This window comes from Lepisma saccharinum, chromosome 27 (assembly GCF_977018435.1).
Source record: "Lepisma saccharinum chromosome 27, izLepSacc3.1, whole genome shotgun sequence".
In the NCBI taxonomy this organism is placed as follows: Eukaryota; Metazoa; Arthropoda; class Insecta; order Zygentoma; family Lepismatidae; genus Lepisma; species Lepisma saccharinum.
Window position 1 is genome coordinate 39,453,031 of NC_139255.1, and position 121,896 is coordinate 39,574,926.

At 37.4% G+C, this 121,896-nt stretch overlaps 1 protein-coding gene across 3 annotated transcripts; it reads left to right on the plus strand.

Moving 5' to 3' along the window:
- The first annotated feature begins 20,217 nt into the window (after window positions 1-20,217).
- On the plus strand, window positions 20,218-121,274 carry yl (Putative vitellogenin receptor yl). 3 transcript variants are annotated; one of them, XM_083113397.1, is made up of 37 exons: window positions 20,218-20,330; window positions 54,266-54,387; window positions 57,865-57,996; window positions 63,498-63,628; window positions 64,751-64,885; window positions 65,302-65,334; window positions 68,785-68,890; window positions 70,465-70,605; window positions 74,118-74,228; window positions 75,786-75,911; window positions 77,508-77,723; window positions 81,866-82,037; window positions 84,453-84,654; window positions 86,261-86,455; window positions 87,627-87,747; window positions 88,324-88,470; window positions 90,744-90,860; window positions 91,423-91,567; window positions 92,523-92,863; window positions 94,816-94,940; window positions 96,334-96,458; window positions 97,549-97,736; window positions 99,011-99,115; window positions 100,420-100,533; window positions 102,527-102,725; window positions 103,621-103,814; window positions 104,768-104,878; window positions 106,893-107,135; window positions 108,337-108,489; window positions 109,926-110,080; window positions 112,479-112,567; window positions 114,078-114,315; window positions 115,610-115,784; window positions 117,287-117,402; window positions 118,842-119,005; window positions 120,515-120,638; window positions 121,015-121,274. In XM_083113397.1, the coding sequence occupies exons 2-37, from the start codon at window positions 54,312-54,314 to the stop codon at window positions 121,150-121,152; spliced, it is 5,403 nt and encodes a 1,800-aa protein (XP_082969523.1). In that variant the 5' UTR covers window positions 20,218-20,330; window positions 54,266-54,311; the 3' UTR covers window positions 121,153-121,274. The 3 variants fall into 3 exon arrangements, with proteins under 3 accessions (XP_082969523.1, XP_082969524.1, XP_082969525.1); XM_083113398.1 differs by having other exon boundaries at window positions 104,771-104,878; XM_083113399.1 differs by lacking the exon at window positions 65,302-65,334.
- Window positions 121,275-121,896: the final 622 nt, after the last annotated feature.

Genomic DNA, 121,896 nt, shown 5'->3' on the forward strand with positions numbered 1-121,896 from the left:
GCGAATCCACGCTCAACTGTATATTTTGAACGTTGTCGTAAGAAAGTACGTCGACATAATTTTTTATCAGCGTCTTCAGTTCGGAATCGATTTTCAGAATAGGGTCGAGACATTGCGTTTGGAGCGTAGCGATTTCCGACTCTAAACTTTTGTTTAAGGTTTCCTGCAAAGCGATCAAATCGGTCCTCAACTTCTGAACTCGAATGTCCAACATGAGAATCTCTTCTGCGTGGTCTACACGCTTGGTGTTGCCGAAAATGTCGTTAGGCATTTTTGGTTAACGGTTATTTTTTTTTTTCTTTTGTCTTTTTTTTTTTTTTTTTTTGTTTTTTTTTTTTTTTTTTTTTTTTTTTTTTTTTTTTTTTTTTTTTTTTTTTTTTTTTTTTTTTTTTTTTTTGTTTTTTTTTTTTTTTTTTTATTTTTTTTTTATTTTTTTCTCGGTCCTCCGTCCCCGTCGGCCACGGCCGTCTTTTTTTTTTGTTTTTTTTTTTTTTTTTTTTTTCTTTTTTTTTTAGTCTTTCCGTCTTTTTTTGTTTTTTTTGTTTCTTTTTTTTTTTTTTTTTTTTTTTTTTTTTTTATTTTTTTTTTTTTTTTTTTTTTTTTTTTTTTTTTTTTTCTTTTTTTTTTTTTTTCTTTTTTTTTTTTTTTTTTTTTTTTTTTCTTTCATGTTCTTCTTTTTTTTATTTTTTTTTCTTTTTTTTTGTTTTTTTTTTTTTTTTTTGTTTTTTTGTTTTTTTTGTAATGACAGTCAAAGTGTTTTTTTTGTTTTGTTTTGTTTTTATGAATCTTCTGTTGAAGATGGACATATGTTGCAGGTTTTGCTTTCTGCTAAGCGATAGTGCCCCCACGGCAATGTGTGAATACCACACTCGAGGACGCACCTCTTATCGTCATCAGGATCCAGCGCAATTTTTCTAATTTTGTTTGTGGTCAACACATGGTCGACGCTCTGGATGCGCTGTTCTGCTCTTAGAACCGACGACCTGGTCTTGAGGCAATCGACGAAGTCCTCGAATGTGAGATGCTCCCGAACCACCTGTCTGCCGACACCCTTGGCCTTCTTGGTAACGCTGCCCTCGGCTTTGATGGCATAGGCCTTGGCGCGAGGACCTGCAAACTCGAGAATTACATCACCGTCCTTCTCGTCTTTGAGTTTGCCAGACACCTTCTTGTTGCGGGGCAGGATACCGTACTTGTTTTGCTGGGCATAGCCCGAGGTGTCGAAAAGGTTAACCAAAGATGGAACTGTGGCTATATCCCCGTACGCGTCGTCCGTGCGAACGTGGTACACCAAGCTGTCCGTGTCCGTGTAGAGTAGGCTAATATTGTCGTTATAGTGCTGGCGTAGTTTCCCATAATATATTTGAAACATGTGCAGCTTGCTCAGGTCTAATACTGAGGCGCCAACATAAATTGGCTTGTTGAGCTTCACCTCGCTCTTCCTCATATGCACCAGAGCAAGCTGTTCGTTATAAATAGTCCTCGATTTGAATAACGGGTTTGCTACGAGCCTGCGACATTGTGCTTTGTTTGATATTAGCCTCACATCTACACGATTCCGTACATTCTCCATGGTTTTCCCGAACACCGCATTGTTCATAAGCTTGAAGAAATCCTTATCAAGCTCGGACGTGGCTGCGGTGCGGTGTTTGGTGTTGACTTCAATATATGGACGCAACCACGGAGAATGCTCGAACTTGAGGATGCGGTGAACTGCGTGGACCGTGACCCCTCGCTGCATCAACCACCGGAGATTCTGGTAGTGCAGGACGTAACGCTCTTTGGGTTCGAAATCCATGACGAGCTTCTTCTGGTTGGAATCGGGTGGACACTTGAACTCGGGTGCAGGGGGGAGATCGCTGAACAAATCCTGCAGCTTCTCGGAGAATTGCAGATCAACCTCGGCGAAGAACCCATGTTCTGAATCGTCGAAGCTTTCGATGTCGAAGTTGGAGGGGTCAGCCCACTCGAAGCCTCTAAAAGGGAGTGGCTGCATCATGGAGTGTCCGTAGAGGTTATTGACGTCCGTGTACATGATGTAGCTGGACGGTTGTGAGGGGTCGTAGCCGGTGACCATGTGGTGATTGTTGGCGCGCGAGTGTCGCTGCGACACCTGGACCATGCCACCCCGCACGGCGCGTTCCACAAACAGCACCATGTCATAATCGGAAAGAAGCTCCAGCTCGATCTTCGTCACCAGAAACATGGCTGACCACGCCAGTCCGGGGAGACTATAGAAGTAGGCGGGGTCCAGCTGGTAGATCTTCATTGCGGTCGCACGGAACGTCTGGAACACGTCGGCGAGGAGCGTCACATCAAGTCTGAGGTAGGCGTCGTGGTAGTCCCCGAGAGTTCGACAACCCAGCTCGCGCCACATGGACTGGGCAAGGTGATATTCTTCGTCGGTGATGTTCGAGCCTCGTAGCTGACTGTAGAACTTCGCCTGGGGAGGTAGCGACGTCTCCGCGAACTTGGTAGGGTCTGTGATGTATTCGTAGGGATAGACCCCCTTACGCTTGAAGAGGCCGGCGTCCAAGTTCGGAAAGTTCGCGGAGGTGATGAGCATTTGCTCGTCGCTAAGCTTCCCTGCGAGAGCATCGAGGCTTGCTGGGAGGAACCTCAGGGAGTCGAGGAAACGAAGCTCGACGGTAGAGCATAATTCTGGGATCGACACTCGTTTGCTCACACTGATGTAACGCTCCTCGTTCTGCGCCAGGACGCTGATTCCCTTGTTGTCGTACCCAAGATGCTTGACGAGGTGGTGGAAGTCGTATCCCGAGCCGTTGTGGAAGAAGATCGGAATAAATCGAGGGTCCCGGGCCATGAGGTTGCATCCGTTGCACCAAGGACCAACGTACCTACCGTTAAAGTGATCGTGGTGTTGGACTTTACGGTTGTTGGCGGTGTACTCCTTGACGCAGACAGGGCAAGCGATGGCCTCGTCGTGTCTACGTTGATCGTCGGGGGACAGTGGGAGCATAGACTTGGGGGCCAACAGTATCTTCCCTATCTCGTTGGCCTCGACAACCATCCTCTCGAGGAAGTGTTTGGCTGCGTCGGGGCCACGGTACACGTAGGGCTCGGGGGCAATGTGCTGGTCACGTCGCACCACAACGTATGCGAAACTGGATGCCTCGTGGAGTTGATAAGGGGTGGTGGAGGAAACTTCGGGATCGGGATCGCAAGTGGACAGGGGTTTGAGGAAGGCCTCGAAATCTGCGATAATGATAGCGGGATGTTCCACCATGGCACCGTGCATGTGGAAACGTTCCACGGTGCCAGGTTTGGGCAAGACTGCCACACCCGGCTCGTTGTTACTACAGTAGAACTTGTGGCGAGCGAGCTTCTCGGCAGCGATGTTGGGGCCTCTGATGCGCTGATAATCCTGCTGTTCTCGATTGTCAAAAGTGAACAGACACCTTCGACAAACTTCTATGCTACCATGATGCTTGCTTTTTTGGCTCGACACCAACCGGGAGAGGGAACGGATAAGGGTGTAGTGGTGATGGGTCTCGTCCTTGATGAGCAGAAGGTGAATTTCCTGCGCACCATCGTCCTCTACGTCGCTCACCTGGATGGGGTACACCGCATTTTTGTCAGTGAGGCCATAAACGTTGATAGCCAACCGCGCACGAGCCTCGAACTTTTGAATGTCCGGGACCTCTACGGGATAGTCGATCCCAACCATCGCAACTTCCAGCTCTGACTCGTAGGGTAGGTAGTGGTTAACCCGGTGTGGTTGGTTTTTCCTGTTGACAGGGTGCAAAGCTGCAAGCACACACCACACGAAGCACTTGGCGTCACTGTTCTGAATGTTCAGGACGGCCTTCTTTACCGCGATGGAAGGTGGTAAGGGGGCGTAGCTGGAGGCGGAGAGAGGCGTAAACTTGCAAAGTTTGACGCACAGTTCGTGAGGCTCGCCACACAGCGAACCCCCCGAGCCCTCAGCTTCATGTTCTTCTTGTTTCGCCACCAGCTCATCGGCAAACTGGTTGTAGATGACCTCTAGGTTTTCGACATCCGCCAGATGCAGCGTCTTCACCTTGGTGTTGTGGCAGAAGCTGTAAATTTCATCGGACGGCTTCTTGTACTGGCAACGTAGCGATGCGTAGAATTTGGTGGAGTGCGTTGCAAGCGCATCACCGAGGATGGAAATGATTTTGGCTTGCACGTTCTCCAAAAAGCTACGCACGTCGCATGAGCCCTCCGAAGTGAGGACAAAGTCCTCTAACAACCGCTCGAAAGCAGTATGGTTCGCTTTCGCCACAGGCTTGACACGTTTGGCGGATGGTGCATTGATGGAGGCTGCTTCTGCCTTCCTCTTGGTGGAGGTCGAAGGCTGGGCCCCAGATGTATTTTTGCTTAGACAATTAAGCTTATGCTTCTTGGCATACGCAATTGTGATATGTTTATTGCATCCGGAACATAGTTCAGTGGCAGCCAAATGCTTGCCTGGCACGCAGGTACGACAATGTCTTGCAAAACGTTTGCTTGATATGGTTCTCTTGCACACAGGACAACTTTTCATGGAGCGCATTTTTTTGGGGGGTATGTTTATTTATATGTGATCTGTTGGTGGTAGAGTGTTTACAAAAAATGCCTTACGAGAAAAATTTTGTAGGCTAATTCTAATTAGTGTTAGTTTGAGGGGTTTATTTATATATGGGTGGCGTTGTTTTCCCCAAATATGTGCTTTAATAAACCCTGTAAAAAAATTTAAAAAAATATATAAGAAAAATATGATTGTAGATAGAAAAAAGCACAATAAATATTGTATGCATGTGTAATTCTATTTAGTTTATTTTTTGCTAGACACGAATCTTCTTCAGATTTTATTGCCCATTAGTATATTTTTCTACCAATCTAGTAGAGGTATGAAACTATGAAAATGTACTTGTTTATATATATTCTATTGTTTCGACTGATATAATAGCAAATATATATATATAGCTATTTTGAAATTCTAAAACTTTCAGGTATACTTATTTTTACATGCAAACATACATCATAAAAAATTACACAATCGTATTTTTTTTCCATACACACATTTTTTTATTTTCAGAAAACAAAGTTATTTTCGATTTTTTTAAATCAAACAATAAATATTATTTGTGTTTATAGTATTTGTCGGGCAATAGCAGATAAAACAAGAATGGGTTTTCTACGACCTCCAGTTTACGAGTTACAAAACAACTTAGAAATCACATCTTGAAATTTAAATTTAAAATAACTCGAAAACAGTAAGCACTAATCATTATGTTTCCAATAGGTTGTAGAGTACATTCAATTTTTTATCAAATGTCATTAAAATTTTCGAAATAGGGTAAAAACTAAGCCAGCAAATCAAGTTTCTCAAAAAATAAAAAAAATTGTCTATATTTTCGAAACTTGAGGGGGTGGAATCGATTTTATTTGCTAGTCGTATAGTTTTCGTCAAATCCTATCCAACAAACCTAAAATCATCATCCTAGGTCAATTAGGAACCAAGAAAATCAATGTCTTGGAAAACATCTTAAGACAAATATCTTAAGAAAATTTTCTTAACAGACCGGAAGTAACATCTTGACAGACCGGAAGTCGACTTTCTTAAAGATTAAGACAAATATCTTAAGATGTTTTTCCAAGATATTGATTTTCTTGGTTCCTATGGGGCCTAGAACCACGCAACTTTGGATTATGTATATACCGTTGTTTTTTCCTACATATTCACTAGGGCTCGAAAGTGCGGTGGTTGTGTTGTTGCCTTGTAATCAAGAGGTCCTAGGTTCGAACCCGATAAAAGTACATAGTGGTTCGGATCCTATTTTAAAAAACTAAAGGCCTAGTCCCGATTAGCCTTACTGTGCATATGTGAATATAGGAAAGTACAATGCAAAGTCAGCAATGTGTGATGTGGTCAGCACCAAATATTTTAATTTTATATGTATATTTAAGTTCCATGCATAAACATGGCAGTCTTCCTATATGCTTTTATGGTATGGTGCTATGCACAAAAAAGCACTTTATTTAAGCATATTTAACTTCTCTTTCCATCTCTCAATCTATTCATATTTGACACGGTCATTGCAAGTCGGCCATTTTGTTTACGTAGCAATTAGGCTTAAAAAAACTTTGACACACTCATTACAAGTCGACCATTTTGTTTACGTAGCAATTACGTTAAAAAACTTTAAACCACATTATTGTTATTTTTTTGTGAATGCTTGTTGTGATAAAAAAAACATAATTAGATATATTTTATTTAATTTTATGTTTAATATCTTTTCTGTGTATAAAACTAAATAATAATAAAATTCGAAACACTATGTACCTCCACTAAATATCAAACGCACAAAAAAAAACAGGCTAACACACGCAAAATTATACTGGTCTGCCAGACGCCAGAGCCTCGTTACTCTACAGTCCAGGGTGTACTACGTGGAATTGAGGTTAACTGTTGGGCGTCTTACCAGAAAGTCGTCCTCTTACACCCCTGCATATTGCTATTTTGCATATGCTTGGTGTATATAGTAATATGTAATAAATATATATATAAAAAAAGCAAGAAAAAAAGAAGAGAGATACATGCAACACACTTAAAACTTGTATACTTTCTCTCTCTTCTTTTTGCGTGCTTTGCGAGTATATATTCCTTTCACAATATGCTTAAGAATTGTTTGGCTTTTGTAGAGAGTTTTACCTTTTATCTACAATTCCTTTACATTTGTTTGGTTATTACAGAATCAACTCACAGAAGCAACACTACCTATTTATATAACACAAAGCCAACTCATGCAAGCTAACAAACAAATTTACTCACGTTAGTTAATTTCAATCACAATCACAATGTTCTTCTTGCAGCTCACAATGTTCTCCTTGCAGCTCACAGAGTAGAATGATGCTTTATTAGTCAGAATAGAGGAAGCTCGCTTGTGTGATCTCCCGTTACATGTCCGCCTCCCGCCCCACTTCCCCTAGTTGTTATAAAATGGCGACGGAAGCGTGTACATGTCTCTCTTCTCCCCGTCTTTTTTTTGGTTTATGAATAGAAGCAGGAAACTTGGTTCTGGCGGCATCAGTGATGGGTAATGTGAAAGTCTGTGACGGTCTAATGTTAATGCCCTCGAGCTTCTAGTTTTATTAGTCGAGGAGTAATATGTAGGTTAACAACGTGGACTAGTAGAAATCCGCTCTGTCAGCATGAAATTCCATTATTATTGTTAGTTTTTTAAAAAACAGGAAGTACATCCGCCACTGTGAATAGCCAGAAATGCTGCCCCCCAGTCATCCATCTCTCTTACAACAGCGTGTGTGTGCTGGCAACTCTCTCTAGTTGCAGGTTTTTTAGTTAACTTGTAATCCTCGTCAAAAACTACAGTAACATTATAATGTCATATTGCACAGAAGAGGGAGGACATCGCTCACCACTGTTGCCAGCCATAAATCTCTCTCTCTCTTCATCTTACAGCAAAGTTGGCATCTCTATTTTTTTTTAGTGGTAAGTAAATTGCCAACACACTCTAGTTAATAATGCTACATATTATACGCACACACGCACACACATACTATATTACCATCCACCCATCTCTCTCTCTTTTACGACAGTGCGTGTTTGTTGCCGGCTCTCCTTGTTTAGTGTGTGTAGGTAGGCAAAAATTGCTTTATGCACTGTAAGGCAAGCCTCAAGCAAAGTTGCCAACTCCTTGCTTTAGGCTAGGTTAGACCAAGAAAAAAAAAGCTGTAGGTGAGTGTTGGCAGCTGTCGGTTGTTTAACTCTTCCCTCTCTCTCTCTCTCCTCTCTCTTTTTTGTAAAAGGTTATGGCAAAAATACCAGTAGGTTGGCAACCTTGCTTTATGCACTGTAAGGCAAGTCTTAAGTAAGGTTGCCAGCTCCTTGCTTTAGGTTAGGTTAGACCAAGAAAAAAAAGCTGTAGGTGGGTGTTGGCAGCTGTCGGTTGTTTAACTCTTCCCTTTCTCTCTCCTCTCTCTTTTTTTGTAAAAGGCTATGGCAAAAGTACCAGTAGGTTGGCAACTTTGCTTTATGTACTGTAAGGCAAGCCTCAAGCAGCTTCTTGCTTTAGGTTAGGTTAGACCAAGAAAAAAAAGCTGTAGGTGGGTGTTGGCAGCTGTCGGTTGTTTAACTCTTCCCTCTCTCTTTCCTCTCTCTTTTTTGTAAAAGGCTATGGCAAAAATACCAGTAGGTTGGCAACCTTGCTTTATGCACTGTAAGGCAAGCCTCAAGCAAGGTTGCCAGCTCCTTGCTTTATGCACTGTAAGGCAAGCCTCAAGCAAGGTTGCCAGCTCCTTGTTTTAGGTTAGGTTAGACCAAGAAAAAAAACCTTGGTGATTTTTTCGAGTAAAATATTGGCAACACTGCGAGAAAATAGAGCTTATGCCTTACAAAAGCAAACTATTAAGGCGAGCCTCAAGCAAGATTGCCAGCTCCTTGCTTTAGGCTAGGTTAGACCCAAAAAAAAACCTTGGTGATTTTTTCGAGTAAAATATTGGCAACACTGCGAGAAAATAGAGCTTATGCCTTACAAGAGCAAACCATTAAGGCGAGCCTCAAGCAAGATTGCCAGCTCCTTGCTTTAGGCTAGGTTAGAACCAAAAAAAAACCTTGGTGATTTTTTCGAGTGAGGAGCTGGCAACACTGCCAGAAAATGGGGCTCATGCCTTACGAGAGAAATCCATTAAGGCGAGCCCCACCGAGCCCCATTTTCGGTTGCAGAACTCCCCCACCACCACTACTGATTACGTTTGAAGAGAAGCACCAGCGTGATGGGATTCAAAGAGGGTGGCACCTCGCTCGTGTTTTGAATGATCAGCTTATCGCCGGCACTCACGTCGAAAACGGTAAGATCTTCGTCTTCGTGTATTTCATATATGTTGTGCGTTTCGTTCCAACGTGCCAGAGGAATGTTTCCTGCTTTCTGGACACCACGATTCGATATCAACGTCATGGTGGGAACGCTAGCTTTTCTACCGTGAGACCAGTACGAAAATTCGTTTATCTGAATCGTGCCATCGAGGAGAAACTTGTAGTACGGATGATAAGGATGTAACGTAACATGTACAGTTTGTTACCTTCGACGAACGTGGAGATTCTCTGTTGATTGGGTACGCTGTTGATTTCGATGGCTTGCAAGGTGAACAATTTGGCGATTTTTGTATCGACGCTGAGCAGATTACTGTGAACGTGTCCAAGTTTATTTTCAATGGGCAACAAATGCTCGACTATGGTATCCGTTACGGCAGAAAATGACGGTTTGATTTTCACTTCCACGTTCAACTGCTTGTAGTTTTCGTTGAGTTCTTGCAACTTGGCACCGAAAGAGGCCAGCGTCGATTCCTGCGTGGATTCCAGCACTCCAACTTGATCTCTGATGTTGACGACAATGTTCTGAAGGTTCTCAACTTGATTCAATTTCGAACTTTTCTCGGTAAGATCGTTCACGATGCTTCGCATCTCTGTAAACTGCGTGTGAAGATTCGCGACGCTCTGCGAAGTGGGCAAGGTCGACACCAGCGAATTAATTTCATCTCGAATCTGTTCCACGTTTGCCGTTTCCGTTTCTAGTCGTTTCAGCATTCGAGATATGTTCCTTTTCAAAGCGTGTAATTCTTTGGAGGTGGGGAGATTGGCCACCGTACTTTCGAGATCGCTCAATGAACTTTTGATGTCGCTCGATTCGGATAATGCCGTCACCGCCGTTTTCAATTTTTCCAAATCTTCCTTCGAAGGTACGCTCGTCCGTAACGATTCCAAGTCACCCTGTATGTTGTCCAGTACGTGATGAAAATGAGCAAGGTTCGATTCCACGTTCAAATTTTCTAAATACTCGATCTTCTGCTGAACCATGCTTAACGTGTCTTGAATGCTCGTCAACGTGCTTGCTTGAACGTGAATATTTTTAATTTCTTCGTTGATCAACTCCAAAGACGCCTGAAGCGTAGCGATGGTGGTTTGAATGTGTTCGAAATCTTGATAAGCCTCCAATTGAATTTTTATGTTCGCGACGCTTTTACTGATGACCTGCAGTTCGTCTGACGATGGTAGGTTCGTCATGGTATCTTCCAAAGTCTGTAACTTGGATTTAATTTCTTCCAACGTGCCGGTGAATTCTTCTTGTAATTTAGAAACGACGACATGCAAGCGTTCTACATCGATATCGTTCACGACGGTTTGAAGTTCGGAGAAATTCTTTTCGATTGCGGAAGTTCGTTCTTCGATTAGGAGTTTCAATTTTTCCAAATCTTCATTCGATTGAAATTGCTGTAATTTGGCCAAATCATTTTGAAGCGAATCCACGCTCAACTGTATATTTTGAACGTTGTCGTAAGAAGGTACGTCAACATAATTTTTTATTAGGGTTTTCAGTTCGGAATCGATTTTCAGAATAGGATCGAGACATTGCGTTTGGAGCGTAGCGATCTCCGACTCTAAACTTTTGTTTAAGGTCTCCTGCAAAGCGATCAAATCGCTCCTCAATTTATTAACTCGGACGTCCAGCATGAGAATCTCTTCTGCGTGGTCTACACGCTTGGTGTGGCCGAAAATGTCGTTAGGCATTTTGTTAACGGTTATTTATTAAAGGATAGGTGATTCGTAATTCTACGAAGAGAGGAATGAGTTTGTCGTAATCTCCGAGGAGTTCCACGTATAAACAATCGCCTGCAGAAACATCGTACGCCATGTTAGAAAGCACCTTGTCGTGCTTCATTCGAAAAATGTTCTTGCCGCTAGAAATTTTGATTTTTCGCCCTGCGTTCTCCGGATTCACGGTGATCCGAAGTTTCCCGTCGATCGGAATTTCGTAGAAATGTAAATTGTTGTTGAAGACGTAAAAGTTTTTGCCCACATCCTCGTCCAATTTTGTCCAAATGCTGTTGAGGTGAATAATCAGTAGACCGTTGAGTTTAGTTAACACGGAAGGTAGATCTGTTGTGCGGTGTACAGTCTCCATGTTGATCTGTTTTCGGAAACCAAAGAGATTCATTGTCCTTGCTATTTATTTATTGTGTATGTGAGACAGTTTAAGTTTATTTTTTTTTCATTTGCATTGCCTACAATTTTTACTAATTTCTAAACGATAGTGTCCCCAAGGCAACGTGTGAATTCCACAAGACAAAATACATCTTTTATCGTCATGCGGATCTAATGCTACTTTCCTAACTTTGTTTGTTGTAATCACATGGTCTACACTTTGGATTCTTTGTTCTATACTTAGTATCGTCGATTGTGAGTAAAGGCAATCGATGTAATCGTAGAAGGTGAGTTTGTTCTCCACCGTATTCTTGCACACACCTTTTGCTTTCTTCGTGACGCTACTTTCTGTTCTCATGGCATACATTTTCGAACGCAAACCCGCGAACTCGACAATAATATCACCGTTACATTCATCTTTCAGTTTACCTAGGACTTTTTTGTTGAGGGAAGGAATCCCAAATCTGTTGGGTTGAGGATATGCAGAAGTATCGAAATACTCAAGCATGGAAGGATTTTTTATGTCTTCATAGAGGTTAGGTGTTTGTATGCTGTAAATGAAGCTGTCGGTGTCCGTGTACAAAAGTGATATCTTATCATTGAAGAAGGGTTTCATTCTCATTCTCATTCTCATTCTCATTGTAAATTTTTCTCGACTTGAATCTAGGATCGGCCACCCACTTCATGCATTTATTTTTATCTGAAACCAATTTCACGTCTACATGATTCCGCACGTTTTCCATCGTCTTGCCATACACCGCGTTATTCATCAATTTAAAAAAATCTTTGTCTAAATCGGAAGTGGCAACTGTCCTATGTTGCGTGTTTGTTTCAATGTACGGTTTGAGCCACTCGGAATGTTTAAACCTGAGGACTCTTCTAATATTCGCTACCTTAGCACCCTTCCCGATCAAGAATCGGAGATTCGAGTAATGAACAACGTATCTCTTTTTCCCCTCTAGAGTCAATAAAAGCTTGCATTGATTAGAATGAGGCGAAGATTTGAACTCGGATGCCGGTGGTAAATCGCTGAACAGATCGTGTAAATGGTCGGGGAATTCGATATCCACCTCTGCGAAGAAGCCATACTCACTATCATCGAAATTTTCTATATCTATTGATGCCCATTCGAATCCCCCGTAAGGAACTTTCTGAACCATGGCATGTCCGTAGAGATTATTAACGTCGGCGTAGAAGCTGTAATTCGATGCTCGATTTGAATCATAATCTTCTTTCATGTGCACGTTGTTGGCTTTTGCATATCTCTGCACACATTGTACCATCCCGTCCCGAATCCCCCTCTCGATGAAAAGTAACATGTCCACGTCCGATATCAGTTCCAGCTTGACCTTTGTCTGGAATAACATTGCCGACCACGCTAATCCCGGTAGGCTGTAGAAATACGCTGGATCTAATTTATAAATATTCGTTGCCGTTTTCCTGAACGCTTGAAAAACATCCGCGAGTATCGTTACGTCTAATTTTAAGTAGGCATCGTGGTAGCCTCCGAGTGTCCTACATTCTAATTTCTCCCACATGAGTTGCGCGTGTTGGTATTCTTCGTCCGTGATTCCTTTCTCTCTGAGTCTGCTGTAAAATTCTCTTGGAAGTGGGAGAGCGTCGTCATTAAATTTAGAATTATCACTAACATATTCGTAAGGATAAATCTATTAAGGTCTACGTTGGGAAAACTAGCTTTTGTAATTTTGAATTGTTCGTCTAAAAGTTTGCTGGCAAGAGCGTCCAGGCTGGCAGAGAGAAATCTGTATGAATCCAGAAACCTCATCTCGATGGTATTTTTAGTCTCAGGAATCATAACTTTCTTACTTATAGAGATGTATCGTTCTTCTTTTTGAGCAAGAATATCTATTTTTTGAGCGTCGTATCCGAGTTTCCTAATTAAGGGATGAAAGTCGTAATTAGAACCATTGTGAAAAAATATGGGGACGAATTTTGGTTTTTGGATTTTGAGGTTGCATGCATTACAGATTCCGCTTATGAAGCGACCGTCCGTATGCGAATGGTGAAACACTTTACGATTGTCGTCCGTGAAGTGGTTATCGCACACAGGACACTTGACAGTGTCATAGTAATTTTGAAGTTCGGTAGCAGATAACGGAAGCATCGGTTTCGATGTTTGCAGCATGCATCCAATTTTCCCAACCTCCTCGATCATCTTTTCGAAGAAGCGTTCGATTGCATCGGGTCCTCGGTATACGTACGGTTCATCTATTTTATCCTGTCGCACGACAACGTAACCGAAACTGTTTGGTTCGTGAAGCTGGTAAGGTGTGGTGGAAGAAACTTCGGGATCCGGATCGCAGTATGAGAGTGGTTTGAGGAACGCCTCGAAATCAGCAACGATGATGGCCGGATGTTCCAACAACGCCTTGTGCATTTTGAATTCTTCCACTTCGTTCTTTTCGGGCATCAACATTCGAACCGGTCTGTTGTTGCCGCAATATATTTTATGTTGAGCAAGTTTCTCGATAGCAATCTGACGTCCGGTGTATTTTCGATAATCGACTTGTTTTATATCGTTGAATGTGGTTAGGCATCTCGGGCAAACTTCGATGTTGTTTGCATACTTGGTAGTTTGACTTCTGACCAAACGTGATAGAGAACGAATTAGCGTGTAGTGATGAACATCCTCGTTGGAAATAAGAAGAAGATTAATCACACGAGCATCATCATCGTCGACATCGCTTATCCTGACGGGATGCACGACATGTTTATCCAACGTATAGGAATACACGTTGATGATTAAGCGTTTTCCTTCTGCATCTCGTGCTCGTGTTTCGAATTTTGATATATCAGAAATGGTCATCGGGTATTCGATGCCAGACATTGCATTTGCCAGTTCAGGTTCATGCTGCTTGTAACGATAAACCCGTTCTGGATGATTTGACCAATGAATCGGGTGAAGTTCCGCCAACACACACCAAAGAAAACACTTGTTGTCGCTTTTCTGTATATTTAACACAGCCCTCTTGTGTTGAATGTTCGGTGAAAGAGGAACGTAGCTGGATGCGCGAAGAGGCGAGAATTGGTTCACGTAAACGGTTAACGTGTGAGGACTTCCACACAGAGACCATCCCGACCCTTTAGCCTCGAAATCGTCGTGTTTCTTAACCAGTTCATTTGAAAGATCAGAATAAAATTCGTCCAAATTATCGACGTCCACCAAATGAAGAGCCTGGTTTTTTGTTCGATGATAAAAGACTCTTGTTGTACCATCGACTTTTTCGTATTCGGAAAATAGATCAACGTATACTTTTATGGAATTATTTTCCAATTTATTTTTTAGAATATTTATCACGGATGTTTTCGTTTCACGCAAGAAACTAAGAATGTCACGGCCTGGTTCCGAAGTAAAAGCAAAATCCTGAATATGACGGTTAAATGCAGATCTAATTGGTTTGCGTTCATTAGATAATTTAACTTGTTTGGAAGTAGAAGCTTCCGTTTCTGAATTATCGATTTTCCTTTTCAATGTTCCTTGTTCGGTCGATGGTTTGCAAATTTTCAGGTGTTTACTTAAATTTGGAATACTGATCATCTTTCCGCATCGAGCACAAGACTTAGAAGGTAACGAACGATTTAAACTCGAAGCTGTTTCGCTACATCTTGCCCTGTGTACCGATAAATTGTTCCTTGAGATTAGCTTCCCACAAGTAACACATTCAGTTTTATCATTTTTACGATTGAAGCTGGTGGTGGATTCCATTATGCTTTCTCCAAAATCACAGAAATCAAAAAGTCTAGTATATAGCGATACAAATTTTCAGGTATGTTATTTTATATAGAATTTCTTGGGTGCGAATACAAAAAACTCAAGAATTCAATCTACTGTGAATACAATTTTCAGGTATGTTATTTTATATAGAATTTCTTGGGTGCGAATACAAAAACTCAAGAATTCAATCTACTGTGAATACAATTTTCAGGTATGTTGTTTATATAGAATTTCTTGGGGGAATACAAAAAAATCAAAATTCAATCTACTGTGAATATAATTTCCAGGTATGTTATTTTATATAGAATTTTCTCGGGGTTCATGCGTCACGGTCGCAGCGGGACTCTCTCGCCCTTCAACGTGAACTTTGGGAGTGGCGTGAATTCCACACTGGAACCACCAGGCACGGAAGTGGACGTTTATCGCGGCAGTACGAATCCCAACCGGCTGCACGGAAGCGGATCTCCACGTGTATTTTTCGCCCGATACGCTCAACGCCATGTGCATCCGCAAGATCATGACCTTACGCAAAAAATCAAGGAAGTCAAGAATTGCAAGAAGACCTTGCCGCCGGGCAAATTGCTCGAAATGGACGCGAAACAGAATACTGCGAAGTTGATGATGAACAGCATGTACGGTCAGATGTACGAACTGAAAGACATTCCCGAAGAAATTCGCGCTCACGTGAACCAACCTTACATTCGAAGGCCGTACGGGAAAACGTTGGGGGCTCGTTCGTTTCGAAGAACACCCCGCTTGCGCGTCCCCATCGTCACTTTTCTGTCTCGAACCATCCTACTGAAATCGCGCGACGTGGTCGAAAATTTCCCCTCAAACCCGCGACCGCGCATGATGTACATGGACACGGATTCGCTTTTCATCCTCACGGATAAACGCAATCAGGATAGCTTGATCGATCACCTGCACGAGCGGTTGGTTCCCGAACTTGCGGGTGAAGGTCGAATTCGTACTGAAAAACTTTTTCGCGCTAACCAAGAAAAAGTACGTCGTGCAGCTGGCCGACAGCGACGAGGTACAATTTAAAGGGCTGAGGACCGCCATAGACGTGCGGGAGAGAAATTTTCTGATCACGATCCTGAAGAAAGCGTGGGGTGAATACTTCGACACGGGATATCGTACGACGGACTCGGTCGATCAGATCGTCACGAGCATCGTGTGGCCCACGGCGAAGGCCTATCTGGAGTTCGTGGAAAGGCACGCGACTCAATTCGATTTGGGGAGGAAGCTCGATTTGTCAGCCCCGCTGGCTAGTTTCAAAAGCGACTGCATCAACGCTCTGGCTTGGCGTCACGTTTTCGAGAAGGTCTTCGGAAAGGATCCGGCCAAGTACCTGCGAACGATTTTTCCGAACACCGTCTGCGGCAGCCACATTCTGAACGAATTCACGTGGACGACCCAGCATCGTTTTCATACCCATTACTTTCTCGGCTGGGGCTTGATCTATCGATTCTGCTGCATCATCCCAACCTTCTTCATCATACACTGCAACATCAACTACCTGGTGCTACATTATACGGTTTTGGAAAACAAGTTGAACGTCCTGAAAGATTTGTACCAGGACGTAACCGAAACTGATGCGTTCAAAACTCAATTTCTGCGCCTCCTGAGGACGGAAAAAAGAATATCGACTCAGTACAAAACCTTCGAACGGACGATCCTGCCCGATAATTTTCGTTTTCACCAGATTGTAGAGGGTAGCGAGCAGCACCACGTGTGGTCTTGGGCCACATACATCGATTCTCTCAACTTGGATGCTAGCAGGGAAACGTGGACATGTACTACACGCCCAGCGACTTCAAAACCCACAGGCCCATGTTCGTCATCAATACCACGAAGCGGAAGCAGGTGGTGGTCAACGATCGCACCAACATCAAGGTCGTCTGCGAGTTCCACGACGCGCTGCCTGCCGATACTCTATGCAGCGTCATCCTGGTCGCAGAAAAGTCCTTCGCGTACGACGTCAAGAACGAGAGGGTCACGGAACAGTTTTAAAAAGAAATTCGTAAGAAAAATTGCCACATACTAAAAAAATCAATACATTTTTTAGGTTATATAAAATATAATGTAAGTTAGTTCGGTGTGCAAATAAAAAAAAATGATAGGTTAAGTTATATCACTGAAGATCGTAAAAAAAAATCGTAAGATAGGTTAAGTTATATCACGTAAGATCGTGATCGAGTGAGGTGTTGGCAACACTGCGAGAAAATGGGGCTTATGCCTTACAAGAGCAAACCATTAAGTCGAGCTCCACCGAGCCCCACTCCGAGCTCCACTTTCGGGCGCAGAACTCTCTATTTGGGTCTACTCTAAAGTAGGTCAAGGCATGTAGAGGCTCTCGTGTAGTTTAGCACGAAAAAAATGAATAGGTTAAGTTATATCACGTAAGATCGTGATATACCTACCAAGTATGAGTGGGAAAAAAGGGAAATTTTACTAAAACATCGCTAAACGCTAAAACATCGACAAAAAATTGTCAAAATATGTCAAAAACTGATATTCAATTGATAAAAAAAAGGCTACAAATGCATACCTACCAAGTATGAGTGGGAAAAAAAGGGAAATTTTACTAAAACATCGCTAAACGCTAAAACATCGACAAAAAATTGTCAAAATATGTCAAAAAGTGATATTCAATTGATAAAAAAATAGGCTAAAAGACGATACCTACTAAGTATGGCGTAGAAACAATAAGTTTACACTACTTTTTTCGTTTCAATCTTTGGTGGACAATATGAAAAACCGCCCAAGGTTTCCTTTCGTATGTAGTGGTATTAAATGCAGATACATGCGTGTGTTTTAGGGTGACATATCAATTTCTCGTTTATGTGAAAAGGTAAACTTTAATGTAAGCAAAAGCATGTGCGCGTCACAGTTCAAGATTTTCGCATCTACAAAGAAAATCCAAAACAGATTCCCACCTCGCCAGCATCCGTGGCGAAGGGGTTAGCTTAGCGCGCTTTGACGCCAGAAATCCCAGGTTGGGTATGTGAGTGTTCATCAATTTCATGATATCATAACCCATCCTCATCTTTGCGATTATCCAAAAGTGGCAGAAATGCGAAGTAAAATAAACCATACAAATCAATCAAACATTCTCATCTCACTCAAAGACCTTGCGAATCCAGTCCAAAATCTACCAATAGAACCTGCTGTAAGATTCAGTTATCTCGTGCATTCATCTGACTAATGTAATTTTCTTACAGATTGACTTTAGGCTGGGTCTTCCCGATGGCGCAGTGGTAGCGTCGTCGCCTTGTAATCAAGGGGTCCTGGGTTCGATACCCGGTGGAGGCACAAGTGGTTCGGATCCCACTTTAAACTGTAGGTCCAGTCCCGATTAGCCTTACTGTGCGTAAAGTGGACTTAAAACAACAAATCAATCCAAATCAATTGACTTTAGGCTTTAACTTAAAATGGCGTTGTGTTTGTGTTGCATTCGTTACCAAAATTAGATTTTAAGCAATTAACGCCCAATTTTAAGTATATCTAATACATAGGTAAAAATAATCCCCCCCTCTGATAATATCGCAAATTGCACCTACTTTAAATGTGTAGAAAAAATTTCATTTCACCCAGGAATGATATCGCGATGCGATGAGTCGAAAATTGTCACAGCCTCATCTCGTCTCCTGTGTGGCGAGGTCCTTCTCGTTCTTGTTTATGTTAATTTTTGTTTTGGTTTCCACTCGGAAGTCATTAAAACTTTTTCTAGATTCACTTCATGCTCAGATAGGCTAATCGGGACTCTATTTTCAAAATCTCTTAATATTTTGGTTTAAGTATACTTTTCCGAACACCCCCTTACAAAGTTATGAAAAATATGGGTGAGGTACAGCAGTACATTGTACCCCCCCAAAGTTGGTCTGTAGTGTCTCATCTCGTTCGTGTAAGTATTTCGTTTTGGAAAATTCCATTTTTAATATTCAAATGAAAATGGGATCAGTCATATACCCTTCTGATGAAGATTTGTATCTTATCTTCGAATCGACGCGACCATTTCTTTAGAAAAGTGTACCCCCCCCCCCTTTACGCAAAGGAGCATTTGTCTGCAGCGTGATTTTCTGAGAGCAAATCTGATTCCATCGTTCCACACACATTTTAAACAATTTTCATCTCCTTAAAGAGGTTTCCAAGAACTTTGGTCAATGAACTAACTAGTAGCAACCACTGTGTATAGTGGAACCACAAACAGAACAACCTGCGCACACCCGCGACTCCTGTGCACCGTACTCCCGCGAGGAGGGGAAGGGGAGAGTGGACCATGCTTCCTTATGGCCTGAGCTGAACGGAAGAAGGGAAAGCTGCGCGGGGACTTTTCGTCCAAGGTTTTTTCCTTGTGGTCGCTCAATAGTAGAATAAGTTTAGAATAGTTTGAATTTCTGTGGTAAGGAAGATGATGTTTGTAAGTTATAAACAATATACACTTTTTTATTGGGCGAACTGAAAATAGGTTCTTTTAACAGTAGCACCTTGCGTCTGCTGTCAAATTACCAAGGGGGGGGGGGTACAGGGGGTACAACTCGATTTACGGATTTAAGGGGTACAGTATCCCCCTTCAAAAATTTAAGGGGGTACAATGTACCCCTGTATCCCCCCGTTCCTGCGCCACTGAATTTGAGTGCTCCCATTTCACCCCCCCCCCCCAAGTTACGCCTAATCTTGTTCTAACGTGTCGAAGTAAATGCTGTCTTAACTATTTTACTCTATTTTATTCATATTTACTCATATTTTTATTCATATTCATACAACTTCAGCTCTCTACTTCCTTAAACCAATGACAACGATCATAATGAAAGTCAAACTTCACTTCATGCTCAGATAGGCTAATCGAAACTGAACCTATAGAAGTTGGGATTCGAACCACTGCGCTGTGTATCTTCACCGGTAATCGAACCTGAGACCCCTTGATTGCAAGGAAACAGCATCGCCACTACAATATCTGGGGGAGACTGACGATTATGATATTTGCAAATGAATCTTTTACGTTGAATACACAGCGTGTGCGGTCACTGAAGCTGCAAAATCGTCAATTCTTTGTAATATATTTAACCCATGACATTACGTTACGCATTTCTTCATCAAACATTAATTTCTTCTTTCATCTTTAATTTTGTAGTTTTATTAGTCAAAATGTACCTCCATGGTTAATATGATGTCATTAATCAGTGTTAACGACGGAAAACATTTTCCGGCTTTATAAACTTTCACATAACATTAATTTAAGCGATAAATAAACATAATAACGCCTTTTTTCGACTCGAGTTCTTGATCTTTAAAAGCAAATAATCGTTCCTGCAAAACTATCGCAAATATGGCACAAATTTACAATTATGTTCGGTTTATATTGTGAGGTAGCTAAACGAAAGTAAACAATAAGTGATTTATAAAGTGTATCATTTTTCGTTTAACCAAAACTAGCATACAAGAGATTGCAGGCATTCAACTAGATGGCAGAACTGTTGTTTCTTACGCCGTGACGTCACATGTTCTTGCCTGGCGATCTGCAGACACAAGTGTAATCCAAGGCAGTTGCCAGTTGCTGTCAGCACTCCCGTGGGTTCGAAGGTTAGTTAGCCAGGTGTCGTCTTCCCCCACTGAAGCTGAGAGGTGAGTGCAATCGTCAAATGTGCTTTGCAGTCTTCATACTTTGTAATTGAAAGTGAACAGAATTCATTCTTATTCACGAACCCTCAAACTGTTTCAAATAGTAGACTGTGTTCATAAAATTCAGTATTAAGTTGCAGTTGTTCAAGGACAAGTTAACGTCCAAAATGTACTCTTACTGGCATGTTACGTGATTTATTACTGTTATCACTTTCAAATTGAACATATATTCCGCTTAAGTTTGATTGGCCATTTCCGTGAATGTATTTGCTTTTATAGTTTGTTTCGAGGGGATTTGTCAGATTGCTTTTGTGTGTGCGAGTCCCTGTGTTTTCAACTAATAATTGTGCTTCATATTTACGAACTTGTAATTATCGTAGTCAGCATTTTATTATCAGCAATTCGTATTTTAAAGTGGGGTTCGTGCCCAAGGTGAGAGAATGCTGTTTAATGAAACAGGTTTTCGAATTCTCTCTAGATCAATAAATTTGGTTGAAAGTACTGCTAGTTCACTCTTTTTCCTCAAATTAATTACGTCAATATTATGTAGATCAGAAAATGAGCTAAATATATGCGAAAATTCATTGGGGTCTCACTACAATTGTTCATTGCTAGTAATCCGGTACTGCAGTTCCAGTGCTAGCCATTTTCCTGATTTGTCCAGTAGTACTTTCCCTTATTCTCATGCTCGTATGTACGAAACTGACACGAAAGGCAATAAGCTCTACAAAAACCCATGAATTTTGCAATTATAGTTGAAAAGTGGCCAAAATTTCCATAAAGTATGGAGCAACGGTTTCATATTCCGTATACAAATTTCCATGCATGAAACTGGTTTCTTTGCGTCCGAAGTCAATCAAGTGGTTCCTGTTTGTAATGTTTTTCGAACAAGTTTCTCGTAATACATACGCTATTGTGTGATACAGAAACTTCTGTTTCTACACAGAAACAGATGTTTCTGTATTACAGTATTTATTAGTATATCTAAGATGTAACCATAATATTAGATTTGTGTATTAACGGGGTATCCTAATTAGAAAGTCCCATATTATATTACTGGCAGAGACAAATTGCACAGTGAATCGGATTCTACTTTAAACTGTACGTCCGGTCCAGATTAGCCTAAAGGAGTATAAAGTGAAGTTTAACTTATTAAGGGGCGTCCTGATCGCTAAATTCTAGTTTGTATATGCAAAATAAGCGTAGCCCTGGGATCTGCAGAGATGATTATATGGGACACGTTCTTCAATTCGCAGGGCAGTCCTAAAAGGTGCATGTTGTAAATAATCTGGCATTAAATCTTTAGTTTTGACTATAACTTTATTTGTATTTTGAGGTTTTAGAATTTCAGCAGTGCTGGGTGAAGTGTTATTCATTCTTGAAACCCTCACTGTTAAATGGTGGGGAGGTGAGGCGTTAAGTTTGTGCTACAATTGTTTGTGCATATTGATGGTGGTAGTTTTTTTTCTAAATTATAGACTTCCCTAACAAAGATTTGTAGCTGTTAAATTTCTTGTGTTGGAAATTGTTACAGCTTGCTGGTGTTGCATTGCACCAAATATTAGTTTAGAATTATACCTTAATTTGTGTTTAATCTAGTTCTGCAGAACTAAATATGCATTCCTGTCTGCAAAACCTCACTTGAGGGTGAAATGGACAGGTACCTGTAAGAAACTTGCACAATCGCGCAGTCTAATCTATCACTTTCATTAAGCAAACTAAGAACTGTACACAAGAATGACATACGCAGTCTCAGACGAAAGAATTTGGTAGATTTCGTAAATATTTATGGCGAAATACATGCCTGTGGCGGTAAAATATAAAGAATACATAAACTCTGAAGTTATGTTCTACATATAAAGGTTTCGATGTTTTGCAGCACGTCACTGATTTTGGTTGTGAAGTTTTCCGAAAACTTAACTTTCACGTTCGAAGCGTATGCATGGCCACACGTTTTAAGTTTGGTCAGATTTGTGTTGCTGCGCCTCACTGTTTTTGTTGAATGCACGTGCGTTGAGCTAGCTCGGGGATTGTTTTATTGAACAGCGAAAAGCACTGGGAAAAACCTCCGCTAGGATTTGAACATGTTTATGTAACCCAGAATATTCGTATGGTTTGAAAGAAGTTAGTCCTTCAGTTGCTTTACCAGTGGCGTGCCCAGTATTTACAAAAGGGGACTGGGTTACGTATACTTTACGTAGTCAGCCCTCATTTTGCAATCTTTTCCTGCCTTTAGAGTTTTTTAGGAATGCCAAAGGGGGTTATGACCCCCACCTTACTTGGGCACGCTACTGTGCTTAACCCTCCACTTCCCCACCGAAAAAAAATGGTCTAGAGGAAGACATAATTGATATTTCAATTGACAATAGAGTGAAACCGAACACCTGGCTTTACGAAATGTCGCTTGTTCAACAGTAACAAACTTGGCAATAGTCTTTGGACACCATAATCAATCTTTGATATTCTCTTCAACCATATAATTTCCACGTGAAATAAAACACGGAGCCACTGCAATTATTCACGAAAATGACATGCGAGGACAAAATAAGCGAAAGGTGCAGAGTCAGACTCCCGACCACCTTACCAAAGGGAATTTTTTTCGCCCCTTGGCCCAAAACGGGGTAAAGGGCTTACCTTAGACCTAGATCTAACTTGCGTCTGCCCATAATCTCATGAAAAATATCCCGATTTTCTCGGTTAACGTGCGTGTGAAGGTCTTCAAAGGCAGTTAAATAAAATCTTACTATTTTCTATGTATTCAAATTGGAGTTTGTCAACCCCCATTGCTCTCGATATATCTTAAACCTGATAACTCATCACTTGGGTTTAAAGGTGATGTAATAGCATATATAGCGCCTAAATAGCCATAAATTGGACTTACCAATTTTTAAGGGGCGTTGAGAAAAAAATGGTGTGGATAAAATCACTGCATGCATGTTGTCCCCCTTTATTTCCGTTATATGGGATACTTTTACCAATCATGGTATTTATCTTCTAGTTATTAATAGCATTATGTAAGCTTCGAGTAGAACCGAAGTTATATTTCGCTAGTTTCGAAGCGATTAAACTACTAGATGAATTAACAAGAAAAACTCAATATAGTTTCAAGGAATCTCTTGTATAAATTCAACCGTGGAGGTTCAGTCAAGTATACATTTTTTTCTATTATAATATTTGGAGAAATTATAAATTGCAGATATCACAAAAATTTAACGTCTAAATATTTGAAATCTGTGGGCTAGGAAAATATTTTAGTGATTTTCATATAATTTCAAGCCTGCTTTTCCTTTGCAATGTAGTGTAGTTTTATTTTCTGTTCTTGTGCATCCTTCACCTCCTGAGCTAGCTTAAAATATTGATATTTTGAAGAGAATTTCTTAAACAACTCATATTTTCTAAAGAATAAAATCAGGACTTCAGAAATAATTTACTGTTGAAGCTTAATAACTAGAAAGGTCACTTGAGGTGAAGGCATTTCATACGAGTCGAGGAATTTGTTTGCATTGTTTGTAAGCATCTTGTTCATATTGAGGTTAAGCATGCAGCACAAACATGGTTTGGCTAAGATCGTCTAAGAGATGCTCATTCTTGCCAATGATTCAGAGCGCTTTCAAGAACTTGTAGCCTGTACAAGTTTGATTTGGCGTTTTTAAATATTGAAAAATATTGAAAAATAAGTGTTATTACCACGATTATAAATGTTGTACAACAATAAATATTATAAAACTAAAATAAATTTTATTCGAAATAATAATTATATAAATGGGGAGACTCGATACACCAATCGAGTAAATACCAAAACAACTATTTTAAATTATTTCCTTTGCATTTTATGCAGTTAGTATCTGAAATGAATTTTGATATTAACTTTTGCAAGTCTCGTTCAAGAAAAGGCTTTAAATGTTAGCGGGGGATTTTCTTTCATAAAGTTTGTGTGACTGACCTCTCAACTACAACTGTAATTAGAATTTTGAAAACTGTGGAACTATTTGTTCTTTGGATGAAATTGTATATAGAATTGAATCTTGTTGCTGTATTTTTTCAATGTTTTCGATCCAATGAATTTTTACTTTTATTATTCTGTTCGAATACTAACTAAATGAACTTTTTTTTACAATAAGAGTAATAAACTTTCGGCTGTCTTGTATCTTCAAATGAACGATGTCAATTTCCGGGGGGTGGGGGGTCCATCGACCCGTTCAACCCCCCCCTTCCCGACGCCCATGTGAAACACTGTTGGTCTGATGCGCCCTCTAGGCGGAGTGGCCCATTGACAAAGCCTGAAGACAATAATATCAACGACCAATGAATTACAGGATTTCTTTAACTATTTGCATAACAGCGTATGTTGTCCATAAAACAAAAAAAGTTTGATACTACCAGTATCGGCGATTGGGAGCCAAAACAGGAGGAGCAAGGACAATTTTCTTTTCTTTCCCACTCTATATGGAATTTGACTGAGTTAGACTATTTACGTCGCTTTTCTGCCACTTTTAACTAAATCACAACGATGATGAAATTATATAGTTTTTTGCCTAGTAAAGGGAGTTGTAGTCAAGTTGTCTAATCTTTGCTGGTGCTCATCAGGCACGTATCCAGGAATTCCTTTCGGGGGGGAGGCTGAACACCATTTTTAAAGGGTATAGATAGAACCTCACAATTGTATGTTTAAGGCAGTAGTGGCAATTTGGTTCCAAAATGATGGGTAAGTAGTTTGCTTTCTCTTGGCAGACCAGGCTTAACATTAAGAGGCCATAGTGTGGAGCCAAAGAAATGAGGAGCTACTATCCTCTAAATCATCGCCACTGTTTTAGGCTGTCATTTTAATCTGAACATTTGTAATCACTAGACTCCAGTTTCCATGCCGGAACCATCTTAGTATGAATGTTTGTTAATTTCTTCTCATAAGGCATCAAAACCTCTATGGTGTCTGAGTGTTTTTATGAAGGAGTGTTTTTATGAAGCTGTTACACATGAACGGGATGGACAATCCACTCCAGAACGCGACATTCAAACTGTGGGATGCGAACTGGGCTCCCAGTTCTAGAATATTTCTCTCCGGTTCGAGCCTGAACATCACTACTGTGGCACTCGCAAGTGTTCAAATTGTCTGTAACAGTTCCGCAGTCTTGTCATATATCGAATACAGCTTAATCGCGAAACAATTCGAGCAGTGAAAACCCTTCAGTTCCCAAAACATCGAATGTTTCGTCCCCCAATATGATCAAATACATACTCATTTATCTCCAGTGACGTGCACAAGGTGGCGGATTACCAAATAGGCCCACTAGGCACGTGCCTTGGGGCCCGCAAATCTTTTTTTTCAGAATATCAAGAATAATAAAAAGTGTCTTACGTACAGTGACAATTTAGACCTATGAAACCAATGTTTCAAATCAACGGTTTGCAACACTTTCGCTTCATACGAAAGAAACCTTGATGTATCGGGTTTATGTGCCTCCTTCAGGCGCCAATCAATTTGTTTTTAACCCTTGCTGTGGCTTCTATCGCTTACAATACAATGCAAGCCGCCCAGCCTTTGTTGGTTTGTTTTTGTAAATACATACCCCTCGATCTTCCACTAAGCTTTTGTTAATGGCCAGGCAGGAAAGAAGACTGATTGCTTGAAACTCGCACCTGTAACAATGCCAGTCTTAAAAAAAAATTAACACATACTCACTGACTTATCAGCAGTGTTTGAGTGCAGATTTCGCGTGGACAGAAACTAGTTTTTGTCTTACTGTATTCTCTCGCTGGTGCATTCAGTTTGTTGCTAGTGCGTTTGCGATTTGGTGGTTTTTCTTTTATGCAGCAGGCAGCATGAAGCGAACAAAGTTAAGTGGGGCGGCTTATCGTAAACTTGCAAACGCAAAGCGTGAAAGAGGAGCAACCTCACAGAAAAAGCTTGGTACAGTGGACACGTTTTTTAGGAAAAAGGAACAAGTGATTTCCGAAAGCAGTTCAAAAAGTGGAAGCCGAAGTAGAAGCGGCTACATCAAGTGAACTCTGTGAAACTCAAAATGTCGAAAATATTGTGGGTTTAGTGGAGGAAGAAAGTGCACCTTAGGTAGTGTCCCCTCAGTTCGTAGGAGTTCCTGATTGTGACAGTGAGTGCAAATTTCGTTAGTGACGATCCTGCCGAGTGGTGTCTGAATGAGTCTACAACTGACATTTTTCTAATACGTGGAATTAATCAGAATACTGAAAACGATTTTTCTAAATCGCGAAGACTCATAGCAGGTAAGACAAGATTTTTAAATAGTGTTTTTTCGTAAACTTGTAAATGGCGAATCAATTTTGCGGAATTATTTGGTATATTCGTGCAGCCCTGGTGCCGTTTATTGTGAATCATGCAGGTTGTTCAAGAGCAAGACAAACATCGGAACTCACGGCATTGCAGACTGGAAAAGCATTTCAAATATTCTAGCATCACACGAAAAGTGGTGAGTGGTGAATTTAATTTCTCAATACATTACATAATTTTAGGTATAGCACATACAGAAAATTAATTGTTTGCTATTGATTTTTATCCTTTGTTTTTTATTTCAGTATGTTCACTAATTTTTGTATTAGCCTGTAAAAATACTGCAAATAAGTTACTACTTTTCTTTTGAGAAGGGCGCACATTTGTGCCTAGGGGCGGCGAGGAAGCTTAATCCGCCACTGGTCATAACCCTACTTGACCCAGTATTCCTTCAAAAAAGAACGTCAAAGACAGGAAAAGATGGCAAAATGAGGACTGACCACCAAAAATAGTATGCGTAACCACTCTCCCTTCCAAAAATTCAGGGCACGCCACTCGTTATCTCGGGACACATTTTTTTAGAAATAAACACACCAGAATTTATCATTTTGTATTGGAGACTGAAGTAAGATGAGTTCTTCCTTCAGGTTTGGATAGTGTCCTTCAGAGAGCTGTCGCCTGCCTTCGCACCTAACCTTAACAAAGCCCTAATGTCGTTTGGAATGAGCCAATCAACAGTAACATTTCACACCGTAACGACACAAGGCCGCACAATCCTACTCGTACTTTCGACTTGATATCCTCAGGCGACACACTGTGAAATCTCCCTTAATAGGCCACTGTCATAGCCATCTCGAAGTGGTAGCTCTTGTTGACCACAGAAGAAAAAATCTCCTCAACCGGTGGAAATGCCCCTCAGTTTTCTTCTTTCTGCTTTATTTTCTGTGCTTGTTCGTTATACAGGCAACATCTTACGATTTGACACACAGGACATGTACTATGTAGACATTTTAACGAAAAGTCAGTTGAAGTCAAGGGGGCTCGGTTGGTAGAGCCTACAATTTCCGCTAAAATTTCTACATATGTAACATCTTCTTGCTTTCTCTTCTCGACATTCATAAAATTTTCGGCTGTCTATTTATGGTAGTTAAGGGTTAGTGTGTCGAAACCAGTAGGCTTAAGCAAAATTTTTTTTTTTTTTGAGACATGAATTCTCGGACTGCATACAGGAAATTTGGCCTGGCACAAATAAATCACTCAAAATTTTGATTTTCAGTTGACCTGTGCAGCTTATTTCTTTTTAATAAACCGCTCCAATACCCGGTACTGCTGAAATATTCACTTTAGAGTTATTTACTATGGGGTATCTAGTCCTTTTAATTTTCGAATAACTAGATCTTATAAAGCAACCAATGGACACTGACTGATCACAAATCGACTGTATGACTTACCTCTGTGAAGTCGAACAGATTCTGTTGTGCAGATCAACCGCGAAATTGAAGCCGCGTATTTATATCCTCATTATAATCTGAACATTCCGCATATAAAAACTATTCGTTAATATTGCCAGTAGTTAGACTCGTTCTATTATTCGAGAACGTTCCCTCTCGCGCTTTCCAGAGATTAAAAATTACAACTAATCGCCCACCCTACGTGTTGTGCAGCTTCCAAATGCTGACAAGTCTCTACACAGTGCTAAAGTTCGCTGCGACAACACCGAAAGCGCAAGAAAAGTTTACGTGCAATATTATCAACAGGATTATAGAACATCTCAGACTTGATAAGTTTTTCTCTCCTTAAATTATAGTCACATTATTCATGACAAAAACCTAATTTTATGTAGTGTAAAATGAAAAATTTGCCTGGGGGGGGGGGGCAGCCCCTGATCCCCACCTTGGGTACGTGCTATTAACAATAACAGGATTGTAGAACATTCTCCATATTGTCTCGATAATTATTTCTCAAATTATCACATTATTCAAGAAGCCAAAAACCTAATTTTATCTAGTGTAAACAGATTTTTTTAAGGGCCTCTAGCCTCCTTATCCCCACCATGAATACGTGCTATTAACAATAACAGGGTTATAGAACATTTTCAGTCTTGCCTAGATAATTATTTATCTCCTTAAATTAGTCACATTATTCAAGAAACAAAAAACCTAATTTTATGTAGTGTAAAACGAAATTTCCTGGGGGGGGGGGGGGCTCGAACCACCTTGGATACGTGCTATTAACAATAATAGGGTTATAGAACATGCTCAGTTTTGCCTCGCTAATTATTTCTCCTGAAATTAGTATTTTTTTTTTATTTCACACAAGTAACAAAGAACCTAATTTTATCTAAAGAACTGAAATTTTTCGAGGGGGGGAGGGTTGAGCCCCTAAGCCCCACTTGGATACGTGCCTGGTGCTCATGAGCTACGTTGCCACATTAGCGATTTCTGAACTTATGCTCTATCCTCTGAATCTGTGGAGCAAGGCCGCACATAGCGGAAGAGAAGGGGGGAAATCGAGTGGGCAGAGCGCAGTACACGCTGCTGCGAAAGCTGCTAACTGCAGTCGCTTCCCCCTCCACGCAATCCCATTTCCTCACGTGTTCATTGGTGGAGCAGTCTCGCGGCAGTGTGGCTCCACAGGGGATTGTTGATGGTCCAATTTTATTAATTAAAATGTAAAATACACTTCATACAGTGCTCTAAGTATGTGTTGGAAGGGTGCAGGGGGATGCTATACCCCAGTTAAGAATTTATGCAAAGCATCCCCCACTTATTCCATTGTCATTATATTACATATTGGAATGGAACTCTTGTAGGTTGGATAAAATAGGGCATGGGAATGCTCGTAATTTTGATAGTTCCAATATGATGGAATAGCTTTCCTGCATAACGTTTTAGTTTTCACCCTAATTAGATGGAGTTTCGTGTAATGCTCTTATTTTTTATTGGCTAAAAAAATCCGGAATCAGTTTTGCAGCGAGACTGAAAATGTGATTGCATCAGCAGCACGAAATGTTAGACTTGGACTGACCTTGTGATGGTTGCAAATGAAACAAGACTTTGTTGATGTAAATGCAGGTTGAACATGAAGCTTAATAGGATTTAGTTTTGCCCACACCATTACTGACAACTATAGGAATATGAAGATGCATGCTAACAGCACCAAACCTGACCTGCCTAATCTACTACTGATATAACCACAGCAGTGGCGTAGCTCAGCTCAAAATATTGGGACCCCCTCAGAAGAAACATCGAGATGCCAGAGTGGAACTGACACACAATAGTTAAACCTCCACCCCCGCAGTTGTAAAATGAATTAACTTTAACCCTTCCTTCCCATATATATATATCTGTCTGTCTGTCGAACTAAATCAGGGTTGTCTGAATCTCGGATAAATAACTGGAAAAAGAAATGAGAAATGTTTTTTCTTACTTCAGCGCGGTGGCACAGCCAGGATTCTTTTTTCAGGAGGGTGGAGGCTTCACATAGCCAACTATTTTGTTCGTGATCCTTTGTATTTTTTTGTTCGAAAAGTTTCTTTTTTAATGTAGGTTACGTATAATACACATATATTTAAAAAATACTGTTTGGGGAAATTGTTTAAAAGGATAGTAAACATTCCTTTTTTGGACTTAGAGTTGGATGCACCTTCAGCCCAAAAAGCCATCCTCTGGCTATGCCAGGCCAAGATTCAATGAAAGAGCCGCTCACATTATGATTCTAATACTAATAGTGAGTTATATACTCAAGCAAACTTATTTCAGTTACGGGGGTTGAACTGGACCTCTACTTTGTCAATGGTGGCCTAATATCAAAGGGTAAATTGCAATCTGCTGCTAAGAAATAGAAGCGGACTCAAGTCTTGAGTGATAGAAAATTAAGCAGCGACTGGACTTTATTCACTGAAAATTTGTCCCTATGAAATGCCGATTGGAGGGATTGGCGCACTTTGACCACTGCATACGTTGTAAACCCTGCGTGGCGAAATTGGGGCTACTGGCAGGCCCGTAGTCAGGCAGGGGGCTGAGCCCCCCCTGGCACGGATGTCAGCTCCCTTGACATTAGGTAAAACTATTGTGTAATTTGTTTGCAGTGAAGAGTGAAAATGTAGACGGCAGATATTATTTTGCTCAACTTTGGTGAAGGATAAATTCAGGGAGCATGAACAGCAGCTATTACATTCGTTCATCTTATTTATAAGAAGTAAAGTAGCGGCAAGTATTTAGGAGATTCTCTAGACTTCAGAAAGTTCCTTCACAGGGAGCTTCTTTATCTGCACCTTCGTTGCCCGTTGCAGCGATGCCAACCCTAGCATAATGGTGCTAAACCTAGCATAATTTAACCATCTTTGGCACCTAGTACCCTGTGTTTGGCATAACAGCCAAATCTAGCATAATCTGCAACCATCGGTAGATATTGAACTCAAAGGAAAGTGCTCTGAAGTAAAAATAAAATTAACTGCACATCTCTATTTCAGGAGTGGACAGGTTTCCAACAAAAGAGTAAACCGGCCCAGGGATCTCGTCCCCCACCAACGCCTTTCATCTCTTCCACATCTTCCTGCCATAAAATCGAAGAGGAGGATTGTGGCGGCCCACCCTCAAAAGTTTGTCCTTTCCCAGCACCGACACAAGTGGTCAGTCATTTGAGGTGCATGTATTTTCGCGAGGAAATAGTAGAATGTTGGGTTGACAAATAAAGCTCATGTGACGCCCTCCTATGTCGTCAAATTTTGACCGTCTTTGTCTTCAGCTTGTGTTCGGTTCGGTTCAGTCGTCTTGACATCTTATCATTTCGGAAGCATTTAATTCTTCGTGCGTGCATCTTTCAGTATATTTTTGAGCGTGTGTTTGAGTGTATTGTGAGTGTTTTTTCCCTGCTTTTTAATTTTTATATAAAATATATTTGGCACAATTTCGAAAAATGAGTACTAATAGCAAAAGTAACTGAAACTTCCGAAAAGAAAAAAAAGACCGTAGGGTTTTAAACCAGAAATGGGAGTCGTATGCTCAGAAATATAAAGGAGTGGGCAAAAGGCAGTTTTTCTTTTTCGTTATGGTGAGCACATTTTTTCCTTTGATTTTTTTATTTGGAAAAATTGTTAATTTACATAGAAATGCATTGTATGAGCATTTGAAAGTTGTAAAGAACTAGCACAAAAGTGTGTGTCTAGCAAGGTGGTGTTGGAGGTCCTTCCATATAATGCAAAAAAATGCAGTAGTATATGAAAGATATTTGTGAATTATACACCAACCACCTCCCCCCCCCCCAAACCCTGCAGTAATTGAAAGGTAATGACGCTTAACTGTGTCATGTCATCTTCCCTCTCCCCATCTGCTAGAAAAAAATATGTGAAGTATTTTTACAAATATACTGAGCCACATGCCCTAGTTAGACACTTGGTAAGGTATGGACATTTATGTTTTTTCCATCCCATAGTCCATAGACCATTTCATCAGTTCTTCATTCACCCTCATTGTCGTATTTACTCCCAGAGCCCCTAAGGCAAAAAAGCGACTTAAAATAAATAGATCTTATGGTGGGATAAAATATAACATCTGAAAATAGTAATAAAATATATTGTTAATAATAATACTAATACTGCCCTAGCACAATTGGGTGGCATTCTAGCATAATTTCACAGTTCGAACAGCACTTTTCGTAGCTGAGGGGTTGGCAACGCTGGTTGCAACTTCCCATTTATACAGAAATCTGTGACTTTGATGTCATTATTCAAATTCCCTCCGCATCTGCGTCAAAGGTTAACAGCTCCAGAAGTTTTGGGAACGAAGGACAATTCTATTGTTTCGGCCGGGGAGTGGAATGTACGCTAGGCACTATGATTGAATTTTGTCCATCTTTTCTTGGGTGATATAAACATCTGTATCATCAAACGTACTATGGAGTGTGTAGTATGGGATGATTTCAATAGCAGTCAATGAGCACTTCAAGTGATATTTTAAAAGATATAGAAAAATGTATTTGTGTGATATTTCTAAACTTTATGTAACTTAATAAAACTTAATAAACACACACACAATTTACCTTCATTTAACAGTTAAACTTTTGAAAAATGGAGCCCCCCTGATAACCCGTGACCCCCCTGGAGATAAATTCTGGCTATGGGCCTGGATATTGTACCTAAGGGCAAAGGGAAAATTGCCCCTGGGCTCATCAGTTTTTGGGCGCCTTTGAAGTAAAATGTAATAGGTGTGGACAATGTGGGAAATTTCTCTGATCTTATTTCAATCTCGTACTGAGGTTTCCTTGTAATCAAGGGGTCCCGGCTTCGATACCCGGTGGAGGCACATAGTGGTTCGGATCCAACTTTAAATTGTAGGTCCAGTCAAGATTAGCCTTACTGTGCATAAAGTGGACTTAAAACACCAATTCAATCAACCAATCATACAGAGACTTGGGGGGGGGGGGATGAAAATATTTGGTAGGAAGTTACATTTTAAATATTACTTAATATTAATGGTAATAAAAAAGACCATAAATTTTGAAGCTTGTTTGTGTAGGTATTGTGTAACAACCAGGCATCGATCGGTTGAACTGAATATCTTTCTACTCGATTCACAACTGTACTACACTAAACTAAGTTTACGAAAACCTAGTAGCTATAAAGGTATGAGATGAGAGAACGATTGCCATCTATGAGCAAGTAACTTAATTCTGAATTTCGGAGGACTCATAATGTCAAGTTACCCAGGCCCCTCTGGCTGAGTCAACACACCACTGCTTATTATCGCAGACGTCATGACAATATTACAGAGAACCACATTTGTTTCGTAAATCAATTCTTTAAATAAGCGACAGTAACTACTGAATTTCTGGGATTATATAAAATTTCAGGATCACAGAACATAACAGCTCGGGGGGCCCCCGTGTTGCGGGGGCTGCTGCTACGCCACTGAACCACAAATTCATTATCTAGCTTAGGTGTAGTTAAGAATGCCAAAATTTGAATAAAAGAAACTGTCCTGGCAGGGAAATTAATGTCTAATAGGTAAAGAATTTAAGTTATTGAATAACAAATCCAGTTGACGAAAGGTAAAGTTCCTGATTAATATTTTATGCATATTGTAATTAGTAGTGCATAAATCTTCTTTGGTACTGTCATTTAAAGCCTCTCAATATAATCCTTGCCTTTCAATAAGTTGAAGAAATAACCAACAATTATACAACAAATCCTAAACAAGTATCTTTTCATTATTTGTATTACTGATCTTTCAGGGGACCCCCCCCCCCCCATTAATACATCCTTGCTTAAGATTTATAAGTGTACACTTCTTTGAAAGACATTCTCACGGTTTGCAAGGCTTCTCCAGAAGAGTTAGGTTTTTCAAGAAAGTGGAAAAAGGAGTCCTTCCATTAAGTTCCTTTGCTATTATGCTTGGAATGTGACATGTTTACAATTTAGTTTGGTTTCAGTCTTTTGAAGGATTCCTGCAGAAGATAAGACAAGGTTAAAATAAAGACCTTTGTTAGGATCTGGAAAGCTGGCAGTCATAAAACTTCCACCTTTGACGCGATTCTAGGAACGTGTAATTGTTTCTTGGAAGGATCCAAGGTACGTATATCGGTGGATGAGAATAAGTGGTGCAATAGGACGCGAATAGCTGGAGGCGAATTCCGTAGGTAGGGGAGATGTATCATTATAGTTCAGTATCGCCTGCACTTTCAGATGCCATACAATTACGCCTGGAGTTTCCCACCTATAAAGCGGGGCTTTTGGCAGCCTGTACATTGACTGCCAGAAATAAGGAGTATTGTAAATTAATATGCAAATCTGTTGCGGGCGGGTTTAAATTTGTTTTTGCAGATGGGAAATCTCGGGAAGAACTTTTCAAAGCTTGAAAATAACGTACCGTACGTACCTTTGTGATAACGAGTGGACCTGTAACAAGTGAGGTCTCTTATACTAGTTTGTCTATTCTGTGTGAACATGTCTAAGAGCGTGCTCTTAACGGACGGTAGAATTAACCAGAGTTTCAATTGGTGTAAAAATTACCTTGCATGGTTTATTACAATTTCCTAATTGTCATGAAATATTAGTGATTGATAAAGGTACTACTTTTCTCACTTTTGCATATTTCTTTTGTCTTATTCTTTTCCCAACGGTCAATGCTTTGGATAGACTTAGAATATATTGTTATAAATAGGAAAGTATTAGATGCATTAATATTTTTATTAATTATGTATTTTCGTAGACTGTCTTCACAACTAATTCACAACAAGTAATTATTAACTTACTACGTGGAAACTCTTTCGGGGGAGCTCCAGACACCCTGGACCCCCTCTAAATAAGTCCTTGGGCTGTTGGGTAGATATGTGTTGGTATCGTTGCCTTAAGTCTAATTTTTCAGATTCGTAAACGAGAGCAAACCCCACAAATATCAATTTGAATTCTCGAGAAGAAATTCTGGGGAAAATGTAATTTTTCAAAATCTGAATATCATAGTGGTTTATGGAAAATACATTTTTATTTTAAGAGTATTTTACTAGCACAGGTCAAAGGTCTGTCGGTTACAGAAGCCTGGAATATGTGGGAAAAATAGCATGGACCACTTCTATACCAATATTAGAATAGGTCCTGGCTGTTGAGCTTTCGCCCCCCTCCTCCTTTGCAGCTCTCACGTGAATCCGCGCCTGTACTGCATTGGTACACCAGGAGAGCTGGAGCAAACGAGAACAAAAGAATGCAGTAGATAGTTCAGGAGTTTACAGTAATATTCACGTACTTGCATTCTCCACAAAGCTCATCTGTGACGCAAAGCTTGGTTTACATAACTCGCGTAAATGCGCATGGAATATCTGTAGTTTTTCTTGATGTCCCATACAAGCGATGCAAATTAGAAGTTTCAATGCAATTTCTGATAAGTTACTCCTAAGCGCTATAAATACGGTATACTTACAGGCTCTGGACAATTACACAACTTTAGAACGAAGTTTTATGGCTTCCTATAATCAGTTTAGTCCTAGAACTGGTTTTACAGAAATGCTAAAATTGTTAAGAAATAATTACACAATATTCTGACACTAGGGAGGGCAGTCTTTAACGTTTATCTGAATAAAGGGGAGGGTGCGGTAACAAGTTTGTTGCTTGTCGCAGCTACGTAGCCGCATTGAGGTAAAGGGCTAAATCTTCCTGGTTCCATAAAATGCATTTAAGTATTTCTATGCGAAAATTAGCATGGTAGTCAGACGCGTTACCGACTGAGCCACCGCGGCCGGTTCAAATCCGGGAACTTTTCTAACGGTGGAAGCGGCCCCGGCGCCCACCCAGCGTCGAATAACATGGGTACCTGGGGGAAACCCTGGGTGGTAAAGGCGGTCAGGGGCGTGGTGCTGATCACATCACCCCCACTCACGACCGGATCAAGAAAGTGTGGGGCGTTACCCCCACACCCCTATACGCCTTCATGGCGTGGTGCTATGCACAGGGGAACACTTTACCTTTTTTATGTGAAAATTAGTGTAATGAAAACTTTGAATAAATAACTCTGATACCTACGAATGGCGGCGGAAGGTATTTCTGCAGGCAGGGGTAAAGTTTACTGATGTTTTCATAATACACACACACACATACAAACCAAATCTCTTGCATTCTTAGCTAGTCTGCGATAAACATCGTCTCGAAAATCAATTAGATGAAAAAAAAATACATAGAATTTCTCTTCTGTTACACATAAGTAGAAATTACAATTGTTGAGAACAAATTTTCAACTTCATTTTATATTTTTTTTAAAAAATTAAAATGCCTTACCAAAGATCTTGGTCAAAAGTCGATCTTTTGATATTTAGTTGATAAATTCAGAAATAATATTTAGTACGATGTAAATCTCCTTGTTGTAAAACTGTATTTAATTTTATAATTATCTCAGAAGACTGATTTTTTAATGATTTGAGATTTTTCCTTTCGTAAAACTAACAAAACGAGTGCTTTTCAAGTAAGTATAATATTTGTTTTGCTTTGGATCTTTCATAGGCGTAACTTGGCACTTGCCCCACCCTCCCCAGAAATATTGGGTTTATTAAAATTTGCAAGTTAGGAGACCTGAGGAGAAAAGTGATAAAGATTTGTAATTTGGTAAAAGTCAACGTTATTTAGCAAATAATCCCGGACGCTTTTCTTATGCTATGGAAAACTTTCTCTTCCCCCTAATTTAAGCCCCAGGTTTGTCCTGCACCCTCAAAATTAGGCCCACGTTTAATTCTGCCCCTCCAAAGTTAGATCCCATAGATCTTTTGTAAACCTGCATTAAACTTCAATTACTGTTGTAACTATAGATGTCGATTTTGATAAACTTATCAAATATTTCTTTGTTAGAACAGGTGATGACGTTGATTCCAGCAAACCTGAAGACAAAACCAAATTTCCTTGGTTTAACAGTTTCCCGAAGGCAGGAGACAAAAATCAACTCGGGAACTAAATTCCTGTGTATATTTCATTGTATGATTTATCTGAGGAAAGACTACGTATATCTTGCCTCTTCCCTGCCATGCTAGGGTGGGGACAATGTACCCAGCCGCCTCTAGTTTCCTCCGCCACTGATGCACGCAAATTTTAAGTTGCTTCTGACGCTCGCTAGAAAACTTTAAATATGCTACTTGATGCGGCACAGGAATCGTATGGATAAGAAGAATGTACAGTACACTTTGTAAAGTGAATCTCTCGACAATTTCTCCCCCCATACTCAGTTTTGTGACTTGCAGAGCAAGTTATAACAATTACTGCCATATCAAATAAGGAAAGAACGTTTTCACCATAGGCATTAGAATCTAGGGGTGTGTAGGACAAAAAATTTTGGTCTGGACGGGATTGGGAAGGGAAATTATTTAAATTAAATTAAAAAGAGATGTACAATTTATTACATAAGATGGGATTATACAGGGTGATTCACAGAAAAATAACACATTCCTTTCTTAATTTATTTCAATAAGAATATTAAGAATGTTGCTAAACAGTTTGTTAGGCCACAAATATAGAGTAACTTTGGGAGATTACTACTGAAAATGTCCTCCTGCTGCTGCTCAAAGCACAATACAATACGTCGTTCCATGTTACTGGTCGCTCCTTGAAAAACGCTGTTCTCAATACCATTGATCTCGTGTACAAGTTCACAAAAAGTGACTCACTCGTTTGAGTTAGTCCAGCTTCGTGGCCGGAAGTACAGCCGAAGTAAGTGTTCGGAAAGCAGCAGCGTTGCTTACTATCAATCAATTTAACCATATGCAGGTAATTTTGTCTCTCAGACTCAAAGAAAAGGGCTAACTGAAAGATTGCAGCGTAAATATTAACTGGAATTTCCAAGACTACAATCAAAGTAATATAAATGTGAAATTTTCCTGAAATTTATTAGTCATTTTTGACGTTCGTGTCGAAGTAGTTATCACAATTCGTTAGAATGCGAGGGCCCCGGGTTCGAATTCGGCCTGAGCATGGGTGTTCCTTTTGAGTCTCTTTATCGTCGCGAGTAGCCGAAAATGGAAGAGAAGAAACACTAAATAACGAAAAGGAAAAAAACTCTAAGAACAAGCGAGACAGAAATAGTGCTGTTGCAATTCCTGAAAATGATTCAAGAAAAAATCTTTCGGAAATAATGTTATCTTAGTCCAGGAGAAGTCTTGAAGAATAAACTACTTCCCCATACACTTTCGCAAACAGAATCGCAAAGTTGGCACTGAATATGCGATGGGAAAAATAATAGAAATCCTAAAGGAAGAAGTTTGTCACAGGCAGGGGGTACATGAGAGGAGGTACCCCCCCCCACACACACACACACAAAATCAGTCATCCAGGCTATTAAAAATAAGTCAATGGTTGTCCTCTCATTTAACTTGAACAGTAAATTGAATTTTTGTAAAATAAAAATTGTCGGGCTTTACTTGGTTTACACGTGCGCATTGGTTTCGTAATGGAGCACAAAATAGAATTGTGACACTCGTAAAATTCTTATCGAATGAATGAATGAATGTATCAGTAGATTCCATAATAAGGACTCTTCATTTTGAAATAAATAGTATAAAATAAAAAATGGTGTGCCGTTGGTTAATGAGATTAGTCGTCACATAGCAGAATCCGTATATTGACGGAAACTAGAGGACGTTATCATTTAGGGTTACAAACACTAACCTTCCACAAAAGCACGATTTCCCAAAGTCTTCATTAATATTTATGCACAAGCTTCACTTGTATTTTGTCAACAATGTGTACAGCATATGAACCCTATCTGATGAAGCTTATTGCTTTCAAATTAATGTAATTAGCGAGAAGTAACATCAAAATTTGGATCTGGACAGGAAAAGATGCAATCTTATGGATAAATTACTCGAATAGCTTGGTTTCTTCACCGTGGCTTGGTGGCCATGTCTGTTAAAGGCCAGCTTTGTAAGCTGAAATCCTAGCTTCGAATCCCCGTGTCTCGAAAATATTTTCTTACCAAATGGGTGCTACATAATGTATTTTATCCTCGTCACACCAATTGCAGCCTGAAACTTTGTTTGCGTGCCAATAAGAAAATATGTATTGAAACTATTACTCGTTCAGAGAACTTGACTGTTACTCGAGACTACTTGAAATTGAGATTTTTTTAGTTGCTGCTAAGCCTAGATACTTAAAACAAGTGCTAAAGTTGAAAATTGTTGTGATAAAACACCGTTAATATTCTGAAAAAGAAAACCACTGAAATTAAGTGAGTAAGTTGAGGAACATCAGCAGATGTATTTTAAGATGTTGCGTCATTCACGTGTCACTCTCCTAGTTTAATACATAGTTGATATTTACAAGTGACACACACTATGAATGCTCGCACCTTGGAGAGTAATTTTCAGATTGGAAAGAAAGAAAGCCTGGTCCAAATTGTATGTCAAGACGTGCGCAGATTGTAGATGTTGTCATCAGAAACAAACAGAATGAATCAGGAACTACAATTATTTACCTAAACATCGCTGTGAACAGTGACAGAAGTGTCACGCAAAAAGTACAGGTGATGACTTCTCCTCGTTATTGTCGGTGGTTTCAGGCGTTCATTGTGCAAAATCGTTCTCCAACGAGGGGCCAGTAACATGGAGCGACGTGTTGCGTTGTGCTTGGAGCAGCAGGGAGGACATTTTCAGCACTTGCTGTAGAGGGTACTAAGTAATCTCCCAAAGTTACTCTAAATTTGTGGCATAACAAATTGTGTTTAGCAACATTCTTGCTTAATTAAATTAGGATAGAAATGTTAGTTTCCTGTGAATCACCCTGTATTAAATTAGATTATAATTAGAAATATCACTTTTTCAATAAAAAACTTGGGTCATAGATGCAATGATGGAGAGCAGATTAAGTGTTCTGTTTGATATCTGTGCATTGTGAAAAAGTTCAAAAATATTAATTGTTCATCACTAAAGTGTAAATCACCAACCCTGATACCTTCTGTACATAAAACGTCTCATCGATTCGATGTATCGCTCCGCGTCAGTTGATTCATGAACGCCCACTACCGCAATCTGCTGTTACTCATAGTTCGCCGCACCTATTCATTTTATATAAGAGCCAAAATGGATGTCTAACAGAAATGTTGTTGAATTAAAAACATTCAAAACTTATTTTCTACAGTTTTATAATAGCCTGTACCATGTGTATATTTACTAACAAAAACAGTACGCTAAATTTTCTTTTAGCACTGACAAATCAGACAATCGTAAGCATATTTAAACTATACTTTTATTTCAGTATTTCACTCACACCAAAACATTTCTCTATTGTTGACGTGCAGAGTATTGTATTCTGGTGGCAGAACGAAAAGATCGCCACTTTTTCAATCACTCAAATGAAAGGCAAGCGGAGAAAAATGACTGATTCTTCCTCTTCACTTTAAATTTCATAAGTCACAATACCCAAACTGTTGAGACGGGGAAAATATGTATTAATTCAATGGAAGGGGTTCACTTACTGCCAAATCTTCGTCACAGCTGTCTTCGGATTCACTTTCCCTGTCGCTGACTTTGATAACAAATCTTTCAAAATTCAATTCCTCAGTTAAATTGTCCACATCCCACAGTTTTACCTCTTTTTCAATAACGTCTCGAACTGCATCTGCCCAGTTGATAGCTGAAATTTGAGCAATGACACTCTCCTCACTTCAAGCTTGAATGTTTTGTTGTTCCTGGCATCGTACCCTTTGACTTGAGCCCATATCAGTTCAATGGGATTAAGGTTACAGTGGTAATCGCAACACAGTGTGCCCCCTTGATCAAAAAGTTCCAATTTTAATGAATCAGCTGAAAGAACACCTTTGCCACGTGCTAGATGTTTATGGGAAGGAAGGCGAATCCAGTTTATATTTAAATAGTGGACTAAAGTCGTAATTTGTAAACAGCACAAAGGAATTTTCACTAAATTTCAATTTTGATTTGTAAAATTAGAAGGTAAAATAAGTTCTATAACTGAGGGGCACAATATGAATTTTTTTCTTTCCCCCCTGAGAACTCCCTTGTCGACGTATTTTTGCGTTGTAGATTTTCCTCTCGCATCACCACGTGAGTTGTGTAACTCGAGGAGGAAAAGAATCCTCAATAAAGAATCGCAGAGTTAGCACGCCCTTCGTGACAAAAGTATCCTCAGGCACTTCTGTGTGGAGCTGAGTAGCTGAAAGACCTTTGATAAACTTAGGTAAGTGAGAGTGAGTGACCTGTTTTTAAACTAACTATTTTAATGTCTATATTGATGCTCTGAATATTTCCTCGTCCCTCAATATCAAAACCAATCTCTTTGGATGTTTTTCTATAACCATGAAAGGAAAATGATGGCAATTTAATAGAATCCATCGTTTGCTTGAGTTGGTGCATTAAAATTTTCCTATTTAATTTCACAAATCGTCGTGTGAGAACCAGAGAAACGTAACCCCAATTTATCAAATTCACAGGAGAGGAGATGAGGATTAGAAGTGTCGGATCTGATTCGAAATAGCTGTTAGGAAGAGTTTAAAGAAAACTGCAAACAGCATTTTTTAGTTACATTCCTCTAGTTCTCGTACGATTAAATATTACCTAGATAGCTATTCATAAACTCCCCTGTTTGCAATATTGTCTTGATTGCAGATCAAATATCACTGATCAAATCACAAATCAATGTCTTAAATTTTGACGTAGAAATGTCCAAATTGTGGTATATGAATAACCTTGTTCAAATTTGTAAACTGTTGAAGCCAACAAACATTTCAAGGCCAAATAGTGCAGTTTAGTCTTGAGGTGAACAAATTTGCCTGTGGCCATTTCGCAATGTGCTATTACGTTAATTTGCGATTTCATGAGGTTTGAAGAGGTAAATCTACAGGGAGGTCAGTGATGGATTAATGCCCCATCGTTGGACTTAGTTTTTAGCGTTGGTTAAATCTAAACATCTCCTGGGGATCACTTACTTTTACAACTCGAGGAACGCGATATCGTGCTTGTTAATAGATTTGTTGAATCTAGAGACGATCAACCCCCACCTCGCCTTGATCAGGCCATGCAAAGGGTGGGATAGTCAGTCCTACATTCAGGGTCTGACTTTTACAGTGGATTAAATCCCAATGCACCCTCGGTCAATCATTAATATTTATTTGGCACAAAATCACGAAACTCTCGAAAGTTGATCATGCAGGACTCCGTGGCGGAGTGGTTAGCATAGCGCGCTCAACGCTAGGGGTCACGGGTTCAAATCCCAGCCTGGGTATGGGTGTTCTGTAAGTGTCCTCAAGTTCATTACTCATCCTCATTGGCGATTAGCCAAAAGTTGCAGAAAAGCAACGCTGGATAACAAAAACTTAGTTTCTGAAGCAACTCTGGTAAGTTGATTGGTCGACTTGTGCCAGATGTGGAGCTGGACACTAATAGTAACCTTATTGCTTCATTCTCTTTAAAAGGATCGCCCACTAAATTATAACAAGGAAACCGCAATTTATTCCATGTCCATATTTTTTTAAGTGTTCTGTTTACTCGTGTAGTATATAATGCCATACTACACTTACCGATCGGGGTAATTTTTGTAATGGAGTTTATTCATGACTCCCTACTAATGAAATTCCACCGCCCTATTGGTGCCCCCAGTCCAAACCTGCATTCACCCCTTCATTGAATCAGATCACACTTTCTCTTGACTCATTTGAGGAGCTATTCCCCATAGAATTGGGTAATCCTGCTTTTAAAATCTTTAACAATTTCCATTAAGGTATTGCCAATACTAATGTTAAGGTAGAAATCTTAAATATCCTAGCAAAAGAAGTCGCCCAATCCTAGTTTATTGTGTGCGTAGCTAAAACTCGTAGTTTAGTCCGCTTCACAAACCTTGAAACGTGCTTTTTCGATATTACTGTTATCTGGAACACAGCTGTCTGGTTTCCCACTTCGAGGGTCAATGTATGTTCTTGAAAACACACTGCTGACTTTGTATAAATACTTGATATGTATTTTTAACTGTTCCAAGGTAGAATGAAAAATTTTGTCTGCCCTGCTATAGTCTTCCCAATGATTATTTTGACAGCTGAAGACATTTGAAGCTGCTATAGCTAATAGTTGAATACTAAAGTAAAATACTTCCAGAGAAGCTTTACCTCGCCTATGGAATATGTCTGAGAATCTTGTTGCATTCCAGTGTACAATCTCTAAAAAACGAAGCTAAAACTTTGTCTTACCGTTATGTTGATATTTTCCCAACGTGCTTTAAAAAAAGGGTCCTCCGTTCAGCCTTGGGCGCCTTGACGGCGGCACGGTTAACGGCCGCCCGGACGCAAACTACCGTCAAATCGCGTGCGCTATCTCCGCCATGGAAACGGCTAGCTTCGAAATGATTTAAAGTTCTCAGAATTATAGTTACAAATACATTCAAAGTAAGCACGTTAATTGTTTGTCACAGGGGATGTTGGAAATGTTGTCCTCGTGCATCCACTCGTTTTTGGCACGGTTTTAGGAAATTTGTGGGGTGTTCCTGGAGATTTGTTTTAAATTTTATGCAATAGGCTATTTGCCATAAAATGCCTTTTTTTGTTCCTTGGCCAGATAATATAGGCGTTTATGTTTAAAAATAGTCTCGTGACATTTCTGAGTGGTATTCATTGATTGAGTTGGTGTTTTTAATGCACAGTAAGGCTAATTGGGACTGGACCTACAGTTTAAAGTGGGATCCGAACCACTGTGCCTCCACTCGGAATGGAACTCGAGACCCCTTGATCACAAGGCGACGATGTTACCACTACACCATCGAGGAGGAGCTTACAGGTAACGTCTCCTATTAATCAAGTGGTCCCGGGTTCGATACCCGGTGGAGGTACATGGCACAGTGGTTCGGATCCTACTTTAAAAACAGTAGGTCCAGTCCTGATTAGCCTTACTGTGCATAAAGTGGACTTAAAACAACAAATCAATCAAACCATCGAGGAGGCACAAAAGTTCTAAAAGAAAGAATGCATTGGCGTCCCGTGAAATTATTTGCGCCTTATTAAATCAATATTGATTACAGCCTGCAAGAAAAAAATGGATTAAAAAATTTTCTTGCTCGCGTCATTGTTCTCTGTAATGCATTGTAACCACTATCTGCCCGAGTGAGTGGTATTAAAGTTTCACAGGTATAGTGTTCTTTTGTGACTGTTTGTCACAAGTGCTTCTTTCGAAGATAACAGCTTTTTCAGTGTCTAATCCATGAAAATAATGAAAAATGTTCAGCACGTTTACTTTGATTTAATTTAATTTATTTTACTTCGCGTTTTGTGCCACTTTTTGCTACGTAATTTGCGAAGATTGACATGAGTGATATGAAATTGATGAACACTCAAACATCCATGCCCAGGCCAGGAATCGAACCTGAGACACCTGGCGTCGTAGGGCGATGTGCAGAACTATTAGTACCTATTTTGTATTATTTGCCTGCTTATTTTGAGTTTTTAGTGCCTATCAATCCTCATCCTGTTTATAAGCCCATATTTAACCTCAGATTGGTAAGTGATGCTATAAATTATGATGTAAATTACATACGACATTGAACAGTCGCTTATAAAAATTATGTATAATTTTGAAAAACAATTAAACTTGCGAGAATTATTTGTCTTTAATGATAACTTTTCTTAATCGCAGGCTTTATTTCTAAAGTGCTATATAACAGGCACATTAATGTGTGGGTTCGAGCCCCACAGGCTCATTTAAGTTGACGCCACTTGCACTGTCACCTATTTTTGTTTCACTAAACTACAATAATTTCTTTACGCTGGGTGTACTTCTGGCTTCATGGCAATACTGGCGTCGAAAGCGTAGGGACGGGAGGGCACTGCCCTTAATAATTAAGAAAAAATATTTTGGAAGGTGGCAGATCGGGCTCTGAGATGCCAATTTTTTACTGTAATGTTATGATAATTGTTGCAAATTCATTCCAGCAACAAATAGTTACAATCATTAAACTGTCAATTACAATTATAATCAAAATAAGCACGTACCTTGTCACAAGAGATGCTGTAAATGTTGTCCTGATGCATCCACACGGTTTTGGCAGGTTTTCGGAAATATCCATTTACACTAAAGTTTCTCTCCTGATATTCTTCAGTTCTAATGTCTGAAGGTTTGTTGCATTGACTATATTTTACAATTTCCCCCATAGATAAACACGTTACTAAGGCTAACCGATAAGTCAGGATGACAAGAGGAACGGGAGAAGCCACGTTAGTTTAGGGATTGAGATGTCGCGGGTTCGAGTTGAGAGATGAGCGCGAAACACTTACGTCCATGGAGCCATTCACACTGAATCGGTTGATTTCGCTAAATTTGGCGGAAACTGGGAAATGGCACAACATGCGATAAAAATGTGAGAAACATTGCAGAAATGAGATTGTTAAGGAAAGTTAATTTTAAACAAGGCTGCAAATCTGAAACTTAGAAAGTACAACAATGGAACAAAAGCTCTCGCATTGATGAAAAACGACAGATGAAGGAAGACACTTGTTGTGATCAAAATGTGAAAAGTATTGTAGGCCAGTGAGTTATTTTCAAAGAAAATTAAACTAGTTCAACAATGAACGATAGGTCCCATTGTTGCTGGGAAAGGAGTTAAAGTTACAGTGCGTGATCAAAATGTGATCAAGATATTGCAGGATAGCGAGTTTTTTAAAAGAAAATTAAATTTAGAAAAGACTAGATATCCTTTTTACAAAACTAGTTCAACAATGGACGATCTATCCGGATATTCAGATAACCGGATTATCCGCTGCATTTGAAACTGATATCGGATAATTTAAAATCCGGATATCAGTTATTCGGATTTTGTTGTCATCCATAGAAGAAATAGGTCCCATTTCTGCTCGAAAAGGGGAGATAGTCACAATATTTTATCAAAATGTGATAAAAGAATAGTTTCTTTTCAAATAAAATTAAATTTAGAAAGATAGGCTAGATATCCTTATTCAAAATTATTTCACAACGGAAGTAAGGTTCCATTGTTCCCTGTAAATGGAACATTGCTTCGTTAGAGAAGAATATTAATCGTGGATCAATTACACCACGCCCCGGCGCCTACCCAGCGTCGAATAACATGGGTACCTGGGGGAAACCCTGGGGGGTAAAGGCGGTCAGGGGCGTGATGCTGATCACATCACCCTCACTCACGACCGGATCAAGAAAGTGTGGGGCGTTACCCCCACACCCCCTATACGCCTTCATGGCGTGGTGCTATGCACAGGGGAACACTTTACCTTTTTTACATTCCCCATAATTAATTTACAGAAATTTAAGTCGTTCTCAATTTGTTCAAGGTTTCGCACAGTATTTCTGTGTGGAACAGGCACATCTGGGAATTTTGTTGAAAATCGTCTACGAACATCCCTTCAAGAATTTGTAATCGGATACGAATGGTACATAAACGTTTCGTTGTATTGATTGAGTTGGTGTTTTAAGTCCACTTAAAGGCTAATCGGGACTGGACATACAGCTTAGTGGTATCGAACTAGTATGCGCCTCCACCGGGAATCGAACCCGGGACTCCTTGATTACAAGGCACCATCGGGGAGGCCCAACGTTTTGTTGTAATGTGTGCGTGTGCAATTATTAAAACTATAGCAAAACACAAATAACACTTGGAACACTATACGCTTAATAAACACTGTATAAAACAATAGAAAATCGCAAGAACACTTGTAACACGTACCCACTTTCAAAATACGACTGAATTGAGATCTGTTACTGAAATGGAATGGGGTTAAGAAAGGAATGCACAAGTTATGCTCAAAGCCATGCGTTTCAGTTGGCACTCGGGCGCCACGAGCTGTTTGGAAACTTAAGTTCCCTTTTAGCGGTTTTTGTTAGCTACGCGAAATTTCCTAAAAACGTGCCAAAAACTAGTGGATGCACGAGGACAACATTTTCAACATCCCCTGTGACAATTAACGTGCTTATTTCGAATGTAATTGTAACTATAATTCTGAGAACTTGAAATCATTTCGAAACTTCCGGCTTTCATAGCTGAGATATTGCACGGGAGTTGGCGTCCGGGCGGCCGTTAAGCGTGCCGCCGTCAAGGCGCCCAAGGCTGAACGGAGGACCCTACTAGCTAACCAAAGTATCGCTCACAAGTGCGTCTGCGCAATATTTGGAACCTCTTCTCCCACCTCCACCGGAACAATGGAATGCAACGGTCCAGTTTCATGCCTAAATCTCACGAGGCTAATCTCCATTTGGACTTGGACTAGCTGTCTTGTGTATTATTGGCTCAGCTGCTAGTTTTCGCCTCAACACGACACTTGTTACCGTATTTGTCGGTATACTTTTCTTCCCACAAGACATTGCGCAAAGTAGACAAGGTAAAAGATGGACGAGCAATTTGCAGAATGTTGTAGAATAGCTAATGTTAAGAATTAAAATGAAAAGCATTAAAATAAGTATTGGCTAGAAATTGACATGAAATAAAATGTGGCAATCAATGTGTAATCAACGAGCTTTTTAATGAATTCTGGTCTGTATTCATGCACGAGATTCGCAAGATTCATTCATAATAATAAAAAAAAATTCAAGTGAAACATTTAATACATTGGTAATAAGGATTTTCATTGACTAATCGCATTTGTCGTGTACAAATCGGATCGCTTTCGATAAATTCCTAAATATTAATGAACCCGAATGCACATCATTTCTGTACTTTTCTTTACTCTAGCAGCAAACAAAAACAACACACTCTCAAACCAGACACACATATTTCCCTTGCCAAACTCAGATTATCTTCACTTTCACATGACCAAACCTACGCACTGATTGTCAGTTCCACAGAATCTAGCAGAAATGATCAGTTGCAATTAGAACACGGTCTAGTCGTGAAAACCAGTTCAGCAGACAGCCTGGCAGCCATAATTTCCAGGCAGGTTTCCAGTCCAGCGCCAATTAGGACATTTCTACTGGAAATCTAGTTCAGTGTGATTCGGTCTTTTAGAGAAGGTGGGAAATTTAGGCGAATCCACCAGTGGGTCTAGTGGCGTTGAGCCATCCCCCCTAAGTAAAATATTGGGGACACCTTAGTGAAAATGAAATTATCGAGAATACTATGCTGGAATCTGTGGAGGGTTGTAGTTGCCTAGTACCACCCGCTAATTTTCCTCTGTGCAAGGAAGGTAACTTTTACACCAAATATCCAGGCTTCCATTTTTTATATGCCAGAGACCCGGATTGAGTCCTGGTCGAGCCTGCATTTTTCGATCTTCTCAGAATAGGTAAAAGTCGAAAAGAAAACTTGCAAACGAAATTCAATAACTCTTACCAGTGGCGGCGATTGGGTTCCAAAACTGGGAGCAAAGGTCAATTTACTTGACCCTTGAGCATAGTACAAAAGTGGCAAAAAGTGGGGCGGGGCCAACTACGCTCCACGCCCTCTAATCGCCGCCACTGACTCGTACGTACTTTTTAGAAGATCATGAATATATTGAGGACATTGACGTGTGTAAACCAGTTATAAACGTATTGGAATTTTAAAAATTTCGAACAAAATATTACTACGAAAATAATTGTAATTTCAGAAATTGCATATCTATCTATTCTCGCAACATTAATTTCTTGACGGACAGATCCTACATGTTGACAATGAGGGATCATGATCACCTGTTCAGCTACTAACTCCTATTACATTATTGCTCCGTCGGTGTATTGGTCAAAATCCATGAGTGGTTGGTTAGCAGTGTCCCAGGTTCGAATCCAGACCTGGCCATGAGTGTTCTTTGCAAGTGTCCCTTTATCAGTTTGATCATAGCATTAATCCTCATCGTCGGGATTAGCTAAAATCTCCAGAAAAGCGACGCTAAATAATAAAAATAAAATCGTCAGTGCATTGGAAAATCCTCGACAGAGTGGCTGATAGTAAATGCGGCGCCTTTTAGGAAGATGTAATGCATGCACAGACAAGGAAATGGATCACGTGGAGATACTTGTTTGACACGGTAATGGACTTTTTTGTCGTTTACACCATGGACGTCGGCAGGACCCCCCCCCCTCAGGGAAAGGCAAGTGAAGCATTGACACAATCTGGGCATATTTCCTCCAATAATAGCTCTGCTCGCTCATAAAACACTCCTTCAGTTACCATGATCCTGCAGCCTTATTATAAATATAATATAATAAATTACAATGCGAGTATGTTCAAAAGAGACTTCATGTTGATTAATTGCCCCTCCTTGCGCCCATCCCCCTGGGACGTCCATGGCTTGCACTACACATGCCATGGTATGAGGCAAGCAGAAATTACTGCACACCAGCTTGAGTAATAACGCCAGGCCAATAAGTGTGTGAATTTCAGCAATGTTTGAGTGCATATTTCTCAAGAATCAAAACACTATATTGCCGAAATATCTTGCACTCCCATTTCTGCATCACTATCCATAAAATGAATGGCTTTAAAACACCCAGCTGGAATTTTTTATTGGTTCAAATTGAAGTTTCAATTGGAATGTATCTGATTCTATCGGATGCCTAATATAGCAATCGGAATGTATTGGTTTCAATCAGAATCTCAACTGAAACCAATTGGAAAAATCAAGACAATTTTCCAATTGATGAATTGTATCAAATTGTAAATATGTATATATTGGAGAATCAATGTTATAAATTCATTTAAGGACTCAAAGCATAGGTAGTTTAATTCTTGACACCACATTTCCTGTGATTTAGAAGTTCATTGGAAAAACAGCACACTTGAACTGAATTTCTTTTGAATTCTAATGCATACCACTGAAGTCAGATTTATCTTAATAAATACCTAAGAACTCTTTTTCTTAAGAACCAACTCAACCTCAAAGCAGCTAGTAGTTGGAATAATTGTTCATATTAATTGATTTTTTTGCAATATGGAATTTCCATAGTCTTGTGTGTAATGCAATTGGAAAAATGAGCTTTCTTTTGATCAACTAAGTCTCTTGACAGTGTTTTGTTTATCACTTTTAAAAGTGTTGTGGGTCAGATTCTTTAACCTAATTTGTTGCTGTTTTCGTTTGTATAAAGGAAGAACAACATGTCAATTTATGACTGAAGCGGCATGTTTTTCGATTTTCTATAAGTGTTAAACACAATGAAGCTATGGAGTTAGTGTTCATATACCTTATTTGAAAAAAAAAAATGTATGTGAAGTTTTTGTAAGTTACAAATGTCACATGCTTTACCAAAAATTTATTTTAGATTTATATTATTTCTCCATTGCATTTACAGTTGTATGGTAAGAATTTTTCACAAGCAATATATTGAAAACAATAAAATACTTTCCAATAGAAACCAATTCATTACAATTGACCAATTGGTTCAGCTTGCCCAATCTGTTCAGATAGTGTCTAAAGACTCATATTGGCTATCGGAACAAATTGGGAAAATTTCCAGCTAGGCACGCATTTGAAGGGTGGAAATGTATAGTTATTCTGGATATATATATATAATATACACACACACACAGCATATATAAAATCGATCCACGGTGATCCAGTCGACCTCAGTGGCAGTGTGGTCAGTGGAGGAAGCCAGAGGCCCTGGGTTTGAACCCTGGTTAGGACATGGATGTTTGTGTTTGTCCAAAAATGAGGAAAACCAGAATGTAGTAAAAATTGACAATCTGAGAAAGTTAATAATGGGGGATACTACTGCTTAGGGGTATTAATTTTTAATATTATTAGTCTGTAGGGAGTCTGCCACGTGGCAGACCCAGGGTAGATTCCTGGGGTTGGTGAACTAAGGTCTGAATTTTTCCAGCCTTGTCCCTACATATGGATGCTCTGGGACTCAGCCTCAAATCAATGGGTCCTGGGGGGGGGGGGGGGGGTAAAGGAAATGGAGCATGGTGATCACTTCATCTCCAAAATGGCGTAGACAGAGAATGTGCAGGGCCCTACCCCCACATTCCCTAAATGTGCCTTCATGGCATAGTGCTTTATGCACGGGGAACATTACTTTTTACCTTATCCATCGATCAAATTAGCAGTGGCGTAGCATGCACATTTCGGGTGGGAACGTAAAGTCTGAAGGAAGGGTCAGCCCTTTCTTGCTTAATAATTTACTTATGGTATTAGTCACCACAGGTATTGTTTATTTGCCTGAAGTCAGCTGGGTTTTCAATAAAACATCATCCATGCATGTTTTAGCTAGAAAATTAGATTCCTCACTATGCCACAAATGTTTTTAACTCTGGTGTTTTATACCTTTTTATATACCTTTCTGAATGATGCAGGTCATTAAAAACATACCTGAATCACAAGCGCCTCTGCACAACAGTAGAAGTCATTGTTGTGGATTATCAAACTACTGATTGATTTGGTTTATTTTACTTTGCTTGTCTACCACTTTTGGTTAATCACTAATACGAATGAGTGATGATATTGAAGAAGGGATACTCGCAAAGAACATCAGTGCTCATGCCGGGATTCGAACCAGGGACTTCTGTAGTCTTGGTGCTCTGTGCAAAACACACTGACACGGTGGTCGGATGATCCAACTATCGTACACTCTACTGATGTAACAGTGCTGATTAGTAATTCAGACCACTGTTTATTACATCTTGAGAATGTTGATAAACATTTTAAAACAATTTTGTCCAGAGACCAATCGATGTTAGCGTTTCAAATGAATGCTAAATATTTCCATTGACACAATATTAAGCAGTTAGATACTAACTGTATAATAATAATAATAAATAGTTGTGGGTTAAGTGGTAGAGGCCACAGGCTGAACTTCTACCACGAGGACTTCAGCAACTTATTTGACAACCTGTGTTGATCTTTTAGTTTTTAATGCAAATCTTTGTTCGTGCGATAAATTATACAATGCAGTGGCCGTTAAGATGTGGTATATTTGAGTTTGGTAAAGTTACATCAGTCAATATTGCATATTGTAACATCACATAGCATGGGTGGCATGAGCACGACGAACCAGGTAGGAATTCTACCGCTGTTGTCTGCTTCAGAAGGCAGAAAGGGTCCAACGAACCAATCACCGTAGTCCTCTGCTCCGTACGCTGGCGTACGAGAGCGCATTTGCACGCGTGCTGTAGAGATCAAAGCTTTCCCTCCAGATAAACAGCAAGGAATCTAGTACTTTACGCTGAACCTGCTCGGCATCCAGCTGTTTATGAACCTCCTGCACAAGTACGTAAGTGTTATTGTTGACAATCTTTGACATTGTTGTTGCATAAAAAAATACCTCAACTTCAATACAAGGTACATGAATTTTGTAGTTTCACTACAGATGAGATTTAAAAATGTAGCGCCACTATAGCTACAGTACCACACTACTTCCTAGCACTGATAAATTTATACAATAAATAAGAATTGTAGTGGTAAACTTTTGGCCAAAGGTTCTTTTCCATGTGGTCTCTCTACCTCTCACATTTTAATAATAATGAACCCTGATTCGAAGTTATTTGTGGCGACCATTGACTCTTTGAGATGTGGTGGTTTAGTCTGTAGGGCATCTGACTGCCACATGGGAGGCCTGGGTTAGATTCCCAGGGTGGGTGATCTAAGGTTGAATTTTTTTCAGCCTTGTCCCCACATAAAGTGGCTCTGGGACTCACCCAGCCTCAAATCAATGGGCATCTGAGGGGCAACCTCTAGGACAGAGCATGGTGCTAATCACATAATCTCCAAAATGGCAGATGGAGAATGTGTGGGGCCTTAACCCCACATTCCCTAAAGGTTCCTACATGGCACCATGCTATATGCACGGGAAACCTTACCTTACCATTGACTCTTAAAATACGTACAGCGTGTCCACAATGAGACTCCAACATTTTGAAAGTCTATAACTTTTTAATTTCAGATTGTACAGCTGTGATTCTGGAAGCAGCAGAAGCAGAAACTCAAAGTTTATGTGGTAACGTTTTAGTGCGCGCAATAGCCGTAGTGGTGCTGCAACAATCGATTGTTTGAAAATGGAGATTCCAAACTAGCATGCACAGGCTGTGTGGTGGTATGCAGAAACGAAATCACTTATTAAAGTGCAACAAAACTTTCGTCGTGTGTACAATAATGATCCTCTGACATTCAAGACTATAAAGAAGTGGTGTGATCAGTTTTTGGCGACCGGCAATGTTTTGAAAGGACACGGTGGTGGTAAACCCAGAATCCAGGAACAGGTTGTAGAAAATGTGCAGAGGTCATTCGAAAGGAGTCTCCACAGATGTCAGTAAGACAAGCAGCAAGAGAACTTGGTATGAAACTGTCGACAGTTCAGTTCTTCACTGCTTGTCTTAGTGACTTCTGTGGACTCCCTTCGAATGAACCTATGCACACTAGTTTGGAATCTCCATATTCAAACAATCGATTGTTGCAGTGCCAATACGGCTATTCCACGCACTAAAACGTTACCACAAACTTTTTGAGTTTCTGCTTCTGCTGCTTCCGGAATCACAGCTGTACAATCTGAAATGAAAAAGTTATAGACTTTCAAAATGTTGGAGTCTCATTGTGGACACGCTGTATTACTAACTCTAATTTTTTCTTTTGGTGAACTTTGAAAATAGTCATCGTTCTATTCAGTGCCTCAATTTAGTTATATGGAGTCAACAATGACAATTCTAACTGACACTACCTCTTGAATTTCTGAATTACCTCCCCTCATTGCAAAGTTGTGGGGTGGGTGCAGCTGCCATGCCACTGGCTTGGCCACACCCACAAAACTCAAAGCAATTCCTAGGCATACATTGTTGACTACATATATAGTAATTAGGCATACTAGAAAAACTTGCATTCAGGGAAATTCTTCCAACTACCCTTTTTACATGTCACTTCAGAAAATTTTCTGGCATATCTGCATGCATTGATATCCTGCAGATTATCTACATCAACCAGTAGTGTACATAAGAATGGATGGGTTGTAATTTCAATGTTTACTAAATCTTACTTATCAAAATAAATTTGCACTATTGTTAGTCTCTGAAAATCTTAATGCAAATGCAGTAGTGTGTGCAGGAATTTACTAAGGATAGTAATAATTTTCTAGGGTGTGGGCCAAGGTAATTAGGGATGCAAGTGCAGGCAATTGCAAAATTGCTAAAGTTCAATGTGAACAGACAGAAGTGAGGCATACATTGATTTTTCTAATCTTCCAAATTTAAATCTTTGATTGTTCTAATAATCCTATGATGAAATATTTGTAGAAATGTATATTTAAGAACTGTGGATAAGTTAGTTACACCTGGTGAAATAGAATTTATTTTTGCACACTATTCTTTCAGGCTAAGCTTTGCAGCACTCCTTTTGAATTTGGCACTACCTGCCGCCATGCCGTTGTCATGGAGAGGAGTTGGAGCTGATGCCATTCTGTTATGGCTGTTGCTCTCATACTTAATTACAAATGGTAAGTAAAGTTAATATGTAGTTATGTATAGAGTGGGCCAAAATATACTATTTACAGTGCAAGAATCAATTATTCGCAAGTAAAATTGATGCAAAGAGTTGTAAGTTGAGGAATTTTTATCCTTATGTGTGTTGTGATAATTTGTTTGATTGAGATCAGTTAATCTCAATACTAAGGTTAGATAGAAGTCTGGTTGTCCAATAGAGGTACATCTTAATGCTATGCTCAAAGTAATTAACTTTAAAATTATATCCTGGTCAATTACACATACATTTGAGGCATAGCAGCAAATCAGCTGTGCACTTAGAATGATGGTAGACATAGAGAAGTTTGACCATTGAGAGCGGCACTGGCACTGATCATACAGGTATTCTTATCCTATTTCACTCTTTCATGTATCTTGTTCAGTGCAATCCAGTTTCTGCATTGATTATTGCATTCTTTCAGTATCCGATCATGACTTTTGGTCCACCCTGAACAGAACTTGTGTAGTAGAATACAGAGATTATCAAAGTACTGCAATGATTTTGAATGTGAAGTAACTAATTTTAAATTTGACAGAAAATTAAAAGCTATTTCATAAGGGCATGGCAGTCATTCTTGTGATGGTCCTTTGATGTGCAGAAGAGTTTACTAGGCTTAGCTATAGACTTGGACAGAGCCCAGGCTTTTCAGCTTCAGCAAAAGAAAGATGATCTGAGGAAGTGAATTTGGAAATGGGCAGTCGCTTACCGAAAGAATTTTATGCAGTTTTTTATGAATTCTGCTCATCAGAAGTTGAATCAAATCCAGGTACATTCTTAAAAAATTACTGCAAATTCTGAAAGCTGGTCAGGGCCAGTTCTCTTGGGTGAACAAGTTAGTAATAGGAAGAACAATGTTCTCTTAAAAACGTAAGGAACATTAAACAAGAAATGTAATGCTTAAGAGTGCCTGACTGAGTGTCCTACTTGGAGTTTATGCAGAGCAATCTCTTTAAAGAATAGTTTTGCACTTTCATACATTAATCTAAAAAATGATTAAGTTCTATGTTCATAACACATGGAATTAGTTGTGTAGCATTAAAAAACAAAATTTCAGAAGAGAAACTTGGATGCTTACAAAAGCAATGATTGGCAGTCCATAAGTAAACTTTGTACTTTAATCTACTAAAACAGTCCTGAACTGATTTACACACACATCTTAGCACTTATTCCCTTGCACACCACACAGATTGTACTATGGATTTAATAAACTATTAAGAAATCCCTCAACTTCATTTCCATAGCTTGAAATTTATATTTGATAAGAGCAATACATTCAATTGTAACATGCAATCTTTTGGTTTTTCACCCTAGTTACTGCTTTGGATGTAAAACTTGATTTTTATATAAAGTAGAAATGTTCAGCTATAGTGAACCAATGAAATGTTCAGAACCAGTGGCGGTTCGTCAGGTTTGCAAGAGGTAGGGCACAATCAAAATGTAAAATATGCTTCCTGCAAACAGACAAAATCGTAGCTAAAAGTTCATTTTGAATTCTTTCATGTACCTTTGAAGACACTTCAACCCCTTTCTAAATGGTCTTTCAAAACATAGAGGGTCACTGTGCAATTAATGAGTCCTCTGTTTAGTCATGACCATGCAAAGCCCATTCAAATTCCTCACAAAATTTAATTGAATCGATAAATAGTGACAAAATATAATTTCTTTGTACACAAGCTCATTATGTCTTAAAACAAACACTACAACGATCATAAAGTTGCACTTCAATATGTTTTCCCAAGCCAGCGAGACTCATATCAATGTCAGTCATCGTCACCTTTTAATCAAGGGGTCCTGGCTTCAACACCTGGTGGATGCACATAGTGGTTCGGATCCCACTTTTAACTGTAGGTCCAGTCCCGATTAGCCTTACTGTGCATGAAGTGGACTTAAAGCAACAATTGTATTTTACCCAACTTTTAGTCCATGTGTCCTTTGAATAAAATGCACAGAAAACAAAAGGGAATTAGCTGGAGGACACATCCATATCCACTTTTCGTACATATTTTTATTAAATTTTCTGTTCTGGTTTCATCTTTGAACACTTGATTTAGGCAAAGTTCTGGTGTTGGCAGCCCTAATTCTTTGTCCAACGATCAGTCTTGGTGATTTAAAATTTTACTTTATAAGTATCTCACCTGATACATTTCACTTTATTTTCATGCACATGGTAACACTTTGGTAAAGAACACTCTAAATCACAACAATTTACAAAAACTTTTCAAAGCACGTCGAACCTCAGCAGATGTCCCATGGTTCTACCTCCTTCCAAAGTTCCCTCCCATTCCTTTTGTTCAGTCCGGTACAGTAAATGAACCCAGCCACCATCTAGCGGGAAACCAAAAAACAGCACCCTAAGTGTTGGGTCCTGGCTGTGAGATATTGTGACCTTTCACAATGAAAACTCCCATATCCCTCCAGACCTCTCCCGCAGCTCAGAACGTAGGGATGATAAAGCGGTGAGGCAGGAAGTCCGCAGCCAGAATGTGACCCTTGCTATGTTGCAAAGTTTCGTCCAACCCATTGTAGCAATCTTTGCTCTGATGAAAACTCTGTGCAGCAAAGTGAATAAAATAAAAGCATTGCAAACATGTGGTAATTGTTATTTTTAAATACATAATGGGTGGAGGGGCACGTGACAGTGTGACCTAAGGGTAGAACTGCACCTGATCTTGACCATTGTAATTTCAAATTCCATTTTAGGTAAATTCAGTAACACAGGTTGTGCCGTATTCTCCCATTTTAACCTGGTTTACTGCCAGTAAACAAACTTTTCTCGTGTACAGAGTGATCACAAAGTCTCATTACCCCCTATGTATTACATAGATGTTAGTGAGCACAGAGGGTTGCTGCCACACGTTAAAAGACAGTTGACGAACTTAAGGATGCTGTTAGACATGCATTTACTGCCATCACGCCAGCAATGTTGAGAATTTCCCATCGTACATGGCAGAGAATCATACTGTTATGAAAACGATGGTGTACACACACTCTGGACTAAATCATAATGAATAGTCACACTACCTCAGAGTTGTCCTCTGCCATGATCTCACATTAATACAATGTGACAATCTATGACTATGTGGACACGCGATAGGGGGTAATGGGACTTTGTGATCACTCTGTATATTGAAATTTCTGCAAAATTTGAAGTTGTCAGACTTCTGTCAAACTTTCAGAATGCACCACTGCATTCAGCTATAATTTATTAGTGAAGTAACTAGGGCTCAATTATCACCAAATGTTCCAATAACATTCATCAATTTGTCATAAGATATCTCAGAATAATTTCACATCAGTTTTCAATGTTTGACTAGTGACGTCAAATCAGATGTAGTGTGGATTTCCTTTCAACTTTTCTAATTAGGTTTTAAGTAATTATCTTGATCAAAGTTTCTATTAAGAATGAACTAGCCTACTTGTACTAATACATTTTTAAAATTTTAAAATTCAGGTGGATTAGCAGGTCGCAGCATTACTACTTGCTCGAAAGGATTCTTCCCATGTGCTGAAAAATGTATTCCTGAAAGTAAGCAGTGTGATGGAAAAATGGACTGTGCTCGGGGGGAAGATGAAGATAATTGTGGTAAGTAGTATCTATATTACAACATAATTAAGTTTACTAATCTTTTCCGGTTTTTAATTGTGTGATGCTTTTCCACAGGAAATAATTTAACTTTCATATAGTTACAAAATAATAGGAAATTGGAAGAGTTCATGTGCTAACTTATCAAAATTGAGTATAGCCTATTTTCAGAATCTGGGTAAACTACAACATGTGCTCTGGAGTCAATCAATGTAATTAACGTAAAGATGGCCCTGCACATTGCAAAATGCTGTGGAGGCACATGTGGGGAAAAGGACACCACACATTCAGTCATTTTAGAGGTGGGTGTGGTCAGAACAATGTTCCAGTTACCTTTAAACCCCCCCCCCCCCTTCCTGCCTCACCTGGTTGGGTGAGCAGAGAGCATTGCTGGAAAAATCCCCTACTGGGTCATTCCATGCCAAACCATCCAATGGTGGTTGCATGACCATTTTAGAAAAATTTCATTTTTAGTACATAGGTTTGTACATGTTTCTAGATATCAAAACCAATGTTCAAAAAAAATTATTGTCTTTAGTTCTCCTGGGGCAGCCATTTTTCCAACATGGCGCATGGCTTTTTTTGCTCATGTAGCAGTATACAGAAACCTTAATATCTCAAACCATTAAAGTTAGAGACCTGAAACAAAATTAATTTTGTAGCTAATGAAGTATACTTTCTATGGTATTCATGTATGTTTTGCTTGAAATTGCATCATAAGTACGAAAATTATGGTGGAAAATGGGGTAACAATAGTTAAAAAATTGCATTTTTAAGCCAATTTTTTTAATGAAGGGGTTTAGTCTAAGGCTTGATTTTCTTTTTCATGTGTAGACCTACCTGCAGGGTGTCCGTAAATAAAATATCAGTACTTAGAAATGCACCCCTTTTTTACATGGGCTCAAACACGGCCGTTCATTGAATTTTGAGTTTTCAGGGTTAAATATCTCAGTTGTAATATAATTAGCCTTGTTTCCATATTAAAACCAAAAAGTTGCACAGAGAAAGGGGAAGAAGAAACAAAGATTAATAGCCTGTGGGCACAACTAGAAGAGTGGCTATGAAAAGAAAGACACACAACATCAACAGAAGAAGGAAAGAGATAAAAGAGAGAGGACAGGAAGAGAAGGAAGAAGAAAAAGAGAGATGGTTTGGTATAAGTATGGGCGATGCCACAGAGAAGATATGCAAAGTGCTGAGGAAAGTGGGTATAAGAACTTGCAGGAAGGGAGGATGCACTATTTTAAGTATAGCCAGCAAGAAGGAAGAAAAGAGAGGAGGAAGGGGTTATCTAGGAGGTGAAGTGCAGAGGATGTGAAAGTGTATATATAGGGGAAACGAAGAAGAGACTTAGACAGGTTAAAGCAACACATGGATGATGTGATATTGAAGAGACATGAATGCCATATTCAAACACACTAGAGAAACAGGACATGAAGTTGAATGGGATTCGGCTAGGCGAATAGGAAAAGAGAAGAGAGAACTAGAGAGAAAATGGAAGGAGGCCAAAGAAATAGAGAAGAAAGGAGAAGACATCATGAATTGGAATGGAGGACTCAAGATAAACAAGGAATGGAAGAGTGTGTTAGAGAAAGTTGAAAGGATGAAGAAAAAAGAAAAAAGTATGAAGAAGAAAGAAGAGAAAAGACCAGAGGAGGAGGTATTCATCCATAACCAAAAAGGCAGGAGGTTTGGGGGAGTGGTAAGCAGGTGGTTCTAGACTCTTGCTAATCTTGACCTGCCAATCACCTGTCAGTGTGTAGACCCATTAGTCAACAACTGTCAGGAGGTGATATGTTTAATTCCTTTGGAGAAATCTTCCTAGATAAGGACTGTCAACTTGATTTGTTGTTGTGTGGCTTGTGACCCTGCTATGTGTATGTAATCTTTCTGTGTGTAGTATATTTCATCATTTTAGTTTAGTTCGTCTGAGGAAGACCCTGATGCAGGGTCGAAACGTTAAGTGTTTTTATCTTAATAAACTGCCTTGGTCAGCAACTTTTTGGTTTTAAATATCTCAGATGGGTCCCCTTTAAAAATTCTGAAATTTGGCAAATAGGAAGAAGCTCTTCATGAACCTAACACAGTAAAAATCTCAACTTTTAGATTAAACTCGTTTTGGTCAATATGAGGTAACATGTCACCTAATTTCTGACGTTGCAAAGTAAGGTTAAAATATATCCCATACTTAAAATATGAAGTCTTTTCTTTTTCTTTTTTAAATTTGGGTTAAATAAAGGCTCAGAAAATATAGTAACATAAGGTTTTAATAATTGACTTACCATAAATTGAAAGTACAAGGTATGACAATTGAAAATCTGCGAAATTTCATTGCAAAAGGTTTGATTTATTAGGTACCCAGGACCAGATGGTATTGTCAGCTCAAACTGAGCTTCCCCCATATTTTTATCAACCTAGCAGTACATGACCAGGAATTTCGAAAGGGAGGGGGTTACATATACTTTTTTAGTATACAGCCCGGTTTTTGCCACATTATCCTGCCTTTGATGAGACCCCTCCTTGGGCACTCCACTGAAAGTAGGTTATTTATTTTGGAGTGTCAAAGCTGGTAGAATATATTATCTTTTGTTTCCTTTATTTTCCACTTTTATTCTTCCAAGAAAACATATTCATTGAAATAGATGTGAGTCATGCACAGCAGAAGATTCAGAGACATGTTTTGATAGGATGTGAGGCAAGCCTGGAATTGATCTGTGCATGTACAATCTCTGCTGTCATTCTTCCTTTGCCTAATGTGCAGAGAGTAGTGACTTGTGAATATTAGTTATCTGTGACAGGAAATGGAGTGTTCTGTAATATTTTTAACTGTAGAGGACTGTCATAAATACCCATTTGGTAAGGTTTCCGAAGACCTAACTAATCTTAACAAAGTCAGTGAAAATGATAACGCTTCTTAGGTCAAGACTACAGGTGTATGGCTTAGACAATATGCAAATACCATTAAATATAGCTTTTTATATGGTAAAGTATGTTGTGATCTTCAGAAGTACCACTTAAAGAAAAGGTTAAGTATGTTAAAAAAGTGTCAAGAAAACCTTATACCAGTTAAATCAATATGCCTGATATGTTGGAGTAAGTTTCATATGTGGAGAAAGTGACTCACTTAAATGCCAGAATTGAAATCATGTCTTTGTGCCAAGCCAAGGAAAACTAAAGGAAATGCATGAAGTCTGTTCTGTTTTTTATGCACCTCCTGTTTCTAAACTGAGGAGGCTGATTGCACAAAAACAATAAAGTGATCTTGCTCGAAACTATTCACATCCTACAAGGAGTGCAAAGGAAACTGGAAAGTTCCTTTTCACTAAGTATTAAAACTGAAGGAAAGGAAAGCAAGTGTGACAATCCTTTGCATGGCCAGTACAATCATATAATTGAAATTATAAGAAAAATGTAAATGAGCAAAAAACTAATGTTGAAAAGTTCAGAATAATCAGTTTGATTGCTACCACTTGGTCTAGAAAAAATGTGATGAACTGAAGGTTTCTGATAATTTATTTAGGAACTTAGTGAAAGAACAAAGAATCCTGCCTGATTTAACAAACAGAATGAATAGGAAACTGGAGCTGACAATACCAACTGGTCGTGGGTACCTAATAAATCAAAACCTTTTGCAATGAAATTTCGCAGATTTTCAATTGTCATACCTTGTAATTTCAATTTATGGTAAGTCAAGTATTAAAACCTTGTTACTATATTTTCTGAGCCTTTATTTAACCCAAATTTAAAAAAGAAAAAGAAAAGACTTCATTATTTTAAGTATGGGATATATTTTAACCTTACATTGCAATGTCAGAAATTAGGTGACATAAGTTACTTCATATTGACCAAAACGAGTTGAATCTAAAAGTTGAGATTTTTACTGAGAGTTAGGTTCATGAAAAGCTTCCTATGTGCCAAATTACAGAATTTTTAAAGGGGATCCATCTGAGATATTTAATCCTGAAAACTGTCAAAATTCAATGAACGGCCATGTTTGAGCCCATGATGTAAAAAAGGGGTGCATTTCTAAGCATTGATATTTTAGACACCCTGCAGGTAGGTCTACACATGAAAAAAAAATCAAGCCTTACACTAAACCCCTTCATTAAAAAAATCGGGCTTAAAAATGCAATTTAACTATTGTTACCCCATTTTCCACCATAATTTTCATACTTACGATGCAATTTCAAGCAAAACATACCTGAATATCATAGAGCACTTCATTAGCTACAAAATTAATTTTGTTTAAAGTCTCTAGCTTTAATGGTTTTTGAGATATTAAGGTTTCTGTATACTGCTACATGAGCAAAAAAAGCCATGCACAATGTTGGAAAAATGGCTGCCCCAGGAGAACTAAAGACAATATATTTTTTTTTTTTAACATAAGTTTGTACAAGTTTCTAGATATCAAAACCAATGTACTAAAAATGAAATTTTCCTAAAATGGTCATGCAACCAACCAAATGTTTTAAAATTGGTTGATTTGATATGGAATGACCCTACTGGTAATTGCCCACTTCAGGAAGTGGACCCCACAGATTGGAGCACTAAATGCATTGCCATGAAAATAGGCAGCTGGGCAGAATTGCCTGAAGCATAAATGTGCCAAGTAGCTCGCTAACCTAATTTCACTTCCAAAAAATATTAATTTTTTTCAAGCAACTGTCTGTTACTTGGCTATTTTAAAATTTACTATATGAAGTAAAGGATTGAATTAATCAGCTCTGCTGTCATGCAGCTTCAATTATTTTCTCCAGGTATTGGAACTTCTACTGTACTAATGATCTAATATCTAAAATTCATTACCACTAATTACTTTCACAATTTAGTTCAGTATAGATGGAGCTGTCTCAACGAAAAACACACGTGCAATTAATTAGAACATTTGTATTGGAAAAATGTTTAAAATTTACCCCCTAACCTGGGAAGGGTTGGAAATGGTACTGATGTATTTGCTTAGAAAACTAGTTTAGGTAAATTTTACAAATATTTACATTATGATAAAAGCAGAACATAAAATAGATATAATAGCATACATTCATTATTGAGCTTATTTCTAGTTTGGACCACTAACATTTGTGTAAAAGACACTGTTCTACAAAGGTAAATCTAGACTTTAGAAAGGTTATATGAACCTGAAAAATAATAGACCCTGGTTATATTTATGCAGTTTACAAGGACCCTGTTAATGCAAAACTTAAGCCTGACAGAATCCTTATTTTGGTAGAAATAAAGTTCATATTCTACAATAAATGACATAAGTATTTTGCTTTAATTTTAGTGCTGAAAAATAATTTTAATTAAGAGAGAGGTTATTGAATTTTAAACTCTTTTGGGCAAAATATTGAACAATAGTATGGTCCCAATCCAACATTTCAGGCAGTGAATCTAGGTGACTTATTTGTAAGGAAAACTTAACTTTTTCATCTAAAGTTTGTAGGAAATCTCTGCATTTATAATCTAGAATATTTTAGAGTAATAAGTTTGTTTCCCTATTCCAGAAGTTGTAAAGTGCCTACCTCCAAATTATTTCCGTTGTGACAATGGAGAATGCCTACATGTGTACTTTCGCTGTGATGGTGTAGACGAGTGTGGGGATTGGTCAGACGAGAAGGATTGCCACCTTTTTAATGTGAGTAATTTCTAGCAATAATTGACCACTCATATAACTTCAATATTTAAGAACAGGCCTGTATACAATGAAAACAATTCAGTAAGGTATGTGTTTAATAATGGATTTCAAAATTCCATACCAAGAAGTAAGTTTTATTTTAAAATATGTTCCAATGTAAAGTTTATATTAATTTAGATGGCAATAAATATCAAATGTTTCGATAGATGAACTTCCATTGCAAGTTGGGTATGGACATTTAAAAAATTTAGAAGCTTTGTGAAGTGCTGTGGGTCAAATTCTTTAACTTGATGTTTTGCTGTTTTTGCATGTCATGTCAATTTGACTGTAAGAGTAAGTTTTTAGATTTTCTATAAGTTTGCTAAACACAATGAAGCTACAGACTTGAAAAATGTGTTCATATATTTGAAAAATTTTTGTATTTGGAAGTTTTCACATGTTACAAATTCCACCTTGCTTTACCAGAAATTTATTTTATTTGCTTTGTATGATTTCTCCATTGCATTTACAGTTGTATAGATAATAATTTTTCAGTTTCATTTAGCAATATGCTGAAACCAATAAAATACTTTCAAATAGAAACCAATTCATTGCAATTGACCAATCGGTTCAGATAGTATCTAAAGACTCATATTGGCTATAATAGGAACCAATTGGAAACTTCCAGAATGAAAAAAAAATTGCTGGTGTATGAGCACTTTTTTCCTTTAAAAATAGGTATGAAAAACAATGTGTGTAATACAGATACTAATTTCCAGAATTTTTTCTGACTATTTCTAGTTTTCTTGTGGTGTCTGAAGATTAAAATGTATTCTTCCTAGTTAGATTAGTTAAGTTACTTGTTGAAAGTGGACTTGCATGGTACTTTAAATTTGAAATACTGGAAATTAATTGTAAATTATAAATTCGGTGATTAAGCTTCTTCCTCAAAAATGTGTACATAAAAGGGAGTGAATCTTATATTTGCCAGCAAATATGGTATTTCTACTGTGATCAAAGTTCTAATTTCAAACAAAAAAGTTACCAGAAAATGTTATGAAAACAAGCAACCTTTTATAAAGAAACTTTTTGTGTTTAATACAAAGATTTTTATAACTTTTAATATGCCCTGTATAATTTCAGAAAGCTACTCCACTTAAATGCAATAAGAATGAGTTTCATTGTCTTGATGGTGAATGCATTTCTAATGAATGGGTGTGTGATGGAAAAACAGACTGTAAAGACCACAGTGATGAATCAGTTGGCTGTTCAAAAGAGGTAAGAATTTTATAAGTTTCCTAGATACTTGATAAAGTGGGAAGAAATTAATAGTAAAGTTCTCATCGGAGGTGAACAGTAGGAATACAGGTAGAGAATGTATAAGTCTGAAAGCAATTGGATTTTGATATTGGCCAAAAACTAACTTTAGAATCAGTTATTGGTGGTGGTGGTACTGATGAATAAACTAAAGCATTGTCCTGCAAATTCTAGAGTTCAAAGTATAGTTTGAATTTACTAATCTGATCAAATTCTCGATGCTTTTCCACAATTTGTAGTAGTGACTACAATACTTCAAAACTAGTTTAGTTTTTATGGTGTATATCATTACAAAGTAGATCAAAACACATATGTAGATCTAACTTTTAGAAGCTACTATTTATGTACTATTTCTAACTCAGTTTTCTTGCCCTTAGTATCAACGCAGGCAGATAAATGTGACTTTCGAGGTAAGTCTTGGCCTCTGTTAAGGCGATGGAAGCTTAATGCTTTGCTTGCATTGCTTGGTTATGGCTTTTCCCATGCTTTGCTTTCATGGAAATTGAGTAATTTGCTTGATATTGCATGAAAGGGTTTAAATCCATGCTAATTTAAGCTTGTGCGCCTATCATTCTTAGCTCAACTAAATGCTGAAAATTGTTTGCCAGCATATTAAAGTGGAAGTCAGGTTTGCTTCACCTTTGTGAATATGCAGGGAATGCAAGATTTTTTTTTGTGGCAGGATACATACTGATCTCTGCATTGAAGATTCTAGGTTTGTTCTAGTCTGGCCTGTGTGTGGTTGTTCCTTGAATGATTAGATTAAATTGATCAGCAAAACCTTACATCTTCAGCATGATATATCCTTAAGAGAAAGAAGGGGATCAAATTCTTTCTAGGTGGGTGATGTGTCCATGTATTGGTGTAGCAACATATCATGACTTTTTCCAGCTTCTGGAAAAAAGACGTTACCAGATGTCTGGTTTTCCCCAGACATGTCCTACATTTTAGTCTTATTTCCGGCATTCGGGAGGAATTTGAAAATTATCATAAATGTCCTACATTTTGAGCATCACATAATATTAATTAGGAAAATGAATGTTTCAGTTGAACAAAGAAATCATGCAAGTTACAAGTCTATGGACTGTGCTTCCAAACTCAAAAGTGAAACTTAATATGATTGTCCCCTAGCAGGACAAACTTTTATTTTGTTTATGGACAATGACAAACTGAAAAATGAAAGCAATTAATGAACTAAGTTTTGGGGCCACATTCTGATGATACTACTGTTCAATGTTTGAGCCAAATTTCTTGCCTTGGGGTTTATACTGATGAAACAAGGTGTTTCCCATTCTTATTCAATATTTTGACTGTAAAGAGAACAAAGTTATTCATGGTGTCTATCAGTCATGGAAATCAGTAGGTCAAGAAGTCAATACAGTCTAGAAATTATACTTGTGGTCAAGAATTTTTGCTATTACAATGACAGATTGATTGATTTAGTTTATTTTACTTCACTTTTCTGTTCCTTTGGCTAATCGCGAAGATGAGGATGAATGGAGGTAAGATGGATAATTGGACAAACATATAAGATTATACTGGCTGAGAGTCCAGATGCCAGAGCCTTACTAGTCTGCCAACTGCAGTCCTGGATGCATTAATAGATAAAGCAGGTCTAATGTCTTGTTAAATACAGATTGTTTTAATCTTAACTGGCCTTTTTGGTAGGGGTTTTTCATTAAATAAATATTTTTCTTAATTGCTAATCTTAGCTGATGTGATGTTGCCTTTGTAGATTGTTTGTAGGTTAACAGGGTGGCTACTCACCGGAAATTCTTGAATTCTGGGAATTATGCATGAATTATTAGCTCTGGGAAATATGCGTGAATTTTTTCTCCATACACATGAAAAATATTCTAGTTTTTGGACTTTTAACCACTGTTATGTTTTAGATTTACCTACATTTCGGAGGCTGAATCTGCCTCAGTCTTCAGGGTAGCATGTAGTCATATAATGGTTGCCTTGGAGGATTATTCTTAGTGGCCTAGGCTCTACCATGTCTGTCTGTCACAAGGACCTCTATATACAAAAAGTTGCCAGGTAGGATTATAAGTGGCCCAGGCTCCACTTTGTTAGATGACCACGTCAAGGTCACTAGCGAGGCTTCGTGTGGCACAGTTAGGTTTCCACCTTGCATATAGCATATTTTATTAATCCAAATACTATTGAATTTATAATTACATATTTACTATTGCAGTGAAGCAAATTTTTTCCAGTTTAGCTTTTGTTTTTATCAAGGAAGGAGAAAAAGGAAAGCTACGTGGAAAATATAATAGAATTTTCAGTTTTCTTTGTTTAGTGTCCTTTGCAGAACAATCTATCTGGAAGACTGAAGATTATTATATAAGATATCTTGAAGCTGATTAGGTAAATTGAGTTGGAAATTTTTATATAATTAGCGGTTTTTCGTAGATTAGTATTTGTATATCCCGTAACATTTGAGACTTTTTTGTATTTAGTCAGAGTATATGAAATGGTACATGTAAACTCCACCTGTTTAATTGAATGGAATTACGATTTTTGTATAAATTGGATTCTCACAGACCCTTTCCATTAATAGATTTGTGGTAATACAAAAGAATGATAGAGAACATCTGCTCTTACACTTGAATTTGTGGAAAGTTCGCCTTGAAAACTGTTAATTATGCTTGAATTTTATCATGGTCCTAGAGTAGTCACCCTGGTTAAGACCAAATGAATAGAGGAGTGACAACCATAAATCTGGGATTTTCTAAGACTCATAGCATCAGAGACCTTGTTAAGTAAAACATAAAAAAAAAAACTTTGTCTTGATGTTCTAGGCATGCTGTGCAAGTCTCCCAAAACAAATATTGTAGTACATACATATTAGCATGTTACAGCATTGAGTCAGTCTTAATTTTTCAGCCATTTATTAGAGATTAGTAGATTTCAAATAATGTGACCCATTCACTCCAAAACATAAAATGGAATGCTCTATTGTTTACTACACTTAATTTATTTAATACTAGCTGATTACCCGGCATTGCCCGGGTGTTTAATAAATTCTAACTATAGCGTAAAATGTAACTAATTTTATTTACAGGCATTTTAAAGTATAAGTACTGTGTACAAATTATATGAAGTAATATCTTTTACAAATTGACTACAATATAAATTTAACAATTTATGAACAACACTTTTAGTTTCACCTCCAAGTGCAATAGTAAATAAATTGAACGGCATTGGGAGTGTCGCTATTCATGTTAGCGACCCTGAAAACTATGGATTCCACACTAACATCGGTCATTGTCACCCCCACTCCTAGGGCTGCCAGAGATGTCTTGGAGTTGAACGGCATTGGGAGTGTCACTTTTCATCTTAGCAACCTAAAACTATGGATTACACTCTAATATCGGTAGTTTTACATGTCACCCCCTTCACACCACACCACACCCCACCCCACCCCTAGGGGTGCCAGGGGTGTCTTGGTGTTCAATGGCATTGGGAGTGTCCCTATTCATCTTATCAACCCCAAAAACTATGGATTCCACACTAATATCAGCAGTTTCTGTATTATCACCCCTTCCCACCCCCACCACCAGGGGTGTCGTACCCCCACAGTATTTCTTTCGATATTGCAAGTGACAAGTGTTCAAAGTTTGGTTGAAATCGCTCCAGGCGTTCGAGAGTTATGCCGGAACAAACAAACATACACACACATACTTGTACATCTATTTTTATATATTATGAGATTGCTACTACGCAGAAAGAACAATTTAATACTGTTGTTATGGAATCTCAGCATTCCAGTATTAGCCTAATTATGTAGTGAGGAACTTGCATGATATTAAGTACATAATCTTCATAAAACTGCTACAGATTAAATTTCTTCTATTCAGATTGAATGTGATGGTTTCAAGTGCAAGAACAAGGAGTGTATTTCAATGAAGTGGCATTGTGATGGGAAGAGAGACTGCAGTGACAACAGTGATGAAGAAAACTGCTGTAAGTAGAAATCTCTTGGTATAGTGTAGTTTACTTACTGCTGAAAATTTCTTTAAATTCCAAAATTATTTAATCATAGTGTATGATCTATTGATCACTTGCTCCATTAAGCAGTTGTGTATTTAAGGGGATTGGAGGGATATTAGACTTGGAAAGCAGGGTAATTCTCTAAAGCTGGGATCAAATGTTCGAACATGGTCAGACATGGAGATTTCATGAGAACACACGGGTTGGTATTTCACTCAATGTCAACATATTAAAAACTAGGTAAAATCGTAACATTTTCTAAATGTTTTGGGCTGACTTTGTTCCTTCAGGAATGGAAGGAGAGAGTTCTGGAAGGATTAGAGGTTAAAGTAGTTGAAAAGAATTAAAAGGTACAGGGTGTTCGAAAAGTCCCTTCACTCGGACTTTGAAAATATGCTGAGGGCAGTAGGCAACATGCGTTGGCAATGTTGGTAGGTAGGAAGGAAGGGTATAACCTTGAACTAGATGACATCATGGGAGAGCTGTGCTGCTATTACAGCGTCCGGTGTGAGTCTTGACAAATGCAGTTGGTCGACAATGCATTTTAAGAGCACAGCACTTTGTTAGAAGCATATTTTGAGTCACATTCAGGGTGTGTGGAGAAATGGAGAAATCTATTCCCTGATGATCAGATGCCAGGAAAGAGCGCAGTGTATGATCTTGTGCGACGATTTCGTGAAACAGGCTCAGTGCCTCATCAACTACAAAGTGGAAGACCCAAGGTCATCACATAAGAATTCATGCAAGACATGCAGCATAGAATGTTGCGATCGCCACGAAAATCGATAAGTAGTTTGTCACAAGTTGGAGCATCAGTTGGACGTTGTTCGGACCATTCTTTTTTTTTGGTGGGCTTAAATTAATGTGCCATCTTGTTTGTCTTCATGACCATTGCCATTACAATATTATGCACCTTTGGTTTACACATTATTTTCTGTCTTATAAGAAGTAATGCACTTATGTACATATTCATTCTGTTCGCATGTGTATCACATTCTCCACAATAAATTCTTCAAAAGTGAGTGCAGGAACTTTTCGAACACCCTGTATAAACTTGATGTCCAGATAACGTTCCTGCAAGGATCAACAATTTCTTGCAGTTTTTATACTTGTCTTTCATTCCTGAATGATGGCCAGTCTGAAAATTCGAAGAAAAGGTGCATGTTGTGATTTTATACTTAAATAACACAAACGGTAGAAAAGTACTTTACAAATAGATATTAGGTTTGAATATATTGAACGTAATAGTAAAAATTAGACCCAGAATTTCACAAATAAAATGGGAAATCTGGCAACAGCTTAAGAATATCCCTTTAAGTTTTAATTTAAAAATTTAAAAATCAGGGGAACTGTAATACAAAAATCAATTTCAAAAATGATTTTTAGAAATTAACACATTCTAATATGTTCAGTAACAATTGTGAATGAAATAAAATATTAGCTTCTTGAAGTAAATTGATTGCTTCTCTTAAAATTTTGAGTTTTGGTTTGGAAAATAACTGGATTTAGTTTTGATGTAAATGACGTGATTTTGATATTCTTTGCAGCTGTTGACGTAAAACCTGAAGACTGTACTCTTACCAAAGGATTCTTCCTGTGCAAGGACCAAATAACTTGTCTGAAACAAAGCCAAGTTTGCAATAAGAACAAGGACTGTTTGGATGGCTCCGATGAAGATGGATTGTGTGGTGAGTGATCTTTTTCAAACTGTGTACTTTCTTAAAAAAAAAATTGACAAAAATCTTGCAGTTTACATTCTTTACCTCTGCCATCCAGAAAGCAATGAAGAATGTTGTCACCTTTTTAATCCAGGGATCCTCGGTTTGAGTCCCAGTGGAGGCACAGTGGTTCAGATCCCATCTTAAACTGTAGGTCCAATTCTAGCCTACCTGTGCATAAAATGGACTTGACACAAATCATAATTTGTCTGAAGTCTGGCCTTCGCACTTTGAGATGGTCAAAGAATTAGATCAATTTTATTTCAGTCCCTGCAGGCCCATAGCTAGAATTGATCTCCAAGGGGGCTCACAGGTTATCAGGTGGGGCTTTGTAAACAGTCCATTTTTCAAAAGTTTAACAGTATTAAATGAAGGTAAATTATGTGGGGGAAGGGGGTCATGAAGTTATATAAAATTTAGAAATATACAAAAACAACGCTTGGTGTTAATTGACTGCTATTGCAATCATTCCTTACTACACAATCCATACTACTTTCAATGATAGATATTTATAATCTCACAAAAAAAAAGTGTGGTATTCAATCATAGTGCCTACTGTATCGAAGCAATGAAACTCCCCTTCGTTCCCAAAACTTGGGATCTGTTGACCTTTTGATGCAGATGAGGAGGGAATTTGCATGATGACATCAGTTAGATTTTTGTCTAAAGGGAAGGTCACAACAGGGGTAGCGAAGGTACAGATAAATAATGTAATAGCTGGTGTTAATGTTATGTGAATTTATACTTCACCAAAGTTGAGAAAAATAATGTGCTGTCTAAATTTTCACTCTTGACTGCAAATAAATTATACAAAATAGTTTTACCTAATGTCAAGGGGGCTGACTGCAGTAGCAGGGGGGCTGATAGCAGTTCCAGAAGACTCCCCCCCCCTCGGCCCCTGCCTGCTATGGGCCAGAGTCCCTGACAAGCTTTAAATTTTTTATGGGACTCTGATCTAATCAAAGCAGAATTTTTTTTTTTTTTATTTTCCATTGCATGCATTTTTTATATTTGTGAAACAAATTGCTTGACTGGGAATTCCAGGTGTGTTCTATGTAGATTTTAGGTTTTTTCAACTATGTACAATATTTAGAATGCTATTTTAAAAAGGTAATATTGCAAGTACTCAAAATGTAGTGACTATTGCATACGAAACCCACATAATTGAATATTAAGAACATGGAAGTTGAAATTGTATGACTCATAGATGAGCAACTTTAAATCTGATACATAGTAAGATATTAATAAACATAAATAAGCAGAATGGTGTTACTATTAAACATAAATAAGCAGAATGGTGTTACTATTAAACATAAATAAGCAGAATGGTGTTACTATTAAACATAAATAAGCAGAATGGTGTTACTATTAAACATAAATAAGCAGAATGGTGTTACTATTAAACATAAATAAGCAGAATGGTGTTACTATTATACAAAGAATTTTTATTTCCTAAACAGTATACAAGATATGGTTACATAGAACGATTATTATTATTTTTTTTATGTATACGGATAAAAGTAGTCAAGCTACTTTCGGAGGTATGTGCTTATGCCCTGGTACCTGAAAATTAACCCAGGGGGTGTTACTATTATTGCAAACTTAGTGGTACATTGTGACTGAAAGTACAAAATGTGAGAAACTAAATGTCAATTGCATATAATTAAATAAATGCATGGCCATGAAATTGTGCCGGTGGCAGAAGTTCGCGCTGTTGCCATGTCAGAGCAAAACCTCATGTTTTCAAAGGTTTAAGAGAATGAAAGATTTCATTAAAGTTGGTCTTTGTAATCTGGTACAGTGAGATCCATAAGTATTGCTCAGCAAATTGTCCATGACTATTTTCGTTGGTTCTTATCTTCATCCTACGTATTTTTAAGGACTGTAATTTTACGTATACTGGTTCAGAGGTTGTAAGCAGATTGTTTGGTATTTTGTGTCAGTTCTTGAAGCTCTCATTGCATAAAACAAAGGGAATAAATGTGGTGATGGACAATTTGCTTGATAATACTTATGGATCCCACTGTACAAACAGTATTTGCTGGAAAGGTCAGGGATCACACAAAAGTGTCCCAGAGAGAGGTTGGTCTGATGCTCAAACTAAGTAATGCAGGCCAGTTGATGTTGCCACACAGTGCTGGATTGTTAAGCTCTTGCATTGCTTTTCCCATGCGGTACCAGCACAATTCTGCCCAGACACCAAATCCTGATAAAATTTTATCTGGATATCCTAATGTGTGAATTATTTGGATAGTTTTATAGTTTATCAATTTTATATACTCATGTTTTGTCATGCACATATTTCAACTGTATGAATTCTCAACAAATAGGTCATCCAATCTGTCCCATTTGTGTTTTACAGATTGTTTATTATATAAATGTGTGCCTTTTTTCCCTGCCCTAAACAGATCTAGACATTGTTCTGTCCAGTATAAATGCACAAAGTTTTCAATCTTATACTCACTACCCCTTCCCCACCCCCCAAAAAATGAAGTAGTTTTTGGTGCCAAGATAACCAGCTGTCTGGGGGTCGTGGGCTGAAAGAACATAAGCTCTTAATCACTTTACCTAAGGCTTAATCACTTTACACTTCCTCTCACCATATCTGACACACAGAACAAATGGGTATGGTTTGGTGTCGGAGGCTGTTCAAAATTGAACAAACACACCTTTCCCAATCATGGACGAATTGACTGATCAACTATGGTGTGTGGTCTGTGACGAATACTCTTAGAATGGCTGTTATGGTCATATCTATGTTGCAGTCAATTGCGTAGTACATTACAATAAACTGTTAACTAAATGCTAACTGTTTACTTACTCATTAAAACCATTTAAGACTACAAATATTTGAGAGGCAGCAAGCGTACATCAAAGCCTGCAAATATTTTTTTGCCATTTTTGTACAAATTTTGTAGGCAAAAAGTTCCACTGAATTTATAATTAAATTTCAAATATAAGGTAACATGTAGGTCTACTTTAATCAAATAACTTATCTAATCTAGCAAGAAAAGAATAAATTTTAATACTATTAGTCACACTGCAAAAAAAAAAAATTGTCTCTGAACAGAATTTCCAGAAATGGATGTAATAAAAAACAGAGTATAGTCTCAAAGGTAAAAAGTGCATCTTATATTTTGCAAATACAGTAGTTTGTTTTTTAATGCAGATCATTTGTGCAAGGATATTCTTAATTTGGTGATTATTTCTTAATTTAAGAAACTAATCTTACTGAACTTGAAAGTAAATATCAGCATATTCGGATATCCATATTATCCATTGCATCAGAAATGGATATTGGATAATCTGAAGTCATCAGTTATCCAGATTGTGGCCATCCCTAATCCTAATATGAAGATTCAAATGTCATAGGTTAAGATTCAATTTGGAAATGTAATAGGATTTTTTTTACCATTCCTGTAATTGCACAAAAAGTTCAAAGTTAAAGTTCATTGTCTCGTGGGAATTTTTTTATTATGTAGGTTCCAAATCCTGCCCAAGCTCTGTGTGTAATCAGAATTGCCTGGAGACTCCACAAGGTCCACTGTGCTACTGTCACCCAGGATACAAAATATACAATAACACCTGTGAAGGTAAGGGGATCTTAATTTCTAGATGCTAAATCTGGTTTCATTGTATGCCTTTGTATTCAATATTGGATCATTTTTATTGATCCTGCAATTCTATAACAGTGATGTGACAAAGTATGATACTGATCCCATTGTACTAACAAAAATTATTTCCAGATTCTCATTCTAATACAAGGTGGTATCAAAAAGTTGAGACTAGTTTGGTTTACAAGAAAGCACTTTATTTAACTTTATTTATCTAATTTACCCACTATCACCTTCAAAATAGCCCCCTTGCACAGCAATGCAACACTCCCAGCATTCCTGCCACTTCTGAAATGTGTCCTGGAGATCTTTTTTGAAGCATGTCTAGCACCTTCTGCAATTCGATCTCTGCAATGGAGTCAACTGTAACCTTTCAGCTGGATCTTCATCTTTGGGGAGTTCGAAGTCTGCAGGAGCCAAATCTGGTTCCGTATGACTGAAAATGGCAGCAATGTTGTAGATTGTTCTCAAATGATCCTCATGCAAAAGTTGCCAAATGGTAGAAATTGTCGGGGGTTGCTCGTTGAAGGTCTTCTTAATCTCTCGTCTTCCAGTGATGATGTTCCACTCTTGGAGCACGTGTGCTACTCAAAACATCTCAAACAACTAATTGCTGCATCACTGTAAACTTGCTGAATCATGTCCAGAGTTTGACAGATTTTCCCAGTTTCACAGAATTTCAAGTTTGCAGTTTGTTCTAACTTGCTGTCCATGATGAAATCTGACGTGGTAACACAAGTTATCAGAATAGCACCAGTTGCACAGCTTCCGATGTACATAGGATGTCTCTTGGTGCACAGACTCGTGAAGGTCTATGCTCCCTGCAAGTCTGCATGCAGCCTTGTGCTGCCATCTGTTGGTGTGTTACAGAGCTAGTCTCAACTTTTTGATACCACCTCATGTATAACTTGATTAAAGTATGTAGAATTGTATGTATGTGCTATATTATTTACCAAAGTCTTCAGATGTGTTAACACTGCATGCTGCAGGATAAGTTTTTCATACTGAGGAATAAATTTTGATAGTTAAGAACATTAGAGAGAGCTTAACTTAATTCTGAATATATTCTTTCAACTTACTGTGTTGTATATGATGTCCTAATTTTACTGGGCTTCTGAAAATCTGAAATGGAGTATTGAGTTTTTTGTGGAATAAGATTGAACTTGAAAGTTCAACAGCCGTGAATAGACCAATAAAGCTCATCTGAATCTGATTTTACAGTTTTTAACCTTAAATTTTAATGAGGTATTAACTTAACTTTTTCAGCTTCCTGTTGATATTCAAATGTTGAAAATTAGATTTTGCATCCTTAATGTAATACAAATAGAAAATTAGTTTGATTTGGAACCTAAGTTTGACAACTTTTAGTGTAGTAACAATTGCACGTGCATTGTCTCCACCATTTTTAGCTTGGCTAAGACTATCCTAGTATTTTTTGCAATATAGTTAATGCAAATTGAAGTGTTAGTGGTTACATGACTATGCATAATCTAGACAATATTACCAGTGTTGAAAGTATTGCTTTTATTCCTTCAGATATTGATGAATGCCAGGAATATGGAATATGTAGTCAGCACTGTGTTAATCTGAAAGGAAGCTATAAATGCTTCTGCGATGAAGGCTATTCAATGCTGCAAGATAATCGATCATGCGAAGCTGAAGGTGAGTTCATTTTTTGCAAGGGCACAGTAATTGGACATTTTTTTCAGAGGAAAAACTGGAATAGCTAGTGCACCTGGCAATGTTTCAAAGTACTTATATGGATACAAAATGAAAGCTAGAAACCAGAGTACTGCATCGGACCACTTTTGTTTGCACGAACTCAGTCTACCATGCTAGAACATGCTACACTCAAGCATTTGCAATGGAATATCATTTTAATGTGACAATAATTGTATGTAAAATATCCATCCTGGCAGTTTCAGCCACAATAGTCTTTCATTTTCATGTCACTGTATTCGTAAGATAGACTAAACTACATTGTATGATGAAGATAATGACTGTTCACTTAAGTTTAAATTTCAATGTGTTTCATATTTGACAGCTCACTACCCACAGATAAATTCACTTGAGTGAAGCAGCTCTAAATTCCGTACACTATCTAGCATCGTTCATGCGAACTACTTGACCCTCAGCAATATTCTCACTGCAGCACTCCAGTAGACCCTCTAATTCACAAATGCATGTTTGGAATGATGGGATAGAAATTGCATAGGACTATGAAAAAGATCAGATTTTTGAAAGAGGTGTCAATCGTTAAACGTAATAGCTTTATATTTATGGCAATGATTATCATGGAACAGAGAAAGATTAAACTGCTATTCAATGAATAAAAATAATGAGATCTTCTGGATAAACTAGTAAAAATTGTACTAATGCAAATTTTTTTATATACAAATAAAGCTGATCAGCTTTAATCCAGGACTGTTAACATGACATCCAGTGGAAACAAAATTGAAGATTTTCTGAGGCCTGATATAAAGAAACTTAAAATGCAGGAAAATTTTGTAGAATTTTGAGCTATTGGCATCATAAGTGTGAGTTTATTACCCAGAAATGTAAAATCTGGAGTTCCGCAGTATTCATGTAGCAAGGTGCAGCAGATGCACCTCTCAAGACTTTCATGTCAAGATTTTGCTCGTCCTTATTACATTACCTGCAAGAGAACTGCCCCCTCCCAAACTAGCAAATCACTTCTAAATCTAAATACTTAATAAAAAATGCAACAATTTTCAAAACTTAGAATTTTGAGCTCAACATAAAATTAAATAAGTTTGAATAGATTAGGTTGCTTATGTTGCACTTTTTATGTAAAGCTAGCTAATCCAAAAAGATGTAACTGTACTCATTAACAGAAGACTTGAATGTAATTTCAGGTAATTTTGCTGCTCCTAATGTCCCTAGAACTAGCAGAGGTCTAAGTCTGGCAGTGCAGATGACAAAGATAAATTGTCAATGACCATCAATTTTTCAGCAGTATTTGGCATAAGGAATTGAAAAACAAATACCAATAATAAAGAGGATATATGCTTCAGAATTAGCATAATTCCATTCATTAAAACTTAAGATGCAGAACAGAAAAATGATGAAAATAGCAATAGACAATTTTGCCAAACTTTTTAGCTGCAGATTATAACTTATTTCTAAAAGCTTCTTCATATTTGATAATTTTCAAATTTGTCTCGAATTTTGTTTTCCAAATATTAAGCTGCACTCTTAAAGAATTTCAAATGAAATAAAATTGGAATTTTCATTCAGGTAAGGACCCACTGCTGGTTTTCTCTACCAAGAATGAAATAAGAGGTTACTACCTGAGGCACAAGGTCTACTTCCCCATCCAGCGGGACATGAAGCAAGTGGTTGGCATTGGTTACGATGGTAACTACGTTTACTGGACTAGCATTTACAAAGGGGAGGAATCCATATCCAGGAGCAGAATAAATGGAACAGACCGGGAGCTAATTGTCAGTTCAGGTAATTTTGCTGAGCAAGTTAAGCTTTGTAGCAAAGGTGTAGCTGACAGGCACGTATCCAGAGGGGGGGCTTAGGGGGCTCGAGCCCCCCCCCCCGAAAGTTTTAGGTTTGCACTAGATAAAAAGAGGTTTTTGATTTCTTGTGGTGTGAAATAAAATAATGTAACAATAATTTAAGGAGAGAAATAATTATCGAGGCAAGACGGAGAATGTTCCGTAACCCTGTTATTGATAATAGCACATATCCAAGGCACAGGGGGCTAGACCCTCTACCCAGGAAATTTTTCAGTTTACGTTAGATAAAATTAGGTTTTTGGCTTCTTAAATAATGTGAAAATAATGTAAGGAGAGAAATAATTATCGAGGCAAGACGGAGCATGTTTTATACCCCTGTTATAGTTAATGGCTCGAGCCCCCCCCCTCCCTCAGGAAATTTTTCAATTTACACTAGATAAAATTAGATTTTTGGCGTCTTGAATAATGTGAAGATAATAAATTTATAAATCTGAGAGAAATAATTATCGAGACAAAACTGAGATTGTTCTATAACCCTATTATTGTCAATAGCACGTATCCAAGGTGGGAATCAGGAGGCTCGAGCCCCCCTTTAGGAATTTTTTCTGTTTACACTAGATAAAACTAGGATTTTTTCTTCTTGAATAATGTGATGATAATTTGGGAGGAATAATTATAGAGACAAGATGGAGAATGTTCTATAACCCTGTTATTGTTAATAGCACGTATCCAAGCTGGGGTTGAGGTGGCTCGAGCCCCCCCCAGGAATTTTTTTATTTTACAATAGATAAAATCAGGTTTTTGGCTTTTTGAATAATGTGACGATGATTTAAGGAGATAGACAATTATCGAGGCAAGACGGAGAATGTTCTATAACCCTGTTGTTGATAATATTGCACGTACACTTTTCTTGCGCTTTCGGTGTTGTCGCAGCGCACTTGAGCACTATGTAGAAACTTGTCAGCATTTGGAAGCTGCACAACAAAGGTAGCGCCACACGTAGGGCGATTCGTTGTAATTTCTAATCTCTGGAAGGCGGGAGAGGGTACGTTCTTGAATGAGAGAAGGAGTCAACTACTGTCGATATTAACGAATCGTTTTATCTGCGGAACGTTCTAGAATATAATGAGGATATAAATACGCGAATTCAATTTTTCGGTTGATCTGTACAAAGAATCTGTTAATGAGATTTCAGAGGTAAGTGTGACAATTCACACAGCCGTTGGTGATCAGATCAGTCAGCATCCTCTGGTTGCTTTATAACATATAGTGATTCGAAAATGAAGACATTGACGACAGCAGAATTTCCGGGGCCTCAGTGTAGTACTAGTTCGGTTCGAGGGCCGAAGAGATCAAAGGTCTCTCTCTAAAGTGAATATTTCAGCAGTACCGGATATTGGAGTGGTTTATTAAAACAGAAATAAGCTGCATAGATCAATTGAAAATCAAAGTTTTGAGTGATGATTTAGTTTTGCCAGAACTAAATTTCGTATATGCAGAGAAATTCCGAGAATTTCATGGTATAAAAAATACTTTTGTTCAAGCCTACTGGGTTCGAAACACATTCAAACACTTAACTACCATAAAGAGACAGCCGAAAATTTTATGAATGTCGAGAAGAGAAAGCAAGAAGATGTTGCATATGTAGACATTTTAGGCGGAAATTGCAGGCTCTACCAGGACCCAAATCCGGGCTCTACCAACTGAGCCACCTAGCCATCCTTGACTTCAACCGATTTTTCGTTAAAATGTCAACATAGTACATGTCCTGTGTATATCAAATCGTAAGGTGTTGCCTGTATAGTGAACAAGCACAGAAAATATAGGAGAGAGAAGATAACTGAGGAGCATTATCACCGGTTGAGGATAATTTTTTCTGTGGTCAACAAGAGCTACTACTTCGAGGTGACAATGACAGTGGCCTAATAAGGGAGATTTCACACCCTATCGCCTGAGGATTTCACAAATCGAAATTAAGTTTGTGCGGCCTTTTGTGTCGCTACGGTGTGAAACGTTGCTGTTGATTGGCCCATTCCAATCGACATGTATCGCGTGTCCCTTCGGTCTGAAACCTTCCTAAGTCTTGAAAATCCAAGTCACAAGGATGGAAACTTAGGGCTTTGTTAAGGTTAGGTGTGAAGGCAGGCAGACGACAGCACCCTAAAGGATCATATCCAAACCTGCAGGAAGAACGCATCTTACTTCAATCTCCAATACGATGATAAAAACTTCTGGTGAGTTGATTTTAAAAAATGTCCGAGATAAAGAGGCGTGCCCAGGATTTTCGGAAGGGAGAGGGGGAATACTGGGTCAAATGGGGTTATTACCTCACCAAACCTCCCTTGGGCACGTCACTGGAGATAAATGAGTAAGCATTTTATCATACTGGGAGACGAAACATTAGATGTGTTGGGAACGGAAGGGTTTTCACTGTGCATTAATTGTTTCGTGATCCACCTGTATTCGAGAAGACTTCCTTTGTTTTGTGCCGATATATGACAAGACAGCGGAAGCTGTGACAGGCATTTTTGAACACTTGTGAGTGCTAAGGCTTGAATCTGAACAATTTGGTGGGTTTCGGCTTTTATAAGAGCTGAAAAATGGGAGGACAAGACACGTTAGTGGTGTTCAGGCTCGAATCAGAGAGAAATATTCGAGAGCTGTCTGCGTCCAGTTCGCAGCCCACAATTTGAATCTCGCGTTGTCGAGTGGATTGTCCATCCCGTGCATGTGTAACAGCTTCGTAAAAACACTCAAAGACACCATATATGTTTTTATGTCTGAGATGAAATGAACAAACACACATACTGAGATGGTTCCGGCACACAATATTAATGCATGGAAACAGAGGAGTCGAGTGGTAAAAAATGTTCAGATTTCACGTTCTGATTAAAATGACAGCCTTACAGTGGCAACGATTTAAGAGATAGTTGTTCCCCATTTTTAATTTTTTTGCCTCAACATTATGACCTCTTAATGTTAAGCCTTGGCTACAAAGAGAAAGTAAACTTTCCTTGCAACGCCCTCCGCACCCCCCCCCCCCCCCGTGTTGGAACCCAATTGCCACCTCTGGTCTTAAACACACAATTGTGAGGTTCTTACTATACCCCTTAAAAAATGGTGTTGAGCCCCCCCCGAAAGGAATTCCTGGATACGTGCCTGGTAGCTGATGACCATGGACTGCAGATATATATTCATTGGAGTATTGCAATGCAAGGTGAAGTGAAGTTTCAGTTTGACCCAAATGAATTCTTCTGGGTATCTTTTTGTATGTTCACTCCTAGTATTGCAATATTCACTATATACTTTTGAGTAGATATTTGTCAACTCATAGATTAGTACTAATTTTCCTGCGAGGGTATTTTGGAATGTTAAATCGGTCAGTAATTCAAAAATTTCTTTACATGTGTTACAGTAAAACTAGAATTTATTCAGAATTAGTTGGAATAATTTTAACATTTGTTTTTACTAATGATAAATAGATTGTGTATTGTTTGAACTAGATTTGATGATTTTACCAAATGGCAGGTCAAGTTTTTGCTAGGATTTCATTAGTCATACATTAAAACTAGTTGCAACTATTACTGCAATAGTACACACCCAGCCGTTGTTGGTTCTTTTGAATTTTCTCCATAAAGTGAGACATTGACTTGACAAACATGATGAGGTACTTGGAAATATTTTTGATCTCATCTCTCAAAAACTTAGTTTGAACTAACTAAAATTACTTTCTTTATAATAGTTCATATTAACAACAATAAACTTCTGAATTAACACTAAAGTGCAAACAATTAAAAAATAATTTATTCTAATTTGACAATATCAGTATCTTCATAAAGATGTGGCTAATTTCAGAAATAAAATTTCTAGTAAACAAATTCTTACAAACATAAACAAAATGCTCAATGTAAATTTTGCCACTCAATTTGCTAAGTGGATTTTTATGAATGTCACTTTCAAGTGTATCTATCAATTAGTAAATTCTTTATTACCTATGCTGTATAAAAATAGAAATCGGTAAACTATTAAAAGCAAGATAACATTTTAAAATGTAAGAGGTAATGCAAAAATGATATTGCAACTAATTAGTTATGTAATGCATTTAAAACAACTTTCATGAATTTTCAGGTTTGAGTCTCCCAGAAGACTTAGTGATAGACTGGGTCACTAAGAGCATTTACTTTACTGATGCTGGAGAAAAACACATTGGAGTATGCAATAACAATGGAGAAATGTGCACAGTCATTGTGAATCAAGACATAGATTCTCCACGAGCTATTGTTGTGGTACCTGAAGATGGGTAAGTATAATTATTTTCTAAGTTGCTGTTAGCAATGATTTGATTCCAGCTTTGTGAAGTGGAACTATAATTCCTTAAGGGGTTGCATAAATCTTTTAACGTTGGTGACTGTGGAAAGTAAAATTCATTGTGTGCTGTACACCAATGTGATTTGTTATCAATTTGGAGGCAAAAGGATATTAAACTCTTGCAATTGAAGTGCAATCATCTTACTTTCTTTCATTGTGAATTTTCATATTAAGACAAATTAAGAATATGCACACATGTGAAATTAAATGCATATTCTTGATCTTTGTACTATATGGTTGCTAGTCTCTTCTCAAGACTTCAAAGTTTCAAGGCCAGAACTAGATTGACTAAGAAAATTCAATCTTCACTGTTTGGAAAGTTTTATTACTTAATAGTATTGAAATTAAAAGCTGCATATATATATATGTGGTTTAGATTAAAAAATTCTGTTCCACATCAAAATCTTAAGACTAAGTTCACTTCTGAGTTAGGTTTCCCATCCCATGCTCTCTTCAATCACACAAACCCTCTCCCAATGATCAGGGATGCAGCATTTGATTTCCATAAGGCATGGCAGAGATTTTTTAATTTGCCTAAGTAATGTGACCATTAGTCGTCCTACATGGCCGTGTGGTCTAAGGTGCTGTGCTTTGGACTCAGACTGCGGGACAGCATGTGTTTGAGTCCACCTGGGTTCTTGGCCTGTGTTTTAGGACCAGTGACGAAATTTGGGAGATATCAGTAGCGTAACCCAGTCTCTGAAATCTCCTATAATGGCTGGGGGTTAGACGTGCTGACCCCACATCACCCAATTACAGGTTGAAGATCTCCACACCTCTAGGCAGGATTGTGGGAGGGAGACTGGCAGTCAGGAGATCAGCCTTCCAAGGGCTGTTATAATTATTATAATGTGTCCATTAAAGGAACTTAAGAGTTTAACACTTGGATTAAAATATCTAGGTACTTTAGTATTATACAGACTACCTCATTTCAGACAGTCTGTTTTCTGGGAAAGCAAAAACACTTATGGACATAATAGGATCACTGTATTTGAGTAGACAAGCGGGAATGAATGTAGAAGTAAATGAGAACCTTAGTAGAATGCACTTAGGAACTTTATTTTATTGCTAAGAGAACCAAACCTGACCTGCCTAACCTAATCTCGAAAGCATATATTGAACAATATCTTAAGTAATCGCTAACATTGATGACAACTATAAACGCTGGAGCAATGCAAACTGAAAAGGCATTGAATTGAATGCCAGACCTTGAAAAAAAGCAAGAGGTTTGTACGGTAAATGATGCATGTTTGAGAGACAAGTGAGGTAGTCCGTATGATATAAAGTACCAATATCTATATTGTCAAAATTAATAATTAGTGTGATTTACTATGGCTCCACATTTTTTTGTTTCATATACAGATAAGAGGTACAATTATGGAAAGGAATACTTCCCTTATAGGGTGCCCAAAGGGGGGTTAATGGGTCGCCCCCTCCCTCTTTAACAATCTTTTTTTAGGAATACTGAGCCCAAGGCAGAAAAAGATGGCAAAACTAGGGCAGACTACCAAAAAAAGTATGCAACCCCTCACTTCATAAATTCTGGACATGCCACTGGGGTTATTGATAGTAAAGCCCTGTGAATGAAGTATTTCCACCACTATACATTTATATCGTGAATGTAATAAATCGTAATGCAGCTTACATCACAACGCAATGTTACTTCTGCATTTGGGATTGAACAAAACCTTTAGATTGTATTGGGTGGTGTAGTTATTAATCATTATCTTTCAGATGGTTATAACTTCATTAGTCTAAAGTATAATGTCTACGAAAGGTTACATCCAAAGATATGGCACAAGAATTCACACATACAGTAATTGAGCTTCTGTACTCTCCATGACTGAGCCGATATTGATAAGAGGATAATACTTGCCTCACAAATAGATGCATGTTATTCCATAGATTGTCCTCTCAATAATGGTAATTGACACATCTGACCTTCCAGTCAGTTCACTCTCCTCATGCACCACTGTCCAATAATTGTCCCTCAAACTTCCTTGCTCTATCCTGTCCACTCGCCAACTGTCCATTCTCTCTCCCTCCCAACTCTCATGTCACATACGCCTTCCAAGTCAGTCACCTGACCTTTGCCTGATCACTTATTCAGCATTCCTTTCTCAGCTATGTTAAGACTTGACGCTTCTTACCCAATACCTTGGGTACGATACGAAATTTTGAAGACCACTTGAAAAGTGACAGATATGAATTCTAGGTTTCTTTCATAAACTTAACTCATGTATGCAATGCAGGATTGCATTAGGAGAAGGTTGAGGCATAGTACTATTTTCTGTCAATATTTATTGAAATCAAACCTGTAATTTATAATTTATTCATTCTTTTGCAGCTACATGTTCTGGACTGACTGGGGAAAGAAGCCCAAAATAGCTAGAGCAGGAATGGATGGATCTGATCCTGTTGGCTTTATCGTTGCCAATGTCCAATGGCCTAACGCACTTACTGTTGACTACAGCAATGGCAGGCTGTATTGGATAGATGCCAAACATCTAACAATTGAAACTGTCAAGCTGGATGGATCTGACAGAAGGGTAAGTTAGAATTTACTTAATTCTGGGAAGAGTGTACTTAACATTTTCCAATCTGCAATTAATCTATTTTACTTAACACAAAGTTTTAAAGCACACTGCTTGCCCTGCACTTAGATTTTTTCAATAAACTAAAGGTTATGAGAACAATCAGTATTTCATCATTAGCAGATATGGACATATTAATTTTTTCTAATTTCTTTCATAAAATAAAACTTGTAATGGAGTGCTAAATTCTAAGAATGTTTCTATAAATACAAAAAAATTGTGTATCACAATTCTTCCAAATAGAAAGTTCATTTGGCAAATTCACTGCAGTTTACTGGTTGGTCTACCCATAAAGTAAATTTTGCTTGATACAATAACTTTCTTTCCTGTAAAATTCTTTAATTTTAATTTGTACTAGTATAAAATTTTGAAGTGACAATTTAGCACCAGTATTTATTTTGAGTATGCTCTCCAAAAATCTTAAATGCCTGTTTCGCTAGCACTTAAATTATAATTAGGTGAAATTAATATTGTGTTTTGGAGTATTTATCCATTATGAAACAGGATTCTGATGCCACTATCAGCCAACATCAGTGGTATAAGTATTGGAGAGTATCTGTTAAAATCAACTGCATGCCCAAAGTTTTGAGAACTTCTGAACACACCGTTGATTTGTTTCGTAGGCTTCCTTTTTACCAGTTGGTGCTAAGTTTTCTATTTGTCTATCAAAATATGGCTCCTCTTGGACAAGAGGATTTATACACCATTTCCACCTTCCTTTGAGCATATCACTAGCTCAAATTTAACCACAGAATAATTTTCTAGTATATCTGAGGCTTTGATTATATTGACATAACATTGGTTCCGGCTAAATGTTTGGAAGCATTCCATTGAGTAGGTATTCATGTAAAGCAGGTCTGCCTAAACTAAGATTTGTCATGCAGCTTGACAAAGTACTTTCACAATATGAATTTCATACATTATTACTTTGTATTTAGTGTAACTATAGTTTATGGACCACAACTAATTGCTCAAATAGTTACTGGCCAAGCATATAAACAATTTACACCCCTGCTTTAAAGCAAATTTTACTGAATTTCAGATTTTAGTACTAATCCATACTGCTTAAGTTAAAGTATTCTTAATTTCTGAAAGTCTGCAGTGCATAAATGTAATAGCCTAGAAAAGGTAGAAGGAATACTGCACCTATGTACAGTGTGTTAAAAAAAAGAATGACCTGATTTTAGAACCTTATATCTGTGCAACCATGCACTGCCAGTGAATGAAACTTACACTTCTTAACTGCCATGGCTTAGTTTTAAATGACTGCCACTAGATACAATTGATAGTTCCCAAATACTCTAACCTTAGCTGTTCGCAAGATGGCATTTGAAACTAATTCAGCTGTCTTGATGTTATCTATGCAGCAGGTAGAGGGTGCACAGAACATTTATAATGCGGTAAGTGGAACTCAGAACTTGCTTAATACTTTGTAATTTGTTGGGTACCTGTAATAAATTTTCATTATTAAATATTGAAATTGGGTCTTTTTGAAACTCGCTGCACTTACTTTGTTGATTATGGCAGTTACTTTCATCCAGTACAATGCCTTATCTTGCAGGTGATCTTGAAGGATATAGTGAAGCATCCTTACTCCATGGCTGTCTTTGAGGAGAAACTATACTGGAGCGACTGGCAAGGAAAAGAGATCAAAGTGTGCAACAAATTCACTGGAAAGGATCGCCACACAATCTTGAGAGAGAAGAGGAAGGTTATATATGATGTGCATATATTTCACCCTCTCCTGGTTCCACAGGTGAGACGTGTGGTTCTTCCAGAGTTTTCATAAACTTTGTTTTATAATAAACTTAATTCGTTGTCTGTGTAGCATTCATAGGAAGCTGATCACTTTTCACTTGTAGTGACTAAACCTGGTTACTAAACTTTTTATAACATTTGACTCTCACAAAGTAATGTCAACGTAAAGTGCTCCCCTGTACTTTGCACCAGGCCATAGGGGGGGAGTTAGGGACCCACACTCTTGATGAGGTGATGTGATAAGCACCATGCCCCTGGCCTCATTTACCCACACAAAGTATTTAAAACTGTTGTCACAAGAAAAATAGTTTGTCCTTTATAAGTAACTTTGCTCAATTAGATTTTAGTGCAACATTGAGGACTGGTACTGTACTGCAAGAGAAACCGCTTTCTGAAACCAGGGTTACAATAGGTCTCTTCTCCCTGTACATAATCTGTTTTGATATTAAAAACGGTATCTGGGCAGATTTTATTTTCAGAATAAAAATGTCAATTTTTTGTAAAAATTTAAAATTTTGAAAATGCTGGTCATAAAACACATTAGTGTGAATAAAATCACTAAAATAGATATCCTAACACCATTGTTAGCAATAAATAGGTCTATATCCGAAATCTATACTAACTATCAAGTCAGATCACTATATTTAATCACTTAGCTGACTTATTGGTTTTGTTACACGAGAAAATAGAAATTCCCAAATGAAAATTTAAATCTACAGATTAACTTAAAAAGAAAGTACAGTTTTTAAATATTAAGATATTTAAATATAATTTAATTGGATAAAAAAGAGTGAAGTGGCACTGTCTTAGTGTTTTAAGAACTTTCTGTGAGAATGAAGTTTTATTAAACTGCCTGATACTGCAAAGAAATCTATACAAGCTGTAATGAAACTTGAACAAATGTGTAGTAATGTGTGTTAATTCACTTATTTTTTGCTGAAAATTAAAAACTTGTCTAGTATGTCTATTAGTTGCTTTTAATTACCTGGAACACTAATACTCATGGTATTAGTCAACTTGTAACACCTACTCCTAAATTTTTGAAGAAAACTTCATCACTGCTATTTCACTGAATAGCTGTTACATGCTATTACAGTTAACATTAAAATATTTTCACTTTGTTATGCATGCAGTTATATACTGGTAATAAATGTAATTTTTTGTTCCAGTTGAGAAACCCATGTGAAAAGACCTCTTGTACCCACATGTGCTTGTTGGCACCAAACAGAAGCTATAGTTGTGCATGTCCTGAGCATATGGAGCTTAACAGTGATAAAAGATCATGCTCAAGTAAGTTAACTGTAGAAACATTGAAAAACAAATGTTAATAAAAATTCTGCTAGTTATTGGAAATAGTTTCCGCATCGCTCTTCTTAATTTGAATTCTGAATTAACATATTTGGTACTTTAATTAGAAATTGCCCAATTAATTTGTATATCCATATTTCTTTAAATATTTTCTTTTACTGGAAATGCGTAGTAACGGTCACATTAACATCACTATTGTAAATTAAATATGCAGTTCAATGAAAAGTTAGCTATTTATAGAATTTGGTTTATTGTCCATGGATATTTTCAAACACTTGCAGGAAATCAAATGTTTACAACCTTAGGTATTTAACAATCTTTTTGCAAAAATTTTTCTTGAAGCTAGGTTAATCTGGAAAAAGTTCATCTTGCCCACCTATTTTGTCATTAAATCTCTGGCAAGATTAAACTTTAAAAATTAGTGGAAAGTTGTCTTGTAAGTTTGAAGTTACATGTTTTACCTCATCCTACTGTAAATGTAATGTTTTTTACATATCCTGTATCCAAAGGAAAATGTTCAGTAGATATTTAAACTAAACCTATTAAATCTCTTTCCAGTGACTGAAAATGTATCTTCAGTAGTTGTAGGTGCTGGAAACAAGTTGATAAAAGTTGATCACCAAATGATTGGCAAGCACTACATATCTGAAATTCCTCTGCCTCTTGTGCGATCAATAACTGACCTTGTATATGACCAAAACTCTGGTGAGTATTAACTTTTTAACTGAAAATTTCTTAACCCACATCCTTGAGTTACACTTGTTTAAATCTAGATGTGTTGAGAGAAGTTTGGTTTAAATTACATTCTTAGATTTTAACCTAACTTTCTAAATTTATTTGGACAGTATACCTAGTATATGGAAGTTTAGTCATTACATAAATTTGGCATCAATTTAGCCAAATCACTCATGTTTCGAAAGGCTGAGTAGATAGTACTTATACCCTGCTCCAGGAATCACTGGAGGAAGCAAACTAAAGCATGTCTGCACAAGTAGTGACTAGAGGGCTAGACAAATGAACACATGTGAGGGAACTGGATTGAGGGGAGGGGGGGAAAGGTACTGCAGCTACCAGCCTTTGCAGCAGCATGTACTACTTTGCTTTGCCCATTCACTCTCCTCCCCTCATGTGCAGCTTTGCTTCAGCGATAGTATAATTGGTAGTTGTATGCACGAATTCCTTAATATTGGCAAACTTGCATGTGTCTACAAATAATTTGAACACGCTGATATCCATATAAGCTAATGTCGAGCTGATGCCACTTTCACCACATACTACGTTCTGATACTTCAAAATTGAAACAATTTAAAGTAGTTCCAGTTATATTTCACAATCCACTGGAGTTCTGCTTTAAAATATTCAGAATTTCACATACAATAATTATAATCACCAGTGATATTGCTAAAATAATGAAAAGTATGCCTTTCTCATAAAGGCAATAGCACCAGCATGGCATTTCTGCAAACCCCCCCCAAGACTCAGAAAAAGTATGGGCTGGTATTTGTTTAAATTGACTGGTGGTTTCTGATACCCATGAATCGGCATCAGCTCAGTCTTTATGTAAAGTAATACATGGGCAAATCAAAAAATAGTTACACCTGACCCAGTGTTCCTGTACTAGAAGAGATAAAATAATCACTTCCAGGCAACACTGTCCGGAATGTTTTCAGGGTGGCCACTCTACTCTAGAACCATGATAAAATTAAAGTATGATTCCCGGTTTTAAAGGCGAACGTTCTAATAAATCAAGGGTACAAGCAGATTTTTCTATTTCAACCTTAAGTATTACTGCCCCCACATGTATATAGTACTAACAATATAAAAGGTCTGGGATATTTCAATGTATCCAAAAATTCTAATTCAATTCACTTAAACAGTATAGTTCTAATATTTAAAATATTTCATTTAAGGTGCACAGTTTAAATTTGCAATTTCACATACTTGTACTCGAAATACATATACAAACATAAGTCACAAATGTTATACACGGAGTATACTAATCTACGGAAAATTGTTAATTGTATAAGAATTTCAAACTAAAGTTTAACTGATCAACTTAGATACCTTATCTTGCAAAAATCTTAGTCTGTCAGATAGATCGTTCTGCTAAGGACACTAACAAAGTAAACTGATTCAGAGAGTTTTATTTTCCATTCAGCTTTCTTTTCTTTACTCTATAAAAATGAAAGCTAAAGTTGCCTCAGGCCATTCATAAAGTTAATGAGATTTGCATTAATAAAAGTTGCAGTTTTCCATGTCTGTGGAGGAAAATTCATACAGAAGTCCCGGTGAGTAGCTACCCAACTGGTTTACTACATGAATAGTCAGTGTGAGTATGGCATGTCATTGAGGTTGCATCCAACATTGAGGTGTGCTGTGTCATTAGATTTTTGTAGGCACAAAGGGATAATCAGAGTGAAATCAATCTTCAAATTGTCTATGGTGAGAATGTGATGTCACTGACCATGATTGCAAAATGGTGCCAGGTGTTTGAAGAGGAAAGAACGAAAGTGGAAAAACAGTGGATCAGGTGGCCTGCAACTGTGAACACTATCGACAATGCAGAGTGTGTGAATGAAATTATTCTTGCCAACACCCACGTAAAAATTAGATATTGCAAGTGAACTGAACATATACCCAACTGATCATGAATCAACATTGACACTATCGTAGGATATCGTAAACTGTGCTCTCACTGGGTGCCATGCATGCATATTAAGGCTAGACCGGACCTTTAGCAGCAATCAGTGCGAATTTTTTCAAACTTTCATCTCCATTCGAAAAACTGCTGTGATATTCCAAAATATGGAAAATTACATACGCTTAGAATTCCTACTAGAGCATTGACATGAATTTTCATGTAGTTTTCTTTTGCTGTTATCTACTTTTAGATAATGATAACTTACTTTTTGATTTACCTAATATTATAGAAAGTACATAGATGTAATTGAAATGCTTGCTTAAATTCTTATTTCCAGATTGCATCATCATAAGTGACAGTGTATTGAAGAAAATTGTTAGACTGAGCTTGCAAAACTATAAACTTTCAACTTTAGTGTCCTCTGGAATTGGTTCTATTGTTGCTATTGACTATGGTAGGTATTACTTTCATTTTTAAGACTTTAAAATCAAAATATTTGACTCTTGGTAACTTGGTTTTAATTTGTGGCAGTATATTATGAATGTAAAATTCATAGTTCTTTACTTGCAAACATGTAGTAGGTTCACCTTTTTTCTCTGCCACTGGAGATACATTTAAGAATTTTCCAGCCATTTCTTCTACTCTAAAACTATTATATAGGATTGTATTTAACCATAAAGTTTAACATTGAGGTTATAGATATTACATCTTCAATACTATAAATAAAAATTATATTATAAGGTATGTGTAACTTTTCACACCTTAATTGGTCATTGCATGAAATTCAAAAATTTTGAATGACATCCTATGTATCCAGTGGCGGCGATTGGGTCCCAAAACTTGAGGGGGCAAAGTGCCAAAACTAAGGGGGCGAAGACAATATAGTTCCCTTTGTATATAAGATTTAGCAGTGTGTGGGGGCAAAAGTGGCAAAAATTGGGGGGAAACTGCCCCCTAATCGCCACCACTGTAATGTATCCTATATTATACTTGATTTCATGTAAATTTCCTTTCAGACTACGTTGGCAACAACCTTTACTGGGCTGATACAGAAAGAGGATTGATAGAAGCTTATAGTCTGGCCTCTTCAGAGAGGACTGTGATTATTCATAATCTTGGACTTGATAAACCATTGGACATTGCTTTAGTTCCAGAAAAGGGGTAAGTGGAGATATTGACACATTTAGTAAAGTGTCATCTAAGTGAACATTTTCAAACAGCTCAAAAGTAAAAGGGGAGGGGGGCAATTCAAAATTAAAATGTTTCCTCCACCTAGCCCAAAGGCTCAAGTAACCTGACAGTTCACTTCTTGCAGTGAACTTCATACTCAAATTTATATAGGAATTTCCCCAATATTTGATACCTTGAATCTTCTTATTTGAAATGTAAAAGCCAAGGAATGAATTACATTGTGGTTTACATTTAGTTATCTCAAAGCCAAAAATAAAGCTAAATTGACTGAGCAATCTACACACTGTTCAGATACTGGCATATTAAAACTGTTCAACCCTACAAGTGCCACTTTATGTTGACAGGACTGTACAATTGGCTGCAAACTTAATTCTCCCAAACGTACTTCACTTGAATTTATTTAAAACTATTTTAGATTAGATAAAATTTAAAATTTTGTTTAAAGCTTAATTTAAAATTTATTACTGAAGGCTTTATGGGTTATTCAATTCATGTGAAATTTGTACTTTTTTTGGTTACATTAATTTAGAAAGGCATTACATTATTAATTACATTTGTGTATCTTCATGGATTTGACAAGTTAGTAGAAATATCAGACTTGTAGGTGTCACATGTAGTCCACATAAAGTTGCTTTGAAATAACAAAGGCTTGTTAATGTTTACTATTGATTTCTGCTTAAATGCTTCATTGTAAAAGTTGTGAGATTTCAGTTTATAAAAATTCTTAAAGTTCTTTAAACTTATTTAATTTTACTCAAATTATCTTGAAAAAATTGTATTCTAATGTGTGTAAATACTCATTAACATGTGTGCTTAGAGATGATAGTTTGTACGTAGTTTTCATACTATCTTTTTGGAATAGGGGATCTGAATGTGATGTTTCCTATTGCAATCGAATTTAATTTTTCCTAATGTATACTTTCAGCTACCTGTTCGTATCTTTATCTGGAACAAAACCCCACATTGACAGGTTTGACATGGATGGAACAAACAGGATTCATATAGTTGACGATCTGAGTGGGAATCCCACTGCTTTAGCTTATGACCTTGACATGGACAGGGTGTTCTGGTACAATTCTGACAATGGCTACGTTGAGAGTACCCATGTAGATGGCAACGACAGGCATGGCTGGAAGACACTGTCTGGGGACTTGTCGGACATGACTGTGGTCAACAGGGAAATATTCTGGACTAACCACCACAGCCAGGCACTATACTGGTCTGTTAAATACTCAGGAGATGAGAACAATAAGAAGCTAAACCTAGGTAAGGAAAGTTGCAATCTCAAATGTGAGGTGGTCTGAATTCAATCTAAAATAATAGTTAACATTTTGTGCAACACATTGGTACCTTTATCCTTGTTCTAGTATCTTAGGGTAAAAAATTACTTGTTTCTGGTAAGCCACGAACAGATAGAAGAAAAGCCAATTAAATCTCCAGGCTTGCACAGATTTAAATGGTGCTCAAATTGATAATTATGTGGAAAACTGGTAAAATTGTCGTTGTGATGTCTGTTACTATCTTTAGAAAAGAAAAGTTGCCATTATTATAAATATGTTCTCATTGTTAAACTTAATTGATGATCAAAAAGTGCCCCCGTAATTCGTGGAACCATGTGCTTGTAAGAACCATAAAGTACAAGAGCAGTAACCTTTGTACTTACATTAGAAACTAGCAGAATTGTACACTAAATTACAGGCTATTTATACAAATGAGATTGCATTGATATTGCAGAAAGAAACTAAATATAACAGAGCAGTGGTAATCAGGCTGTTTTCAGCAAGAAATTTGAAATTATGTAATTCTAAGTTCTAGGCTGTTTAGGGAAAAAGCACTTAAGTCAAAAATGCAATTTTACAAGAGTTTTTTTTAATGTTTATTCTTTTAATAACACACATTAGACATGCATATTGGATTATCACTGTTTAGAATCATTACACATGGCAAACAGAAAACTATTGACTTGTGCCTTTTTCTCAAACGCCCTAGATTTTCTCTGAAACTGAAGTATCACTTGCAATTGCTATCATTATTTTGTTCAGTATATAGTACTTGTTTTTTCAATATAGTATTGTCTAATCTCCCTAAAGAGATTTAGGGGATCAAACCTCAGGCTAGGTAAGCGACTGAGGCTAGGGGGATTAGCAGTGAGAGGTACACACAAAGAAACAACGTAACAAAGTAAAGGGGGGCTTGCCCTTGTGAAATAAAAAACACTTAAGCTTTATAGTTTTAACACTTCAATGGTTGACTGGTCTGGCAGGGTTACGAGAATGTAAGAATGGGGATAAGGAATGTTCTCTGGTTTCCTGTAGCTTGAAGATCTCGTAGAATCTGTTGGTCCAAAGGTGACTAGTGACGACACGGTCCTGAAATAAAACTACGCTAGCGCCTGCTCCCCGTGGGAACACTTTACGTAATGATCTTACTCGGCCCATAACTTGGGAAGACAAGAACTGTTCTCGCGATAATTTTGAACAACTTGGAGAAATATTCTCTTGAGCTATTTATTTGGAATTTGAACATTCGATCGGTAAATCAGTTTACTGGAGCACGTCCCTCAACTGTGATTTCTGTGGATAATGCAGATTTTCTGTATTTCATATTCGTCCAACCTAGTGCAGCATCAGTGGAGTTTTAAAAACTCCACTGACTGTTGCTGGTGTGATTTGCTTTTAAGATCTTTTCCAATGCTTCAGTGGGACCCCTTTTATGAGTTGATTAGCTTTTTAATTTGATGCACGGGGTCCTAGGTTCAAGTCACACCTGAGTGATACGGTATATGCTTGTATACATAGTTGTCCAATTGCAAGGTTGGTTTCGGCAATATGAGAAAGCTGCCATTTTAAATGCCATTAAGTGGTTCATTTAAATCCCTTCAACTTCATCCTAATCAAATTGTCATCAATCATAAAATCTGTTCCAGCATACATTCAAGCTCATGAATCAATACAACTTTGACTATTTGCAAAATAGCCTCAATATGGTTCCAAAGTTGCATATATGTATTGTATTTGATTGTCCTGATCTGAGCTTTAAGGGTTAGTGAAGGCACCAGGGGCGTTCTCCCGCTTGTAGTTTTCCTTTCATTGTGGCCTTGCTTCTCAATTGTAATTAACATTGGGCTAATTGAATAAATTCTGAATTTACCCTTTAGTTCCTCATAGCACCTTCACTGCACTTATTTCTAAACTATAAATATTGTTACTTTGTTTCAGATGTTCATGAAGAGGAGCCATTCATGAAACTAGCATCAATAACAGTTGACAAAGTTGGCAAACACGAGTGTGCAAATTATAATGGTGGTTGCAGCCATGTCTGCCTTGCGATTCCAAATGGCAAGGTATGTACTTATGGTAGATTTCACAGCAAAATTGCACTTGAACCATGCAAAGGACTTTAGAAATCTCACCTTAATCTAGTCTTAATCTGGGTGAGACTAATCTATTACTAGGAGTCAAATTAAAACTTTGTGTCCAATAAAAATTGTAGGACAGACTACAGCTCAAATTTACATAGTCTCAACTGTTATTTACAAAATGACTTCAAGGATGTAACACTAATCAAGTGAGCTTCAAAATGCAATTTGTCATTTTAAAGGTGGTGCCTCCTCTACACACTTGCACCAGTGAAGTGTGGTTTCTTGTCCTGTGTGTCTAAAACTTACAGAAATTTCTCTGAAAATGAAAATTCAATCTCTGTGCATGCTTACCACACCAGCAAGTTTACGAATAGAGAAAGTTCGAGGATGGCCTTGGTTCCCAGGCAGATGAGTGGTAAGGCCTTTGCAGTTTTTATAAGTGACTGTACGTGAACCTAAAAAAAAACAACTTATTCTTCTTAAGGTATACAGGCATTAACTCAAAGTTGTAGATGTAGACTAGCAGAAGGTCTGTGCTAAAATGCAGCAAACTTGTTCAACCCTACATACAGAAATCTATTAGATAAGAAACTAAAACAAATTCAGGTTTTAATTTGACACATACTGAAAACAAAGGAATGTGCATGATTTTTAATTTAAAACTAATTTTGCTTATTTCATTCTAGAGATTGATGTAAAAAATCTAAAATTCTGGTACATGTATGTACATTGTACAACACTACTCTTATTACTGAAAGAGTGTGCTTGATTGAACATTAATTCATCGATTTGGTTATTTTGTTGCTTTACTCCCAATTTTTGCTAATTGTGATGACAATGAATGTTGATGAAAGAGCAATTGCAGGTATGGACATGACAAGATCCATAGGATTATGCTGGCAGAATCCAGATGTCCAAGCCTAATGATGAGAATGTGACTTGATATGTTGCTAGAAAATTGACACAGCACAAAAAAACTGTTCTAAGCTTTCAACCCTTCTCAGGTTCACCAGGGAGGAAAACTAGTGGACTGGGAGGAAGGAAGCAATGTGCATACTTAGGCTGGTTGTACTATACTGTACAAACATTACGAACTAATTTAGTTTTGTTTGGACCACCTCTTAGTATGTGGAAGAGGTTGGCATTTAAGTGTCTTCGCAGGTCACCCCTTGCAGCCCATTAAACATGAATATATTACGGATATGCTTTCATAAAAATTACAGAAGGGCTACATTTGTAATGTAGAAGTGGATCATTTAGACTAATAGAGAACAACAAGATTGATTCCCTTCGTGATATATTTGTAAACTTACTCAGGATAAGAAAAGTTTGCTCAGTCATGCCAGTTTTCTCATGGAATTTATTATAATTCCAGGCATGTGCATGTCCAGTGGGAATGACATTGAAGACAGATAATTATACTTGCATAAAACCAATCTCCTGTCAGCCTAACCAGTTCAAATGCAAGCAGGATGGAAAATGCATAAACAAGGAATGGAGGTAAGTTTGGCATAATTTGATAATTACAGAAGCTTCCGTATATTCTGAAATCTATATAAATGCATTCTTGGTTCACAAATTTGACTGGAAATTTTATTTCAAAGGCAGCTGTGGCATGAATTGGCTTTGAAGAATTAAATTTTACAAACTGCCATACTTTTTGTTCTTGGACAACTTTAGCATGAAAATCCTAAATCCATCTGGCATTCCATGCCAATTGTCAAATTTGGTTTTTGCAACTTTTGGAGCATACTGTGACCAGGTAATATTTGGTGACACATGTTTTGAGAGCTACAAGAGCCTTTAGGTGTCGTACTAGTAAATAGTAAAGTTTTAAATTTTATTCTGAATATATTTGGGAGCAATTCCCCCTCCCCAAAAATCACTTTTACACAAGAAGTTATATTTTCTCTGAAAGTATCGGCAGAACATGTGCAATTCTTGCCACAAGAATGAAACTCACATCGGGCAATATGCAGGTAATGTTTTGAACCCTCACATCCTGGGATTCTGTTAGGGAGCTTAATGAAATTCAAAATTTGAAAAAAACAAAAAACAAACTTGTCTATTTCATAAATGAAAATTACTTTTTTAGACCATAGGCTTGTAGCCTAGACAATACTGAAAAAAATAGTTATATTTTTCTAACTCTAGCATTCGTGGTTACAGAGATATAAATATTTAAAATCCTGCACAATTTTAAACTTCCCACTCAAAATGCACTCGGCGTTCATGCCTTATTGCATAAAACAGGCTTAGACATTTAAGGATTAGTATGAATTATCCTGAGTTATGCAAACAGAAAATTTATTATCCTGTAAAAAAAATTGAGGCAAAAATGGACTTTTTTACATAGGAATACTTAGCTCCCTGATAACTACATAAACGTGCCATTACAAAGGAAATGTTTTTGTGTAATGAGTATAATTTTAAAATTTGACCAGTTTTTGTACAGAAATATTAATATTTTAATAACAATGTGACCCTATTACTTTCAGAGCTGAGGGGGTAGCAAGGATATGCATTCAAAATATAATTTATACCTAAATATTAAATTCTGTAAGCTACAAATGCTAAAATTTTAATTCAGGTGTGATGGAAGAAATGATTGCCCCAGTGGAGAAGATGAACTTGGTTGTGGAAAAGTGACTTGTCCTGCTACAAAGTTCACCTGTGCAAATGGAGAATGTGTCCCAATGGAATTTAAGTGCGACTTGAAAAAGGACTGCCCTGATGGATCAGATGAGTTCTATTGCAATGTTCACACCTGTAATGAAGGTAAGTTAAATTTAGTTTCTAGATACTGTCCATCAAGGGAGTCATCAAGTTATTGGCATATTATATGGCATCCCTCCCAAATTAAAGTTGACGCCAATAGTGTCAGTTACTATTGTAATAATGTGTTCTCAAGGACTTCATACTTAAGTTTGACATTAATTTGTGTACATATTTGTTCCAGACGACAGATTTTGTTTTGCTAGACTGTCAGAAAACCCAGGTACTTGCTGATCTTGTGAATTTTTCACGTAATGTGGCAGAAGTGTTGATTTTTTGTACTTAATCAATGTGTTCATTAGGTACAGATGTTTTATTAGATTAAATTGCACTTTGTAGTCATTTGGTGGTTTGTGAGGGCTTTTTGGGGAGGGGGGGTTACTTTAGAAAAAGAATGAGGTGCTAATAAGAAACTGAGCCAGAAATGTACCAGAATAAAGATTGACACAAGAGTTGTGGGTAGTGGAGAGCTTCAAATATCTAGGAAGCATAATTGAGAGAAGTGGAAGCATAGATGGAGGTAAACAGAAGAGGACAAATGGGTGGTGGACTCTTATCAAACCATTCAAGCTTAATATGGAACAGGAATGTACCTATGAAACATAAGGTAATATACAACACATACTACGTGCCAATAACTATGTATGGAGCAGAGACTTGGACAAGGACAGAAGAAAGATGCAGGCAGTGGAGATGAAATTCTTAAGGAGTATATTGGTCAAGAGTAGAAGAGATGGAATAAGAAGACACAGTAGGGGTGGTGAAGCTTCAGGACACAATAGATCAGGCACAGATGAGATGGTTTGAACACATGAAGACGATGGGTGCAGAAAGACTGCTTACAATGCATAAGGAGTGGGAATCAGGCCAAAGGGGAGACAAAGATGTCTGGAAAGATCAGATAGTAGTGTGGGTTAGGGGAAGAGAACAAGAACACTGGAAAAAGGAGTGGTGAAAGACCAGATGAAAATAGGGAGGCTTGACTTCATTGTTCCCTGCCTCTGGCTGGATCAGCATAGAAGGATGATGATGACTTTAGTTTGTGTACATGTTAATTGCTATATTAAACATAATTGTGAATAGAATATTAACTTTAATCTTTAAATTTTATACTTAGTTCTAAAATGAACTTCCACATTAATGGTTTCTAATTTGAATTGACACACTTTTTCACTCAATGCATGAGTAAGGACAAGAATTAGATATAAATTTTAAATGTGCAAAGTAGTGCTAGATTAACAATTCATACAGCCCTGAAAATTTCCTCTACCTTCCAGATACCCACTTCCGTTGTACCAGTGGCCAGTGTGTTTTAGCAGAATTCAGATGTGATTCTACAGAGGACTGCACAGATGGATCAGATGAAGATAATTGTGGAGATGGTGAGTAAATGGTCAATTCCTAATTTGCAATTAGCAATAAAATGAAACTTGTAATTTGCAAACAATACCTAAAGTTCAAGTTAACTATTCAGCATCAAAATGTAACCTGTAAGGATGCACGTATGGGTAAAACTACCCATGCAATTTGAAATATATTTTTTGATCACTTCCGTTGGATTTGAGCCCACCCTTCTCGATACTTTCCCAGTGAACCCTTCAGTGTCGTGATCTTGAATCAGTTGCAAGCTAATTCATTAGTTCTGCTCACAGGGCTGAAGAAACTGAGTAATTGTCATTCATAATTTTGTTTGGTATTCCAACCACGTACTCTTTTTCTCATTTTTGTAAATTGTGCGATTCAATGCAAATATTAAACATTAATAAAATTTCATTAATCAATGAAGGTATTACTTGTTTACATGCTTTAAAACAAAATTCAGTCTAAAGAAGCAATTTTGATTGTAGATATTTTTTACCAAGTGCTTGTCCTGAGAGCACACATCTGCTGTATGTGTGCATACCTTCAGAAAGTGAATTGAATATTTGGAATTTTATATCCCATCGGTAAAATCTATCATTGAATTTTATATTGATATCTGAAAAAAAATGCATTGGTCAAATCATTTCAATAATTTAATTCTGATAATGGGCTTTCTCACAAGATTCTATCAAATCATTCCAAAATTTAATGTTTAATTCAAGAATTAATGTACCTTGCTATAAAAACTTGCTTTAAATCATGTTCTCTCATGGCAACATAATGTAAAATAGAAAAATATGTAGTGAATAATAAAACTTAACTTTAGTATTAAAAGTAACATAATCTTCTTTAGGGTGTCTTGACTGCCACATGGGAAACCTGGGTTCAATTCTTGGTGAGAGATGTGTCATAATTTTTCTAGCTTTCTCAGCTTAAAGCAGCTCCAGGGCTCACCCATTCTCAAATCAATCTGTCCCTGGGGGTAAAGGCAGCTGGAGCATGGTGCTGATCACATCACCTCAAAAATGGCTGATTGAGAATGTGTGGTCCCCTACCCCCACATCCCTTAAATGTGCCTTCATGGCATGGGGAAATTTACCTTACCTGAATTGCAAATTAGAGAATTTCTATTCACACTGTTAGTTCTGCTAAACATAATTATTATTTACTCTTGAATTAATAAGTCATTCAAATGTGGTAAATTAAGCAGACCATGACCTGCATGCAATAGCAGTCTGAGTGTGTTAACTTAAATTTTAATCTTAATTTAAATCTTTATAATAATTTCTTGACTCATGGATATATTGTTAAATCTTCTTTCTAGTAACTTGCAAACCAACTGACTTCAGATGTAGTTCAGGAACTTGCATACAGAAGAGCTACGAATGTGATGGCCAGGTTGACTGCACTGATGGTTCTGATGAACATGATGGTTGTCGTAAGTATTAAGATTTGAATTACTTTCCACATTTAAATTTTCAATTAACTATAGATACACTAGAAAATCTTAAGCACTTGAGATGTCATCGAATTAGTAAAGAATTAAGGGCTATATTCCATGAGGCCTTAGAAAGATCGCTTCGCGGGCTTACAGTAGACTACAATATGGGTGTGTGTGTGCGAGAACCAATCAGGTCCGCGAATGAGCGAGCCCGGTTGCCACAGCTAGCTTGCTGCACCCTTTTGGAAGGGTGAGTGACCTCTGCCTCTTGCTACCTCGGCCTGATTGTTTGGCTGAGAAGCAGACGACACGAGAGTATCTGCAATAGTGTGCGAGCGACGTATGCTGTTAGCCTGCAAAACTCTTTCTAAGGCCTCCTGCAGTATAGTGTTCTGACCAACGGGCTGTCATCTCCAATTAATAAAACTTAAACTAAGTCTTTTTAAGATATTAGAACCAGAAAGTAATCCACCACTGCAGCAGATAATGGTGATGTGATGTGTTAGTATTGAAATAGTTCGAAGTTAGTGCTGCAGTGATAAAGTGGTTAGATCATCTGATTCACATGCAAGAGACTGAATTTTGTCCCTGGCAATCTGATTGGATTTTACTGTTAATGCTCTTCCATAAGGCTTAACAATCATTTCACGAGTATTTGGCATTTGAAAGTGACTGGACTATGGCACTGATAATCTCTCTTTGGTATAGCAAACATTGAGAATATGTAGTCCTACATCCACACCCAGTGTCTTGGCATGGTGCAATACAGAGGAGAGCTTTTCTTTGCCTTGATTAGTTCAAATATTGTATTTTTTAATCATGTCCAATTCTGTTCTTTCAACAACTAAATCTTTGATAGTAAATTTGTAATGTCAATCTGTTGTAATGTTTGTAATTCTACAGCAGATACTAATATTGGAACAATAACCCATGGTGCAACAGGGCCTATCTAGATGGCCAACCTCACTCCCACATGTCTCAGCAGAGCTGTAAGATCGCCCAACCAGTTATGGTTTTCATAACCAGGTTACACTGTTCATTTGTAGCTCCTCAATTTCCTCAAAATGGCGTGTGGCCATTGGTTCCATACTCAGGCCGAAATCTCAGGAGAAAAGTTAACATACTAATATTGCAGAGTTGGAAAGTAATTTCTATACATACAATTACTGAAATAGGTGCTTGGAATGTTAAACTGCAATATTAACCTTTAAACAGCTAATGGGTCATATATGACCCATAGAAAGTATAGGCGAAAACAGCCAATGGGTCATACAGTATATGACCCATGGTGCCGATTACAACATTCATGTGCTTTTAGGACTTTCATACTTGTATGTGGAGTTGTAAACGCTGACAGGTTGAGATAGGACTTTGAAATGTCACGTGGAAGAACCCACCCCCCCTTTCTCTAATATGCAAATTAGCTATTTTTAGCCAAAATGCAGGATTGTACATATTGAGTCCTATTTCAGCCTGTACGAGAACTAGGGACTTGAAACAAGTTTCACTTTGTTGCAAAAGGTCTACTCTTTGAAAACAATGCAAAAGTTTTAGCACTTTTTCCAAAATAACTGGAGAAGAGGGGGTGAACGCCAGATTTCTTTTTCATTCAAATTTGGGGACTTGGTTCCTCCCAACCCCATTTTTCTCACTTGGGTTTTCTGAATTGTACACGGTTGCGTGCTCTGATGTTTTTGCTTTCAAACAAAAGTTATCCGAATTAGATTGCTCAAATAGTCTGAGATATAAAGTTTTTCTGAAATAAGTGTAAAAATTTAAATCGTGCACAAAGGCTGGGCGAGAGAGGGGTTACTTTCGAAAACCGGCTCAGCTGTTTAAAGGTTAAACCTGCCAACTGCATCTCGTAATATCTAATACAAATTTCATTCAATTTGATCTAACCTGATTAGCGAATGAACCGGTTAACGAAAATTGAATAAAATTATGTGGAGCTTTATTTTTTAAGTGACTTTGCAATTCTTAATTTCAGGGAAATCATGCAAGAAGTCTGAATTTGAATGTGCCAATGGGAATTGCATTGACAAGAACTTGGTATGCAATGGAGTTGATGAGTGTGGGGACAAATCGGATGAGAAGTGTGAAGCAGCTCCTACAAAGCCTTTCCTCTGCCCAGAGGATTACTTCAAGTGCTCCTCAAATGAAAGTATTTGTTTACCTACCACTTCAAAGTGAGTTTTCTTTCCTCTTTAACTGAAAAAGCTATACAAAACAAGATTCTGAATTAGTGTACCAGTATTTTAATGCTCTTCTGTCAGGCAAAAACTTACATGCAGTGGAATCCAAATTTTAAATTCTCAAATTACATTGTTCCACATTTTGTTTTCTGATCTTGGTCCATTGCTGAATGGAAGATAGGTTCCACTGTTATAATTATAAAGGAGATTTGCGTTAGTTTAAGTGTGTTTAAATTGAATATAAAATGGAAATAAAATATTATATTTTGGCTCAGCATTAATTCTAAGGTTTAACAATTATATTTGTCTCAATGACATGATAATGTTCCAATGTAGTGAAGCCTAAGCCATTTTGATTAATTATTAGGGTATGGATTTTCCCTTTTCTTTCGAAGCCTTAATTTTTTAATTTCGTTCAGATGGTTTCAAGCCTGATTCATTTATAGTGCCAATAAAGGAGTTTTGATGTTGAATGCCTACTTTGCACAATCTTGCCTGAAAATATTTTTTTGAAATTTTTGCTTGAAATTTTCAGCAGCAAGGAAACACAAATAAGGAAAATACTATACAAATACAAACATTTTTTACATGTGCAACTGACAAGAATTGAAATATGTTAATATTCAGTCTATTGTGATACCTTCCTTATTTTATAATGGGTTTAGGCACTAGAAACAAGTAGGCACTTTAAATTCCAACTTCCTACTGATACCAGTATGGCAGATTTAGTCCTTCCTTACTGTGTTCAGTTTCAGCTAACAGAATTGGGGGAGGAGGAAATACAAAAACTGCACTTGGAGTACCTTAAAATTAACATAGGCTACACAGGTGGACTCTTTTTAAGAATTAATTTACTAGTGTTTGAAATATCTTTGGAACTTTCTTCTAGATGCAATGGCAAGAGTGAGTGCCCTGGCGGTGAAGACGAAGCAAACTGTGGCTGCTCATCAGGAGAATTTGAGTGCAAGAATGGAAAGTGTATTGTTCAGGCTTGGGTCTGCGATGCAACAGATGACTGTGGGGATGAATCAGATGAGGATGTTGGAATGTGCGATGTTCGTCATAACTTAGCACGAGCTTCAGGTAAGTAATGATTTTTCTTGATGTGAATACCATATAGAGACTTTGTACTTTAAAGCAAAGTAAATATATGAGGGGAAGTCTCTAAATAGGTCACAAGCTGATGTGGGATAGCTGAAAATAGTGAGTAGTTTCTAAAGGTGTCATTAGGTGTCAACACAATCCAGATTGATATTGAGTTAGCAATTTATAGCAGAGGCATGCATGGACAGCTCAGTTTACAAATGGTGACCATGCTTGAGGAGTGTACATGGAGATGGTACCAGGCAAAGATGATTAAAGCTGACTGGCGAGTGAGGATAGACAGCATAGCAACTGCAATAGGTTGTTCTCATGGTTTAGCTACAGTATAATGCATGATCGTTTGAATTTCAAAAAAGTGTGCACACAGCGAATGTTTCACAGATGAAGATGTTTAATGCTGGTACGACTGGCTGGGACAGCAGCCCAAAGACTTTTATGCAACAGATATTGGGGGCTGATGGGTTAAATGTACCAATGTTAAAAATTGTTAAGGAATAAAAACTGTTTTCAAGTCAGTATCTCACTTAGTTTGTTTGTAATGTTTGTGACATACTTACTGACTTGCCTATTTTGTGCATGCAATAAAAAGTATATTAAGAGAATTCTTATTCTGAACGTTGAGTGTAATTTGAATTTTTATTTTAAATTGTATCTCACCAAAATTAATTTTTACTAAATTTGAACCCAAAATTCTCATTTTGGGAAATGAGACGTGGTAGTAATTTGAGAAACTTGGTACTCATGGTTTCCACAAAGTTATTTTTAGTTCTATTAATTCAGCTGCCACTGAAATTAATAGAACATACTACTTCATGGAAACCGTGAGTACTAAGTTTCTCTGTAAACTGAACCCAAAAAATGTTAATTTTGGTATTTAAATTTGTTTTTCTGGATCTCTAATGTAGATCCACTAACATATATTTCAATTTCAGAAGAAAAATGCAAGGAATTCAAATGCTCTTCAGGTGGATGTGTTGCCTTTTCTAAAGTTTGCAATGGAGTAGCAGATTGCAGTGACAAATCTGACGAAGGTGGCAAATGTGGTAAGTACAAAGTAAGATAGTGCATTTAATTTCTTGACTACTTGAAGTACCAAATGGAGAGGTGAAAACAAAAGCTCCTTTGCTTTTCATAGTTCTGAATTTGATCTAATACCCATTATGGAATGATTCAATAAATATTCCAGATCTTCATAAGCTCCAATAAGAACCTTTCCAGCCCTTGAACACCTTTTGATATTTTTCAAAATATATGATCAATTTCTGTAAGCATTCTGTTGTGCTGTGGAACTATGAAATATGTTAATTTGCAACGATACTTCACACTGAATATATATTGTATGCGAAGGATGAGCAGACTAACACAATTTTAAAATTAAATTGCAAGCCCTCAGCGCTCAACTGGTTTTCATAATGTTATTATACTGACATTGCAAGAATTAAGCAACACAACTCAACTTCCAAAATATTATTTCACTTTATAACATTTGATATAAACTCATTTTCGATTTTTAACGCCAATCTTACATATAACAAAAACGAATCTAAATCAACAACTTAAAACAAATATCGACATTGATATAGCGTTCTTAATCTCAATAGTTCCCTGTTAATTTTATAAACTTGTATGCAATAGAAATAAAGTAAATATTAGTTATTTGTGAATGTAGACAGTCACACATTTTGACAGGCAAATCTGATGATTTTACATACCAGATTTCTAGGAATAGTCTGTAGTAATTATATTCATAATAGTAACAAAATGTCAGAATTATATTCTTATAGTGCAATTAGTGTAAAATTATTTTGTGAATTTTTCTAAAAAGGTTCATTCATGTATTTTCTTTGTAAAATTTCAAATTGTTCCATTCCTGGTATTATACTTGCATACAACATTAACCTGTATTCAAAGGGATGGGGTTACATTAGTCAATTTTCCCATCTATCCAAATAAATTCAGCTCATCTCATGGGTTTCAAATTAGTGCAGTCCACTTGTCTTATCTATTGCTTGAATATGAAATGATCGTGTATAGAATTATTTGAGATTTATTTGATTTTGATATACTCTGTCCTGGGAATCTTTGGAGGGAATGCACGAAAATAAGTTTCTTCTCAAGTAGTGACTAGACTGTTCAACCAATGACCATGTGGGGGAACTGGATTGTGTGGAAGGAGGTGGGAGCAATTGTAGCTATCAACTGTTTACTCTAGGCTGCTCATAGCTGTAGATTTTGCATAGTGTAGAATACTAATTTTATTAAACTGGTTCTCTCAATTTTACAACCATACAGTAAGATTACATAACTTATGTTGCAAGCAATGAATCCACCATTTTGTTAACTTCAAAAGTACTACTTTATACTACTTGCTTAGAAATTAGTTTAAAAGATAAACTAGTATTACACTCGCTGGTGCTATAGCCTTGGGTACACCTAGGTCTAGACAAGCACCCTGGAGTGTCATCAATTACTTAACTGCAAATCTCTCTCCTTTCCATTCTTAAGCTAAAGGTTTATGTATTTCAAGGTCTCTGTAAAGGTTATATTATTCTATATTAAACCTTGTCCTTCAGTGTTGCTAGTCTTTCATATCTCAAAATATTCAGTAAAAAATATCTTTTGAAAGCATTTATAGCATAAGGTGCATATTTAAATTGTCAATTCACTTGAATAATGAACAGCATTCAACGTATCGTATTTCTAATGTGGCAGTTTCAAGCGGCTGTTAAGCTAAATACTTTAAAGTATAAACAAAACCTTCTCCCTTTGACTTAACATGGTTTCAAATTTTTTGGTCCGGCATATTTTCACATGTTTTGAGGCAGTTCTACTGCCTCAAGACCTCCTGTAGTTCAAAATAGCAATTATCACCAGTATTAGTTTGACCCTTTAGTAATTTTCTAACTTTCAATGTAGCCCAGGCTTTGTAATTGATCCTTCAATTTAAAACAAATTTTAAAAACTTGACAATGCTGCTTAAGCAAACATTTTCATTCACTTGGTAATTTAAATTCACTCCTTTTTTTGGTCTTAGAATTCTAAATTTTCTGCTTTCAGAAATAGCCTGCTCTGCTGGTCACCCATGTGAAGGTGTGTGTAATGCTACACCGGCAGGTCCACGGTGCACTTGCTCATCTGGTCTCAAGTTGGATGGCGATGGAAGAGGGTGCAAGGATGTTGATGAGTGCAGCGAGAAGAATGTTTGCTCACAGTATTGCAGCAACACTGATGGAAGCTTTCTATGCTCTTGCACAAAGGGGTACTCTCTTAGACCTGACAGAAGATCATGCAAAGCTATGGGTTAGTATTGAATTACTAGCAAAGTGATATTGGTTGAGTGCAGAATTATTTTTTCTTTTGAACTGTCCCTTGCACAGGGTGTCAAAAGGTAGAACAGTATCAAAGTTCAAACCCCAGTCAAGTCAAGCTAGTTGTAACAATTTAACAAGTTATTGGCCACTGGGTGGCCGCGGTGGCTCAGTCGGTAACGCGTCTGACTACCATGCTAAAGGTCCCGGGTTCGATCCCCGGCCGGTTCAAATCAGGGAACTTTTCTAACGGTGAAAGCGGCCCCGGCGCCCACCCAGCGTCGAATAACATGGGTACCTGGGGGAAACCCTGGGGGGGTAAAGGCGGTCAGGGGCGTGATGCTGATCACATCACCCCCACTCACGACCGGATCAAGAAAGTGAAGGGCGTTACCCCCACACCCCCTATACGCCTTCATGGCGTGGTGCTATGCACAGGGGAACACTTTACTTTTTTTTTTTTACTTTATTGTACAGATATATCTATACTGATCTGGTATTCTTGAGAAGCAATGGATTATTGTATAACATCTAGACTTGAACTATATTAGTGTCAAATGCCCATTTCACTTGCATACTGTGAAGAATCCTAATGCTAAGACACTAAATCGACTGCAAAATTGTAGTCAAAAGTTAATATTTTTAAATGTAACTTATTACTGCTAACTGAATAATCAAATGTCTTAAGAATTACCTATCTGAAAATATGAAACTAATTGGTACACTATTGGAAATATGCACATAATTTTGCCAACCTTACTTTCTAGTTTAAAATGGAGTGCACAATTTCATTGAAATGAAATTCAGACTTATTTTCTTTATATCTTTATACTTACTCTTGGTAGTGCAAAACAAATGTCTGCTTAGATACATTAAGTAGGTGAATACAAAGTTCAGCTTATTCACAAATATTTTCAAATTTGGATTTATTCCACTATCAGCTATTGATACATTTATTGTTACTGTGACCATAGACATTTCAAGCCCCATTCATACCTACAGTGAAAAAACCATGCAACAACTTCTTGAAAAGAGGGTAACACTTCATTGAATTGCCAAAATAATTGCAAAAAGATCAAACAACCTTACTGCAAATTATGGAAATCTCATTTAAATGATACTTGTTCTCTGCTTTTGAAAATTTGAACTAGTTGTTGAATTTTTTTGTCTTACGTAAAATTTTATTTTCAAAGGTTTGCGTCCTGAACTTGTTTTCAATGCTGGGAATCAAATAAGGAAGACCTCTCTGGATATAAACTACCTGGATATTATTTTCTCAAATACTGAAATACCCGTTTCTGGACTGGATGTAGATACTGATAGGCGGGAAATTTATTGGAGCACAGGTGAGGAGATATAGACTAGTGTTAAACTTCCTTTTAACCAGCAAATCAAATTTCCCTAATTTTCTTTTGGTTAAAGCCCACAATAGAACTAATTTCCTACTGGCTAGTAAAAATGTAATGCTTAAAAAGTTTCTTCACAGAGTTTCTTACTAGTTAATGGTAGCAGCCAACCATAACAAACCTCTAGTAAATTAAAGGTTTACAGGCATGTTAGCGTGATACTGGTTCACTTTGTCAAAATAGAAAAGTGTCTGATGGTTAAAAAACACTAAATAAATTCATTATTTATGAATCTACAAAAATCGAATTGTGTGCTAATGGGATATTTAGTAGCCTCCAACACAAGTTAACTTAGTCTTCCACAAGTACTCTTTTTATGTGGTTAGTCACTTTAATACAAAAAAGAATGCATGCATAAGCAAAAAATGGTAGATTTAATTTCAAAGTTCAAAAGTTTTTAAAATCTAATTTATGCTAAGAAGGCTAATTGGGATTTGACCTACAGTTGTTCCAAATCACATTATCAGATGAATGAATCTGGGACAACTTTATTACAATTTCATGAACTTACCATTATCAGGATGCCCCACTTACAAAGGTAGTCTGATGTGAAGTAAGTAAGACTTCAATTACTGTTAATTCTTTATAAGAGTTAAGTATTTGGATGTTTGAATTTCTTTGATTCACAAAAACAGTCAACAATAAAAAAATACCAGAATTTAACCACACATATATAAATTTGAACTTCTAAAAATAAGTCTTTTAGTTTGTTTTTGGCACATGACATGACTAATCATGGCAGTTTTGCATTTTTGTTGAAGTTTCTGCAACATTTGTTGCCCTGACTGCTAGTTTCATTATTTGAGACCTTTCTCCTATCTTGGTTTGCTTTGTTTTGACATTTTCCCCCTTTGCACTACTAGTTGTTAATAGGACACTTAACATTGTATTGCATTGTAGGAGTTATACTAGGATTAGGCTAAGTAGCTAGACCGGATCTTTATTATTCTGTTACATAAATTTGCCTTTGTATTTCTTCTGCCCTTGTCCTAAGTGGTTTACTCAAATTATTTGTTGTAGATTGAACCTGGTATTGAGACTGGTATTCATCCAAATACTGTCCAGCAAAGATGCTGCATGACTTGTTCCATTAAGCCGGTTGCATTATGTATTGTCTTGCTGCTTTGTCTATTTTTTTTTTTTTTTTTTAGTTTATCTAGTCTCTGAATTTTATAAATCCGCCTTCTAGAGCACTTAAACTTCAATTTTTATATATTCAAGCAGCCTCTTCTTTAAGTCCGGTTACCATAGTTACTCGCTAAATTGAACCTGGATAACACATGTGAACCAGGAGTTATTTAAGGTGGGCGTTTCATTTGTACATATACTGTATAGTAGTAGTTAAAACAATATTCCTGAACTTTCCTCTCTTCCAGATGCAAAACAGTCCATAAATAAGATGACCTTAGCAACAAAAGAAAAAGCATCAATGGAACAAATTGGAAACCCAAAGATCATAGTTCTAGACTGGATTACTAAGAATGTTTACTTTTGGGACAATATATTTTTGAGCAGAACATCTGCAATCAAGGTGAATATTGAAAATTTTGTAACTTTTGGAATGACTTGCAAAGGGCAGCTCTATAAAGAACTGCAGAATTTCAACATTTTAAGAAAATATTGTGCATCGAAATTTACTTGCACAGCATTAAAGATGTAATTGGCTCACTAGATGTTTCTAGGTAGAGAACAGATGTTGCTTGCTAAATCCACTAATTGGTGTTAAAGCCTTCATAATTTGAACAACTTGGCTCATCCCCTATGTTAAAAACTTGATCCTGCGATTTAGGCTACCCACCTCATCCATAAAGTTTTCATTGAAGCGACATTATATGCAGTTTAAACAACTGTTCCTAACTATTTCAAACCCCAAATATTCAGTTTCAGGTGTGAAAATGTGCTGTGCATTCATATAGTTGTTTTTAAAATAGGGTTTGTAATGTGATATAACATGTTGTGGTATTATTTAACTTCTTTCTAAGTTAATTTGAAACTTACTTAGAATCCACCTTGGCACAAATTGGCTTTAATGAGTGGAAGAACAACTCTACAACTAGGCTCTTTATTATTGGCACATATTGAATGGTGGAAGCCAATACTAGAAGAATCTAATTATACTGGGAGTTATCATAAATGATTCAAAAGATTGTTTTTCTTAGATTTCCTCCTACACTTCATTCAGGAAAGCAACCCCACTTGCCTTAGTCTTGGGAAGCCACTGAAATCACAATAGGTAGGATTGTGGTTTACTGGTGAATATTTCATTCTCGTGAACTATTTAATCTAAATAAATGTGCTTGTATTTTTGTTCTGCTGTAAAGATTTGTTTGTGATCTCTTATCAAGCGCAAGCATATTAAAATATATGTACTAACACAATCTGCAACATAGCCATGGTGGACTTCCTCCTTTGAGGAAGCTTTTCTATAAAGACTGATTTGAGGATAGTTAAGTTCAGTGGTGTAGCATGGACATTTCGGGTGAGAACGCAAAGTCAGAAGGAAGGGTCGGCCCTTTCTTGCTTAATAATTTACTTATGGTATTAGTCGCCACAGGTATTGTTTATTTGCCTGAAGTTAGCTGGGTTTTCAATAAAACATCATCCATGCATGTTTTAGCTAGAAAATTAGATGCCTCACTATGCCAGAAATGTTTTGAACTCTGGTGTTTTATACCTTTTTTATACCTTTCTGCATGACTGTCATTTAAAACCTATCTGAATCATAAGTGCCTCTGCACAACAGACGTCATTGTTGTGGATGATCAAACTACTGATTGATTTCGTTTATTTTACTTCGCTTTTCTACCACTTTTGGTTAATTGCGAATATGAATATGAGTGATGATATTGAAGAAGGGACACTGACAAAGAACATCCGTGCTCACGCTGGGATTCGAACCAGGGACCTCTATCGTCTTGGCGCACTGTGCAAAGCAGAGTGGATGATCCAAATATCGTACACTCTACTGACGTAACAGTGCCGATTAGTAATTCAGACCACTGTTTATTACATCTTGAGAATGCTGATAAACATTTTAAAATAATTTTGTCCAGAGACCATTCGATGTTAAGAGTTTTCAAATGAATGGTAAACATTTCCATTAACACAATATTAAGTAGTTAGATAATAACGAAAAAATACAATTAAAAAAATTAAGTTTTGAGGGTTAAGTGGTAGAGCAGCCACAGGCTGAATTTCTACCATGAGGACTTCACCAACTTGTTGATCTTTTAGTTTCTAATGCACATCGCTGTTCGTGCGATATATCATACAATGCAGTGGCCATTAAGAAGCGGTATATTTGAGATTGGTAAAGTTACGTCAATCAATATTGCGTATTGTAGCATCACATAGCACGAGTTGCATGAGTGCGAAGAGCAAAGAACCGGGTAGGAATTCAACTGCTGTAGTCTACTTCAGAAGGCAGGAAGGGTCACATGAACCAATCACGGTAGACCTCTCTGCTCCATACTCTGGCGTAAGAGAGCATTTACGCACGCGCTGTAGAAATCAAAGCTTTCCCTCCAGAAAGGCAGCAAGGAATATAGGAGTCCTGTAGGCCGAACCTGCTTGGTGTCCGGCTGGGAAAGGCATTGAAAAGAGATGCTAGAACGAGTGCTGAGAGTGGAGCGTTGCAAGTGGATCGCGAAAAATAGCTATTATAATGCCATGAAGGTCAAACACACATGAAATTAGTCACGTTTTACTTTATAATCACAGCATTTAAGCATTTTTGAAATTTTAAATCTGGGAACGCCAGGTGTACGGGCGTACTATAACGCTACGCCACTGGTTAAGTTGTTACATTGGCTACTAAGCCGTAGATATAAGTAATGTACCACCACTTAGATGTAGGTAATGTAAAAATTATTTTAATGATTAAAATGCTGGTGTATCTTGACATTTGACATAACATCCATCTCTTCCAGGTATGCAACTTTGACCTCCACAGATGTGCACAATTACTAAATACAACTGCGACTATGTTAACTAGCATGACCTTAGATGTCACTTCAGGGTAAGTGTTCAAAATTTAATTTTTGTTGGATAAATGACCTAATTCACATGTTAATTCATTGGGTAGGGATAGATAGATTAGAACTCTTATCTGTATGGAATGATATAGATGTGTGGTTTTATCATTAAATTGATAATTTCACTCATCCTACATTTCTGTAAATAGCCTACAACTTGGTGCAAAATTCTGCCATTTTCCTTTATCAATATAAAAAATGTCTACAAACATTGAATCAGTCTTTCTTAATAAATTTGATCCAGTAACATTCTATGCTGCTTTGAGACTACTTAGCAGCATGAAATTGACCATTTACAAGGTTAGATTTCTGTTTAACCACAATAAGAAATGTTAGGATGTGCCACAGTAACTATTTCCAAGATTTCATATTCTGTATTTCACAAAGTTCACTTGGTTTCATCAGTGATCTTGTGGAACTAGTGTTTACATACAGAAATGACTGTCCATAGGAAGTTTAGACTTGCTGTAAATACTACAGAAAATTTAAGGATTCTGAAACTTTATCTGCAACATAGTGTGGTATGTGATTAGTTTTACTTCATGCACTTTGTTTTTAGTTTTTGTTAGTTACGAAAATTAACAATTGATAATGGAATGTATATTTCAAGCTGTGCTACAATGAAGGCACAAAGTATTCTATTTATTGATGTGTTAATTTGCCACTTAAGTTTTACATAAGTATATTATTTTGTATGAATATTCTTGTGAAGCAGGCAATGAAGCTTGAGCCAGTTTTCTGCAAGGTCAGAAATAGTATCATTAAGTCTGTGATGTATAAGGTGTGAAAAATTGGCTTTTTTCAAAGCACATTTGGCATTATGCTCAAATGTAGTTTCCGCATCTAAAAGTAAATGAAACTTTTTTAGAATACCTTGTGAATTTTTACTTTCACTAATTTCATGTGCAGCAGTTACATTTTTTTGTGTATAATTTAAATGTACCTAATATTTTTTTTAGATTTAGGAAATATGGTATGTTAATTTGTAGGGATTTTAAAATATATTTTAACACAAAATGTTGCTTCTAAAATAAATCTGCCATAATCACATAAACTCCCTCACCACTCAAATGCCTTTGACTATCATCCAGTGAGACCATGCTTTGTCATTAAACATCCTAATTTTACAGAACAAGAACAAAACTGTGAAAACAGAAAAAAACTTCTTCAATGCATAGTAAAATGCTTTTCGAAAGCTTGAAATTATACTTGGTTTAGTTTAGTATTGGAAAAATCAGGTACTCACTCATTCATACTTTCTTGGAGTTAGGCTTAACATAAATTGTGTGCAACTCTCGCACCTGGAATTTATGCAAATGCACAACTTGTGAATAAATTACTTTCACCATGTTAAATCTTGAGAATAAACTGAAAGTTGAGATATAACATGCATTCTTTTCTATGAATACTGTGTGTGAACACTTACTATTTTACTCTTGACACATGCATACTACCATGTAATGATATGCAGTGAATTTAAATTGTAAATTCCAGAATGCTTTACTGGAGCCAGTACAACTCCTACATGTTTGAAGACCCAGTTAGCGAAATCTGGTCATCTGGGATGGATGGAAGCATGCCAAGAGTATTGGTTTCTGGCAACATGGTGGTTGTAAGTGGCTTAGCTCTGGACACAATTAGAAACCACTTGTATTGGACTGACCAGCACCTGGGTGTTGTGGAGAGAGTAAGTTTAAGTGGAGAAGACAGGAAGGTGGTTATTCGAAAGCAGGTAAGCTACACACAAATGCCTTTTCTTTAAAGTATTAAAATATGGTTGACATATCATTGCTTTGAATTATGAAATGTGCCAATGTACTGCTGCACCAGGGGATGAAAATCTGGTGTAGTTTTCAAATCTACTAAAGTTGTGGCAGGTGATGTTGCAATCTGGTATTTACATTGCTAACACTGACAATGCTGCATATTTGGCACTGTAGGAACAAACATTTGTTGCCTTTGTATTTATTCAGTGTTGTAGAATCATGAAGTGAAAAACTGTACATAGCATAGTACTATCCTGGACTTCTTTGAAGAACAAAGGGAGTTAGTTAAGCATGCAGCAGAGTGCAAAAATTGAAAACTTAAATGAAGCAAGTCGTGAGAATGTAAGTGGTTACAGGCTTGTCACTCTGGGAAGAAGCGAGAACAAATGTCTATATAAATTTTCAGAATTTAATGGTCTCTCTTCATACAGCAGTATATTGCTGATAATTTTGTGCATTTTAGTAGTGTCCATACTGTGTACTAGGACTGGGCAGATAGATTCCAGTGTACCGGGATCTGCAGATATTCATGATATCAGTTGGATTTTTATACCAACCAATTTTCCAGCATTGATTGTTTTCAGTCTCTGCCATGCGACACTTTTGCGGAGACTAATTATCCTGAAAGTTATCCAAAAGTCGAATTTTCAACTTTACATTAATATTATGTACAAAAACAAAATCTCCAAAAATTGGTGTTGATAATTGGGAGTGGTATCGACTCAGCCCTACTATGCACTACTGTGAAATAATTTCATTAGTCTTGAATTTGTTCAATAAATTTCCATTGTACAGCTGAAGAATGAAACTGGTTATTTTACAGTGAATGGACAATTGATGTGATCCATATTGGGAAATTAAAAATCCATACTGTATTGGTAATAAATTTTCTATTGGGTCTAATTCCCCCACCCCACTATTTAATAATGTTGGTATATTTGTTAGTAGCATACAATTTTTACAACATATTTATTGGCATATTAATTCACAAATCAAATATGCATATAAATCAAAAGTTCAAAAGCAATTCTATTTCATCTATTTGAAATTACTTAAAGTAAAAGCTTCCTAACATGATAGTATTAAACTTTGAAATGCTATTAACATGCAACTTTTTCTTAATTTCATCTCTAAGCAAACTTGAAAATTCTCATTTTTGCTCTTGGTAGAAGAAAGGATCTGTGAATGATTGTAGTTGTTTTGACTGTTGTATAAATTCTTACGGCTGAGTTTACACATTTTTGGTCTTGTTCTCCACAGGGAAGCCACCCCTTAGGCTTGGTTCTTTATGAAGATTATCTCTACTGGATTATCCTTGGATCAGGAAAAATAATGAAGTGCAACAGAATATCCTATGGAGATTGCCAGGAGCTTGAAATCCATGCATATGACACAACAAAGTTCACTATAATGCAGGAGGCCAGGCAACCTATGGGTGAGTACTAATTTTATATGTTCCTAACTTCCTACAGTTCATTTGTACTTATTTAGAGTTCTCTACTTTTTAGGAGTTTGATGTGTTATAAAATTGAGTGCAATATATGTACAATTGACTAGATTAGCTACTGTCAAGAGCTGACTGCATTCGCACGCACCACCAGCAGCCGAAAGATGACGACCACAGGCTTTCTGCCACTCGCTGAGGAACCACTGCAGTCATCCTACAGACACATGGATGAGGGGTGGAAGGGGCTGTGAAGGGAGGGGCATCAAGGTTGCGAAGATCGGCGAGGACTTAGGAACCAACAAGTTGTTCCTCAATCAGCGTTGCAAATCCCAGCAAAATGGTACTAAACCAAGCAGTTTGATATTTGTTAGCACTTAGCACCCTGCTTTTGACACAATGGTAAAATCTGCAAATGCCAGTCCCTGGGAGAGGAAAAATCCAATTCAATGGAATGTTTTCAGGAAATAGAAATAAAATATGATGTCCAAATCTTATTTCTACTTCACCAGTGGACATGTTTCAAACGAAAGGGAGTATGCCAATCCAGCGGCAAGCTTTTTTACAAACTTGCCAAGATCCATCTTCTATATTTTCTTCATTACTGCCTGATTTACTTTGTCAGGAGATTTTGTGGTAGGAAATCTGTGGAAATTTGGAGGTAAACAGTTTTCTCAACTTCTTAAGTTCTATGTTGAACCCATGTTTGTTACACAATTTTAAACAATTTTGGGGGAAAATTTATACTATTACATAACTGTTAATAAGTAACGCAAGTTCAAAACTCTAGAAAAGTAGATGCAGAATTACAATTATCCGAAAAAAGTAATTCATAATAAATCCTAGCAAAATTTAGAAACATTTAGCATAATTTCGAAGTTTAAGCAGCACTTTTTGTTATCATGAATCCACTCTACAGGGAGGGAGAAGAAAATCTAAATTCTTGAAATATCATTAGTTATTTTAGACTGAAATATTTAAATGAGAACCTATAAAAAACAGTGAGGAGCAAGGGCACCTTGCCCTACCTTGAGCATAGGCCTGCAGCTAACATTCTAAATGCAAAGGATAGTACAAGCGATACGTGTGAATGTAATTCAATGCATTTTTCAAACCTTCCTCGGTTTATCATAAATTCTTCCTACTCTGTCAACCAGTGGCGACTCATGACTTTTTCAATGTTCAGAATTTAATGTGGAAATAAAAAAATATTAAACTTCCTACGGGTACAAAGTTATACTCTAACTAGTTCTAATTGTAGAGTTGCCAAATGGAAAAAAATCATCAATTTGCACTTTAGTATATATCTTTGTTATGGACAACTAGAGTATTTTACTTAGTGATATTTGCATGAAACCTCTACATTCACTGTTAATCCTAAAAAAAAAATAATTAAGCAATACACATGCCTTTAGTTTCAAGCTTGTAAAAATGGTGAAAAGAAAATTTTAGGTAAATTAACAAATTTCTCATTCAACACACTTTAATTTCAGTGAAAAATCCTTGTAAACGTTACAACTGCACTCACATGTGTGTGATAAAACCCCAAGGTGCTGCTTGCGTGTGTGAGGATGGCGTAAGAGAACTGCAAAATGAAGGTTGCTCACATGTAAGTACTCTTCTGCTCTGTTTTATAAATGGCTACTACAATTGCAGGTACAGATATTCTAAACATACCAGAGTAGAAATTTTCCTCAAACATTCGCTTAATTTCTTGAAACATGCTAATCTTAGTCTTTTAATTACAAGTCAACTGTCTGCAATTTTCACTGTGTAACATACTCCAGAGGATATTTCCTAATCTAACATTTCTAGAACTCTTAAATCAGCACAGTTCTGCCATTCTTAAATATAATGGTATCATAGTATTATACCAGATGATGTTCCCCTGTGCTTTTTATCGATTACTTAAGATTTTGTTCAATATATGCTTTCGTGGTTAGGTTAGGTTCCCTTACCATTTAAAATAAAGGGTACTTTCTCTTGCTTTCTCAGAAAAGACTGTCTGAAATGAGGCAGTCCGTATAATACTAAAGTACCAATATAATTCATACACCCTGGTCTTGTAAATGTCTAAATATGCAGAGGCCGAATCTATTGCAGACACTTAAATGCATTAAGGAAATTAGTGAACAATCATTCAAATCGAACCGGGGCTTCAGATTTTCAGAATAACAGAACACATCCAAACATTCATAAATATGCACACTGATTCACGTGAATAAAATACTTTACTTATGAGACAGTGTGTCTTATGTATGTGTCACTAACTTTGTGGGCAATGAAAGTCACTTGTTAAGCAAGATAGCAGACAAGCCTCGGTGCAAACATGACATCATGTTGCGATGAAATGTTTTGTGAAGTGACAGTGAAATTCACAGAAGACTTCAAGCACAGTGTAGTGATGGGTGCAAATGCTTTAGATTGTCGTACATCAGTGAAAGACCAGCCCAGCGAAACTGGTTACAGATGAATCTTTCCAGCATACTGAGAAATTTTTCTATGCTGCTGGTACTATTATCTAAGCACTAGTGAATCTCTGGGATAAGTGCATTGGTGTGGAGGAGGGATTACATTAACAAATAATTCCAAACTTGTTCAGTTATGAAAAGTCAGTCCCCAGTTTGACTTGAATGCCACTCATAAAACTATTAGGGAATAATTGTTGCACAGAATACTCATGAATATATGTTAAAAATGAATAGTCCAGACAGTTTGACATGTGCATTATAGTCTACATATTACAATTGAGTCTTTTCTAGTGTTGCAAAGTATGGATTACAAAATTTAATATTTTGTCTAGCAGGCATAATTGTCATACTGATAGCCGGTAACACTTTTGAAAATGCCACGCCACTGGTGGGATGATTATGCGGTGAAATATGGTACTTCCAATTTATAAGTTTCACAGAATGTTGATACTTCAAAAGATTTCAGTGTTAAAATAGAATTACACCATCCCTGGTGTCTTCATGAAATAGTACTTCTGAAATGCTGAAATTTTTGTTTGATGTTTGTAATTGAAATTTTGTTGTTTCTAAATTTTAGAGCTCTATATCTGGCACATCTCCAACCATTACTAGGATCTCGGACAATTCCAGCTCATCTGGTGCAGTGACGGCTGTACTAGTGGTAGTTTTGATCGTACTCATTGCACTAATGGCAATATACTGTTACAAGAAGAAACAAGGAAAGGGAAAATGGAACTTAAGGTAACTTTAAATTAAATTGGTTACTTTCGATGTGTATTTAGTGTTAGGTGTATATGGATCAGCAGAACTGGATCATTTTGAAATTGAATTTAAAAAATAAATAAAAGAAAGCAGGTTTTTATACTGTAAGCACCACATACAACCATGTAGCTTCGAATTATGAAATTATTGAACAAATTTCTTATCTAGGAAAAATTTCATGTTGCCTGTATTCATTCAGGTTTCAAGGATGTACCAACACACACTAAAGTTTGACTACCAGTGAAAAAACATTCCTACATAAATGTTGCAATGGGCAACGAAAAATATTTACTTTAAAGATTTCTACGAAGTACTTAATTTAGAGAAAAATGCAGGCACGACCAGGACTCTAACCTGTCTCTCTGGCATACCAATAGAGCAATGGCCCAATTTTTTAAGAAAGTATTTTTGAGGGGATTTCCCCCCTTTCCCCCTCCATATGTATGCCGAATGTGCATAAATTATATATCGTCTGAATGTGATTCATTCTCCGTACAACTGTATATCGTTCATATCTCCAGGGCAAATAGTCTGAGCTATAGTCATTTCAAGGTACCACTGCATTTTGAAGCTTGAATCGATGGCATGCCGACCATTCCTTTTGGGGGGGGTACAACTCAAGTTACATTGGTCATATGATGATGATGCAAATATTTTTGTGTTCCTTACATGTCGGCGATCATTTCCATGTGCATGTTGACACACTCATGTACTTTTTTCTTGAGGGGAGGGTGGGGAACCAAAATTTTTTTTTCAGAAATTTTGAGTTAGCCCCCTCCTCCCTGCCACATATACGGCGAATTTGCTTAAATTTTATATAGTCTGAATCTCTGGTTCATTCCACGGACAACGATCTACACTCATTTAATTGAAACTCTGCATTTTGCTCAAAATCGCTTGGGCATCAAGGGGTTTACATGCGAAAATGGCCTTGGGCACCAAAAGGTTAAAATTGTAAATTTCTTGCACTTGCTACCTGAATTTTAAAATCTGCAGCAATATTGTAGTCGGCCAGGTATTAGAATGTATTGCACAGTTTATTCATGCTGTCACCAGTAGAGCAGTCTTTAGGCAAGTCACTCCAGCTCAGGAATTAATTACTTTTAATCCAATCTTTTATTAACTCATAAATTTAAGGTTTTAATTTCACATTTCAAGATATGTTGCACTTAGTTGTATTTGGAAATACAGGCTATGAAAGCCATGAATGCATGTGCACAAAATATAAATAATGCTGGCTCATGTATTATTTTAAGTTTTGTCTATCCCTGTGCACTAATGTTGTCTAATTTGGAGCAGAAAGGTTTCTATATAATGGAAAATTTGATCCAGAAATATACACATGGTATTTAGCTTTACATTGTCACCTACTTTAATTTGCATGGGAAACTTATCCATGGCCACAAATTGAAAAGAAAAAAATTGAAAAGATGTTCACTATGATATTTTATAACTTAAACTGTTCTATGAATTTTTTTCCCCCACCAGTCTTCACTTCCAAAATCCTTCTTTTGGTCTGCCAAGCTTTGATGGGGTGTTTCACAGCAGAAACGTAGTACCTGGAGAACATCAGTATGCCAACCCACTGTACAAAACTGGAGACACAAATGAGGTATGTGCACTCAATACTTAATATATCCTTCTACAATTAACATAAATTTGGTCAGTCACTAAAACTAAACTAGCATTCCTAAACCCAAAGGTTCAAAACATCTTCTTTCACGCCTATCCTTGTTAAGATCAATCCATCCTTGCCATCCTTTGGAAAACAAAAATTGTAGAAAATAGTTTATGTATACTCCTGATTTGGAAACAAAAGAATCTAAAAACACTAGTTACCGAAAACCTTTTTAAGTGTTGAAATGTGAAATTACCTATTCCCTCCAATAGTGGGAGGAATTAGGAAGTTTCAACTAAAGTACAAAATTGGAAGAAGTTTAAAAATATCAATGATTGTACATAACTAATTTCATGTTCAATAATTCCAGGCTGATGGCAAGGTTAATATTATTTGCGAAAAACCAAAGGGAGATTCAACTACTTTGGATAATTCCCAAGAAGAAGAATTGTATGATACAAATTCCCAAAGACAGAGGCTAATTCCCAGGAGAAAAATGTCCCAGTGACAGCATGATTATGTACATAATGTAAATGTTTTGTTACTTTATTTATACACTGTATAGTTACTATTTTTGTACTAAATTTGTTTATATTTTACATGGGAATTAAACCAAATATTATATGTAAATGCATGTTTTTGTACAAAAATATTGGGCCCATCGAACACACCTTACTAAAACATATTGATAGGTTTCTCTAAAAAAATGGGAACTGATGTTTTCTCTCCCTTAGCAGCTTGATAGGCACCACATGTCTTGTCACTAGGCTGCAAAATCTTCCAATGATTTACAATACCAATAAATTTGAGGTCAACTTAACAAATTATAAAATATCTTTATTAAACCACCTTTAAATTTGAGGAATACTTCTTAAGAAACCAGTTAGAAGTAAAAAATAAATAACATTTTCAAATCCTGGCAACCCTGAACATGTAAGTTACAGGACAAGCGGCTAGGTACAGCATTAGCAACTGGGAAATACATGCTAACATTACCAAACCTAACCTATCCACATATGCATACAATAGCTTAAATAAACAAAATATAACTTGCCAAACCTATTTGCATGCTTATTTATGCTATTATATGCCTACATGGATAGGTTAGGCAGGCCAGGTTTGGTGCTGTTAGCATGTGTTTCTCAAGGTGCTAATGCTGTCACTAGCTGCTTGTCATAGTTGAAGGTCAGTGACTTGCAGGACCTCCTGTGAACCTACATTTCCATGCATGCTCGACCCATTTAAAGTGCAG

What these genes read in the sequence shown, in the direction of transcription:
- yl (XM_083113397.1), top strand. Translation starts at nt 54,312, where the DNA reads ATGCCGTTGTCATGGAGAGGAGTTGGAGCTGATGCCATTCTGTTATGG. An exon ending in ACCCTCTCCTGGTTCCACAG is followed by an intron (nt 86,456 to 87,626) that starts GTGAGACGTGTG and finishes TTTTTGTTCCAG; the next exon opens with TTGAGAAACCCATGTGAAAA. An exon ending in GGAAATTTATTGGAGCACAG is followed by an intron (nt 108,490 to 109,925) that starts GTGAGGAGATAT and finishes CCTCTCTTCCAG; the next exon opens with ATGCAAAACAGTCCATAAAT.